At 41.6% G+C, this 121,896-nt stretch overlaps 1 protein-coding gene across 1 annotated transcript; it reads right to left on the bottom strand.

Annotated features, from left to right (window-relative positions):
• Nucleotides 1–8,787: 8,787 nt before the first annotated feature.
• Nucleotides 8,788–76,230, bottom strand: LOC126251575 (tetraspanin-33-like). The gene is made up of 7 exons (XM_049952100.1): nt 75,978–76,230; nt 75,666–75,869; nt 64,916–65,089; nt 48,938–49,069; nt 35,209–35,256; nt 18,423–18,539; nt 8,788–13,374 (listed from the first exon to the last, which is right to left on the bottom strand). The coding sequence occupies exons 1-7, from the start codon at nt 76,062–76,064 to the stop codon at nt 13,303–13,305; spliced, it is 834 nt and encodes a 277-aa protein (XP_049808057.1). The 5' UTR covers nt 76,065–76,230; the 3' UTR covers nt 8,788–13,302.
• Nucleotides 76,231–121,896: the final 45,666 nt, after the last annotated feature.

Below are 121,896 nucleotides of genomic sequence, written 5' to 3'. Positions count from 1 at the left end.
GCAAAGAAATACTTTTTGGCTGAAATTATATAAGGAAAACGACTATATATGGAAGAAACAATTTCTTTGATGTTTTACATGCCCTCCTTTTGTAGTTGAAACTGACTCCATGAGCATTTCATTTGCATCCTTTTCGATACTGAGAAGGCCTATGCCACTGTTTGGGTGCAAAGTATTCTTAAACATATTCTGCATTTGCAGCTTCCAGAAATGTCTTTCCGGTTTTACACAGACCTCCCGTCACCTCAGTATTTCACATATCGAGATGATGAAACTGTCTCCCTAAGGGGAGTGCTTTAGAAATATGTCCCATGCAGCCACTAACAGCACATTACTATGATTAGCATACAACTACAGGCCTCACTACTCAAGATTCCCCTCCAACAACAACAGTTACAGTTGATGAGCAACAGTTTCAAGGAGTGGGTAGGGTACATTGGTTTCAGGTTCCTACCAGAGTAAACGATGTATGTGTTTCCTTTGTTCAAAGAACATTTAAAATACACCAGCACTGCTTATGAGGGGCATTGCACTGGATGTGAATGATCTGGTGAGGTTCTTGGGATCCAGATTTGACAATAAGATGTATTGGTTTTCCCATCTGAGGAATCTGAAGGCAAGAGGGTTATTTTTGATCTCTTGAAATATAAGAGGAAAAATACCATTTTATGTTGGCACCATAATTATAAGTGAATTACATTAATACATCTAAGCAGTCCGAGATCCAAGAAAAATGAATATATGGAACAATCACTTTCAGAAGTTTGGTCTCAAAGCCAGTGAATCCACAACAGTAATCATGAAGGTAAGCAGACAATGATAGCCCAAGTTAGAGGCGAATGGCAACAGATTGCTGAAGAATGTGCTGCATGACGAATTTTAAAAATTTAACGCAAAGTGAAGTCCAAACCGTACACTCAAAGCCACCTAGGTTCAGAATCACGTAATGTGCCACCTTTTGTGAGAAAACCAGATACTACAAAAGGCAAAATAACCATCTTTAATACCTACTATATTCCTACCATTTTGACCTACTCTCTGGAGACCTATGTTCAGAGAGAGAGAGAGAGAGAGAGAGAGAGAGAGAGAGAGAGGAGGAGGGAGAGGGAGGGGGGGGGGGGGGAGAGAGACAATAAATTTCTAGAAATGACTACAGATGCCAAAAGACATGTTAGACAGCCAAGGAGAAGATAGAGCAACTAAATTACGAGTAACATCACTGGAAGTGCTCTCCTTTGGGATAAAATCCATCAGACAGAGCTACACAAGGATAGAGGATACAAGGATAGAGGAAGTTGGAAGAGGCTCATCCCCATCACCTGCAAAATTGGAGGTGCGAAATGACAATGATGACATCAAAGCATGGGGAAAACCTTGCCTGCTAAGTGGTTTGCTATGATTGTGCCCTCCAAATCTGATGAATTCAGCACCTGTGATACATAGACCCATGCAATTTCGAGGGCACTGGATGCGGATTCAACATATCGGGACTACAAAATGCAATAGGACACCAATTCACCTACAACATTCAAAAAATGTGGCGATTTATCCTAGATACGACAACATATGGGAATTCTGGACACTGAGGTAGTGGATGAAGCAATCAAGGTGATTTGCAGAATGTTTACCATTGTGCAGTTCTCTTTGAAAGGATGAATGGTTGGAAGTGAAGGAAAAGAAGCTATGGATGATGAAATGTTTCACCCAGCCTGTAGCTTCTACAACTTACTGAGGCAATGTGAGTTTCATCAAAAATTTGTAAATAACTGTTGTTGTTTTGTTGTTGTGGTTTTCAATCCAAAGACTGGTTTGTTGCAGCTCTTCATGCTACTCTATCCTGTGCAAGCCTCTTCATCTCCAAGTAACTACTGCAACCTACATCCCTCTGAAACTGCTTACTACATTCATCTCTTGGTCTTCCTCTACGATATTTACCCCACAAACTTCCCTCCTATATTACATTGACGATCCTTGATGCCGCAGAATGTGTCTTACCAACCAAACCCTTCTTTTAGTCAGGTTGTACTACAAGTTATTCTTCTCCCCAGTTCTATTCAGTACCTCCTCATTAGTTACATGCTCTATCCATCTAATATCCAGCATTCTTCTGTAGCACTAAATTTCAAAAGCTTCTATTCTCTTCTTGTCGAATCGGTTTATTGTCCATGTCTCACTTCCACACATGGCTACACTCCATACAAACACTTCCAGAAAGGACTTCCTGACACTTAAATCTATACTCGATGTTCACAAATTTCTCTTCTTCAGAAATGCTTTTCTTGCAATTGCCAGTCTACATTTTATATTCAACCTACTTCAACCACCATCAGTTATTTTGCTTCCCAAATAACAAAACTCCTTTAACACTTTAAGTGTCTCATTTCCTGATCTAATTTCCTCATCTAATTCCCTCAGCATCACCTCATTTGATTCAACTACATTCCATTATCCTCATTTTGCTTTTGTTGATGTTCATCTTATATCCTTCTTTCAAGACACTGCTCTTCCAAGTCCTTTGCTGTCTCTTACAGAATTACAATGACATCGGCAAATCTCAAAGTTTTCATTTCTTTTCCCTGGACTTTAATTCCTACTCCAAATTTTTCTTTAGTTTCTTTTACTTCTTGCTCAATATACAGATTGAATGACATTGGGGACAGGCTACAACCCTGTATCACTCCTTTCTCAACTACTGCTTTCCTTTCGTGCCCCTCGACTCTTATAACTGCCATCTGGTTTCTGTACAAAATTACCCCTTCCACCTTCAGAATTTGAAAGAGAATATTCCAGTCAACACTGTCAAAAGTGAACTCTAAGTCCACAAATGCCATAAACATAGGTTTGCCTTTCCTCAACCTATCTTCTACGAGAAGTCGTAGGGTCAGTATTGCTTTGCATGTTCCTACATTTCTCTGGAATCCAAACTGATCTTACCTAAGATTGGCTTCTACCAGTTTTTTCATTCTTCTGTAAAGGATACGTGTTAGTATTTTCAACTGTGACTTATTAAACCGATTGTTCGGTAATCTTCACAACTGTCAGCACTTTCTTTCTTTGGAATTGCAACTGTTATATTCTTCTTCAAGTCTGAAGGTATTTCACCTTTCTCATACAGCTTGCTCACCAGATGGAAGAATTTTGTCATGGCTGGCTCTCTGAAGGCTATCAGTAGCTCAAGCGGAATGGTGTCTACTCCCAGGTGGTTGTTTTGATTTCAGACTTTAAGTGCTCTGTCAAATTCTTCACCCAGTATCACATCTCCCTTCTCATCTTTCTCTATGACATCTTCCATTTCCATAATATTGCCCTCAATTACATCACCCTTGTATAGACACTCTATATACTCCTTCCACCTGTCTGCGTTCACTTCTTTGCTTAGGACTGGTTTTACATCTGAGCTCTTGATATTCACACAGGTGGTTCTCTTTCTTCAAATGTCTCTCTAATTTTCCTTTGGGCAGTATCTATCTTATCCCTAGTGACACATGCTTCTACCTCCTTACGTTTGTCCTCTAGCCATCCCTGCTTAGACATTTTGCACTTCCAGTCAATCACATTTTTAGACATTTGTATTCCTTGTCGTGTGCTTCATTTACTGTATTTTTATATGTTATCCTTTCATCAATCAAATTCAATATCTTGTGTGTTACCCAAGGACTGCTACTAGCCTTTTGCAATTTCTCCAGTTTTAATTTGTGGTTCACAATAAATAAATAGTGGTTAGAATCCACGTCTGTCCCTGGAAATGTCTTAATTTAAAATCTGGTTCCTAAATCTCTGCCTAACCATTACATAATCAATTTGGTGTCTCCAGGCCTCTTCCAGGTATCAAACCTACTGCCATGATTCTTAAACCAAGTGTTAGCCAGTAGCAGTTGATATGTATACATTCTGCATGTTCACAAATTTTTTAAATTCAGATAAATATGAGAGTGCGAAATTAATAGCGTCTGCTGTATAGTTACGCTATCAATATATTTATACATCTTCAGCCCCTGTCAATAACAACAACAATAATAATAATAATAATAATAATAATAATAATAATATGCATAACATGTCTGAACAAAAGGAAGAATTGTTTGTGCGGATTTTTTATTTTATTTTTTTTTGTACATAATTAAGTACAGTTTATGGCAAGGATGAAATAATGTTTATAGTTTTGCTGCTCTCCGTTTTGCATTTTTGTGTAAGTGGGTGTTTTCATACCTTTCTATTTTACAAGATTCCTAAATCCTGTATTAGTTAACAAATTAACTTCTGGGCTGAAAATCAGGCAACATTATGTTCCCCCACACAAAAACCTATGCTTATTACTCACTTTCTTGTTAAATGTTTGCTTGTAATCATGCTTATTTGATTTCTTCACTTTCTCAGACAATGAATCTGGTCTGGAATGCCCTAGTTTCTTTGTGGCTAATTTTTCCTGGTAATTTTCTTTTCTGGTGGTGCTTAATACAGGTTCAACAGAGTTCATGTTGACACTCTACAGGATACCTGATTCCTGCACAGTAGACAACCAACTCCAAACACAAACTGCCGTTTGTGGAAATGATTAAGTTCAAGTAGTACTATCTACCAACAAGGGCATTTGACTAGAGTACAGATGAGGCACTGAGGGCCGTAAGGGCCAATAGCACACCATCTTTGACCCCTGTCCCCCATATTTAAGTAAATATAAGAGAAACTAGTGAGATAGCTTTTCATAAATGTTCAGATATATGTACAATGTGGGCTTACAGTAAATATAAACCTCACTCTCTATAAGTTTAACAGATGTCTGAAGCATGAATAAATGCTACACTCTCACAATCGACAATGTGCTTTACAGCTCTCAGCACCTCAAATGGATTCCTCTATGATAAAATCCAAAGCTTGATGTACTATGTCTCATTCATAATCCCACAAAATAAGTTTGTCTGTCAGTATAACTGTAGTGAATTCACACCTCTGTGAATTGTGCTGCCACCTGGCGGCATTGACATAAACTTTCAGTTGAGTGGTATGACACCATGACCCGTGCACATTGTTTTATCAAATTTGTATGTATTTGGCCCGTAAGGCAATTACGTCACACCAGTTGTGCATGTGCAAAAGCTCCTTAACATGTGCAATTAATGAAATGCTGCAGGTCTTTAGAGACTGCTGTGGATTTTTACAGTACATTCCAAATAAGCTTGCAAAGTATGCTATCAAAATATATGCACTTCATGATGCAAAGGCATTTTACACCCTAAATTTCAAAGTGTACTACGGTAAACAGTTGGCTGGGCCATACTGAAACTCAGATAAACCTGAAGATGATGTCAGAAGACAGACAACTGTTATTGGAGGCGCAAATAGGAATGTTACAACTGATAACTATTACACCAGCTACAGTCTAGCTCAGAATACAAGGGAAATCAAAGTGACACTCTACGGTTTTTGTACAATTTCTGCTTATCTCTCTACAATGCACAATACAAATGAAATTTGCAGCAAATGTGGAAAATTGTCAGTAAATTTAGACTACAGCAGAACTAAAGGAGAGATGGATAGATAATGTGTATCAGATGTGTGTATCTTATAAAACAGCTGGAATAATCAGGAGACAGCTGCCCACATCTCACATCACAGTATTGCATGTTTTAATTCGATCATCATCATCATTGGACACTGCAATACAGATTATAAAGACAGGTGACAGTTTTTTTCTAAAAAAGCTATTGTATAGTATTATGAAAGCTGATCTAGAATGAAGAGCAAACTAATGAACCTTCTGAAAGACATACAAATATTTCTAAAAAGATTCAGAAAAGCACAGGCCAGTTCACGATGAACTCAAACCTGGAATATGTCGCTTATGTGGATGACTCAGAAATGTCAGGACAAAAACATTGTACAACAGTTGTGGAAAGAAGTTTCTGCAAAAAGCCATTCTCATCAGAATGTCGTGCTTCTCCTGTGATGCTAATGACCAGCAGACGGAAATTCGTTTTGATTGAAGATGTTTATTGATGTAAACTATTTTAATAATATGACTGATTTTTATTTTACCTCAAATAAGAAATTAATGAAATGACAAGCTATTTTATTTTGGTCTCTTTGGTTATCCTAAAAACAATAACTGCGTGATACAAAATCGCAGTGTAAATGCCGCAACACGCCCACGAAAGTGTTAATTTCAAATCCCATTCAAAATAATTGCAAGAACTTCATGATTATTACTGCCAGTGTGGGAAAAAATTGGATTTACTTACTTATTTATTTATTTTTACATAAAATATTATTTCATATTCTAAATCATTCTATAAGCTGGGGATACTTACTTGAACACACAGTCTGACATGAGATTTGTTACTGACGTGCATATTTGAAAGGGACATCTGCATCTATTTAGTGAACATAAGACACAAACTACTGAAAGCAGTGAGCCCATTTTTGCTTATCACTCAGACAAATGTGCAATGATTTCCAACACACTTCACCATGAATTTAACCTTTTAATGCCAAGGCCTTTTATAATATGGACCCAAGTGAGCATGCACCTGCTGTGAATACTTTCATATAATGGACCAATGAAACAATGCCCTCACTACAAGATGAAATAATTTTTTTTAAGCTATTCAGTATTACCAACATATCCAGTACTAAAAAATGTAACCCAACTAATCAAAGACCATTTCTTCATTTTTGGATGATACATTTTCAGCGCAGCAATGTATAAAACACACTTTGATTGAAATGATCATCTCCTGACATACTTCTGATAATTTTTCTTCTGTTTCTATACTGTCGATTAAGAATGAAATGAGAAATAATATATTTATAGCCATAACAGGTCATACAATGGTGATGTATACACAAAATAATTTCAACAATATAGAAAAATAGTAATTCAACTACTGACCATGTATGGAAAATCCTAATTATTCTTTAATAATGATGATGATTTTGTTGTTGTGTCAGTCGTCAGTTGCTATTAATTTTATCTTTTATTGTACTGAGTGACACAGAATAATGGGAATGTTTGAAAAGAGAAGTGGCAGCCATGGGCAGGTGGCAGCACTGCGGGTTTGTGACAGTTAGCGAGTTAAGAATCCATCATTTCAGTAATCATGGATCAGCGGAACGGACAACAGCATGTGTTGCCATAAAAACAATGATAGTTTGGTAGCGGCGCAGAGAGAGTTTCAACGTTTTTATAATTTAGGACATCATGATGCCATTCAGTTGAAACATGTGATAAAATGTTGGTTTAATTACTCTGAAGAGACCAGATCTGCCCTAAAGCGGAAAGCAACAGGATGACCAAGAAGTGTGTGTTCTCCAGCAAACATTGATGTTGTATGCAAGTCTGCCTTATGGAGCCCACGGTGTTCACTTCATAAGCAAGCAGCAGTGGTTGGAATTTCCCAGGAGACTGTTCGCAGTATTCATCTTGATTTAAAATTTCATTCGTACAAACTACAGGTGGTGCCAAAATTTAAGGACAACAATTACAGGTTACGATTAGGATTCTGTCAATAAATCATAACAAAAATAAACAGATGATGAATTTCTAAACAAGTTATGCAAGTCACATGAGGCACATTTTCATCTCACAGGTTACGTGACATGGGATTATCAAAACCTACTTTTTTGCAACAATAACTGTCAATGCTGATTGTTGAGTGGAGATGTTATGAACTTTCCTTACACCTGCAACTTTCCAATTGTTCAAGAAGCCTGGTTTCAACAGGGCGGAGCAACTCCACGCAATGCACAGCAATTAATGGCATATGTGTGAGAATTGTTTGGCAAATGTGTGATCTCACCCTAGACTGCCAGATTTATCTGTTTGATTTTTTCTTGTGGGACTACCTCAAGAGCAAAGTCTACACAACTCGACCAAGAACCCTGGATAAGTTAAAACAGAGAATTTGAGATGCAGTTCACAGTACCCCAGCTGAGATGTTGCAGCTGCCAATAAGGAATCTCAAAAGCAGATTTCATTAATGTATTTGTACAGGAGGACGCCATCTAAAAGATGTAATTTTTAAAAAATGACAAATGTCTTCAATATTTTGTAAATGGTAAAGTTGTAAGGTTTCAATTACTATGAATGCAATTTCTTTCCTTTTTCACTTCTAGTTTTATTGGATTGTGGAAATGTTCCCATTTCTCTGTGTCACCCTGTACTTCTGGCATAGCTGCTGCTGCTGTTCTGCCCATAGCACCAAAAACAATTTTCAGCATACAGCACACCCTTTTTCACCAGGTTAACTTAATGACTGGAGGAAAAATGCAAGCATAAATTGATGACATATCATGACAAGAGGAGAAGAAGGTCGTTTTAAGCGGATACACAATGGCACTTTGCTCCAATGCACAGAAGAAACTCATCCCACCCCCGGTCCCCGTTCATTCCTCTGTCCCTTGCCAATACACGTAACAGTTGGAAGGTAAAATTGAAGAGGGGGGGAAAGGTGTGTTACCATGTGCACGATAAGATCTTGCATACAGCTTGTGCCAGATCATTATATAGCGTGAACACTGACTGGCAGCTCGCAAAAACTACATGAATGCATCAGTGGGAAGTAAATCTTTGTAACATTTATGCATAACCAAACTCCGTCATAAATGAATACTTTCATTGGTGTTCAATGCTCTGTTGCTCCTGCCACAGCATAAATGGTACTCATTTACACTGACAAAAGTTCTTGCCTATAGGTAACAAAGTCTCAGAAAAATGCCATGAAATATCATGGTGGAATAACATGAGTGGCACATTCTGGAAATAACTACACAACATTTTCAAAAGTTCCTTTATTGTACCAAAAATGATTATTCTTACAAATATTTGATGCATAAAATTTGGCACAAAGCTACTTGTAATAGTTCCAACTAATAAGGAATGTTAATTTACAACAAAAATGCCAAGGGCTTTACAGAGCCAAGAATATTTCAACAGATATTGTTTGTGCTTATCAGTATCCTGTTGCACTGTACTTGTATATTTTTATAAAATATCATCAAGAGATGAGTGTTATCACATCTACAAAACTTGCAAAAAGTTTTTACTACAATTATAAATAAAAATAAAATTATTTATTGAGCTCATAATCATCACTTTGTAAGTACTAACAAATATGATACTCAGTATGTGAAAAATTAGAAACTGGGAACAACCAAGTTTGGGCTGAACCAGTGTTATTTTCTACAAGTCAAATATGAGAATGTTTTGGGAATGTTCACAGTAGTTAGCAATAAACATTGTAATTTAATTTAAAAATCTGTATATATTGCAACTGCATCATTGTGAAATGATAGTACAGCAGTAAGAGGCAAATTGTATGTATTTTGAACTCTCCATGGAAAACTAAGTTTAAGAATTCGGCCTCAAGTTGTGGTGTTAGGAACCTCAAGTGTGGGAAAGACTAGTGTTGGGTGTGTCCAACTGCCTTATTTAGAGTGATGTATGACGGAAGTGGAAACAAAAACTTATGTTCAGGCAGTGTTGAACCGAGCACTTCAGTTTCATAGCAGTAGATGTGCAGCACTTCTCTCAATGGAGCTTCACGAAGTACTGCCATTCAACCTGCCTCAGTGTTAATGTGAAACACACACACACACACACACACACACACACACACACACACACACAAATAAAATATCAGAGCTGCTTTTGATTCCAACCACCAGTCTTCTCATCACCTGAAAGCACTAGATGGTTCATAGACCAAGTAACTTGAAGGGAAATTTATTTTAAATCACAAAATATAGCAAAGCATCAAAATAAAAATTGATTTGAAGAAGACCAGAAGGAAGATATATTACACTCTTCATTGGCGGACAAAGACATCTTACATATAATAATGTCTCTAAGTAGGTAATCATACAAAGTTACAAAGCAGTCAGTGTGATTCTGAACGATCAGATTTCATAAATACAGAACAGTCCTACAGAATGCTGACCAATTTCAAGCAGGAGCAAACACCCCAATAGAAATGGAGTGAAACTTTAGTAAGAGAACTGCTAACAACAATTACAGTATCAAATGTTCCACAAATAAGGAGTTCAAGCAATGGAAAAAATACAATATTATGAAAAGGACAGACTGCTACTCACCATATAGAAGATATGTTGAGTCATAGACAGACACAACAGAAAGACAACAGAAAGACTTATATAAAAGTGAGCTTCTGGCCAAAAGGCTGACTTTTACTTTGAAAACACACACACACACACACACACCACTGTCTCTGGCTATCAAGGTCAGACTTGGTGTCCAGAGACAGTGGTCATGTGTGTGTGGATGTGTGTGTGTGTTTTCTATGTTAGACAAAGCACTTTTGGGCAGATGCTCACTTTTGTAGCAATCTTTATTGTGCCTCTCTGTAACTCAACACCTCCTCTGTATGGTGAATAGCAATCTATTTTATTCACAAACAAGGAGCTGTCAAATGAAAGTTTTTTTAGGAATCAAAGTGAACATATTTCTTTACCTGAAAAAAAGGAGAAATTTACAATATATTTAGTGCCTAAATCATTATATTTTGTACATGACTGTCCTAAAATTACCACTCCTCCTCTGTAATTAATGTTTGTCTTTAAAGCATCTCATTAAAAATAAATCTGCTCCCAATATGTCTAAGTTTGTTTCCTCCTCCATTTTCAGACCCCTTATTTTTCTTGTAATTTTGATGCGGGAGGTGGGAGGGAGGGAGGGAGAGAATTTCAGATAATATGGACCCTTAAAAATGTGTTTCAGATAATACAGAAAAAAGATCAATTTGAAGTGTTCAGAAATTTAAATCTGTTAGTTATGGAAACAAGCGGTGAAACATAAGATCGACACATGAAGGATTATTACCCTAACAGTTGTCAGTTGAAATGTTGTTTGAAAACTAATACTGCAGTTGGACTAGTGCAGAAATTACTGTAACTGCTTAATGATGTTTGAATTTGTGCACTTTTTGTAGCAGAATATTTTCACACTCAAAAGTGAAAGTTTTAATACTTTTGAGACTTGAAGCTATCTACTGGAATGTTAAGAGTGAAACTAGTAAAATACTCTGTAAATTAATCAGAATTTATTTACTAACACATATTGTTGCAGTCATGTACAAAAATGACACACAACATTTAATGGGGACAGTTAATTTTGACTTCAAATGCTTTTACCATGTGATATGTATCATCTTTATAGTAACAAGCCAACAGTCAATGATTTCCCAAGGATCTTAAAAGATTTTGAAAATTTGCAGTGAAAAGCCTCCAGCCAGATTGCTGGTTCCTTGACAACTTGAAAATGCACATGCCTTTATCAGAATGGCAAAGTATTACACATTTCACCACAGTAAACTATTTGACGATATTCCAATTAAGAAATTAACAATGTTTTAGTGATGACATGGTAGCCTATAATGAAGAACAAAAAAAGGACAATATTTCAATTTTTAAAAAAAATTGGAAATAATTCACAGTAGAAACCAGAAAAAGACAGGTAGGGAGAAGATATTCACTTTCAGACAAAGAGAAAGTACAAGTAGATACTTCATTTAGCGTAATACTGTACTATTATTAATATTTCTGCAATGTGGGGACTTAAGGAACTATCACTTTTTTCTAATTTATTTGAAACGAACATTAAATTTTTCAGGGTTTTTGATGAGAATGCTGATACTTAAAGTGAGTCATTCAGCCAGACAACTTTTGAAATGAACTGCTGAGTGGAAAAAAGTCATCTATTATGAAAACAAGTCAAGCAATACTTGTACATTATCACAATTAAACAGCAATAGGAAAACAATATTACCCTTTAGTAAAGCTGGTTGTTCTTATCAAAACAAACAATTTTAGTAATAATTTAAATTGAAGTCTCCAACAGAAAATGCAAGACTTGCAATAACTAACACTCCATAATATTCAATAAATAGGAATGTTTTGGATAAAAGTTTAAAAATATATTACAAAAAGTGGCTGCAGAGCTCAGAGTTTGCATTTTTAATTTTTGTATTCTTTTATATGTGGTAAAGCAAAAACATACTGGAATGCTTCAAAACACATGAAATTTTATCCACAGCAGATACAAGTTTTCAAAAATAGATCTATTTAATTTTAAAAATTAATTGCAACATAGTTGAGATTCTACAGAACATGATTCTTAAAGTCAGTGACTAAAAACTATGTAACTGTTTAAGAGCATAGTTCTCGAAAACAATTCTTCACAATCAGCAACTTCCACACTATCAGGATACAGATTCTTTCTTCAGACATGAATAAAACAAGTAAAATGTACTGAGATTCTAAACAACAACTGCCACTTAAAGCAAAAAATTTCGAAATCACACAATTTAAACTGACTTCCTCACTTTCATACTGACTATCTTGTCTTCCATTTGCAAGGATACAACATTTTTCAGGAAGACTGATAGTTTCTTGACATACAAAATGTGCAAATATAATACATTTCATGGTATACTGAAGTTCTTACATTTGTGAAGCCATTCAACAAAATGGTATAGACAGAGTTTAAAAAAATGTTCAGTCAATAAGACAGTAACTGTCTGAGTCTCAACGAAATATTGAATAATTACCCAGCTGTCATAAACATTAGGTGGCTATTTCTGAAATGCTACAGAATCTGGGTTAGAGGCACATTATGTAGTTAACTTTTGAGTTTAACAGGGCAGTATGTCTTGCTATAGGAGATATCAAGAAGTTCCACCATTTCATACATTTCCCCTACGGGTCAATCACAAGGACGTTTTATCTTCTGTGCATTTCTAATAGTAAAATAATAAGACTTAGTTTTCCTTTCCGTCCCATAAACACAAGCATACACACACCCTTTCTCTTAAAAAAATTCAATATTGGAAATTTATTGTGATCCTCTTGTTTCATTCTTCTTTCCTTTCTTTGTGTGCACTATCTTGTAAACATCTCATCTTAGTCATGTAAATCTCAAGTTTTGCTACACTGGATTCAGTCAAGTCACTGTTTCAAACTTTGTTAACAAGGATTCTTCCATGGGTCTATGTGCTTATTAATAATACAATGCTTTTCAATGCAAACATAATACTTGAAATTTTACAAGCTTGAAACAGTTTAGTCTATACACAAAATGGATCATCATATTTACAAGCTTACTATTATTTTTCACTTTTCAGAAGAAGCACACAGCATACGCTATGGTAATTAACTTCTTCCAGTATTGTCCACACAGTTACACAGGCAAAGTTTTATGGCCGGCATAAATGGTCCTTGTAAATAGATTTTTGGTTTTTTATAACAGAGATATACCTACCGAATATTTCATCCGAGGCGGTAGGCAATATTTCATGTATTCCACTGAGATTTCTGCATTTCTATTTGTCCTTCCAATGTTTTTGCCAGGTATATAACAAACAGCTGTATATGAAAAAATTTGAAACAATATGAATATAATAGATGGAAACATTCCACGTGGGAAAAATATATATCTAAAAACAAAGATAATGTGACTTACCAAACGAAGCGATGGCAGGTCGATAGACACACAAACTAACACAAACATACACACAAAATCCTAGCTTTCGCAACCAACGGTTGCTTCGTCAGGAAAGAGGGTTATAAGGGAGAGGGTAAGGAGTCATTCCAATCCTGGGAGCGGAAAGACTTACCTTAGGGGGAAAAAAAAGGACGGGTATACACTCGCGCGCGCACACACACACACATATCCATCCACACATATACAGAGACAAGCAGACATATTCAAAGACGAAGAGTTTGGGCAGAGATGTCAGTCGAGGCGGAAGTGCAGAGGCAAAGATGTTGTTGAATGACAGGTGAGGTATGAATGGGGGCAACTTGAAATTAGCGGAGATTGAGGCCTGGTGGGTAACGGGAAGAGAGGATATATTGAAGAGCAAGTTCCCATCTCTAGAGTTCGGATAGGTTGGTGTTAGTGGGAAGTATCCAGATAACCCGGACGGTGTAACACTGTGCCAAGATGTGCTGGCCATGCACCAAGGCATGTTTAGCCACAGGGTGATCCTCATTACCAACAAACACTGTCTGCCTGTGTCCATTCATGCGAATGGACAGTTTGTTGCTGGTCATTCCCAAATAGAAAGCGTCACAGTGTAGGCAGGTCAGTTGGTAAATCACATGGGTGCTTTCACACGTGTCTCTGCCTTTGATCGTGTACACCTTCCGGGTTACAGGACTGGAGTAGGTGGTGGTGGGAGGGTGCATGGGAAAGGTTTTACTCTGGGGGCGGTTACAAGGGTAGGAGCCAAAGGGTAGGGAAGGTGGTTTGGGGATTTCATAGGGATGAACTAACAGGTTACGAAGGTTAGGTGGACAGCGGAAAGACACTCTTCGTGGAGTGGCGAGGATTTCATGAAGGATGGATCTCATTTCATATACAGGAAGTCGTATCCCTGCTGGAGAGCCACATTCCGAGTCTGATCCAGTCCCGGAAAGTATCGTGTCACAAGTGGGGCACTTTTGTGGTTCTTCTGTGGGAGGTTCTGGGTTTGAGGGGATGAGGAAGTGGCTCTGGTTATTTGCTTCTGTACCAGGTCGGGAGGGTAGTTGCGGCATTCGAAAGCTGTTGTCAGGTTGTTGGTGTAATGGTTCAGGGATTCCGAACTGGAGCAGATTCGTTTGCCACGAAGACCTAGGCTGTAGGGAAGGGACCGTTTGATGTGAGAAATGAGATCCATCCTTCATGAAATCCTCCCCACTCCACCAAGAGTGTCTTTCCGCCATCCACCTAACCTTCGTAACCTGTTAGTTCATCCCTATGAAATCCCCAAACCACCTTCCCTACCCTCTGGCTCCTACCCTTGTAACCGCCCCCCCCCCCCCCCCCCAGAGTAAAACCTGTCCCATGCACCCTCCCACCACCACCTACTCCAGTCCTGTAACCCGGAAGGTGTACACGATCAAAGGCAGAGCCACGTGTGAAAGCACCCACGTGATCTACCAACTGACCTGCCTACACTGTGACGCATTCTATGTGGGAATGACCAGCAACAAACTGTCCATTTGCATGAATGGACACAGGCAGACAGTGTTTGTTGGTAATGAGGATCACCCTGTGGCTAAACATGCCTTGGAGCACGGCCAGCACATCTTGGCACAGTGTTACACCGTCCGGGTTATCTGGATACTTCCCACTAACACCAACCTATCAGAACTCCGGAGATGGGAACTTGCCCTTCAATATATCCTCTCTTCCCGTTACCCACCAGGCCTCAACCCCCGCTAATCAAGTTGCCCCGACTCATACCTCACCTGTCATTCAACAACATCTTTGCCTCTGTACTTCCGCCTCAACTTCATCTCTACCCAAACTCTTTGCCTTTACATATGTCTGCTTGTGTATGTGTATGTGTGCATGGATATGTGTGTGTGTGCGCGAGTGTATACCTGTCCTTTTTTCCCCCTAAGGTAAGTCTTCCTGCTCCCGGGATTGGAATGACTCCTTACCCTCTCCCTTAAAACCCATATCCTTTCGTCTTTCCCTCTCCTTCCCTCTTTCCTGACGAAGCAACCGTGGGTTGCGAAAGCTAGAATTTTGTGTGTATGTTTGAGTTAGTATGTGTGTATCGACCTGCCAGCGCTTCGTTTGGCGAGTCACATCATCTTTGTTTTTAGATATATAATTTGAAACAATAAGTATATATCACACACACAAGCTATCACATCTCTACACTGTCATTCTATGCTATCAATTATGCAACCAAACTTGTTATACCACCACCACCACCACCACCATCACCACCTGCATATAACTTTTTCCTGTTTATAACAACTTGCAATACTCTTGCCTAAACACATTTTCAATCATAACTACGTATCTACTTTTAATAACTACACACTAATCCAACTTATCAGAGAGAGAGAGAGAGAGATTATGAACAGAATATACAATTCCACTTTATGAACTACATAGCATTAGCATCTGCAATGAAACAAGTCAATGACAAAATTCTATCAATTCAATGTGTCTTCCATTGCTTAAGTCTAGTCAACACACACTTTTGTCCTCTTTTTGATCACTGAAAAGTTGGAAATTTTAGGAACAATACTGCTATCACTATGGTACACTCAATAGCACAGAAAATGGCTGTGACTGATACTTGAATTATACTTCATGTTACATAGAATCTGATCCCATTACAGTGTGTACATATCTGCTCATAAAAGTAAAGAACACTTGTAATTGTGAGTGAAGTGACAAGATTAACATCTCTTTAACACTTAGCCCAAAGACACACCCTCTAAAAACATGCATTTGGAGCATTGCAGACCCGGTGAAGGTACTTCATTTCACGGTATGGAGTCAAGAGTGGTAAGTAGTATCTAACTGTCGGCAGCAGTGACATAATGCATTCATAGCTCAGTGACAAAAACTTGGTGGTATAGTAGGCAACTTGGTTTGGTTTGTACCTAGCCTGGTGCGATGCCCCCCTTTTTTTCCTTCACTACTCCATTAATTTGTTTAATCTGTAGAAATCACAGAATTAATAGTGCAAACAGTTTACAGTTCTTATTAAGATGTTTTTGGCCCTCAAAAGAGCACAGCATGCGGCTTCTTTACCATGTAATACACCATCCAAAGACCTTTAACTCCAATGACTGTCTGCAATCTGTGAGGAAGAGGGTCTATGAGGTGGCTAATAAATCATTTTCTGCCACCTCGTCCCAGGCAGTTCAGGTAATGTTTCAAGGTGATCACAGTTTCTTGGCACAGGGATCAGGGCAGTTTTCTCGGTTTGTCCATTTTGCCTCTGCCCACAGGCTTTCAATAGGATTTAGATCTGGTGCAGAATGAGGGCAACCATTGATGATATGTGAGACCGATCCTGCTAGAAACAGATTACTCCTTCAGGAATTAGATGTCACTCTGATGGGACCATGATATTACTAATAATATAGGTATACTGGGCAGCAGCATGTTAACCATCTATCTTGTGAAGCATTCCATGAGAAAACATCCTTCCCCAAACTAACACAGACACATGTCCAGAGTGAGATGATTTGTGGATGCATTTGGGTTGAAATGGGTGCCTTGTGGCCTGTATCTCATACTGGACCACCATTCACCAACAACAGTAACAATTCATCAGAAAATATCACATTCTGCCAGTCAAGACTGACAAGTAAATTTGGCAAGCGCTAAATGGAAGAGTCATGTAGCTGGTGCTTGATGCCTGAATGTTTTCTGAGTAGTCCAAAGAGCCAAACCCGGTGCCAATCTGTATCCAATGACCTGGGAAATGTATCAGTACTTTTTAACTGCACCAGGTTTAAAAAAGGATTTTACCATGACATGTTGACAAGTTCATTATCCTCGATGGGTGTTGTTGAACATTAAAGTCCAGTTCATGCATGGTTATTAGATTCTCCAATATCTCGATAACATTTTATCCACTATCCCACAATGAGCTCAGGAATACCATACAGTGTCCCAGGCTCTGATACCATCAAAGTGGTTACAAATAATCTGCTAACAATGTTGCCTGCTTGTTTGGAAGCCATTTTTGATAGTGATGCACTTGTACAAACTATGTAGTCTTTTTTGTTACCTGTAATTTATGGTGCCTTTAAGCATGCAGACATTCATGAAGGGTTATAATAAAAGGCAAAGCTGAAAATCATGCCTATGTCATAAATCTTCAGTTGAAGGATCATGATTGTTTCTATTATTAAACATATAATCAAGCTTAAGCTACATCTTGCCAAAAGTAATGCCATAAGCATTTCTATTTCCTTTTGCTTTCATCATTTCCTGGAATTAGACTTACATACACTGCATCAAATCAATGCTAGTATGCTTGCAAAGTTTTATTTTCATTGTTTAACATATTCCAAAATAAACCAAAGCCTACCTCCCTCTACTTATATTTCAATTTTCAGACTGTCGTCTGGTGCAGTTAAACTTCAACTCGCCACTTATGTTTTACATGTAAGTTTAACAGAAATAGAACTATTACCTATATACAACTTGTAGTTTCTGCAGATTCAAAACTGGTAGAAAATGTGTCTCCTCATCTGTTCAGACATTATATTCAATTTGCTGTCTGTCTTTACAACTGAGATTTCACTCGTCATCAAATGGACTTAAATGACAGACTATCAATGTAGACTCATCGTATTAAATTCATTCATTTGTACTTCAGTGATTTATACTATATTGCATTATCCCTTTTAACTTGCATTATAAAAGCAGAAGAAGAAATTGGAAATGACTTCCACACTTGATAAATTGCCATTTATGAAGAGTACATTCCAGAACTGAATAGGGACAGACAACAGTAATAGTAATAGTAGTAGTAGTAGAAGACTGCTCTCACTGTCAAAATAGACAGGGCAAGAAAGGCAACTAAGAAACTCCATGTAGTCTTGAACAATATACTGTTCTTGAATCAAACAGTTTCAGAACACTTAATTAGCGTAATACCAACCTGGGATAAAGCTATGCCCAAAGCAATGCCTGCGATGGTGTATAAATTTCTTTCTGCCCAGGAACGCACAATTTCTATGCAGCCACTTGTCCACACTTTCTTACTAGCCTCTGCAACCTGTAAATGAGTGAACCAGATTACAGTACAAACATTATTTTACACCCTTTACTCTCTCTCTCCCTCTCTCTCTCTCTCTCTCTCTCTCTCTCTCTCTCTCTCTCTCTCCCCCCCCCCCCCCCCCTCCTCCTCCCCTTTCGTGAAGATACTTATTTATCTGCTGAGCCTTGCAGATGTACATGTTAAGTGTAGCAGTTCACAGAGCCAGACAGCAAAGTATTTACACAGGCATTCTACTTATTCAGTTTTGGACATACATCTTGGATAGTATCATTTCTTCTTCTGGTATTTCAGCTGATAACCTTACAGCCATCTTCAGGTGTGAAACTTCCTGGCAGATTAAAACTGTGTGCCAGGCCAAGACTCGAACTCAGGACCTTAGCCTTTCACGGGCAAGTGCTCTACCTTCTGAGCTACCCAAGCATGACTTCGAGAGCTTCTGTGGAGTTTGGAAGGTAGGAGACGAGGTACTGGCAGAAGTAAAGCTGTGAGGACAGGGCATGAGTCATGCTTAGGTAGCTCAGATAGTAGAGCACTTGCCTGCGAAAGGCAAAGGTTCCGAGTTCGAGTCTCAGTCTGGCACACAGTTTTAATCTGTTAGGAAGTTTCATATCAGCGCACACTACGCTGCAGAGTGAAAATTTCATCTTCAGGTGAGTTGCTAGCCTAAAGTAAATCACTTGGTACAATGCTGTGCAGTAAATATGTGTGTGTGTGTGTGTGTGTGTGTGTGTGTGTGTGTGTGTGTGTGTGTGTGTGTGTGTGTGTGTGTGTCAGTGTCAATCACAGATTAAACTTTGTGTGTTTAAGCGTAAAACAAAGCAAGTGCAAAGTCAGCAAATCCACAGCACTTACAAATCATATGTTCAATTATTATTACTAGTGATGCCGTGCTGGAATGCCAGACAGTGAAGACTCTGAACAATAATTCCTCTAAGAGCAGTGTGGTTCCCATGATTTGTCAAGCTGGAAATCCTAATCTCGGTTGAGTAGGCTGTGTGATAGTTGTTTTTACACAGCTGCCTTAACCACTAAATCCCAACAGGATGAGGCTGGGATCCTGAACACTGTATTCCCCAGGCCACTCCATGGATTATGGAAAGGTCAAGGTATTTGTGACAGTCTCATCCTACTGAGATTCACTGATCAAGGAAGCTATGGAAACACAATTAACCAAGATAAGGCTTTTCAGCTTGACAAATGGTTTTCAGCTGGACAAATTGTGGAACACTCGTTTCATGTCTGCACTCTCAGAGAAATAATTGTTCCGAGTCTTCACTGTCTGGCAGTCCAGCACAGGAAATCAATTTTAACAATAAATCACATTAATTTTAAGGCACCGTGGATTTGCTGACTCGGCACTTGCTTTATTTTAGTTTTACAAGCATAAATTTTTATCTAGGAGTGATACTTTTGTTACCAATTTCTCTGACGCATGCATGCTTATTCTACAGTATTGGGTGAAGTGGTTTAAATTCTGCTAGAAGACAACCTTGAAGATGACGAAGGTTTTCAGATGAAATACCAGAAGCAGAAATAATACTTTCCCCAATGCATACCTGAAAGGTGACTGAATATTCTACCTTCTCTGAAGGCTACACAAAACACAGGTGTCATTCTAAAAAAAAAAATCATCACTGTGGTTAGAAACTTACAGGAAACTGGTCATAGACAGCTGACCACAATTCTAAACAAAGAATTGCTTGCACATATAATTTAAGGAGAGGATTTTAGGTCGTATACAACAAGTCTCATTATAACACGTGTCTAATTGTCTTGGAAATGTACCCTCCAAAGAATAAAGTAGGAAGTGTACTATCAGTGATACAAAATATTCAATCTTATCATTACTGGTCTTTCCAGCAGCAACAATATAAGTCAAATTCCTATTTGAATGAAAGTGTTACTTATAATCTTCTGTTATTTACTTTGGATTATTCACATGTGACCACAAAAGATGTTAGTCTATTCTGATTCATAAGCGGCACAACAAGAAATTGGCAGCGAGGGCAGTCTTCACATTCAAGAAAACAGTTAATGTGCTGGACACATTTTCAATCAAGTCGGCAGCCAGAAGTACAAAGAAGATGTCAATAGTGTCAAGTTCTTGCTATGCCTATTTTTTGTAACAACATAAAAAGAAATGAACATATAATTCGTATTACAAAAACTCTGAATTAGTCTTGACATCTTGAAAAAACAAGGATGGTATTCTGATCTTGTCATTATTGTACTCGACTCTGTACACATTGTGCACAAATAAAACATTTGTGAAGTTGTTGAAATTAATTTGACAATAACAGTGTTTCGATTTATTTTGCAAATCCCGTGAACAGAATTTTTGGAAGACATGACATTGGAAACAGTAATGGCATTTTATGAACACACTTTATTGAACACAAAATTCAATTTGTCGTTCATGAAAAGATAAAATTAATCTTTGTTTCTTAGTTTACACCAGCCAACAAATAGATTTTGTTAATATGTTTGGTGAAAAGAAATCAACCCCAATTGATAACTGAGGCTGAAATTTTGTTGAGTTGGACTGTTTTAAACTGTTCATTGAAGTGAATGTTGGGATTTAAATACAATTTGCATTTTATATGGAAGCAAGCTATTATGTACAAGAGACTATTTTATTCAGGTGAATGGAAGTAATGATGATATCTGGTGAAAACATAACTCACAAATTATAACTAAAAGGTGCAAATTCATGAAAATTTCATTAGGTTATAGGCCCATATCTCTTATAAGTGAATATTTAAAACTGAAGGGTCAATGTTTACAGACAAACAGGTGGTACACTAATTAAATGTTTTTAAAGAACAAAGACACTATGACTATCTGAATTTACAGATAGTACAGAATACAGTGGAACATACTCTTTGTTTTAGCCTAGTAATGAGAAATTCAACTATTCTGGTTGTAACTGGTTTCAGAATTGGTTACAGAAATAACAGAATTTAACTGGCATATCACAGATTTACACCCACTTTCAGGACACGAAAGCATACAAGAACTTGTCAAAAATAAACTATATTCTATATCTAAACACAAAGATGATGTAACTTACCAAATGAAAGCATTGGTACGTTGATAGACACACAAACAAACACAAACACAAAATTCAAGCTTTCACAACCCACAGTTGCTTCATCAGGAAAGAGGGAAGTAGAGGGAAAGACGAAAGGATGTGGGTTTTAAGGGAGAGGGTAAGGAGTCATTCCAATCCCGGGAGCGGAAAAACTTACCTCGAGGAGAAAAAGGGACAGGTATACACTCGCGAGCGCGCGCGCACGCGCACACACACACACACACACACACACACACACACACACACACACACACACACATCCATCCGAACATAACAGACACAAGCAGACATGTGTAAAGGCAAAGAGTTTGGGTAGAGATGAAGTTGAGGCGGAAGTACAGAGGCAAAGATGTTATTGAATGACAGGTGAGGTATGAGTGGGGGCAACTTGATTAGCGGGGGTTGAGGCCTGGTGGGTAACGGGAAGAGAGGATATATTGAAGAGCAAGTTCCCATCTCCGGAGTTCGGATAGGTTGGTGTTAGTGGGAAGTATCCAGATAACCTGGACGGTGTAACACTGTGCCAAGATGTGCTGGCCGTGCTCCAAGGCATGTTTAGCCACAGGGTGATCCTCATTACCAACAAACACTGTCTGCCTGTGTCCATTCATGCAAATGGACAGTTTGTTGCTGGTCATTCCCACATAGAATGCATCACAGTGTAGACAGGTCAGTTGGTAAATCACGTGGGTGCTTTCACACGTGGCTCTGCCTTTGATCGTGTACACCTTCCGGGTTACAGGACTGGAGTAGGTGGTGGTGGGAGGGTGCATGGGACAGGTTTTACACCGTGGGCGGTTACAAGGATAGGAGCCAGAGGGTAGGGAAGGTGGTTTGGGGATTTCATAGGGATGAACCAAGAGGTTACGAAGGTTAGGTGGACGGCGGAAAGACACTCTTGGTGGAGTGGGGAGGATTTCATGAAGGATGGATCTCATTTCAGGGCAGGATTTGAGAAAGTTGTATCCCTGCTGGAGAGCCACATTCCGAGTCTGATCCAGTCCCGGAAAGTATCCTGTCACAAGTGGGGCACTTTCAGGATTCTTCTGTGGGAGGTTCAGGGTTTGGGGGGATGAGGAAGTGGCTCTGGTTATTTGCTTCTGTACCAGGTCGGGAGGGTAGTTACGGGATGCGAAAGCTGTTTTCAGGTGGTTGGTGTAATGGTTCAGGGATTCAGGACTGGAGCAGATCCGTTTGCCACAAAGACCTAGGCTGTAAGGAAGGGACCGTTTGATATGGAATGGGTGGCAGCTGTCATAATGGAGGTATTGTTGCTTGTTGGTGGATTTGATGTGGACGGATGTGTGAAGTTGGCCATTGGACAGATGGAGGTCAACGTCAAGGAAAGTGGCATGGAATTTGGAGTTCCGGAGATGGGAACTTGCCCTTCAATATATCCTCTCTTCCCGTTACCCACCAGGCCTCAACCTCCGCTAATTTCAAGTTGCCCCCGCTCATACCTCACCTGACATTCAGTAACGCCTTTGCCTCTATACTTCCGCCTCGTCTGACATCTCTACCCAAACTCCCAGGCCTCAACCTCCGCTAATTTCGAGTTGCCCCCGCTCGTACCTCACCTGTCATTCAATAACATCTTTGCCTCTGTACTTCCGCCTCGACTGACATCTCTACCCAAACTCTTTGCCTTTACATATGTCTGCTTGTGTCTTATGTGTGTGTGTGTGTGTGTGTGTGTGTGTGTGTGTGTGTGTGTGTGTGTGTGTGCGCGCGCGCGCGCGCGCGCGCGCGCGCTCACGAGTGTATACCTATCTGCCACAATTTTGAGTTAATATTACAGAATCAGAGCTGGAGACATTATTAACTTCCATTTTCCATAATATTCACAATAGTTTTATTTCCCATTACTTCATATCAGCAGTTGTCATTTTAAATACACTACACACAAGAATTAGAGGGTCACTTTTTAAACTGTGTCATTTTTCCCCATTGTTACACACATTTGGCTCAATGGTGTCCACAACCTACTTCTGCAATGGTGCAAAAGCATGGCGTGCTGCAGTATCACCCGTGGGCTCAGTGTTGCTTCAAACGACTAAGTGTCGACACTTAAAAAAAAAGTCAGAACTCAGAAGTTCATGTAAGGTGGGTTAGTGATGTCATATTGATCCCAAATTTCACCACAGTTCTGCCCAGTGCTATTGTGGATGCATCGGAGATAATGTTAAAGTCATCATACACACACCCTTATCAATATATCACCCCCTTCTCTTGACACCTCTGTGTGCAGAATCTAATAAGAAATTTTATTTCAATGAACACAAAAGAATTTGCATCCACATTCTGTCGAATAATCCATCATGGAAAAAACAACAAGCATAATTACAAATTATCTTTGGATAAGAAAGTGAACTACAATCTGAAGCAGTGTAGCTTTATTAATCATGGACCAATTAAATCTCAATAACTCAGATACACTACTGTGGTTGTGCTATTAATACAGGTCATAGGTACCACTATGTGTAATGGCCATGATAGGAATGGAATAGCGGACATGAATTGGAAAATATTTTGGAAGGGGAGAGGGCGGGGGCGAGGGGAGAGAGCGGGGGCGAGGGGAGAGAGCGGGGGCGAGGGGAGAGAGCGGGGGCGAGGGGAGAGAGCGGGGGCGAGGGGAGAGAGCGGGGGCGAGGGGAGAGAGCGGGGGCGAGGGGAGAGGGGAGAGAGCGGGGGCGAGGGGAGAGAGCGGGGGCGAGGGGAGAGAGCGGGGGCGAGGGGAGAGAGCGGGGGCGAGGGGAGAGAGCGGGGGCGAGGGGAGAGTGCGGGGGCGAGGGGAGAGAGCGGGGACGAGGGGAGAGAGTGGGGACGAGGGGAGAGAGTGGGGACGAGGGGAGAGAGTGGGGGAGACTTTCCTGAAGTGTATGTCCCCCTATTACTTTTCCTTCTCTTCCTTTTCTAACTATTTAATTCCAGTCTACTGTTAAAAATTTTTGTCTTTTTTAATTATGTAAAAAATTTTTTTTATCACACATTGGTTCAATCTCTTCACTGTTGTGTAGTTAGTAGGCGCATTCCTATTTTATTATTCATTATTAGACCTACTCCTTCACTGCCCCTATTTAATTCTGCGTTTATACCCCCATACTCATCTGTCCAGAAATCCTACTCTTCACCAATTCCCAATTTAACTTCAGCTTATCTATTTCCCTTATTAAATTTCTAACCCACCTCTCTGATTAAGTGATCTAACATTTAAAACCCCAACCTGTAGAATGCCGGTTTTGTTTTTCCTGACATCCTCCTGAATACTCCTTGCTCGAGGTCCAAATGCCAAACTATTTTATTTAAGAAGATTCCATCATTATTAAGCCACACAGTACAGCTACATGCTCTCGTGAAAAATAATGCCTGCACAGTTTCCCTTTGCTTTCAGCAGTTCATAGTACCAACATAGCAAAGCACTGTTGGCTAAATGTTACATGGTCAGATCAATTACGCACACTGCTGCCCCAGTTCAGGAACCCCAAGTTTATCTGGGCCTCCACAAACATCCTTCTATTGTGGTTGTACCTATAATATGGCCATATGAATCACCAAGGCGGTCAAATCATCATACCATGGCAACATCAAAGTTTGATGTGAGCATAAGAAATGAGACCTTAATACTTCAGGTATTTGTCTTTTGAAACATTAAAAAGCATGAATTTCATTTGTGTAGCCAACAAGGAGAAGTCCCCCGCAGGACCAACTTTTTGAAACTATCTATTCGGTGATGTAGGATAAGATCCTAGGCATCACACACTGTAGCCACAGGTCCCTTGTTTGCAAGCAATTGTTGAAAAATAAAAATAAATGAATTCAGATTTTTTGCGATACTCAATAGCATTAAAATGGTTGTATAATATAGTCTGGTTGTGTGACTAAATGGATAGGATAATAGTTTCACCTTTATGACGTGTGTTCAAATCTCATCAGGTGCACAAACTTTATTTTTATATCTTTATCAAAATTACTTTGATCATTATTTTTGTTCAATTAACTAGTTCAAATGTAATTTTTTAGTTCTATTCCTTTGTCACATCATTTTAATCACTGTATGAACTTTTTCATTTGTTTCATTGTTCTTTATACAGGGTGTATACGTGGACAAGGAAAAAAAATTCCCGGATTTCCCGGTTGAAAATACACTTTCTCCCAGATGAAAATACACTTTTTCCATGTTAAATGACAGTATACTTCTCCTCGGTACTGTAAAACTTATCAATCCTTAGAATGTTTATGGTTTTCTACACAGACGTACAATTTGCCGACACTTTAGAAAACGAAACCTGGGGGAAAAAAACACGTTTTGGAAAGATCTTTGATGTGCAGGAAAATGTAAGCTGCATTTCTTCGTTTTACGGAGGTATAAATTCAAATTCCACCAAACATGTTACTTTCCGAAGCAGTGAAATCAAGATTGCGACGCGCTTTTGTAAGTCAGCTCATGTCGCGTGATCTCATGTGATCTTAAGCAGCGCGAACACACAAAAAGAAAAGTTAAGGTTTAAATTAATATACATAGTTTTGCTAGAAGAAAAACAAACCTTTCACAAATAACATTGATCTCGAAGATTAATAAACTGCAAGAGAAGCTAAGCTTCCACATATAATGCTGATCATTTTGCGCGGGTTACGCTTTAAGATACATCACACAAACGTGCCAGTAAAATTTTTAATAACAACTGTAACATTATGTGATTGCCTTATCATTTTAAATCATTCACTAATCGAGCAGTCGCTCGGCAACAGCTACAGTTAGCAAATAATGTTGCGAGAATGTAAAAGGTGAACGACCTGTGACGTAACTTGTTTATTGTCGAAGCGCCGTCAGAGATGCTGTGAGTTATTGACTTTGAAAACCGCGGCGCGAAAAACGGACAGAAGAAGAACACTTTTTTACACATTTTTTTTTTATGTATGAGATATTCTCGATGAACAGTTACTCATTCTTCTCTTGTCTTTGTAACTTGTGTCGGACGCGCATGTCTTGCCGCCGTATTATTATCGTTAAAAATAATATTATTTTAGTGTAAAGTAAAAGTGCAATACTAAAAGTGCAATACTGCATAGCAGTAGATTTATTGTGTGACGTGTATGTGAAAACGTCAAAGGAATTATTTTTATTACGAGAAGAGAAGTGCCAGTCAAAATGGCATCCATGTTAAATCCTTCATTGCAGTGTAAGTTCGTCTATTAATTGCCATAAATTCAGATTTAAATGGAACTGGTGTATGGACTATTTGTTTAATATAGAATCTATGTCTCACTCCTTCATGAAGTTATTTAATTTTCTTTATGTTTCTGCCAAATAGAGAGTTCACAGTCACGAATTCTTTCGTCGAAATCGGACGGAAGTTGTATGCGGCGAAATATTTTCTCTGCGCCATATTCTATTGGTAAATGCATGATAAACTACGGTCCCTTAGGAAATTCATGTTGAGCTATCCAAAAATAATTATATTTTGAATAGGCATTTACTCTCTTCCGCAATGCAACTTCCGACTGATCAGACGATCCAACAAGAAACAGCCGCACACGGTCGGCGTTCGCAAATGTTTCCACCGCTGATTATAGCTATATGTTACAGCACAAAAGTAAACATATTGTTATAATTAGCGGCTACGAATGGGGACATTTATAGCTGTATGTTTATGTATACACATTACGTAAACATATCGTTATACAACGTAAATGTCTCATCTTCTGGGCTCGAAATTCTTCTAGATGGTCGTCCTCAAAGTGTTGATTTTTAAATGAGAGTCAAACGCTCTGATTTAAGAAATTCATCGTACGTTCTCGCACATAGTAAAAGGAAATTTACTTTAAAAGCAACACTTTTCAAACCACCATTCGCAGTATTTTCCCGTAACCTGTTAGAAATTTGTTCGTTTCAGCAGTTGCCAGAGAGCGCCAAATAACAGGCGTCACTGCGCCTGCGTAGCTACGATGACGCAGGAAGCCCGCATGTTTGTACGTGTAAAATATTAAAAGATCTTGCTCTATGTCATAAAAGAAACAAGGCATCAGAGGATACTTCAGCAGCATTGGAATTTCGTGAACCATACTAAAATGCATAATTCGGTTTAAAGTGAGCAATCGTATGTCCAGTTTCGGATGTAAATTTTCTTGAGTAACAGTACTGCATTATCTCATGTTTGGTTCTTTATTATGGCATAATGCCATACGAGCTAGAAGATGGAAAACGTGCACTTGAAATGCAGCGAACAGTTGAAAGTAGCAAACAGTGTGAAATTAAACACTTCGTTCGAAATAAATTGACTGCCTCAGCGCAAAATATTAATAAAAGCCAAATCTCTTTAGCAAACTGACAAAAATAACTTCATTGTTCTGCAAGGTGATTAATGCTTGACTGTCAGAAAGGTGGAAATAAAACCTGAAACTAACAACATATTTGAGCCTTCCATAATTATGCGAACGTATTTTAATTCATTTGGTAGCTCCCAGCCACATAAATCTGTTTTGTTTTCATTTAATGTGAGAGCAATAACCGAAGAGGAAACAGCAAAATCACTAAATGTAAACACAGGTCACATGGAGACTACCCACCTCCCCACTACAACTCAGACTGCTCTGTGCATCAGCCCCGGATCTACGATATTTCCGAATCGGAGCAATTTAGATAGTGGCACCCAGCCACACATCTGTAGCCAGAAGCGGGAAAAGGTACTACTCATAGGCGAATCAACTGCGCATGCGCAAGAGCCCACCCGCAACTGCTCAAATGAATCAAATGTAAACAGCTGTCATGTCACGCTCATCGGAGGCAATTTGTTGTTAGGAAGCACTGCATATTCTTCCTAAAGCCTTTGACATACTTTGGTTGGCAGACGCTTGTATGAGCACTGTGTTTTCTTGTTGTATATGACACATTTCCTTTGCAATTTATGTTTTATTTTCGTTATTTTTTCTCTCGTTCATGTTCTTTTGCTGCAGCATTATTCTGCAGAAGAGGGATACATTAATATTCTTCGTTAGAGTATTGGTTCTTACCAGTCAAAATCAGAAAAATTTAACTGGTAACTAAAACAAGGAAAGGTTCCCGGAATTCTAAAAAATTCCCGGGTTTTTCCCGGTTTTCTCCCGGACGAAAAAATTCCCGGGTTTTTCCCGGATCTCCCGGGTCGTATACAGCCTGTTATATCATTCTTATTTCAAACGGAATTTTTGTGAATATGAATTTAATTATATTTATTTATCATAATATTCAATTATTTGAAAATTCCATTCTATCAGTTAAAAAACAAAAGAAGAAATCTATTTATATTTGTGATATGGCATGAAAAATGTATTTTTGTTACCAGATGTGCAATTTTTTTTGCACAGTGATCGTCGTACAAACATTTAAAACATACCTCAATGCCTATTACACTCTGGACAAAATAATGCAAATGAAAACTTCAATGAAAGATGGGTTCATAAGTAAAATGAAATTCAAGCAAAATGAGAAATACATATAATGAAAGGAATAATGCAGACGTATAAACAAATAAATAAATCGAAATAAATACATAACACTTTAATTAAAAACACATGTACAAAGATTCAAAGAGAAAGAATGATAGGCAGAAAAATGGGACCGATCAAAGAAGTGATACTATGATTAAAATTATGTGACAAAGGAATGGAATTAAAAAATTACATTTAAATCAGCTAACTGAATAAAAATGATGATCAAAGTCATTTCAATAAAAGGGAAAGAAACCTGAGGAGATCTGAACCCCCAACCTTCTGCACATGAAGCTGTTATTCTATCCCATTAAACAGATTATGAAACAACTTTTTAATGCTATTGAGCAACACACAAAAGTCAATTACTTGCAAATGAGGGCCTGCCAGGATAAATAGCTGCAATATGTCATACTTGGGATCTTAATTTACATCACCGTACAGAGTGTTTCAAAAAGTCTATCACACCGTTGAGGATCTCTCCCTGTCAGTACTATCTTACAGGCAGTAAAATTTGCTAACACACACTACCAATTCACTGTATTATTGATTAGGTTTACAGAATTAGACGATTTTCCAGGACCTATGTAATAGGACCTGAAGGCATTAGCCTGGTCAGATTAAATGTAGTAACAACTAACTAAATTCCGTCCGAACAGGCCTTGCAAAGCCCAATGGCTGACTGGCCGCCCAGTCATCCTCAGCCCATGGGCATCATTGGATGCAGATATAGGGGGGCATGGGGTCAGCACACCGCTCTGCCGGCCCTGTCAGTTTATGAGACCAGAGCTGCTACTTCTTAATCAAGTAGCTCCTCAGTTTGCCTCACAAGGGCTGAGTGCATCCCGCTTGCCAACAGCGCTCAGCAGACCGGATGGTCACCCATCCCAAAGCTAGCCCAGCCCAACAACGCTTAACATTGGTGATCTGACGGGAATCCGTGTTACCACTGCGGCAAGACCATTGGCAAAATGAAATAATAAATAAATAAAATTGAAATGTATGAAAAGATTTAGTTTTTTATTATTACTTTCTCCTTGTAACAAAAGTAACTTTTTCCATGAAGTTATTTTTCATCACTTGAATGTTCCAAATATCTCAATTCTTTTAGGACACAACAAAAAAATGACCTATATGGAAAAATTTCCCTTATGCAGTTTCCCTGAAGAATGCTGCACAAGATACTGACTTAAACAGAGACAATGAGTAAGTGCAAAATACTATACAAAATAACAATATAAGGAAAGGGACCATAGACTGCAGGCCTAGCGTCGGAAGGTGGGGTGTGAAGGATGGGGGCAAATAAAAAGAATGGGGAGCAGAAAAGGCAGGGGAGCAGAAAAGGAGAAAGGGTGTAGAGGTACATTGGCAGAGAGCGGCACACAACAAGGATGTGGGCATGTGAGAGGGAAGATGGTGATGAGGCAAGGGAGCAGAAATTGTTGGGTGGAAGGTGTGGAGGCAGTAGGTTACTGTAGGTTGAGTCTGGTATAATTTTGGAAGTGGAGAATGTACTGTAAGGGTAACTATCATCTGTGCAGTTCAGGAAGACCGGGAGTTGAGGGTAGGATCCACGTCACATGGATTGTGAAGCAGCCACTGAAATCAAGCATGTTATGTTCTGCGGCTTGTTGTGCAACAGTGTGGTCAACTTTGTTTCTGGCCACAGTTTGACAGCGGCAGTTCATTCTGATGGGCAGCTGTTTGGTAGTCATACCAATCTAAAAAGCTGTGCAATGGTTGCAGTAGAGATGGTAAACAACATAGCTGCTTTCACAGGTGGCCAGGCCTTTGATGGGGTACAACAAGCCTGTGACAGGACTGGAATAGGAAGTGCTGGGTGGGTGGATTGGACAGGTCTTGCACCTAGGTTGTTCATCCCTGTGGGAAGGGGTTGGGATTGGGAGCGGCACAGGAATGGACTAGGATGTTGTGGAGGTTGGGTGTGTGATGGAACGCTACTTTAGGAGTGATGGGAAGGATCTCGGATAGGATGTTCCTCACTTCAGGGCATCATGATAGATAATCAAAGCCCTGACAAAGGATGTGGTTCAGTCATTCCAATCCAAGGCGGTACTGGGTGACAAAGGAGTCACACTTCTGTAGCTGGCTCATGGGGGCTGGTGGGAGGATTGGGGAGGGGGGGGGGGGAATGTGGACTAGGTCTGATGAGTAGTACCTGTCTGTGAAGGACATGGTTAGATCTTCAATATATTGGGAAAGGGAATTCTTGTCACTGTAGATACACCATCCCTGGGTAGCAAGGCTGTCGGGAGGGAGTGACATTTTGATGTGGAATGTATGGCAGCTGTCAAAATGTATGTTCTACTGGTAGTTGTTGGGTTTAATGTGGACAGAGTTGTGGATACAGTCACCAGAGAGTAGGAGATCACAATCTAGGAAAGTGACATGCTGGGTTGAGGAGGACCAGGTGAAGTGGATGGGAGAGAAGGTGTTGTTGTTGTTGTTGTGAAGGAATGAGGATAGGGTCTCTTATCCTGAAGTCCAGATCATGAAGATACCATCAATGAACCTGAACCAGGTCAGGGGTTTAGCATTCTGGGAGACTAGGAAGGGTTCCTCTTGATGGCCCACAAACAGGCTGGCATAGGGGGGGGGGGGGGGGGTGACATGCGAGTGCCCATTGCTGTGCCATGGATTTGTTTGTATAGTTTCCTTTCAAAGGAGAAGTAGTTATAAGTTAGGATAAAGTTAGTTAGGTGAATGAGAAATGAGGTAATGTGTTTGGAGTCTGAAGGACATTGGGAGAGGTAGTGTTCAATTGCGTAAAGACCATGGGCACGAGGGATGTTGGCATATAGGGAAATGGCATCAACAGTGACCAGTAGGGAACAAGGAAGAAAAGGGCGTGGGGATAGTGGATAGTCGTTGAAGGAAGGAGTTGGTATCTTTGATGTGGGAGGCTAGATTACGAGCAATTGGTTGGAGGTGGTGGTGGTCAATGAAGGCTGAAACCCTTTCTGTGGAGGTACAATAACCAGGTACAATGGGGCATCCAGGGTTGTTGGGTTTGTGAATTTTGGGGAGCATGTAGAAGGTGGGGTATGGATGGGATGACTCTGGCAGAGTTTACAGCTGGGGAAAATCATACAATTGATGGAGGCCTTCTGCCTGGCAGTCACTGTGACTCAACACAGCAGTGGTGGAACCTTTGTCAGCAGGGATGATTAGGTCCGAATCTGTTTTGGACTGTGTATGGCTGTTCTTTCCTCTGCTGAAAGGGTGGGATTCTTAGAAAGGGAACTAGGGAAGGGTGGTGAGGCCATGTTGAGGGTAAGGAATTCCTGGAAGGTGATTGGAGTGTGGTTAGGTGGGAGTGGAGGAGGATTATAATTCGATGGTGATACAAACTAGGAGAGGCAGGATTCAGTGTTGGAATTTGGTCAGCTTTGGTTGAAATTTCGACTGCTGGGATCGGGAGAAGGGGAGAAGGTCTCCAACACATCCAGTATGGTTAAATTTGGAAGTAGGGCTAAAGGTGAGGCCTTTGGACAGGACTAAAATTTCTGTGGGGCTAAGAATTTTGGTGGAAAGGTTAACAAAAATAGTCCAGGATTGTTTGGGCTCTGGATTTGAAGTGTTGGTAGGGAGTTTTAGAGGATGTGGTGAGTAGAAATGGTCCACTAGGCAGGGTCTGATTGCTATAAGGGTGATGATCAGGGAGGAGCACTGAGTACGATAGGGGTTGGACAGTGGTGACCCAAGACGGAAGTAGGACGTCAGCAGGTTGGATAATTTATAGAGGTGGTGTTTGGAATGTTCTTCCAGGTGCTGGAGAGCAAGGGATTTAATTTCAGAAATGTGACGTATCTGGCAGCGATTGTACAGCAGCAGTATATTGCGGAGCGAGCAGAGGTGGTTCTGGGATGCCTGTGCCATGGAAACGAGCTTTTGCAATACCAGGTTTGTGAGGGACAGTGACTGGCAGAATCTGAAAAGGTGGAAGTCACTGTGAAAGGAGGGGTGGGACCCACACAAAGGAAATTTTATGTTTAGACCATTAGGGGAGGGGAGTCCATGGTTTAGGTAGCATTTAAGGACTATGATGTGGGACTGGGTTTTAGTCAAGGAAAGGGATACTTTTCTGAACTGGTGCAGAAACATACAGCTGTGGTCCACTGTGGCAGGGATGGCATTGGAAAAATAGGAAATGATGTACAAAATGGATAAAAGAGCACTGAGTGATTGGGAGCAGCTGGATACCAGAAAAAGGTCAGTAAAATTGTACAACAGGTGTGCAAAGACACACACAGATTGGGGGGGGGGGGGGGGGGAGGGCAGAAGGAAAATAATTTATATAGATGTGGAAGTTCATGTGGTACAGGTATGTGAGGAAAATAAAATGTGAAAATACACGAGGATGAAGGAGGAAGTAGTATGATCAATATGAATAATTATAATTATCGGTGAGAGGAATTTGGGGCATGAGATGCTGCACCAACAATCTGAGTGGTCACATAGCTATTTGTGGTGTTTGGATGAGATCATTGACACAGTGTGGCTCTGAAGTCAGCACATGTGCAGTTTGTAAGGTGATGAAAATATACATGAAGGAAGAGAAAGAACGGACAATGAAAAGATTAGCGCTTTACACGTAGTAACAAAGGAAAATAACACAAGGTTGTGGGATGGAAGAAAAGCTGTTAGGCAAAATCAAACAATGGAAATTCCACGTTGGAATACCAACAATGTAAGGAATAGGACAGATTGCTACTCATCTTAAAGAGGACCTGCTGAGTTGCAGACAGGCATAACAGAAAGACAGTTGTTACACATGCAGCTATCAGCTAAAGACTTCCTCAGCAAAGGGAACATACTCACATTCACAGAAACACACCTAACGCACATTCGGCTGCCACTGCTGGCAACTCCAACCAGGATGAGACTGTCACGTGAATAGTAATCTGGAGAGGGACGGGGAAGGGAGAGGGATAGCTTGGTATGGCCGTGTGGAGAGCAGAGTACTCTTTGACGGGGTGTGCAGGGATTACAGACTGCCAGGTGCAGTGTCAGGTGGTGGTGGTGGTGGTGGTGGTGGTGGTGGTGTGTGTGTGTGTGTGTGTGTGTGTGTGAGAGAGAGAGGGGGGAGATGGGGGGGGGGGATGGGGCGAAGGGGGCAGGTGGGGGAAGGAACAGTTACTGCATGTGCAAGGTCTACCAATTTGAAGAAAATCTTCAGACTAGTTCTAACGGCAGCAAACCAACCTGAGTGGTTTGTGGCCACTGTATAAACACCTTACTGCTACTAATAGAAGTAGTCAGAAGTTAACGTGTATATAAACAGAATACCAAGAAAAGATTTACTTGTCTGTGCAATTACATTGTCATGTGGAAAAGTGACAACTCACTGCTACACAACCTCGTGCAAGAAAGGTACACATTATGCAGAAACAAAAATGTTCATTTGTTTACCTACACGTCAACTCTGTTTCTGAACATAGCTTTGGGCAAAATTTATAACATTATACTTACTGCACAATCTTACAGTAAGTCATGTGTCCTAATGTATGACTAGTTTATTTACGAACACAGTTAACTTTTAAGTGTATGTTAACCGATCTGTTTTAAAACATTCAAGTTGTTAAATGAACATGTAAATAAATTTTATGTCCAAACAACAAATTTACTGATAAAGATCTATATAAACAGCCTTACACAAAATTACTTTTGTTGAAAAAATGTGACATTTTGTGAAATTGGAATATTCTTCTGCAAGTTGAATTTACAAAAATTAAGCTGAATGATTTATTAATAACTGCAGTTAACACAAAATAAATAGCCCTGTCTCTGAAAATGTGTCTTTCATGAAACAGGTAGCAAATCCACTTTAAAAATGTTCACTGTCTGGAACTGGTCCAAAACAAATACAAGGCGAATGAAATCTAAACTGTCAACACACTTGTAATAAACAAATAACTATTAAATGTGTCCATTATTTTGTTCATCACTTAAATTTCAGACCAGGAAATTTTGTCCACTTGCCTTCTCCTCTACACAACTTCATCATCATCTTTTGAAATCCTTCTGATACATTAAAATGACAAGTGATCATAACCTACAACAAATGATATGATAAATGAAACTCACCGAGAGTTCTTGGACGCCATAGCCACACATTATGTTAATAAGCCCACTCTGAAATAAACAAAACGAAATCCTATTAGTCTTAATGTTATAATTAATATACTAAAATATGCAAGCAAAATTTCTAGACAATGAAATAAGATCCCTACAAAAGATGTTAGTTTACTTTTAACCTGATAGCTATCACAAAATTTCTTCTTTGTGCCACATAACACCGTAATTTTATTTTATTAAATTGCCTTTTTTTTTCGGGAAGAAGTCATTTCAGTTTAAATGGCTAATCCACATGCTTAAGCTAAAATATGTGATAATTCTGCTTTTAGCATGCAACAAAGGGGACATTTAGTATCATTTTCAACTGTGTCACAAACATGAAGAGAAATTTCATTTTTATGGCACTGATTATTGGAGGAAGGACAGCACAATCAAAACCGAAGGGTGGAAATTTAAATTACTGTTACTTTTAATTTTTTGGGAAGTACTGTAAACACACAATTTTTACCCACGTCCTTCCTTCCAAAGGGGAAATTGCAGCAAGCAGCTGATCATAGAATAGCATAAAGAAATTAACTCCAATCAAGTTGAACTCTGAAATCGTTTTGTATAAAGAAAGATCACACATTAATTTTACTGTGATATGGAATCAACTTTGACTAGCAAAATTTTGTGCATCAAATCAAGTTCAGTTGCAGTTGTCAGTTCATAATTTAGTGGCATTACAAAATGGATTTCATTTTGCACAAATAAAAATGGAAAATAAGTTGTGCCATGTTAAGCACATTGGCCTAGTTCAAACACCTTAACTGTATTTCAGTTTGGCCATACTCCCCATCAATGCTGCCTGTGACCTCTCTAACATTGAGATTTATCTACAGGGGAGAAAGAGGTGGTGACAGCAACAGAATTGGAATCTAATGCAAGCAAGCAGAAAGTCATCACTTACTGAAAGAACACCCGACACGGATAGACTGTGTGTTTACTCGACTGTGTCTAAGCGGAAGGGACCATGGTCTATCAGCAAAGGACTACCTTTGTGTATGCCTGGCACAAACACACTGGACACTTATGGAATGCCAATAAGCTGGATGCATAGAAACTGTGTCGTTAACGTTCTGGACATTCAGTTCGTTCAAGTACTGTGTACTTATGGTTATGTCACCATTTCACATTTCATAAGCTACATGAGCTGTAGAGATTCAACACTTCTGTGTACACACTTTATGACAGAGGCACTTGCCAATTTAAATTGTTCAGTGTTATCCGCTTTCTGTATGTGTATCTTACAGACATTTCATTTAAACATGAACAGTCTATGCTTGGTTATTCCTTAGTTCACAGAACACTTGTGCAGGGCGCATTTGGCAGTGAAAATTTGTAGTGCCTGTTTCAGGTACACTATAAGATACTGTATTCTATTTGTCATATGAAGGAACTCTAAGGTTATTGATATTAATGTTGTATGTAACGGCACAGCATCATGAACCTAATCAAGCTGCACTCTATGCAACAAGATGATATGACTATGGAAGTCACCATACATTGCTCCAATATTCTTGGACCACAAGCTAATGGTGGACATTGACTAGTTGTGGACTACAGGGACTTAAATAAGGTGGTGATATTATCTATATCTATGATGGATGGTTTAAGGCGGCAAAGATATTTACCACAATAGATCTTAATCAGGCATACTATCAAATGCCATTAGAAGAAGGGTCTAAGCATGTAACAGCATTTCTGACACAGATTAGAACCTGTCTGAATTTAATCATTTACCATTTGGGTTGACTACAGGCACAGCTGTGCTCTCATAGTTAATGGCTGCAGCATTTTCCGATATCAAGTTTCAGTATGTCTCTCATTATCTTGATGAACTGGTCCTACATATTGATTCAACACAAAAGAGAAGTTTTTAGTAGATTGAGGGGGGGGGGGGGGGGGCAGAGCTTAGCGTTAATTCACAAAAGGTGACTTCGCTTGTTCTACCATGAAGTTTTTAGGCCATATGGTCTCCAACAAAGAGATTTCCATCAATCTGGAAAGAGTTGAAGCAATCAGACGGTATCCCATCTTACGAAATGTGAAGGAAGCACCCATATTTGCCAGGATAGCCATTTTTTAGAACACTTATTTGTGAGTTTGCAGAGAAAGAACATATGCTTCAAGGGGTTTGAATGATTTACAGAAATTTTATTAAATCTCTGAATTATAAACTCTGGACATACTGCACATGTGGTAAGGAGAAAATTAAGTACTACATTGAGCATAGACAATTCACCCTAGAAACTGACAAGCAGGTGCTCAGCTGTATGCTGGTCATGCCCAGAAAGATCAGTCATGTAGCCAGATGGGTGACCTCAATATTAATGCTCAAGTGCATGACACGAGTCTTGGCAGCTGAAAACTGAAAGCCATGGGTGAGAGCCCATGACTGCGCCTTTCATATGGCACTCTGTAGGTGATGCTCAGCAACATCCACATTAGAGGAGCAATAATAAAAGCAAAAATTGTCAGCATATAAGGAGGGCTATGCCAAAGACTCCACAGCTGCAACTAGACCGTTGATGGCCATCAGAAAGAGGGGGACGCTCAGTACAGATCCCTGCAGTACGCCATTCTCTTGGATGCTGGGGGTACTGAATGAAGCACCCAGTTGAACCTGGAATGAATGGTGCAACAAGAAGTTCTTGACAAAAATCAGGAGTGAACCTGGAGATCCCACTCATTTAACATAGTAAGGATGTGGTGACCATGTTGTGTCATAAGCCTTCTGTAGGTTGAAAAAGAAGTTATGAGGTGCTGAGGACATGCAGAGGCCATCCAGAGAGTGGAATCCAGATGAATCAAATTATCAGCAGTAGAGTGGCCTTTGCAAAAATCACCCTTAGATGCAGCCGAAAGGCCCTGAGACTCAAGGAGCCGACACAGCCGCTTGCTCACCATCCATTTGAGCAACTTACACAGAATCTTGGTACAGCTGGCTGGGTGATAACTGTCCATCTTTAGGGGGTTCTGACCCTGTTTTAGCACTGGAACTATGCACTTTCCTGCCACTGGGAACTTGTCCTAGTTTCAGATACGATTAAAGAGGGCAAGGACGTGACACTGACAATCCACTAAGAGACATTTCAGCATTTGGTTGTAGATGTGGTCTAGCCCTGGAGCAATATTAGGGCAATGGGCTATGGCACTGGAGAGTTCCCATTCAATGAAGCAGGTAGTGAAAGATAAGCGCATCTGCTCCACCTACAGTTTAATTAGCCAAAAGATGGGGTGGTGGTTCTCAGACGTAGGTGCACAAGCATAGCCCTCAGCAAAATGGTTGGTGACTCCGTCTGGATCAGTGTAAATGGAACCATCTAAGGAAGTATTTGGTACACCTGCAGCAGACTGGAAGCTATAGAGACATCTAATCTTTACTCATACTTGCAGTGGAAAAACATGTGGTGGAAACACACTGTTCCCAGGATTCTTGCTTTCAACGGTGGTATCCTGAAAAAGACATGATGCCTCAGTTAGCTGTCAAAAGAGTTGCCATTGTATGCTGAACAGCTGCATTGATACTGCCTTGCAGCTTAGGAGAAGAGCAGAAGTGAGCCTATCCCAATCAGCATTGCAGAGAAGCCATCTGGGAGGGTGTCCTGGGGAGAAACACTGAAGGAGTGGCAGGAAGATCGTGGACTCTCCAGTGGATAGATGGTGGAAGTCCAGGGCTGCAAAAGGAAGATCAATGGGTGAATAAGTTCTGTGTGCCACACTGAAGTGTGTGGGGGCACACAAGTTCATATGGAAGAGATCGAGCTGTGCCAGGAAAGTTTCAATGTCTTTACCATGGCCAGTGATTACTGCTCCACCCCACAAATGATTATAGGCTTCGGAGTTGCCCAACACTAGGAAAGGTGGGGGGAGCCAAGAAAGTAATTGAGACAGTACATTCTTGGACACAAGATCATCGGGAGGCAGATAAACATTACAGATGGTAAAATCCTGACGTGTCCTTACCTGAACAGCCACAGCCTTCAAAGGCATATCAAGAGGCACAAGGTAACTATATATGAGTTCAGAATATACATACAAACTCCACCCAATACCCCCTCATAGTCAGTATGATTCTTAAAATAACCTCAGTAGCCATAGAGGGCAGGGGTCCGAGTTGCTGGAAATGCATGTTTCTTGGATGGCAATACAGAATGAAGGGTAAGTGCTTAAAAGCTGCCATAGCTGTCAGGTGGTGGAAAAATCTGTTACTATTCCACTGGAGGATCAGACTGCATACTATGGGGGCACGAAGGGGCCTGGAGACTGGGGCTGGTCAGGTTATGACCACAGATCACGTGCTGCCACCACTTGAGACATCATGAGATCCACTGGCATATGTTCTGCAGCACATTGCCTGAGGAGATATGGTGCCTCAGTGGCCATTGGGATCTCCACCTTGGGCATAGGAGGAGTGCATGCAGAGTCTGGTAGTGTGAGGACTCTGGTAGTGTGAGGACCACCAGTGTTTTCCTTCGTCTTACAGGACTTCCTTTAGTCCTCCTCCTCCTCCTCCTCCTCCTCCTCCTCAGAAAATGAGAACTGAGAAGGTTTTCCTGAATTGGTTGCAGGGATAGAGGAAGAACTAGAAGTCCGATGGCCAGAAGCCTGTGGTTCCTTCAGCCATGATCTGGCATCTGGTTGTGGACCAGCAGAAACCGTAGGAGGGAGAGCCTTGAGGGATCTTTTCCTAGCCAGAGAAGCCACAGGAAGATGAGGCACTTCCGGCTGGGGGATGGGGATCAGTGTCCCCAGCAGGCAGGGAGCCAATGCTCCCAAACTGGGTGCAGTGGAAGCACCAGGAGAGCCCCGAACTGCCTCAATGGGAGGGGATGGAGAGGCAGTCATTAGCAGGTGGCTCTGAGAGCCCACTGTAATAGGCACAATGCAGGAAAGTACCAACAGACAAGGCAACAACACTGAGGATGTAGCATAAGATTGTGTCATTTGTATGGTATTAAGACACTCACACCTATCCTGACCTTTTCTGAGCTTGTCGAGAGTCTTGTACTTGTGGATTTTCTCCTCATGCTTAAAAACTGAGTCATTTGGTGAGCAGGGAGAATGGAGCACGCCAACAGCTTACACAGATGGGGAAAGGGGCACAAAAAACATTTGCATGCAACGGATGTCTACATTCCCATAGAAAGGGGTAGTAGTGGTGCAATGGGAATACATCTGTCTGAACTTCATACACTTGAAGCATCTCGTAGGAGGAGGAAGATAAGGTTTCACATCACACTGGTAGACCATCACCTTGACCTTCTCAGGTAAAGTATCATCCTCAGAAGCCAAGATGAAGGCCCCGGTAACAACTCTGTTTTCCCTTGGTCCTTGTGGACACGACAGATGAAATGCATACCCCATCGCTCTAAGTTGGCCCGGAGCTCATTGTCATGTTGTAAAATAAGATCATGACAAAAAATGGTGCACTGGACCTTATTGAGACTCTTGTGGGGAGTGACAGTCACAGGAATGTCACTCAACTTTTCACAAGAGAGCAGTGCCTGTGACAGGCTAGGAGATGACATTTTAATCCAGAGGGAACTGCTTGTCACCTTAGAGATGCCTGCAACTTCCCCATATTTGTTTTCAATGTGTTCAACAGAAAATAAGGGCTTTGTGGCCAAAAAGGTGTCCCCTTCAGTCCTGGTACGGATCAGGTATCAGAGGGAGTATATCCTCCTTGTCATTTCATCCTATGTTCCTCCCACAGTATGGCCGAAGAAGGGAACACGTTGGGACTATATTTAGTTGCACAGTACGAGGTCTTTCCATTCAAAGAGACTGCTGGGGCCACGTGATGAGGAGCGGGAGAAAGCGTTAAGTCGCTTCGTGTGTGAACTATCCGTCACAGTGCCACCTACTTCAAATGGGGGCTCTCCCCATGGGTGTCACCCAGCCTCAGCAATGGCTACCTGGCCAGTAATCAATTGCTGGGAACCTTCGTACCCCAAACATGATGGGCACAATCTCCATGGCATACATGGGCAGTGTAAAGTGCATGCACCAACAGTGTGATTCCTATGTGGTCAGGCGGTTACCGCTGCACAAGTACTTGACAACCGCTCCACACTGGGATGGCTACCATGCTGGGTTTTGGGCATAAGTGGCAACAAGTGGGAAGGGTGGCAGGGTAAAGACATTGAGCATACAATGCAGTTGGCAACCTTCCCTGCACAATACGCACTTATGTAAAATTTGGAAAAGATGGCAGGTCAAACCCAATAATGGACCATATAATTGTTAATGGAAGACACTATGGCACTATGGCCAAACCAAGGCAGGGTCTGCACCAAAAGGACTATTTGACAGAAAGTCAGAGGAAGTAAGAGATAAAGTGTAGATTTGCACCACAGAAAGAGGAAGTAGTGCTGTAAAGGCTAGGGTCCCGTGTAGCCAAGCATGTACTCACCACAAAGTGGTGAGGCCCCAGAGGGTAGGGGTGTTGAGATAGTTGTGCTTGGGTAACTGGTCCCATTACCACTCAAATATTTTCAGGAGCCTCCGGTGGGGTATATAAGACAAGAGGATAGATCATACAATAATTTATATGGCCAGATGTGGATAACAAGAACTGAAATGTTCGTCCCACACACAGGTGTGTGGGACGAGCAAACTCAACCAATACAATAAGGTCGGATATTTAGCTTCCAAGATGGTGGACAGACACTTCCAACAGATGTACATTGATTTTGTTAGGTCTATCAAGATCTAAGGCCAGCAATAAGTTCATTTTGGTGTGTGTGGACACGTTTACCTGGTTTGTCTAGTTGTTACCAACTGGAAGAGCAACCACACAAGATGTCATTCAGAAACTGCAAGATATATTTGGTACCTTTCTCCCCCCACAGTCCATATTACTGACAATGCAACTGCATTCACAGCACAATAATTCAAGCAATTCTGTGGTGCAATGGGTGTACGATATAACACCACCATGCCATATTGTACCAACCCCTCATACATGGAAGGGATTGAGCGTAAGATCTGTGCCCTTCAGGCGCAGTTGAAAAACGCACAGGAGGAGCTAGATAGGATGAGGAGGGACAAGGGGGTTGGGGAATGGGAGCTGGATGTTGGAAAGAGATCTGCTAGGAGAAGATTTTCAGATAGTTTTACTATTGGTGTTTACAATAGATATGACCAACTGTCAGAGTCTAGTGGAGAGGAATCTCTAGTAGCTGTAGATGTAGGAAGTATGCAGCAGATCTCAGTAGTTACGGTGGCTAGAACAGTTGAAAAGTCGAAGAAGAAGGTTCTGCTGTTAGGTAGTTCTCATGGCAGAGGTGTAGGCCAGCAGTTGCAGGAAGTGCTGGGGAGTGAGTACCAGGTCACCAGCATTGTGAAGCCTAATGCAGGATTGGCTCAGGTGACTGTTAACATAGGGGGGGTTATGTAGGGATTTTACTAAAGAGGATCAGGTAGTGATTGTGGGTGGGGCTGGTAATAGTATTGATAGGGATGGGGAGTATGACATAGACGGCGAACTGGAAAAGATAGCCACTCAGACTGGCAACACGAATGTGCATTTCGTGGAACTGTTTCAGCGTCATGATCGGCCTCATCTTAATACAGCCGTCAGGTGTAATGACATGAGACTTGGGGGTGTGCTGATGACAGAAAGCATGGGTCACATTTCAGTGGTGTCGGTGGAGCCTATCAGCAGGACGGGTTTCACTAGACATGGCCTGCACCTCAACAGGTATGGGAAGGGGAGGTTGGCAAAGCTTATAGGTGACAGCATAGGTCGGGTTGGTGGGATCACTCATGGGAAAATTGCTGCAGTATGGGTGTTAGAGCTGCACCTTTTTTAGATTGAAGTCAGCTGATAAGTATTCCTGCTTAAGGGAAGTCTCTCTAACAAAGGAACCACTTTTGACAAAGCTTAGGTATCCGAGTAATGAGGGAATTAGTATATTTCATCACAATATACAAGGTATTAGAGATAAAGTTAGTGAACTGCTTATAGACGTCGACTCTGAAATTATTGGTATATCTGAACACTTCTTAAATAAGGAGATAATTCAGAGGCTTCCTTTACCAGGATACAGGTTGGCTGGCAGCTTTTCGAGGAACTCTTTGCAGTGTGAGGGAGTAGCCACGTATGTGAAAAACGGCATCCCATTTGAGTCAGTTGATGTTTCAAAGTACTGCACTGAAAAGGTGTTTGAATGTTGTGCAGGTGTGGTTAAATTTAATGGAGCTAAACTTCTAACTGTTGTTATTTATACATCCCCAGACTCCAATTTCACAACATTTTTGCTAAAGCTAAAGGAGGTTTTTGGTTCACTTTATAGGAAATACAAAAAGTTAGTTATATGTGGTGACTTCAATATTAATTGCATAAGTGATTGTGCAACGAAGAGGATGCTGGTAGACCTCCTTCATTCATATAATCTTATGCAAACCGTATTCTTTCCAACGAGAGTGCAAGGGAACAGTAGAACAACCATAGACAACATTTTTATTCATTCCTCATTACTAGAAGGGCATTCTGTTAGCAAAAAGGTGAATGGCCTTTCAGATCATGATGCACAAATTTTAACTCTAAAAGATTTTTGTGCTGCAACACGTGTTAAATATAGTCATCAGCTGTTTAGGAAAACTGATCCAGTTGCTGTAGAGACATTTGTAAACCTTATCAAGGAACAAGAGTGGCAAGATGTTTATAGCGCTGATACAGTAGACGATAAATATGATGCTTTTCTCAAGACTTTTCTCGTGCTCTTTGAAAGTTGCTTTCCGTTAGAACGTTCAAAACAGGGTACTAGCACAAACAGGCAGCCATGGTGGCTGACTAGAGGGATAAGAATATCTTGTAGAACAAAGTGGCAATTATATCAAAACGTTAGAAACAGTCAAAATCTAAATGCAGCAGCCCATTACAAACAGTATTGTAAGCCGCTTAAAAGTGTTATTAGGAAGGCAAAAAGTATGTGGTATGCAGATAGAATAGCCAAGTCTCAGGATAAAATTAGAACCATATGGTCAGTCGTAAAGGAAGTGGCTGGTCTGCAGAGACAGGTTGAGGATATAGAATCAGTGCGTTGTGAGAATGTCCGTGTTACTGATAAGTCGCATATATGTACAGTATTTAATAATCACTTTTTGAATATAGTAGGTGAACTAAATAGAAACCTAGTCCCAACAGGGAATCATAAAGCGCTCTTAGAAAAAAGTGTTCCGAGACTGTTACCTGAAATGCTCCTCCATGATACTGACAAGAGGGAGATTGAGTTAATAATTAAATCACTAAAGACCAAGAACTCTCATGGATATGACGGGGTATCTAGCAGAATACTGAAGTACTGTTCTATGTATGTTAGCCCAGTACTTAGCCATATCTTGTAACTTTTCCTTTAGGAGTGGTCGGTTTTCTGACCGATTAAAGTACTTGGTAGTGAAGCCACTTTATAAAAAGGGAGACATTGATAATTTTGACAATTTTAGACCTATTTCTATGCCATTGGTGTTTGCTAAAGTTATTGAGAAGGTTATATATACAAGGTTACTGGAGCATTTAAATTCACATAATTTGCTGTCAAATGTTCAGTTTGGTTTTAGAAGTGGTTTAACAACTGAAAATGCTATATTCTCTTTTCTCTGTGAGGTTTTGGACGGATTAAATAAAAGTTTGTGAACGCTAGGTGTTTTCTTTGATTTAACGAAGGCTTTTGACTGTGTTGACCACAAAATATTACTGCAGAAGTTGGACCATTATGGAGGAAGGGGAGTAGCTTACAATTGGTTCGCCTCTTACTTTAAGAACAGAAAGCAGAAGGTAATTCTCCGCAATATTGAGAGTGGTAGTGACGTTCAGTCCCAATGGAGCACTGTTAAGTGGGGCGTTCCCCAAGGGTCGGTGCTGAGGCCACTGCTGTTTCTTATTTATATAAATGATATGCCTTCTAGTATTGCAGGTGATTCAAAAATATTTCTGTTTGTTGATGACACCAGCTTGGTAGTGAAGAATCTTGTGTGTAATATTGAAACAGTATCAAATAATGTAGTTCATGAAATAAGTTCGTGGCTTGTGGAAAATAATTTGATGCTGAATCACAGTAAGACTCAGTTTTTACAGTTTCTAACTCACAATTCAACACGAACCGATATTTTTATCAGACAGAATGGGCATATTATAAGTGAGATGGAACAGTTCAAGTTCCTAGGCGTTCGGATAGATAGTAAGCTGTTGTGGAAAGCCCATGTCCAGGATCTTGTTCAGAAACTAAATGCTGCTTTATTTACCATTAGAACAGTATCTGAAATAAGTGACACTAACACGAAAAGTAGTCTACTTCGCATATTTTCATACACTTATGTCGTATGGTATTATGTTTTGGGGTAATTCTTCTGATTCAAAAAGGGTATTTGAGCTGTGTTCAGTACTATGGCCAAGGTCGGCAACACCAGAACTGTAATTCTATGTTGTTCATACTCCCTATCAATGCTGCTTGTGGCCTCTCTCACACAGAGAAGGGTTTATCTGCACGAGCATGGTGTGGAAAGTGATGGTGACAATGATGGCGAGTTGAAATCAGTAATGCCAGTAAGCAGGAAGTTGTTGCTGACTGAAGGAATGCCCCACTCAGACAACCAAAGTGGAAGGAACCATGGTCTGCCACACAGAAATTATGTGTTGTCATTCAGTTCTTTCAGGTACTGTGTACTGAAGGTTTTGATGCCATTTCATGGTATCCATTTTTATGATGTACTATTATTTGCTCACGAAAATGCCTGTATATATTTCATGTGTTAAGTGACATGTAGAGATTAGGCACTTCCATATACACACTATTACAGAGGCCTGATTTAAACTGTTCAGTGGTATCCGCCTTCTGTATTTGGTATTACAGACGTTTCATTTAAACATGTACAGTCTATGCTTGGTTATTCCTTAGTTCATACCACGCTTGTGCAAGGCGCATTCAGCAATGATACTTTGTAGTAACTGTTTCTTATATGCTTGGCTCTTATACGCCCATCTTCAGATGTTGTAACTTGGTGCTGTGACCCCAGAGTGACGTGTATGAGGCGCGGTGTGCTACCTGTGAGCACAAAGCATGCTTTGCTATGTAGGTAGCACATTGTGCCTCGTACACATCCACTGTGGCACTCTGGGGTCACAGCATCAAGTTACAACACCTGAAGATGGGCGTATAAGAACCTGAAACTGGTCATTTGATAGTCAAAGAACTTTACAACTGTAGCAGTATTTTCAACCTCTGGTATAATGCTCGGTTGCGGATGTTCCTTCAACAGGATTGTTTGGGAAAAAAAAAAGAAAGAAAGAAAGAATATTTCGTTCATAGTAGAAATCATTTTATTGTTTCTCATAATACTCCTCATTAAAATTTTACAATTTTTCATGCATTGATAGCAATCCTGAAAAATTTTTTCCATTCTATTATGGTATCTCTAAACAGTTTTGGAAGGATTCAACAACTTCTTAGCAATGAAAATCATGGTCCACACATCTGACATAAGGAAACAAAACTAAAGCATTAGGCGCTTACTTAATCAGGCAAATATAGGCAATGATATGTTAGTTCAATGTTTTCTTCCATCAAATAATCAACCATTTAATCTAGCATGTGACAGATGGTAATGTCAGAATGAAGAAAGATGCAATGTTTTCGATTGTCTTTCCCAATTTTGTCAATGATCTGAAGCCAACAAACTGCTACATACCATTCAGCATTAACCGTATTATGATCTACTAAAACAACTGTCACGGCATGTCCAGTGGAATCAAAGAAACAAGTAATAATGCTTTCGGAACTGCTTCATGAATGAACCACTGTTGTCAGTCTTTGTTCACGAAAGGACACCTAAACATTTGACTGCTGCTTAAATTCCTGCCTGTAAGAACATATCTAAGTTTTGTTCCCAATTGCAATGTAGTATACACATTTTGCATTTCTTAGTCAAATTTTTTTGAGCATTTCCTTACAACCAACTGACCCAACTGACTGATAAAGCCAATTTTCACCTTCTTAGAAATTGCACAAAATTTTCCAGAAACATATTTATTTATAACCAAGTGTTTATGCAAAACCAAACTTGCTTTCTATCTGATGGCTACCTCTCTGATCACATCACACATGGCGTTTTGGAATAACACCCAATTTTGGGTGACCTTCACAAACTTCCTTGCTGCCAGAAGCATGACCATGGTGAGACTTTCAGACTGTAAACAAACTTTCCTGAAGGTGATCAACTGGCAAAATCTAAATGAAGTAATGTGAGCTGCTGTTTTTCAAAACACTGTAAACAATCTACTTTGACAATTTCTGAGCTCCCATTGATCTAACAACACCAAACAAAAAGTTTAAAAATAATAGTTATGTCACATCTCAACAGCACTGCCTAGTCCTCGCGTGTCAAAACTCACAGTGTTACCCTTGTATACTCATCTACAGATACTTAGATAGTGTTGAGTCCACAAATGTGACACCTAGCTCATTATCTTTCAATGCACTGTCTCCTACTTACCACAGTCATTCATGCACATAAGGTTTTATCAAATATTTTGCAGCATGTCTGTTGTGATAGTTAATGGGCACAGTTTGTAAACAGCAGAGGCAATAAGTAGCTGGAGACAGCTTTATTAAATCACTGGCTGTCATAAACATAACTCTCAACAGTGTTATGGACTGTGGCCACTGACATCCATATTCAGGTATTAACCAACTAGACATTACATGCAAAATTGATCTGATTTGAATGTGCAGCAAGACACTGGTAGCCTTCCATGAAGCTACAGCCTTGAATAGGAGGATATTTTACAAAATATAACTGATTTTCATTAAAGAAATAACTTACATAAAAAGTTAATTCCTCAACTAATAAAACAGAATTGGAAAGACAGGAACAAGCAAAATGGAAATTTTTAAAGGAAGTGTTCTGCCCTACTTCTACCACCATTTTATTTGGGTGTCCTACAAGGCAAGATAAGTGGGATGCTACCTAAGGAAAAAAAAAAAAGGGACTACAAATATATTTCAATGCTACGAATTTTGTGGCAACTCAGAGCAAAAAATCATCTCCATTGTCAATAGAATTTATCTGTACTGAAAGACCCCAGTCGAGTTACATGAGTAGAGTAAAATTAAGAAAAGAAGTATAATTCCCTTATAACGTCTTAAGTTTTTTTTTTTTTTAATATCCAGCACTATAGCCACCAGTACACTTAATATTATATAATGTGCAAATGATAGCTGGATGTTGGTTATGAAATAGAGATGGCAAACTGAGACTGTCCTCAATTGTGACCGAGTCCCTTTCAGTATGCACCACTTCAGTTGATGTGAGATTAAAGCAACTGATTGGCATTGATATCAAATAAAAAAGGTAATTCCAATGAACATAAAAGTTAAGTTACTTAGTAATTTTGGCAGCAGGGAGATCTGATACTAGACTGATTCAGATACCCATTTTTTAATAATTTGGTTACATGTTGAAGGTTAATTATATGATATGGGGAAAATAATTAGTGTAATTCTGCATACTGTATTACTGTTGATTAAAAGTATTTGTTCTGAGTTTGTTCTGGACTAACTCTATTCAATACACTGTCAATCCTCACAGTCTCTTGCACACATGTATGAGCATAAAAAGGAAAATTAGAAAACATTTTTACAAAAACGAAGGAGAGAGGTTCATTAGAAATTTGACATACAAAAGAACTTACACTGATATCTGTAGCATTCATGCAGCAGGAGAATGGCACACCACAGCGTTCAACACTGGGCGAGGAACAGTTAAAATATTCATTTTTTGACCAATCCATGTAGCCTTCTGAGCTGAGACCACAACATTTAAACTGAAAAAGGCAAATATTTATGTAATTTTCAGTAATAAGTAAATAATTTTATGCAAAGTATTAAAAATAATTCAGTTCAACTTTAACAATGTAGGAAAAGACATCAAAGACATTGCTACTTACCGTAAAGAAGACACATCAAGTTGCGGTAAAGCACAATTAAAAGACCCTTACATAAAGCTTTGAGCCACAGCCTTCATTTATAAAAGAGAGACACAAGCAAGCACACGCGCACGCGCACCCGCGGGCGCGCACACGCAACCACCAACTCTAGCATCTTGGCCCAAGATGTTGGAGTTGGCAGTTGTGTGTGCTTGACGTGTGCTTGCTTGTGTGAATGGTGTGGGTCTCTCTTTTACTGACAAAGGCTGTGGCTGAAAGCTTTTCGTAAGTGTATTAACTGTGCCTGTCTGCAATCTTTATGGTAAGTACAACTTTGTAACATTCATGAGAACAGAAATATTTCACTTGTAACATAGCATTATATCTTTAGCAATCCATTACTACTGACCTGCGTTTTGCTTATTAATATCATATATAAAGACAAAACTTCAGTCACGAGAACTGGAATAAATGGATGAACACTGACATTAATGACGTGGGAAAACATGCTATGTGAAGTTTTCATCATTCTTCCAAATTTCTTTGAATTTGGGCTGCTTCAATTTTACTTTCACTCTACATATTTCACTGAAATTATTTGTTAGAGAATGAACACATTGCAGTCATGTTCAAGGTACACACTCAGCAATCACCTATGGTGATTTTAGAAGGAAGATTAGGATTTAATGCCATGCTGATGAGATAATTAGAGGTTGAAGTTTTGACAGGACAAGGGTAATAGAAGCACCTTAACCACTTCACCACTTAATTTGAGCGATTTTGGGAAACAAACTTGATACATATGGTGGGTGTTTGATCTTTCTAAATGTGGGTCCAATGATTTAAATACTGCATTGCCTTGTTCAGTATGATGTGGACCAGTTGATACAGTTCAGAAAATATCATGGCGTCTTCTCACTCTCAATGAGAAGCTTCTGAGCTTGAGCCTTTTCCCTCTCTGTACAAGGATGTTAGTACTTCTTGAACAATGTATGAACTAAAACTTCACAGTACCACTTAATTTTGTTCATTGCACATATCAATGTTAGCATTATTGAAAACCAGCTGAAACTGCTAAAATGCAACAATTTAACATGATTAAGAATATCATTAACACCCAGTAAAAGATGTACAGTCTGGTTTGTACCAGTATAAAAGGCTTCTTGATGGACATAACGTACCACAAAGCAATTCTCGGTATGTGTGATGGCTCACTATAGCTCATGTTTTATGTTAGTGACTCAGCAGATAATGTTATCTATGAGGAAGTATTATCTGATAAAAGGTGTAATAATATTCAACTATACAAAAATTTTATTGACTATATCTAATGATAAACAACTAGCACCAAGCATAGGAAAATTTAAAGTCATGGATTTCATTGTATATGAAACAGTAGTAACTTATGACTCTACAGTTCATAATTACAGCTGGTATCAGTCATATACAGTGACCTGGATTGGTTATACAAACACCTGGAATGAACAATGTATGGGGATATGAAGTGGGACAAACATGTAGAATCAATGATCAATAAAATGACTGGCAGACTGATTTATAGGCAAGATTATATGAAATGGATTGCTTATAACATAATTTTAATTTTATAATCTGCAAGCAAGTGTATGGGATTCAGCCCCCCCCCCCCCCCCTGAGATTCTTATCCATAACTGCATTTGGTACTGGAAGAAATTTCACCATTTCAACAACAACAAAAGAGAACACAAACTGTGCCACTATAGGATCAACCGGCAGATTTTAGTGCAGTAACTAAAGAGGGAAATACTTAGAAGCAATCTTTTCTCGTAGCTCATAACCATAAAACTTGTTCTGCAGAAACAGAAACAGTACATTGGTAATCTCTTTGAGTAAAGGATAATGGAAAGGACTACTTATTCACCCCCCCCCAGAAAATTATAAACAGAAGTGCAGGGCAAATGTTAACATATTTTTATGGGTTGGCAAGGTTTAAGGAAATACAACAAAATATGAATTGCCAGACACTTCAAGAATGACATACATTTTCCCAACACTGGGTGGAAAATTCCATGAAGCAGTTTTCAAGACAGAATCTCTGAATATTCTTCAGCTTCTCAGATAATACTCTTATATGGACTGCAAATGTAAAATTAGATTAAGAACAGCAAGTCCAACACTCGGTCTATAATGGGGAGAGAAAGAAAATTGTCAACAGTACGAATAAAATTATCTTTGTCAAGCATTTACAGTGATTTGTGGAGTACAACTGTAGCCTGTCAATCACAATACCAAATAGGAATTAATGTCAACAACACGCACCCACCTTGACAATCAGTTTGCTTTCGTGTTTTTTTTTTTTTTTTCTTTTTCTTTTATTTTCAGTACTTTTGAACTGTTACTCCCTCAACACAAGTCCAAACAGGGATATAATCACTGGAAGTTTTCAATAGCATTCAAAGGCAGATTTATAACAACAACAATACAGTGTCAGTGTTTCGAAGGAGAAATAGCTGAAAGTTGTTTCTGATGTCTATATAGCCTGAACACTGAAACACACATGAAATTGTTGTCTAAGGAGCTTACAAACCTGTTTTCTTGTAACTGAGTGCTGATGGTGAGGAGTGATAAGAGGTTAAAAATAAACACTGCTACTCAAAAACTTATATCAAAATGAAGATATGCCACCAACAAACCACTTAGTCCGAACAAATATGAGATCTTAAGAAGTAACACTCAAACACACACTACTAAAGCTTTTACAGCAACAGAATTTTTAACTTTGTTATACTAGCTCAGAAACCAGCCAAGTTCCACTCAAATGTATATACAACCTTTCAATTATGGGGTGGGGGGTGTTTTCTTCAGCTTTCCTCTGTAATGTTGTGAGCTTGTGCTAGACAGAGAAGGAGTAGGTGAAGAATGGTTTTAGCAATAAGACTAACTTCATTTTCTCACACATGTACCAGAGGTTTCAATCATTTTCTAATACGTCAACTTTAATTTCCCTTTCTTCTCAAGCACTGCACTTTTTTGGATCTAGATGTTGAAGTTCCACTACTCATTTACTATTACATAACACTATTTTAAACGTACAGTTGTTGTCGAACATGCTGCCTGAGTTATGTAGCCTGGCTCTGCACTGAGACAATGATATTTAGGGCTCCCACCACATAACGCAGGACTGCACTACACACAGCAGTGATACGGTAATGACTCAAATACTGAACACAAGATCTCCCAATGCATGCAACAGGAGTGAGGCATACACACAATAGTTGTAGATTCCCATAGTAGAGTCAGCCAAACCTCTACAACTTTAATACTAAATTTAGCACTGTTGTACTGAACTCTAATAGACAAGCTGGTTTTCCTGGGTGCCATCTACTTTGTCTTAAGGCTGTTTTTTGGTCTGTGACACCTAGTCACAATGCTTTTTGCAGTTTTTCTACATCTGCATTCATTACAACACAACATGCCACTATACAACTGCTAAAATTGAGTCAAGTACAAAACTGCTGTAAATGCTTAACGGCCCCCCCTCCCCCCCGAGATTCTTATCCATAACTGCATTTGGTACTGGAAGAAATTTCACCATTTCAACAACAACAAAAGAGAACACAAACTGTGCCACTATAGGATCAACCAGCAGATTTCAGTGCAGTAACTAAAGAGGGAAATACTTAGAAGCAATCTTTTCTCGTAGCTCATAACCATAAAACTTGTTCTGCAGAAACAGAAACAGTACACTGGTAATCTCTTTGAGTAAAGGATAATGGAAAGGACTACTTATTCACACCCCCCCTTGCCCACTTAAGTATTTGTACAAAAATCTTAACAAATTGAGCATTGGTTAGGGGTTTGGCTGATTGGGGGGGGGGGGGGAGGGGGGGTGAGACCCAACAGTGAGGTCATCGGTCCCAAGATGGCAGAAACCAGGGGAAGAGCTAACCAAACAACACAGTCCAGTCAAGGGGAAGGGAAAAAGAGGTAAAAGAAACATTGGGGCAGCAGGTACAGTAAATAACAGGAGAGGGGGTGGGGGAACAGTGAGAGCAGAGGCACCCTAGTGGCACTACACTTGTTGTGTACTGCTGCCGACCCTTCCCAATCCCCACACCACACCACACCACACCACACCACCACACCACACCACACCACACCAAGATCATGACCCAATTAGGACAACACCAAGGGAAGAAGACACAATAAAAGGGGAAACAAAAGATTAGACAAAATGTTGGGAAAAAAAGGGGGGGAGGGGATAACCAGTCCATGCGGAGGCAAGTCCAATACGCCCATTAACCACTGCCAACTCTAACCGAGGGACTCCAATTACAGACAGAAATTCAGATATTTAAACCTGGGAGGAAAAGCCACTTTCACAAAGAAAACCAAGGAAAACTGTAACAGTGCGAGGGTCATACGCTAACATCTGGGACAAGAAATGTGAGAGGACACATTTAGTGTGAAGGGCCAAAAATTGGGAATAATCCAGCAAAATATCGATCACCGTGAGGTGGGCCTGCAACTACAAGAGGGGAGGGGGGGGGGGGGGCTCACTGCAGATTAAAAAACTGTGGGTCAAATTAGTATGGCCAATACGAAGATAATAGAGGATGGATGATTTCCACTGGGAGAGGCGGAGGGAAGAATGCCATGTGGTGGGAGTCTCCTTGATTGCACAAAATTTTTATTAGACACGGGGGTAGCCCCACAAGAGTCAGCCCAAGATTGAGCAAAAAGGGATTTGACATAAAACTGCAAATCTGCCTCCAGAGGGGTCATGGAGGACATGGGTAGGTGGCCACCCCCACCCCTGCCCAGACGATCGGCAAGATCATTACCTGAGATGTTCATGTGGCAGGGGACCCAAAGGAAATCAATCCAACAAGCAGCAGTGCCACGATTGGTGAGAAGAGACCAAGGAGTGGTGGGAAAAACAGTGAGCGATAGTTTGAAGACCACTCATTGAGTTCTTACATAAAAAAACTCAGTTGAGGGAGTACTGTTTTTAATAAAGCAGGTGGCCCGATAGTTGGCCATCAGTCCCGTGGTAAACACCCCACAAACAACAAGGCAAGAGGTGGTGCTCTTTGACAACAGAAATAATGTCCTACATGCTCAGAGAATTCAAAGCCATTGGTGTAAAAAAAACTGAAGAGCCAGCAGAACAAACAATCAAACACCATTGCCACAATGGAGGCTTTCAGATCCTGGAAAAGATCCATCCGAATCCAGAGCTGAGGAACTAACCGAGGAGGAGGAGATTAATATTTAACATCCCGCCGACAATGAAGTCATTAGAGAGAGAGCAGCAGCTCGGATTACGGAAGGATGTAGAAGGAAATCGGCCATGCTCTTTCAAAGAAACCATCTTGGCATTTGCCTGAAGTTATCTAGGGAAATAACGGAAAACCTAAATCAGAATGGGCAGATGCGGGTTTGAACCATTGTTGTCCTGAATATGAGTCCAGTGTGCGAACTGCTGCACCACTTCACTCAGTAACTAACCAAGGATGGGTGATTGGGATAGAACATGCAGAAGAGGACAAGAACGCTAGATAGAAATGGTGGCAGAGAGAAGGGAGGCAGAGCTCAGCCGGTAAACCCACCCAAGGGTAGACAGTGGGCAGGTGATATCCCAAAGCCATGAAAATAACAGAATAGGAGGGGTGAGCAGGGGAAGAGCAGACAGTGATGGCATAGGACACCAAAAATGGGACCACAGAACTGACCAGCATCAGCCAGAAGACTGTCAACATGGCTAATGTGAAAGGCACTTGTGGCTAAACAGATACCACGATCATGAACCAGGTCCAAGAGGAGCAGTGTGGAAAGGGCAAGCTGATCCATAAACATGACAACCTGAGTCCAGGCGAGACAGAAATAATGCCCGATAAAGATGAAGAATGATCTGTGTGCCAAGACGTGTGGGGAAGGAAGTGAAGGACAATGAGTTTACGAAAACAGTCAACCTTCAGAAGGTGGATACAGGGCAACCAAGTAATGTTGTTGTCAAAAAGAAGACCCAAGAAATGGAACTGGGGTCAAGGTCAGTCATTGGACATCAAGGTACAGTTCCAGATCAGTGTGGATTACAATGCAGAGGCAGAAATGCACCACCCTCAAACTAAGTGGAGAGAATTCAAAACCGTGTGAGAGTGTCCATGCAAAAGTGCACTGGATGGCACCGTGAAGCTGTTTCTCTGCAGAGGCCAGTAAGTGGGAACTAGCATAGATAAAAAAAATCATCCACATACAGAGCAGAGATGACCAGTGGTCTGGCACAGGCTCAAAGTCCACTAATAGTGATGAGAAAAAGGTCACTTAATATGGAGCCCTGTGAAACGTCATTCTCCTGGGTCTGCAGAGAACTGAGAGCTGTGCCAACCTGAACTCTGAACGATCACTGGGACAGGAACTGACAAATAAAAATAGAGGTGGGGCCTAAAGACCCTACTCAAGGAGAGTAAACAGGGTGTGATAGCAATAACTGTGTCATAGGCCTTACAGAGATTGCAGAAAACTGCAACAAGAGGGTGGCGCTGAGGAAAGCCCTCCCGAAATGCAGTTTCAAATCAAAGCAGATGATTGACTGGAAACCATCCCTCTCAAAATTACAAATCAAGGAAAGTATCAGGTTAAGCAACTCAGGAGACTGTATTTCCCTGTCTGGTCCTCTGCGTGGGACACCACCTTGGGGAGGCACTGTCCATGCGAGTGGAAAGGCTTGCATATCTCAGTGATGCTGAGGGCTATGCCGAAAGTAGAGGACCTACTGCCCGAAAGGCCTTACCTGATGGAGCAGCCTAAGAGTGTCCCACAACATCATGTCTTCCTTATCCACCCCTAGTCCTTACCTAATTTCCTTTCCCAACCCAAGTTGTGATGCGATCTGTGCTGAGGGGTGTCTGGCACATGGGAAGATGTGTTCAAATGGAGCGTCAGGGATACCAGGTGACATCCCTGAGTAAGCAGCCTTACACTAGGCAGGGTTTCCAGGGTGTGGACTGTGTAGAACCCCAAATCTCATGGGACCAAGATGAACATGACAAACACAAATAAATTAAACAAACTGAGGGGCGAACTGAGACCTCAGACACCAAAACATCGGGGTCAGGACCGATGGAATCCACTCTCACTACTGAATCAGGGTCAAGACCTGAGCAAGAAGTGGGAACTTTAACTGCGAAGTTGGACCGGATCAAGATTAAAGCCTTGTCTGGGGCCCAGAGAAGGAAACTTCAGGGAACAGAAACAAAAGGAAGGAAAAGAATGGCTTCCCAAACATAAGTGGAGGGAATTAAAAGGGCTGGAGCCCAAGACCCCCAAGAAAAAACTGTCTCAGATTGGATATGCAGACTCCCACAATGTCGAAGATAAGTAACAAGAGGATAAGGGAGGAATCTACGACTCCCTCCTCCCTGGATAAGTGAGCCCAGGAAAAGCAGAGGCAAGAAATAGGGAAACAGACATGTGATACTGCTGTCTCAGTTTTTAAGTTGGCAATTATCTACTAAGGCTATCCACTGGTAGGCATCACCTTGCAGCAGGAGCAGCTTGTACAGAAGGCCCTCTTTGAAAAGATTGGGGGATAATATCCCTGTGGGTGGATGCAAAGCTCCTAGTCAAGATGGTAGGTGAGCTTCTTAAGATCGCAAAGATATCAGTATGGGTACCAGATCCTTAAGGATGTCTCACCATAGATTCTGTCCAAGAAATCAGGGGTCCAGAACCCAAAAGTCTCGACAGAGGACTGGAGAGTAATCAACCAGAAGGCTGTACCAGAAGTACGAATGTTGGTGGTGGGGGTTGGAGATAAGTCCCTGAAGGCGATGCAAGAGCAAGACCTGAAATTGTTTTTAGGGTTCTCGCAGATCGCCATCAGGGTAATCAAAGACCTCAAAGGTCAAGGCGGAGATTGGAGGTGCTGCAGATTGTAAAGGGGCCACTGCTGCCCTGAGCTGTTGCCTGAGGAGACAGGAAGTGGAAGTGGCCCTGATATAAAAACCCTACTAATATAAAGGGGGCGTATTGGGCCTTGGTGGCACTGGAGGTAAGCTGATTTATGCTAGAAATCTAAGAAACTCCAGAACATGCATCTATGTACAAATGGAATTTCTTTCATGCCAATGATGGATTTCTGCTCCAGGGACCTGGTGACCATCAGGATGCAGCAACATGAGGGAAATTGTTTTGGCCTCAGTGCACTTTCCTTACGAAGACAGCTTTCCTTCTCCTTTGGAGGAGAAGAGACTGACAGAAGCTTGCCATCAGCAAGGCAACCAACTGTTGGTTGGATGTGATGCCAGTGTCTACAACCTAGTGTGGGGCAGGAAGGACACCAACAGGTGAGTATCTTCTTGAATTTCTCTTGTCTAACAACTTGGAGGTCCTGAATAGGGGTGATGAACCTACATTCAGGAATAGTAGAATGGAAGAAGCAATTGACATAACCTTTGGTTCCATGATGATGGGCAGCTATGTCAAACAATGGCATGTGGTGTTAGAGCCATCCTCATCGGACCATGCGTATATTAAATTCATGGTTGAAATTGGAATCAGACAGACAACGGCCTATAGGAATCCCAGGAAAACAGACTGGGAGGCATATAGGAGGGATCTTGACTTAGGCTTATCGAAAATTAAAACCTCGAAAAGGAATCTAGTAGAGTTTGAGGAAGTAGCAGAGGCTGTCACCTAGTAAACACAAAGAAAATAGATACAAATACTGCTTAACCTTACAAGACATAAAGGACAATTCGGGAGGGTGGAGAAAATATCGCGAGGCCCTTGTCAGCTTAAAACTTGCAATTAAGACAAGCAAAGGAGGCATCCGGGAACACATTCTGTGAGGAAGTGGAGGGCACCGCTGCTCAAGCCACACTTCACAAAATCGTCACTAGAGTCCAACTAATCCAGGAGGTATGTTGAGGAAGGAGGATGGAGAATATACAAAGACATCACATGAGATGCTGGAACTGCTCCTCAAAAGTCACTTTCCTCAATATGCTCTGTCAGATAAAATAGGCCAGAATGCAATCCCTGAGAGACAATGGTTCTCAGGCACTTGAAGAGAGGACTGGGAATCAGCCACAGTGTGTGTCAACTTCAATAAAATCCAATGGGCGGTGGGAACATTCCAATTGTTCAAGTTACCTGGCCCAGATGGAATCTTTCCAGTTCTCCTGCAACAAGCAGGAGAGAATCTCACACGAGTCCTATGCAGGTTATTCAGGGTTAGCCTAGCAGCAGGAATCATTCCTGAATCCTGGAGGGCAGTGAAAGTTGTTTTTATTCCAAAGCCAGGGAGAATTGATCGTACCAAGGCCAAGGATATGAAACCAACCAGTCTGTCCTCCTCCATTCTTAAAACATTGAAAAAACTGGTTAATGTACATGTTGGGGAGAGGAGGCTAATTAGGGCTCCTCTACATTCAAAGCAACACATATTAACCAGGTAAATCACGCGAGGCAGCTCTCCAATTCAGGAGGGTGGAGAAAGCACTTCACTTTCCAGAAATAGCCCTTTGCACCTTCCTGGACGTCGAGGAGGCCTTCAGTAACACAACCTTCGATTCCACGGTTAGGGCAGCAGAGGTGCATGACCTAGGGACCACAAGATGTAGGTGGGCTAGGGCCATGATCAGTGGAAGGAATGCAGAGGCTACCATGATGAATGAAAAGATGGCAGTTAACATCACTAGAGGTTGTCCACAAGGAGTTTTGTCCCCTTTATTGTGGAATCTAGTGGGAAACAAACTCATTGAGGAACTAAGTTCCAGACAACGCTTTCGCCAAGTATACACAGATGACCTTGTCATAGTAATACTTGGCAAATTTACTGACACAGTTAGGAATATGGCACAAGGGCATTGGACATTGTGCAAGACTGGTGCATTAATCAGGATCTAAGGGTTAATCCCAAGAAGACTGTTGTGGTACTATTCACAAAGAAGCATATCCAACACTCAAGTTGGTATCTAAAGCTCTTCGATGAAACTCTAACGTGAAATACCTAGGGGTAACCTAAGATGACAAACAAAAATGGACCCCTCATATTACGAACATCTTGCTCATGCCATAATTACTGAGGGTTGGAGTGAGGAAGGCGATATGCATAACAGAACTAAGGAAGTGATTGATGCGGTCAAGGGTATATCAGAAGGGGGAAAGAAAGATTGTGTGGGTTGTTGTACCACTACTAGGATTTATTCTCTGATCGACCTGGTAAATTTACCAATTTCGAGTACTCTATAAAGGTGGAACCTCACGAGCCAATAAAGTGCAAACCGTATGTAATACCTTTAGCTGATCGGGATGTCATCAGAGCTCGATTAAAACAAATGTTGGATTGGGGTATAGTCAAACAATGTAGGAGAGATTACTGCACTCCTATCATTATTGTTAAAAACATGATAACTCGGTCAGAATTGTATTAGATGCAAGAAAAATAAAGTAATTATAAGGGAATTACACCAGGAACTGCTGCAGAATTTTAAAAATATCAATTTAATGTCCAGTGTTGATCTGACATCGGGATTTTGGCAGAACCCGTTGGTAGAGGAAAGCAGGCTGTACACTTCTTTCCTTTTAGAGTAGCACCATTCGGACTTACAATTTCTGTGGCAGTTTTTGTAAGAGCGTTGAGCTGTGTCCTGGAGGAGAGTCTAATGAGCAAACTCGTGATATACGTAGATGATATATTGATCTCTACAGAAATGTGGAATAGCATTATCGAGTTTTGGAGGAGGTACTCATGGCTCTGAGATGATGTAGAATGACTTTAAAGGTAACGAAATGTGAGTTTGTTTGAGCAGAAATTCAATTTCTGGGGCATATCCTTACTTCGGAAGGAATTTTACCTAGTTCTGAAAAATTATAGTCCATTGCCGAATGTAATCGACCCAAAAGTAGGAAACAACTGAAGTCATACTTGGTCTTGTGCGGTTTCTACAGAAAATTCTTGGGGAAAGAAGGAATGAATATTCCAAATTTAGGCAAACTGTTGAAGAAAAATGCAGCTTGGAGGTGGACCGAGGAATGTGAAACGGAATTCCAGGGTATGAAGGATAACTTTTGCAATTGAAAGGTATTGTACTACCCAGATATGAATCTCCCTTTCTGTTTAGCGTCGGACAGTTTGGACTATGGAATAGGTTGTGAGCTATTTCAGGAAAAGCTAGTCGATGGAAAAATTGAACACCATAGTGTGGCATTCTCCAGCAGCATGCTAAATAAACACGAACGGGGATACAGAATATCGGAGAAGGAGATGCTCGTGATTGTGCACATATTTAACATATTCCACATGTATTTAGAGGGCAGAAAAATGACGGTGTTGTCAGACTACAAGGCACTGAGTTATCTGCAGGACTGCAGGACACTGAACGACCGCTTAATGCGTTGGTCAATGTACATGCAGCAATTTGAATACGAAATCCGCTACATCAAGGGTACAGAAAATTGTGTTGCCAATGCTCTGTCCAGATTACCAGCGGGAGCAGAAGACGATGGAAAGGAGGAGCGGAACAAATTTAAGCTACTGTACATGAAGGGGGTAGCGGGGCAGAAAGAAATTTGTGCAATGTGCAAAGATATGCGGCAAGCACAAAGCGGCGATCCTGAACGGAAACACATTAAGGTGAATTTCGACAGCAAGGGATACGAGAAAATAGTTAAATATTTTAAGGTACACAAGGGAGAGTTATTCCGGTGGAAAGATGAAGAGACGGACAAATAGAGACTGTGTTTTCCCAATAGGTATGTGGAACAGTTAATAGACTACGTCCATTTAAGTCATGGCCGTTACAGGGCCGAAAAGTGCACTGAAATCGTCAAGGAATAAATAACCTGGCCAGATGGGTCCGCGTGCAGCTGGTGGCGTGCGACTGTTGCCAAGGGGTCAAACACTGCACGACTGCTCAACAAGGGGAAATGCAAAACATTATACCCACTAAAGTCAGTGAGTTACTGGCTGTGGACAATTTTGACCCACTACCCACAGGATGTGGCAGCATGAAGTACATCTTTGTTGTGGTGGACATGTTCTCTAAGTTCATTAAACTATATCCGATATGGAGAGCGAATACTAAAACTCTGATCTCTGAAATGGAGAAGGATTTCTTCAAGAATATTGTAAACCAGTAAGGCTGTTGTCTGACAACAGCTCACAGTTTACTTTGAATGATTGGAACACGTTCATTAATGACCAGGGTGTGCAACATATCCATGTATCCGGCTACCACCTGGTGAGCAACCCACGTTAACACTATATGCGGGAAGTAGGACATTTATGTAGGATGTATGCCAGCAATTGTCATTCCAAGTGGGTGGAGTATGTGAGCGTGTTTGAGGATGTACTCAACAGCATAAAAACTAAGGATACAGGGTACTCACCTTTGGAAGTCATGACTGGGGTGAAACCAAAGTTCCTACTCACAGAAACAGAAAATTCCTGCCACGAAAAGCTGAATTGGCTGCTGAAAGGGAGCAGGCAGTAACGGCCCACATTAAAAAGTTAGCCGCTCAAATGAAAAGGCGACACGATGGGTGATACAATCCAATGAAGTGCAAAGTGGGGGACAAAGTGCTTGTACACACCAAAGAGCATTCCAATGAAGTGGACAGAGAGATTAAGAAATTATTTGAGTTATACTATGGACCATTTGTTGTGCAGAGTGCCCTCACCCAAATGCATACCGTTTAAAATACCCTGTCTCAGGAAAACCTTTGGGTCTAAGAAACGTGGCAGAGTTGAGGCTGTACATAGAGAAAGGGGAGAAATGAAAAGCTGTTATAATTTGTAATTAGTGGTAGTAATTTTGGAGGGACGGTTTTGTATGTTTTACTTGGGGATTCACTGGTAATTTGTTAGTTTATTGTGGCACTGTACGTGTGCAAGAGGGGGAAGTTTAGGCACTGAGGGAGCGTGGAGGTTGGGGACCTTGTGGATTAAGTAAAATATGTGTTGATTTATGCTTTGTATAATAGTGTGGCAAAGAATTTAGTGGTCAATTTGAAGGGTATTAAAATTGTAATTGTATGTGGATGCAGTTTTTGGTGCAGGGAAGTAGGAAGGTTTCATTAAAGTCAATTAAATAGAACTTGTGGGAATTTGAGCTTACTGTGATTCAGTCGTTCGCCTTTTGACTTTATTCCTAAAGTATTGTTTTCCGCTGGTGGGAATCTTTAGCAAGGGTTTGGGAAATGGTTTGTTGACATGTTTCTACTTTTGGTTTTCGATGTAGACATATATGTCACAATAAATGGTGGGGCTCGGAATTCAGAGGCAGACACAATTTCTGCGAGGCACTTGGTCAAAAGACTGATGTGAGTTGATCAATACTGCGTGCTAAAATCCGTGTGAGTGTGTGTAGTGCAACGGAAGAATTAGTGCAAGAAGGTGCCTTGTCCAAAAAATTGTTTAAGCATAACTGAAATGCAGGCATTCATTTAATATGCAGTTTCGTTCGTAATTTGTGTTAGTTTAAGTTTATTTCAAAATTCATGCTGCTCCCATACCACTACAAAAATTTTGTAAACACCATTGGCCTGGTGTTTTAGCCATTTAATTCTGTCCTTTGTAATTTGTTTTATATGTACTTGTATGAACTGAAGGGTGTTACTTCTGAACAATCTGGCAAGTCAGAATGTTAATATAAGTGGAGGTGTGTGAGATAACAGGTGAGTTGTGGCACGCTGCAAATATTCTAATTTCAGAGTTGGCATGGCCGGACGAGCAGCTCTGCAAGCCAGGGCTCGTCAGCAACCACATGGTGCTGAACAGTAGAGGGAGCAAGTGGGGTAGCACCAGGACGTGATCCAGACTGACTGCGTGGCTGGGAATTGCATGTTGGTGCTGTGACGAGGACTGTTCTTTGTGTCAATGAAAGAGACTTGTATGCCGGGAGTGCCAAAGATGGCGGACTTTGTGAAACCATAATGGCAGACATTTCACAGTTCATGTAGAAATTAATAATAGCCAGAGGAATCTTGATACCTTAAAAAGAAACCTGTACATTGCCATTATTTGCATGATGATTCTGATGGTGTAATCAGATTTTCAATATCTTTATTAGTTTAAAGTTTAGTATCTGACTTTAAATTATAGGAGAAACACCCAGCAACGAATTTCCAAAATCTAAACTCTTCATCAGATTTTGTCGATCGATGTGTCTTTAGAAAGCTATTAGTGTAAACCTAAATTGGTATGAATTACAGGCATGTAACTTTAATAATACATGAGTTATTGGAGGTCAAAGTGGGCGATTACTATTGATCACGTCAGGCAATAAGTACTCCACAGTTACACAAAAAAAACGGTAGCAGCATGCTTATAAATATATTTATTCATCAATGTCTTTGTTTATATCCGATATATACTATTCATGAAGAAAGCACAGAGGCATTAGGCTACTGGCCTACTTTTGTTTATATCCCTGTGATATATGTTTTTTAAATCTGTATACGTATTTAATTACGTGTGTTAGAGCGTGTTTAAGGTTCAGCTGTAGGAATATTTATTTTATTTCAAGTTATTTAAATGTAAATCCAGTATTTTGCATTTGTTTCAATATGTTTATGAGTGCGCGCTGGCTTGGTGACATTGTGGGAGTGCTCGAGTCAATCACAGCGCTCGTTACTACAATAGGCGACTACCGAAGTCAATGGAGAGACTGGATGGAAAGTGGGGGAGGGGGGCTGGGTGCACACAGGACATGAGGAGTACTGGACAGGAAGGCACTACAGACGGGCACAGGAAATATTTCTAGAGTGTTGAGCAGTTTGCACATGGTCACGGGAGATAGAAATATTTCATAGTGGCGACTTGTGCACTTGTGACATTTCCATGGCTTCTGCAGTGAAGACGTAGTATGTGTTTAGAAGTGAATATCTCACGAGCTATGTTGTTGCTCGTAACTAATTATGTGAAGTAGGAATATATTGTATCCCTGTTGTTCAACTTATATTTTAATTGCTGGACCATCGACACCAATAAGTGTTTTGCAGTAATAAATGACATTCTTAAAGGTACTTCTGCTATCATACTCATCATTTAAAGTCGTTAAAATAGTTTCTGCAGATTTTATTTAATTGTAGTCTTTCTTTTATAAATTTCTATGTTACATTCAAAATTCACATTTGCTGAGTGATATGAACCTTCGACCATTCGATTCATGTGTGTATTCATTTGTATACTGTAGACTCAGCAGTATTTGGCACATAATGCGGCAACTATGAATCCCAGCCCCTAGACAATGAAACCAGCCACAACTTTTAATATTTCTACTCTAAATCTGAGAGTAGGTAGTTGAGAGCCACATTTTTTTTATTTGAAAGCCCGCAATTGGGGGCTCGTCCAGGATTTTTGTCCTGCAAAGTGGTAATTCCTTTCCTCTCTGTTGTTCAGCGTACTATGCAAAGTATAAAAACCTTTGCAAGACCAATAAAGATTTCTGTAGAGTGTCTCTTTCACAAAACACAGTGTGAGATACTACCCCCCCCCCCCCCCGCCCTTCCTAAATACCAGTTCGGTGTATCACCACTGCCACCTGGCACGATAAAAAATTTATGAAGTTAATACAAAGCACATACTGTTTCATGAATCATTGGGGTTCTTGGAAGCTTCTGTTGTATAGTTAACACTATGTTTATATATTCACTGTTCCTTTTTCCCGTCTACTTGTCTACTAGCTTCTTCTAAAGCACTGCTAAAAAAATAAAAAATAAAAAGATAAGAAAGTACAAACTAACGTCACTCACCTCCTGTTGTGCAAAGTCAATTAAATTCTGTAGATCTGCATCCTCCCTGTAGGTGTGAATTATTTTATCTGTAAAAGATTCTTCCAAAACAGACTGCATGGTGTGGGGGAACACAAAACCCATGATAGCAATCGCCATTTCTAGAAGGAAAAAGACGAGTAGACACAGGGAGTACTGGAAAATGAATGAACAAGAAAATATTAATTTCCCATGTGTGTAACTCAGCAGTAAGACATGATTCAAATATTCTGACATTCATGCTATGCAAGTCTTCAATTCTTCAATAATCTTAAGAAAGTATGAATCAAATATAATTTTCAATATTTTAAACTTTATTCTTCTTTATCTTTATATCAATGACATGATCATATTACACAAGATGTGCCCCGCATTTTTTGTAGAAAATATGGGACTAACTAGGTGTTCAACTGAGGTATGAAAAAGTGAGAAACAACTACTGTACAAGAATAACTATTATCATCTTGGCATTCACTGGAATTATACAGAAAAAAACAATGGAAACACAAATCAGAATGGCTGAATTAGCTAACAAACTGAAATCCTTTTTATGTTGAGCCACAGCAGCTTTAATTTTGGCGGCACAGCAATCTCCTCACGCAACTAACTATTTGGGTTGCCAATCAAATGTCAAGAGCTAGGGTTTTTGATTGAGGCATGTGTTTGCGGGTCATGGTACAGTCAGTTGGCAAGCCTTGCTTGCTTGCTTGCTTACTTACTTACTTACTTAAGGACTGGTAGTGGCGAGTTGTGGTAAGAGCTGCCGACATCACATGTAACCTGATCAACAAGCTCCCAGCCTACTTAAATTTTACAGCACCTCTAAGACTGTCTGTATGGGTTGGAGGCAATAACACCCAGGGCTGGAATCCTGGAGGTCATGGCTGCTTCACATCTGAGTGGAGTTAAATGTTGTTTTCTACTTGTTTGGGGTGCTTGATATTGCTAGGCCACATCTGTGCTGATATGAAATTGGACCTGTTATATTAACGTGCCTCCGAGTGCTTGTGTGCATCATTGGTCAGTGTTAACAGATGGCAATTTGTTGTTCTGGGCCATATTCCATGTGAGTATTCTCTGTTAAAAATTGAATTGATAAAATTAATTCTGTAAAATAATCAGTGTCAGAAGCAAAGCCACTCTTTGTAGATGAGTATGTCTTAATCATTGCATCAGCAGGCACAGAGATTTCGTCTTCTAACTTACAAATAATTTTAAGCAGTATTGCACTTGAAACTTGTACGTGTAGTCACTTTCGCAATAATAATTCACTGAGACTTCCTAAATTTTGGGCATTCTTGTCAGTAGCCTTATTTGCACAGATTACTGTTCCTTCTGATGTGTGTTGGTAGGATAGCTTTAGCAGCAGATGACGCGTTCCTGTTCCCTGGGCCTAGAGCAGAGACACGTTTGCTAATCATCACATGATGTCTGGGTTGGCTGTCAATCTGGTACCTCTACCACCCACGTCGTGGTGGCTCAAGCAAAGTGAAGTTGATTGGTGCGTGCCACGGCAGAGTGTAGCCGATTAATCAGGGACCGTTAGTTTGTCCTATCTGGTGAATATAGTAACCTCTTGAGGTTTAAAGTGCGTTCTGCAAACCTTAAGTTCTTCCTCACTATACCAGCTCTTTAACTACTCATTTAAACCTTGCACCCTTATTGCTATTTATGGAGTTCATTAAGTTTTAAGGCCTTTCACTTATCAGTATAAACTGTTGAACCTTTACTTTGATCCACAGTCATTAGCTACCTCCACACATTGTGAAATTTGCCTGCTTGTTCCTTGTTGGCTGCGATGGCCATCTGCTGTACTTTTCAGCTTACCCTGTATTTCGGGCAACTGTATGTTTATTAAAGGTCTCTGCTGGCGTGTAATTGTTGGGAGTCACATCTGAATTGCACACTCCCCCAACTTATTTTGTATTTGGGCAACGGTACTTTTATTACCGGTTATTATCAATGTTTCTGCTGATGTGTACCAGTTGGGAGCCTCATTTAAATTGAATGCTTTCCCTGCTTTGCCTGTAGTCCCTGCTTTGCCTGTAGTTTGGGGGATTGTGTATTTTATTGCTTAACTTTCATTTTTATTAAGGCTTATACACTGTTGAGGGCTTTCCAACAGCCACAATCAGTGGCATGACTTGTTACCCTTCCTATATTTTGGGTGGGCGTTGTCTACTTGTGTAACATGTTACCCACGCTTGGAAATTGTTAGTACATTTTATGTCTGTCATTGTAATTCATTTTATTGATAAAATTGTTTGTTGAACATGTTTGCAGCCACACTTAGTTGGTGCGACTTCTTTCTTGTACTTGGTAATTGTATGTCCCTGGCTTCAAGCCCTGCAGTCCACCTTCCGTGGGTTTCCTTAAAATTATCCCAACTAGTCGTGAGCTATCACATGAATACTTGTTCCTACTTCTCTCTAAAACACACACACACACACACACACACACACACACACACACTAGACAGCAAACAAATAGTGTGAGAGAATTACACACACAATTCATCAATACATAATGAGATGCTCACTTAAAAATTATAAGTTAGTCCAAATTAGCTGATTGCTCATTCCAATTAAGATACAGCCATAAAAAATCTTTTAAATAATTTATTATGGATTCCGAAACATACACCAAACCAATGTGTCAGTCAATCAATTACAACTACGGTAACATCATAAAAAGGATAAAGCTGTCAACACCTGGAGGTTGATTTGAACACCACATAATTTATAAAGCACAGTCCTACTGGAAACTGTATTTTCTTATCTTCCTTCAACATCTGAACTGTATAGTTTAATATGGACTCTGACCGAAAGAGTAACATAGCATGCTACACATCAACATATCACTGACCAGGGAGAAGAAAGTGATAAAAATTTGGAACCGACCAGGGATCGCACCCCAGAAAATCAAATCTATAGCACTTAACCCCGCTGAATCACTCAAGTGCACACAAACTACTCTCATATAAGGGTAATACAGAAAGTGCTAGAATCTCTCTCACCAAAATTAGAATTTCATGTACAGCAACATTAAGTTACCTTATTTTGCTAGGCAATAGCCATTCTTACAGAGGTATTTATTTCAAGGAGGCAAAAGTTTCTACGTGATGATTCTACACTCATTCATTCTCTTCAACTGTTGTCATGAATTACTAAAAAACTACAACTAAACTCCGTCTGAACAGGTCTTGGAAGGCCCAACGGCACTGGCCAGCTGCCGTGTCATCTTCAGCCAACAGGCATCACTGGATGCTGATATGGAGGGGCATGTGGTCAGCACACTGCTCTCCCAGCCATATGTCAGTTCATGAGACCAGAGCCCCTACTCCTCAATCAACTAGCTCCTCAGTTTGCCTCACGGCAGTTGAGTGCACTCGTCAAGTAGCCTCTTCCATAGTATTGTGTTTTCAGCATCTTCTTTCCTTGCTTTCCTTTACTTTTGGCTGCCATGTGGAGAGGAAGACTGAAGAAAGTTACACAACATCCTCCTGACAAGTTCATTGGAGATGGAGCAGAAGACTGATTTGTCAAGGGTAAAGGAAGGTTATTTGCCTTTTTTTTAAAGGGTGTGGGTGGGGTGCGATGGGGGGTGGGAGAGGGGCTAGACCTGGGTATACGATATATTCTTAATATTTTGGAAAATGACTGACAGCTTGTCAGTAGCCATAAAAAATCCTATTTGACAATGTTAAAAACCAATGTAATACTGACTTTTAAATCATTTTCTTGAAAGAAAAACATCTGAATACCCTGTATTTCTGTATTTTTTTCCTTTCCCTGAGAGCTGAGGAGGGGTGGTGGTGGTAGTGGCAGCCCCCCCCCCCTCCCACCGCCCAGCTTTGTCTGCGATAGCTCACTTTTTCAGGGTAGTATAAATGTTGCTCCACAGTGCATACTATTTGCCCAGCGTAAGAGCATCCACAGTGACAGTGTATCTTGTACACTCCAGGCATTTGAACCCTAGATCATTCTCATGAGCTGTTTTATTTTTGCTGGGGGCCTTTACACACACGAAATGTTGTATCTGTTGAAGAGCTGGCTAGTCTTTCCCAACACTGTGCCACAGAAAGGCAAAAACACAAGTTCCTTGCTCTCTTTTTCGATGGTGTTTTTCCATTGCGTCTTATGAGAAGATACCTATGGTATGTCGTAATGATTGCAGTCCTTTTCCAGGAAGATTCTCCAGTGGTAGCTTAGTTCTAGTGGCACGTTTATGGCACCTGAGACAACTTTAGCATGATGTATGTGGGTTTTCAGAATGGCACATTTTTGTTCCAGATAGTAATGGCTAAGAGCATGATGTAATATTACATTTTATTATGACAATAACTGTATCAGATACTGTACTGCATTGTAGGAACCAAAGACATTACTCCTTGCATAAGAAAAGTGAACATTATAATTGTTTTATCTCTGTTGTTGAATGTAATGATAAGGACTCTGATTTTGTTCTTACTCTGATAAAGATAGAGGGAACTTTATAATTGTGAATATAATGTACTACAACTCAATAGTAAGAGTAAAAGTTGTATTCAAGCAAGAAATAAATGAGTGCTCATCTCTGATAAATAACTAAGTGAGACTCAAACATAAATATTACTCTCTCTAGTCATTCTAATTTCTATAGAAAGTTTCAGCTACATTACATCGACATGGAGTTGGAGAGACACTGGTGAGATAGGTGAATTACCCTGCAAATAAGCAACTTTTAATATACTCAAAGAGCACGCAACAAGAAATCTGCCACAGATCTTTACCGACATATTATGACAAAACACGCACAAGTCATTTTAGTTTCAATGGGCATTTCAATATATCATTTGAAAACGAAGAATTTATGCTTATCTTGTCTACAAAACCATAAAATACACTAAAAATAACAATATAATGTAGACATACCAAGAATAATGAGAAAGACAACAGGGCTCCTAAAACAGTCATCACTGGAAGAGGCTGTTATTACCAACCTGCTCCTGCAGGTGCCGAGACCACCTATGCTTCATGGGCTACCTAAGCTCTACAAAACCTGTTCACATCTTCATACCATTGTAAATCCCACTGGATCACCGACTTCTACACTGGCAAAACATCTGGCCAGCCTCCTTACACGGTATGTGTGTTGCTGTGTGCATCTCATGAGAAACACCTACAATTTTATCAACAGAATTTAGTACTTACATCTTGAGGAAGGTAATATAATGGTCAACTTTGATGTGTTCTCCCTATTTACATGTGTTCCTGGAATACTATGTAGATCTCCTCTCCCAATTCCTTGACAGTACAATTATGGGACTGTTTAAGCACACACTGACATTGTATTTTCTTTATGGTGAACTAGTATTTCAGTGTGGCAATGCGAGTCTGTTAGCTCCATGCGTAGCCAACCTTTTCATGAAGAAATCTGAAGACATCATCTTCAACCTAGCTCCAACAAAGCCAAATTGCTTTCATTGATATGTTGACTACATATTTATCATCTCATGTAAAGAACTATAACTCATAACACCTGAATAGCATTCAAAACTACATCATTTCACCAAAAAAACAACGGCACCCAGCCATGGAGTCTACAGAAACATATACACATGGATCAATATTTGCATGCTCTCAGCCACCACCATCCAGCACAAAAATGTTGTGTTCTGAACACCCTCATCCATCATGCCAAAGTCATCTCAGATGCCAAAAACCTGTCAACAGAACTAAGACACTTCTGAAGAGTCTTTTGCGAAAATGGCAAACTTCAACGCCCAGTATCGCAGGCTACTCCTGCAAAGATGTGCAAGAAAATTGCCACTGAAAAAGACAGCAAGAAACTTGCAATATTTGCCTTTTTGTGGCAGAATGTTGGGAAGAGTAGCTGTCTCCTGAAGGAACGCAACATTTCATCAGTGTTCAGACCCCCAGCAAAAACACAACAGCTCATGAGGCCTGTGAAGGATGATCCAGGGCTCAGAATGCCTGGAGTTCACAAGATATCAAATCAATGTGGCTGCTACTATGTCAAGCAAACAGTATGCACTATGGAGCAACAATTATGCTATGCTGAAAAATGAGTCATTGTATAGTGTGTTGTAGAAAATGTACACTGCATTATATTCATCTGTCATTATGGGGGCAAATGGATTTGGAAATAGTATTATAAAAGAATCTACAGAAACAAAAATATCTGAGAACATCTCCACCCACGTCAGTAGTTTGCAGCTTAGCACAATCCGGGACCCAGCCATTGCAACATTTAAGCAGCCACAGTGGACATGGGATGAAACATTACAACGTTGGGCAAAGAAGCGAGCACCAATAATGTCACAGCCTGCAGCATGACTACATAATGCAAAGACCACAGCGACACAGCAGTCATTTACCAACTATATTCAAGGAGAGCTCGGTCAAAAGCTTGTCACATTTCAACCACTTGATGTGGCTGGAAGCTCAAGAAGATTTTATTAATATTGTTTCCTGTGTTATCTCCCCCCCCCCCCCCTTCTCCTTCATCCAGCTATCTTGGGACAATTCTGACCTATATCTATGAGCTATTAAAAGATCACCGAGAAAAATGGTTCCCAATGCTTTTTGTGCAATGTGAAGGCCATGGCAGAATGTGTTACCAACTTACTCAAGATATTTGAGGGTATACTTGGTAGGCTTGTGTAATTCAATTGCTCACAAGTATAATTAGCATAACACCTCCACTGGATCTATACCATCACAAGATTAAGAGACAGAACTGCAGATAGAAACTGTTTCTAAATATTGTTGACAATGGTTTGAATATTAGAATACTTATCAAATGCACATACAGCAAAAAAATTAAAAAAAAAAACCAGATGCATTGCAATGGAATTATCCAAATGGGACAGAAATACGTAAATGCAATGTACATGTACAGGAAAACAAATGAGTGCAGTTTCAGAAAAATTGGATGACTTATTCAAGAGAGAGAGCTTCACAAATCAGTAATGCATTGCTCCAACTCTGACCTTTATGCAAGTAGTTATTTGACTTGGCAATGACTGACGGATATGCTGGATGTCCTTTTGAGGGATATTGTGCCAAATTCTGTCCAAATGGCACATTAGATCATCAAAATCACAAGCTGTTTGGAGAATCCTGCGTATAATGCTCCAAATGTTCTATGAAGACAATTTTACTCCAGTCAATGAGACACCAGGTTGAATGTGCCCAACACCACTGTCAACAGGTTTGTTGGTGCACAGATGTCAATGGCAGTCAGCATATGGGGTGCCGTGAGGTCAGCCCTCTTCTGTGAGGCGCATATTAATGGTTCTTGTGGTCACTGAAGCACCAGTTGCACGTGAGATCAATGATGATGATGATGATGAATCTGGTGCTCCAGGTGCTTTTGTGATGACTGCTCAGTCCTCACATTCTGTCGTCTCTCTAGGTTGCCGCTTTCTTCTTGATACTGTGTTCAACAGTGGTTCATCCATTCCAGTCAACTTTGTCGAAGAATGGCATTACTCCTATTCAAATGTCAAGCAATTTGCTGATTCCTCCAATCAGCATTTCTGAGCATAGCTACATCATGTCCCAAATGCTGACATCAGCATATATTGTCCATGTGCCTGTCTGTGAGGCATAGTTAATGTCTAACAGAATGAAATTCACAAAGACTATGCCCTGGTATCAACATGTCCACTGTTTACTATCCTTGCCAGCTACATGGCGGAATTGCGCGGCAGCGTCACACGTTCATCCATCGAACATCAAAGTTTATAATTTTGCTTTTCTTGTCAATACCTGTAAAAATATAAATTCGTGACCAATTTGCATAACTCCTTCATAATGTCACTTTTTTTGCCATTTATTGTGTCAATATTCATTTGCCAATAAAACTAAGTGACCACTGCAGTGAAAATCTGCATTTGGTACACCATATTGAGCCCTGTGTACACTGTTACTCTCAGTATATTTCTTCACCTCTCATCAACCTGCTATACCCATCCCCTCCCCTTGCACCTTCAGTTTTGTTTAGGTAATTATCAATGCTACTAACAGTTAGAAATTTTCCCTTGTGTGAGACTTTGTGCACAAGACAATGTGCTGATTTAATGTTCTAGATTTGCAAATTTTACTGTTCTCATCGCTTCTGTGTAATCTTTCATCAATTGTAAAAATACCTGTTTGTATTGTGAAATCTCGAACACTCGCGAGTGCTGTGATAAACTAGTACTGTTATCGTTAATTGTAGTCAAACTAAACTGTACTGTTTTAAAACACTTTCAGGACAGTAGGCCTACCTTAGTTCAAAACAATCTTTCTCTTATTTCATTGTACAATTACATGAGAAATCAGCCAGTTTTGAGAATTTTCAGACACTTCCAAAACTACATTATGTAATTTATTTCGTAGCTTTGGTAGCCCATGAAGGGTAGGTGGTGTCGGCACCTGCTGGAGGAGGTTCTTACTAACAGAGTCTTCTAATGATGACTTGTTGGAGCCCTGTGGTCCTCCTCATTATTCTTTAGGTATCTGCATGATCTTAGTCACACCATCTGGTACAAAAATATGATGTTCTGAACATCTTCGGCCATTGTGCCAAAAGTCACCGCAGACACCAAAAACCTACCACCAGAACTAAGAAACCTTTGACGAGTCTTCCTGGAAAATGGCTACAATAAGTGGTACAATAAACATATAAAGAAAGTTGCCCATCTTTGCACCACCTTCAAATTTTATCGACAAGTGATAAATTTGTGCAGCCTTTTTTTTTTTTATTTTATAAGACAACTGCACCATGAATATTGTCTAGTAGGTCCTTAACACACAACACACGGTGTGGGTCCCAACACTTCCCTGAGCCACAACTGAAGTTACTTCCTTATACATCAATGAACCTGTCTGAGATAACACATGTATTGTGTCCTCCCCACCAAGAAATTCTCAATCCAGTCAAGTCACAAATCTCACTTGGTACCCTACAAGATCATACTTTTGTAATAAACGTTGTGTAGTAATGAATCTAATCCCTTTTAGAAGTCAAGAAAGACTGCATCCATCTGACTGCTTTGATCCACGATTTTCAAGATGTCATGTGAGAAAAATGTGAGTTGGGATTCACATGATCAATATTTTCGGAATCCATACTGGTTGGCACGAAGGAGGTCATTCTGTTCGACATATCTCGTTACATTGTTGGGGACAAAAGACTATATCAGATGAACTTTGTACTCAAAGAAATTATGTTGTGAACTGTCACATGTATTTAAGTGAAGTGATTGAAAACTCTTCAAATTTTTAATACAGAAGGCAGGATGGGTATTTGATCCCATCTCTCCAGAATGCAAGTTTCTTGTTCACCTCATTCAGCCATATGGTAATAACACTTACAGAAACATTTATCTTTCATCTTTAAACAATGAAAGATGTCCACCTTGACACATGAAACTACATTTTCTCTCATGTTAATTTGTCATACTAACAAGTAACCCTTGGGACCAACTTATTCACATCTCCAATACGTGAGAAGCAAACTGAACGCAGCCTGTACTAATGATAAATATTAACATACGAGTTCTTAACATTTGGGCACTCCAAATTACATGCCACAAAACAGAAGGAAAAAAATTGCAACAAATAGGCCTATAAGTGGGGAGTTCTTGCTATACCAGCAAGTGAAAAGTTTAATGACTGACCAATACGTTAAAAAATAAAGAACCAATCCTGTTGCAGAAATACTTGTCCTACATTAATAAACTAATGGAGATTCCTACCTTCACGTGTTTTGTTGAATACTTCATGTATTCATTCTATGTTTAATTTTCTTCCTCTCTAAGACAATAGATCAGGGTCTCACATCCAACTGACAACCAAATTAGAAAAAAAAACATAATACTGGAATGGAGAAGGCAGGGGAAGGGCCTAGCAATCACTGTAATTGATTTAAGGCAACCACATCTAACATGTTGATGGGGTTTTTAGATCCACTTCTCCCATATATGACTCCAGTGTGCTACCATCATTACACTCAGTGCTAAACCTGTCTAGTTAAAAAGAAGTGGTTTCGTTGATAGACTCAAATAGGGTGCAACAACAACGCAGGAAGGAATTTGTAACTGTCTTCAGTCCAAAGACTGTTCTAAAAAAGCTCTTCACACTAGGCTATCCTGTAGACACCTGTTCATCTGTGAATTAATACTGCAGCCTATAGCCATTTCAAACTGCTTACTGTATTCATCTGTTGTTATCCCTCTACAATTTTTAACTTCCATACTTCCCTCCACTACTAAACTGATGAGTCCTTTATGTATTTATAAAATCTAGCCGGTTGTAACTTCAGTGTTTTCAAGGAAATCAGATTCAGAATCTCCATAATTACTGCATGCTGCTATGTAGAAACGAGTACCCTTCTCAAGATGATTATCACGAACAAGGGCTTCAGTGACAGTTAAGTGAATTCTGGCAGATCATGCACAATACTTTTGCATAATTTCAAAGATAAATTGAGGCTCTATACAGAAACAAAAAAAAAATATGTTGCCATCTCTGCTTATATTCGTAATACACCCCCCCCCCCTCCTATTTGATGCTTTATGCTGGATGTAAAGGTACAATTAAGACAGTACATTCTAGTGTATGTTGCCATGTTTACAGCTACACAAAACCTTCCAAGTGAACAAAATTTTTGGTTGTATGTAACACAAAGACACGCAGATACACCGTCGAAGAAACGAATTTATACACTGTAGTGTACTTACGAATTTTAAAAGGCAAGTGTTCTCCCGTAGAGCTCCAACACACCCAGCAAAGCTCACTATGAAAATGACTCCGCCAGCGATGACCATAACAAGAGATATATTTAAAACAACATCGTATATTGTTTCAACTTTAATAAGACCTGTTGCTTGCCATTTATCAACAAAGGCGTACAGACCAACTCCAATCAAAAGACCTCCAAAAAGCTGAAAAAAATGATACTGGTGTACAAATTGCATTTTTGAAATTTCCATGCAAGCAGAAAAAAAACATTATCGAAAATGCAGCTGAATTTTATTTGTTAACTGCCTTACCCAAAAAATGAAATTCAGTAAGAATATCATGTACTTCACGCACGAACTAACGTAAGTGAAGTTGTTTCTCGTCCTGCGTCTGTGCATTTTGTTAGATTAGATGAAACCTACTTGCATTTAGCAATGACAGATAATGAGTGAGTCAAACAATTTCCCAGCATTTAACGAGAACAAACAAATCAAGACAGACTCTTCTAACTTGACAGGATGTTGACTCCCACTGTTCCGATGACACATAACAAAACCAGCGATACTAACATTAGAAGCTGTTGCTATCGTAGAGTTTTCCAGCTCCGTGGTTACTGTCAAAGACAACTCGCGGCAACAGTACAGCTTACTTTTTGGAGTTCGATAAGCGCGAACTGGGTATCCATTCAGGGACGATGAAAGAAGATCCGACTACTCGTTTTATAATGTCAAAAATGGCCTGTCCCATGCCATTGTTTTCGGTGTAGTATCGTCAGTCGTAATTCACGAGAATTAACTCCATAACAATGGTGTCTCATGGGGGCAGTGATAATGAACTCTGTTCCAGTGTGGTAGTCAGTGCTAGCAACAAATTAAGGATAAACAACTGAATGTTGATTGTCAATTATCATGGAATGAATATTATGCATAAGGATACTGGCAAAACGAATGTCATCAGAATATTATAATCTTAGGGTTCTGTCATGCCAGTGTCTTAACAGTGACATGCTGTTGCTACATACACCCAATTCTTACATATGGGATTGCTTTCTAGGGATCAAAGTTACAATACGTGGACACAGTTTCCAAACTGCAGAAAAATGGCATGAGAATAACAGGTAGAATTAGTAGGCCGTCTCACTGTTATTCTTGAAAGAACTGGGTATCCTTACTGCAGCCAGGTTCACTAACATGCTGTGCATATCAGGGAAAATTTATTGACTAGGCATTCACATGCAGTTTTTTTTATATAATCGTGGACAAGAGCTAGTTTGATGATATATTTATCAAGGAAAAACAGCGTTTTCTATCATGTAAGAGCACCCATACTAAGGGGCCGCACCCCATACCTCTGAAGGCCCGTCCACACGCAACGATCTGTCTGCGCAAATGTCTGCGCACATCACATCTGCGCAGACAGATCGTTGCGTGTGGGCAGAAGATTTGCACCAACCTGAGGTGTGTGCAAACCTGGAAGTTGGAGTTGGAGGTTTGAGCGAAACCTCTCAAATCTGTGGGTTCAAACCACATCTGCGCAGACAAGTTGGAGCGTGTGGACAGGAGATCGCCGCAAATCTGGCGCGAAACAGCTGTTTGCTCAGTCTAGTGTTTGTATTTGTGCGCACAGGGCATTAAAATGGCTGATACTCGTCAGTGTTCTCGATAGTTTGTTAGTGAATTCATTGAAATATATAGAAACCACCCATGTTTGTGGAAGATTAAAAGTAAAGAATATAGTGACCGAGACAAAAAGACAGCACCACACAATGCTCTAATTGAAACATTGTGGGCAGTTGACGCCTCGGCAAACAGAGAAACAGTAATAAAAGAAAATTCGTTGCGAACTGTTTACCGAAAAGAGTTATCCAAAGCTCAGAAATCTAGAAGATCTGGTGTAGGAGTAGATCAAGTATACCAGCCAACGTTATGGTATTTTGATCTGCTTGGCTTTCTTAAGGTTCGCCCTGCAAATCTCGCAGTAAATTTACGTGAGAAAAATGCTTTCGCTTTAGCAGCCACTGTATACACAATTTTGACCGCTTTCTCTGTTTCCTGCGGCTGGTCTGAATGTTTTTTGCAACACAAGTTGCGAACACAGACCACAACAGAACTTCCTCCATTTCTATATTTAAAAAAAAAAAACTAAATTAAATTTTTGACGTTTACGGGGAGCGTAGTCGCTTGCCACTGATATTTCTTTACTACACCGACAGATGGCGGGCGAGTAGTAGATTGAGGTTTGTGTCGTGTGAACGCACCACATTTGCAGCGATCTTTTGCATGTACAGACATCTGCGCCGATGTCTGCGCAGATAGATCTTTGCGTGTGGACCGGGCTTTAGACATGTGGGAACTCAGCTAATAACATCGCTGCTGTGAAGTAAAACTACCTCTTTGGTTCCCACAGCAGTGTTTTGTGTGGACTCTTTTTGGTGTTCTCTGACTTGGTACGTGCCCTATAGCTCGGTAATAAATCGTTATTTATACCAGCTGTATGTGTATTAATTACGTTGTTTAACAACCACTGTGGAAAAGAACCACGTTGGTGACCTGCGACGATCATATCTGACTGCATTTTCTCGCTGTAACGCTCCTCAATAAATAAATAGTAATAATGCAGCCATTTTTGTGCTTCGGAATTCCGCAATTATCGTGAATAGACAGCGACTTCCCTGTTACTTCATGTTACACGCCATGCTACAACACCACGGAACAGCGTGCCTCTCATCAGACTGTGCCTAAAATCGAGGATGGAATGCAGCAGTGCCATGTCTAGATGGTGAACAATGTCAACCTCCTACCTAAACAATGGCGTCAAACAAACTGATTGTCAGTTGTGCATGGTGTATCTACTGTAGCCCTGACATTTTCGGTATTTCCACACCTCAGGCTGTGGAACGTTCTGATCCATTTTCTGCACGTGAGTGTGTCACACCTACAATGTCGCATATTTCTACACTCCCACCTGAACAATGGCGTCAGACAGATGTTTTGTCGAGTGTGCATGGTGTTCCTACCGCCTCATGACTTTTCTAGTGTTTTCTGAATAACAGACTGCACTGTCCTGATCTGTTTTTCTCACCTGCGTATCCCGCACCTAATGCTTTGAGCATGTCTACAATTCCACTGCCCACATCACAACAGACTACACAGCCAAGCAAACTTTAGCTAACAACACTGCTACTGTGCCTACCATGCCGGTTTTTCACATGCTTCTTCTGCTCGGACTCTGGCCTACACCATGCCTACAAGATTGGGATTACTCATCTACTTTTTATTCGACATTGAAGCATTCAACCACTACACAGTGTGGTGCCACTGAATGCATCATGACCACGTATGGAATAACAGATGACACTGCTAAACTGTTCACTCTCCTAAGCTGCATCTGTAAGGAGGCTGATTTGATTAATTACTTATTTTTCACATTGCAAAAAATAAGTATGACATGGCCAAACTCTGCATCTCCAGCACCTGTCACAGACACTGGAACAACAACTCAAATCAAATGCCAGACTGGACTCGGTGGGTTGCGAAACAGCCATCACAGGTAGAACTTGCAATGACTTTCCGTTAACAGTGGAATGTTACAAGACGTCTGGCTTGCCTTATTCCATTTATCTGGCTCTTGTCACGACTGACGATAGGCAGGACACTTTAGCTGCATCTACTTAAAGTCTCATTACGTTCATTTATTATGGAGAAATGTATCTTATAACATTTCAGTGGTCGTCGGTAAAAAGGGTAACAGTTCTAGTCTGCAAGTATGTGAGATAAGCATGGTCTGAAAACTGTTCTGAATGCGGCAGTATGTCATGGTCACTCAAAGGTTTGTGCTGCCTTGCGAATGTCAAGTGGCTACTGACAGAAGCTCATAGAACCTATTAGTCCTTTTCACTAAGTTGGGGTTAGAGTCCTATGGCACGACTTGCCTCTTGAGATGGCCGAGAGCAACAGTTTCAAGTACTTGCTGGGACACCACAATTTATGTCGGAAAAGTACAAGTCTTGGTAATGAGGTAAACTATACTCTGATTCTCCCACTGCTAGCTGATGTCAGATGGGAATTTCTAGAACAAACTAATGAGGAAGATGTACTCTGATTGACCCGTAACTGATGACATTCTGGTGTGCGGATTTGTTAAATGTGGCATTGACATACTATTGGCAGAAAAGAGTAACATTTCTCTTGATCGGCGTTTGTGGTCAGATTGGCGCAAACTGCTGAGTGTGGAGCTAGTGAAGTAAAAATCGACACTCTTGGTTCGATTGTGGATGGAGACAGGTCACTGGTTCGAGATGTCATGGCACTTGGAGGTGTCCAAGTACCGATGAGTGAGATTCTGGTTCTTCACTATGATTACAGTCTTCTAACTTACCTTCACAGCAAACTGGTAAGAGCATGCAGCAGCACAGCTTACTAGATGGGTGTTAATGTTTCGATAGGAACCGTACAAATGCCACAGTTCCGCTAAACTCAATTCATTCCTCAGTATCGTTTGATGCTCAGTCAACCTCTGGAGTTTCTAAATTAATCCTTGGAATATATAGGATTAATGATTTAATGTGCAGCTAGCATGCAGTAGCCATCCCTCCACAAAGTAATTAACTTTGTTTTTCACAGAATGTTGATGCTAATTCTTTGTAATTGTTTAATATAATAAATGTTTGATTTACATTTTATTTGCATTTTTATTTGAAGCACAAATAGTTCCTTCAATTCACGCATTTATTCTGTTGACTGACGGATATTTATACACTAGGATCATTGCAATTTTCCACCTAATGATTCTAGGTTAGGGCATTTCAAGATAGCGATTCTGTAGCGTAATTAAAAGTTAACATGGTGTCTTAATGGGGGGGGGGGGGGTGGACTGTGGGTAGATCCAGTCTCTGATAAGTGTCACAGTCTCGTGCACTGCACGATATTACATAATTTGGCAGACACTGTTCAGTCTTTGTTCCTTGGGAGATTCTGTGGGCGGACTAACATTTTCTCTTATAATATATCACATAGTAAGTACATCAAGTGTATTTTGTTATTTATATTCTGCGAATAATTTAGGCAAACTGTATTAGATCCGTGCAAGTGTTAGACTAGCCTTAATTTGCTGGTGCCTATTTTTCATTTATTAGTGCATGCTATGTATTTTGGTTGTGAAGATTCTGCATCACGTCTCTATGTCGTTTAATGGCTTTTTTTATCAGCGTTTTGATTTGGAAGGATATTGTCATTGTTCTCTATTCATTAATGGTATTAGGTACCTTCAAGGTCATCAGTGATTGAGCTATTCTGTTGTGTCTTACAGTGAAATTTGTAAGCAGTGTGTGATTGCGATTAGTAAGGCACAAGTACAGAAAGATTTAGTAGAAGTTGACAATAGCGAATTTGGAGTACAGTAAGACAGACATGAAACACTTAAGAGCACTCATGCATGCTAAGACAGACTTTTGCATGGAGGATTCAGTCATGGTTGAAGTATCAGAACAGGTAGACATGGTAGAGAAGGTATTGCGTAAGCCGAGGGGGATGTCAAAAGAAGAGGAACAGATGTGAAGCGGTTTGAATGATAAATGTAATTTTTTGTGCACATAATTTGGTTTGTTTGCTTAAATTTTTTGGGGGACCACGGATTTTTTAAGTCTGAGTGACGTAAAAGATGAGACAATATAATGCGGTCCACTGTAATTGTGAAAACTATTGGAGGCAATGAGGCACTCCTTTCTTACATGGTATATTTTCTCTCGTTAAATGCCGGCGTGAGCATCAATGTGCAGTACCATGTGTTTCTGCTTTTTGGAAACCTTATTTATGAGATTTGCATATGCCCAATTTGACGCCATCTCCTGAAGGAAGTTAACCACTTTTTTGCACCTAATATTACTATTCATATGTAATGGATGGCCGGCCGAAGTGGCCGTGCGGTTACAGGCGCTGCAGTCTGGAACCGCAAGACCGCTACGGTCGCAGGTTCGAATCCTGCCTCGGGCATGGATGTTTGTGATGCCCTTAGGTTAGTTAGGTTTAACTAGTTCTAAGTTCTAGGGGACTAATGACCTCAGCAGTTGAGTCCCATAGTGCTCAGAGCCATTTGAACCATTTGTAATGGATGCTCAGTGCATGTGAAATGAGGGGGTCGATCACACGTTTGAGTGGAATCAGATCTAAGGCCCATCACATCTATGATAATGTAGATGAGGACGATGATGAAGTCGCATCACGACCTGAGAATGATCTAGAAGACATACTGGATAGTGAGGCATTCCTAGCCGGCCAATCTCATGATAAAATTCTTGCATATCCTCATGTGGCAGTAGGGTGGCAAACGAACAGAGCAGGGATGATTTGTTCATGTTCTTAAAAAAATGGAAACAAGGCCAACAGAGAGGAACAAGAATTCAAGTAAATACTAAACGATGAGGTAAAAGATGCAGACAAGAGGCCAAACAGAGGGAAAATGAAATGGAAGCATGAGCAGTGCAAAGGTGAAAAAAAGTGGAGGGCTTGGCAGTGCAGAGAGCAGAACAGAGAGCACAAGTCGTGATCGAGAAGATTAAATTGGAGGTGAAAGAAGAAGAGGGTTGGGGTTGGGTTGTTTGGGGGAGAGACCAAACAGCGAGGTCATAGGTCTCATCGGATTAGGGAAGGACAGGGAAGGAAGTCGGCTGCGCCCTTTCAAAGGAACCATCTAGTGTGCTAACCACTGCGCCACCTCGCCACAAGACGACAGAGAGACAAGTGGTACAGACACCTGCATACCACTATGCAGAACTGACGAGCACATCAACAATGTGGCGAGTCATGTTGTAAGCGTCACTGGCATTATGAGTCTGTAGTTAGTACCAGACAGTCTGCTAAGAACACCATTACACAAACGTATGGACGACATATTCGATTTTAAACACTTTGTGTCCGTCAGAAAATTCCAGAACTACAGAGGCAACAGGAATACCCTACAATCGAAGTCAATCATTTCTCAGTTTGACCCCTCGCTACCTCCATAGTGGCCACTCGACGGCAAATTAAATTTTGTCTGTGGACACCCCGAGGGCAGTGTGGGAGAAAGAATGCGTACAATTGTTGCAATATGTCTTGGCGAACTACTGGTCGACCAAGACGCAGGAACGCATCAAATACGAAATCCTGTTTTGCAAGGATCTGATCGCCTCAGGATTGAAAAGTCCTGCCAAATTCTTCAAGGCTCTGGTCAAACAGAAACAGTTCCTTGACAACCATGTAGCAATTTCGAAATAATCTGCTTCTGCCGTATGAAGCTCCCACCACACCACCAACAAATATTGATTGCAAATGGCTCTGAGCACTATGGGACTTAACAGCTATGGTCATCAGTCCCCTAGAACTTAGAACTACTTAAACCTAACTAACCTAAGGACATCACACAACACCCAGTCATCACGAGGCAGAGAAAATCCCTGACCCCGCCGGGAATCGAACCCGGGAACCCGGGCGTGGGAAGCGAGAACGCTACCGCACGACCACGAGCTGCGGACATTGATTGCAAATGTGGTAACGATGTTGAAGCCTTTAAAAATACCACGTGAGAATCAGAATTCACGTTGGATGAACAGAGCACGTCTGAAAGAAGACATGAGCTTGATCACCAATACAACACCTGGCAGAAGGGAAACAATTGGAAAGTAGGGCGTGCAGAGATGGAACCACACGTGTTAACAGACACGAGAGCAACCACCCACGCCAAACAGGACTCTATAACAACCAACACTAACGTCAAAATGATAATAGGAGATAGTTCAGGCACAGTGATTTTGCTCCTGAACAAGACAGAGTAAAGGCGAGATCATTGAATGTCGACCACCAAACCCTAACAGCAGTCATCAACAGGGAAATCCGTGGGCATTCATCACGTCAGCCATCTGAACCCTTCATTGATTGGCATAGTATTAGATCGTAGGAATACGTAGTACAGAGTAAAATTATATTAAACAGGTAATTTTGTGATATTATTTCCTCCAACCTCTGTTATAAAACTTGTGTCAGTTGAATACTGATATACGTTTACAACCTGTGTCAATAGAGGTGTGTGGCAATGGAAAAAAAATGAAGGTGCTCAATCATCTCTCTGGGTGCCAGAGCATGACAGAAGGTAATGGAAGTTTGACGGCTAAATATAAAGAGGAGTAGACGTGCTGGCTGTCGTCCATTACCTTTATAGTGGTAGTTCAGCAGTTGTAAACCATGTAACATTTAGTTGGCTGTGATAGAGGGATGAACCATCTGATTCTGATAGAATACTGCAGAAGCTTTTGTGCCTACTTTGGTTTTAAGAAATTTCACTATCGGAAGTGTTGTGTCTAGGAATCCTGCATACTCGGTTCGCTAGACAAATAATCAAACAATTCATATTAATGAGTTTTATTACAATAAGACAAGATACAATACTTAACTTTGATATACGTATCACAAGCGAAGGGCGACATATAAAATAATCAGTCTTCTTCAGAATACACAAATGCAAGTCTGTGTGCTACATGGAGATTCCTAACGAAGTGGACATTGACTCTGCTATAAAAGTGGCTGCTATCGAAGTGGTCTCCCACCAGCGAGGTGCGGCGCCTATGTCGTCGTCACGAAGGCACCACTGCTGTCGCGTTGTCGTCCTGGAGGGAGGTCATTCAGAGTGTGATTGGCTGACTTCTTCTCATAGCCTTCTCCTCCCTGTCGTTACTGACTGGCGTGCTGGCGCTGACGTTACGCCATAACACCCCCCCCCCCCCAAAAGCGACCGACCGACTTCGCATATGGACCTCGACAACAGGGGGGAAGGCAGGAGTGTGGATGCTCTGATGGAATAGTGGTTGCAGGGGCGGCAGACTAGTTAGTTAGTTAGTTGGTTGTATGTTCCATTAATCAATCACACGGTACAGTAGCCATTATGATGTGGAACGTGTCAAGTGAACAAGAAATGCACATATGAAACAAGATTTTTAATATATATATATATATATATATATATATATATATATATATATATATATATATATATATTACAATACAGAGTTAATGATTAATATTTCTATTATTTACCCCATTCCCTCAAATGGTTGTTGTTGTTGTTGTTGTGGTCTTCAGTCCAGAGACTGGTTTGATGCAGCTCACCATGCTAATCTATCCTGTGCAAGCTTCTTCATCTCCCAGTACCTACTGCAACCTACATCCTTCTGAATATGCTTAGTGTATTCATCTCTTGGTCTCCCTCTACGATTTTTACTCTCCACGCTGCCCCCCCCCCCCCAATACTAAATTGATGATCCCTTGATGCCTCAGGACATGTCCTGCCAACCGATCCCTTCTTCTAGTCAAGTTGTGCCACAAACTTCTCTTCTCCCCAATCCTATTCAATACCTCCTCATTAGTTACGTGATCTACCCACCCAATCTTCAACATTCTTCTGTAGCACCACATTTCGAAAGCTTCTATTCTCTTCTTGTCCAAACTATTTATCGTCCATGTTTCACTTCCATACATGGCTACACTCCATACAAATACTTACAGAAACGACTTCCTGACACTTAAATCTATACTCGATGTTAACAAATTTCTCTCCTTCAGAAACGCTTTCCTTGCCATTGCCAGTCTACATTTTATATCCTCTCTACTTCTACCATCATCAGTTATTTTGCTCCCCAAATAGCAAAACTCCTTTACTACTTTAAGTGTCTCATTTCCTAATCTAATTCCCTCAGCATCACCCGACTTAATTCGACTACTTTCCATTATCCGCGTTTTGCTTTTGTTGATGTTCATCTTATATCCTCCTTTCAAGACACTGTCCATTCCGTTCAACTGCTCTTCCAAGTCCTTTGCTGTCTCTGACAGAATTACAATGTCATCGGCGAACTTCAAAGTTTTTATTTATTCTCCCTGGATTTTAATACCTACTCCAAATTTTTCTTTTGTTTCCATTACTGCTTGCTCAATATACAGATTGAATAACACCGGGGACAGGCTACAACCCTGTCTCACTCCTTTCCCAACCACTGCTTCCCTTTCATGTCCCTCGACTCTTATAACTGCCATCTGGTTTCTGTACAAATTGTAAATAGCCTTTCGCTCCCTGTATTTTACCCCTGCCACCTTTAGAATTTGAAAGAGAGTATTCCAGTCAACATTGTCAAAAGATTTCTTTAAGTTTACAAATGCTAGAAACGTAGGTTTGCCTTTCCTTAATCTTTCTTCTAAGATAAGTCGTAAGGTCAGTATTGCCTCACGTGTTCCAACATTTCTACGGAAGCCAAACTGATGTTCCCCGAGGTCGGCTTCTACCAGTTTTTCCGTTCGTCTGTAAAGAATTCGCGTTAGTATTTTGCAGCCATGAGTTATTAAACTGATAGTTCCGTAATTTTCACATCTGTCAACACCTGCTTTCTTTGAGATTGGAATTATTATATTCTTCTTCAAGTCTGAGGGTATTTCGCCTGTCTCGTACATCTTGCACACCAGATGGTAGAGTTTGTCAGGACTGGCTCTCCCAAGGCCGTCAGTAGTTCTAATGGAATGTTGTCTACTCCCGGGGCCTTGTTTCGACTCAGGTCTTTCAGTGCTCTGTCAAACTCTTCACGTAGTATTGTATCTCCCATTTCATCTTCATCTACATCCTCTTCCATTTCCATAATATTGTCCTCAAGTACATCGTCCTTGTATAGACCCTCTATATACTCCTTCTGCCTTTCTGCTTTCCCCTCTTTGCTTAGAACTGGGTTTCCATCTGAGCTCTTGATATTCGTACAAGTGGCTCTCTTTTCTCCAAAGGTCTCTTTAATTTTCCTGTAGGCAGTATCTGTCTTACCCCTAGTGAGATAAGCCTCTAGATCCTTACATTTGCCCTCTAGTCATGCCTGCTTAGCCATTTTGCACTTCCTGTCGATCTCATTTTTGAGACGTTTGTATTCCTTTTTGCCTGCTTCATTTACTGCATTTTTATATTTTCTCCTTTCATCAATTAAATTCAATATTCCTTCTGTTACCCAAGGATTTCTACTAGCCCTCGTCTTTTTACCTACTTGATCCTCTGCTGCCTTCACTACTTCATCCCTCAGAGCTACCCATTCGTCTTCTTCTGTATTTCTTTCCCCGATTCCTGTCAATTGTTCCCTTATGCTGTCTCTGAAACTCTGTACAACCTCTGGTTTAGTAAGTTTATCCAGGTCCCAGCTCCTTAAATTCCCACCTTTTTGCAATTTCTTCAGTTTTAATCTACAGTTCATAACCAATAGATTGTGGTCAGAGTCCACATCTGCTCCTGGAAATGTCCTACAATTTAAAACCTGGTTCCTAAATCTCTGTCTTACCATTATATAATCTATCTGATACCTTTTAGTATCTCCAGGATTCTTCCATCTATACAACCTTCTTTTATGGTTCTTGAACCAAGTGTTAGCTATGATTAAGTTATGCTCTGTGCAAAATTCTAACAGACGGCTTCCTCTTTCATTTCTTAGCCCCAATCCATATTCACCTACTATGTTTCCTTCTCTCCCTTTTCCTACTGTCGAATTCCAGTCACCCATGACTATTAAATTTTCGTCTCCCTTCAGTACCTGAATAATTTCTTTTATCTCATCATACATTTGTTCAATTTCTTCGTCATCTGCAGAGCTAGTTGGCATATAATCTTGTACTACTGTTGTAGGCATGGGCTTCGTGTCTATCTTGGCCACGATAATTCGTACACTATGCTCTTTGTAGTAGCTTACCCGCATTCCTATTTTTTATTCATTATTAAACCTACTCCCGCATTACCCCTATTTGATTTTGTATTTATAACCCTGTATTCACCTGACCAGAAGTCTTGTTCCTCCTGCCACCGTACTTCACTAATTCCCACTATATCTAACTTATCCATTTCCCTTTTTAAATTTTCTAACCTACCTGACCGATTAAGAGATCTGACATTCCACGCTCTGACCCGTAGAATACCAGTTTTCTTTCTCCTGATAACAACGTCCTCCTGAGTAGTCCCCGCCCGGAGATGCGAATGGAGGACTATTTTACCTCCGGAATATTTTACCCAAGAGGACTCCATCATCGTTTAACCATACAGTAAAGCTGCATGCCCTCGGGAAAAATTACAGCTGTAGTTTCCCCTTGCTTTCAGCCGTTCGCAGTGCCACAACAGCAAGGACGTTTTGGTTAATGTTACAAAGCCAGATCAGTCAATCGTCCAGACTGTTGCCCCTGCAACTACTGAAAAGGCTGCTGCCCCTCTTCAGGAACCACACGTTTGTCTGGCCTCTCAACAGATACCCCTCCGTTGAGGTTGTACCTACAGTACGGCTATCTCTATCGTTGAGGCACGCAAGCCTCCCCACCAACGGCAAGGTCCATGGTTCATGGGGGGAGGCCTCAAATGGTATAAAATGCATATACTATATTTATAGATTTATTTATTCCTATTCAAGAATTCATCTATGGTATAGAAGGAGTTGTCAAGGAGACATGATTTCAATTTATTTTTGAAGCTATTACTGCTTGCGGTTGTACCCACTATCTGGCCTTCGCTCTGGTGGAAACATCCACCAGAAAAGGCCCAGAAGGGTACATCTGCAGCTCGTGGTCTAGTGTCAAGTGTTGCTGCCTTTGGGTCTCAGGGTCCTGGGTTCGATTCCCGGCCAGGTTGGGGATATTTTCTGCCCGGGGATTTGGTGGTTGTGTTGTCATCATTTCATCAACATCATCATCATTATCATCATCATCATCATTCGTGGCGGTGGCTAGATTGGACTGTGTAGAAATTGGAACTTTTTATGGGCGCTGATGACTGCGCAATTCAATGCCCCACAAACCAAACATCACATCACCATCATTAGGGTATGTATCCACATCCTGAGATACGAGGGCGGTTCAGAAAGTAACCTCCGATTGGTCACAGTGCGGGTTGTGGGGGGAGTAGCGACGCCATCTGTGCGTTCACGCACTCAACAGGTCAGTCGGCATCAAGCCGTGGTCGAGTGAACGTCGTGCCTGCGCTAGTTTAGTTTTTGTGGCAGTTGGAAATGTGTGCTGCAATAGAAAACCCCGCCAAATGTGAAGTGCGTGCTGTCATAAGGTTTTTTACAGCCAAAGGATATTCTGCAGCAGCTATTCATCGTGGGCTTTGTGCCGTGTACGGACCAAGAGTTATGAGTGAAGGAGTTGTCCGTGAATGGGTACGTTTATTTAAAAGTGGACGAGAAAACGTTCATGATGAAGAGAGGAGTGGTAGACCATCATTGGTGACTGACGAACTCGTTCAGACAGTTGATGCAAAAGTTCGTGAAAATCGACGTTTCTCAATGTCGGAGTTGTCTACTGGTTTTCCACAGATTTCTAAGACTCTCTTGTACGAGATAGTGACAGCAAGATTGGGTTACCGTAAGTTCTGTGCACGATGGCTGCCCAAAATTCTTACCGACCACCACAAAACTCAAAGAATGGCCTCTGCATTAGACTTTCTGTCACGTTATGAGGACGAAGGAGAACCATTGTTAAACAGAATCGTGACCGGTGACGAAACCTGGATTAAGTACGTGAAACCTGAGACAAAAGAACAATCAAAGATGTGGGCACATTAAAATTCGCCTACCAAACCAAGAAAAGCCTCGCAAGATTTTTCTGCTAGAAAACTGGTGGCAACGGTGTTTTGGGATGCCAAAGGGGTGTTGTTGGTTGAATTCATGGAACGTGGTACGACCATTAATCAAGACGTGTACTGTGAAACAATAAAAAAGTTACGACGGGCTATACAGAACAAACGCTGTAGTATGCTGACTTCCGGTATCGTTTTTTTGCACGATAACGCCCGTCCTCACTCTGCTCGCAGAACAACTGCCCTTCTTGAGTCCTTCAAGTGGGACGTTATCAACCATCCACCTTACAGCCCAGACCTGGCGCCAAGTGATTATCACCTCTTCATGCATTTGAAGAAATGGCTCGGGTCACAGCGGTTTGATGACGACGAAGAGCTCAAAGATGCGGTCACAGGCTGGCTCCAGGCACAAGCGGGTGATTTTTATGCAGAAGGAATTTCAAAGCTTGTGAAGAGATACGATAAGTGCCTCAATCGCTATGGAGACTATGTAGAAAAATAGTGCAAAGATGTAGTTGTAAGATGTATATATTAAAATATTTTTATTTAACTTGGTGTATTTTTTTAAATCAACCGGAGGTTACTTTCTGAACGGCCCTCGTACTATGATGTAGAAGGTGTTGACCGTTGTTGCGTGGGCGGGTCCAGGACCATCGGTAGGACGAGAGGGAGCATAGGAGGCGAAGGTTCCATCTCCATAGGGTCGCCCCGCGGTGTCGTGATGACACCCTTTGGCGGTTGCTGTGGCCGCGCTGTCCTCGGGATCCGTGAGTCTGGGGGAAGAGATACAGAAGGATCACCGTGCACATGACAGTGGCGAATTTAATTTCTGGGCCTGAAATGAGATGCATGCATGCGCCAAGTCGACGAAGGATCTTGCCTCGCGCCCGCCGTCTACTGCCGCTAAGAAACATGAAAAACACAATATCATGCGGCGCGAAGCGATATTTGCGGCCTCACTTCGGCACCGGATGCTGAGGAAAATAAAGTACGTGGAGCACTGTCCGATGGCGGCGGCCGTGAGGCAATTCCGCCGGCGATGGTCCATCTCGTGGATGCGAATTATAGGAGGCGAGAAACCTGGTGTGTGCGGTGCGAAGTTTGACCACCTGCTGCTTGAAGGTTCTGACAAAACTTTTCGTTCGACATTTCACTGCGGATGGAACGACGCACTAGTTAAATGCTGTGTGCCATTGCGATCACAGAATGTTTCAAATTCATTTGAAGTGAACTGACGGCCGTTGTCCGACACTATGACTTCAGGCAAACCTCCGAGGCAAAAAATAGAGGACAACGCCTGAACTGCGCTACGTGACGTTGTCGAGTTCATTGGCACAGCAGATGGAAACTTGCTATAAGGGTCCACCACAATCAACCAACGGATGTTCCAAAAAGGTCCCGCAAAGTCTATGTGTACATATTGCCATGGAGACTGCGACTTAGGCCAGGTAGGAAATTTCTGTGGCGAAGCGGACTGATTTTCCGCACATGCGTGGCACTTTGACGTCATCTGTTCTATTTGGGTGTCCATACCCTGCAAAGCACTGTTCCGTACGAACAGTCCCCCAGTGTCCTTGGTGAAGTAACTGGGGATCAACACACGTGACTGTCCACTGTCATTTTGAACAAGAATCACACCGAGGCTATGCCGACGTGCAGGGGCACTACAGAGTTCTTTATGCTTTGCAGTGAGCGAGGCCAAGATGTGCGAATGTATTTTAGCAAAATGTTCAGCTTCCGTTGCCCGTGCAATGTTCCTATAGTCCAGGAGAAAGGAATGAAGCAATTCAGAATCCTGAGCATCGATGTGACAACAAGACGCAGCAGAAGCGTGAAAGTCTCTATCAGGGCCAATCGGAAGACATGAAAGTGCATCTGCATTACCATGTTGAGCTGTCGGACGATACAAAATCTCATACTGGTATTGAGACAACAGCAAAGCCCATCTTTGTTATTTTTGGGCAGTTAGTACAGCAATCGGCTTCATCGGATGAAACAAGTACTGCAATGGCTTGTGATCCATTACTAAGTAGAACTTTCTGCCATACAAAAGTGGTGGAATTTGGTGACACCATGCACAATAGTCAATTCCTCTTTATCTATTTGTGAATGGTTACACTGAGCTTTGGACTACACTTCCCGATGCCTTTATCACCAATTCTGTGTAAGAAGAAGCGTCAATTGCAACACACCTGGTTTGTCAGGATCAAATTGAACCAAGCATCGATCACTGGGCAATGAATCTTTAAGTTTTTGCAAATCTTCTTGGCACTTATCTGTCCAAACAAAGGGGACGTTCTTGCGACGAAAGCCACGCAATGGAGCTGCGATTTGTGCAGCATTCGGTATGAACCGTATATAATGGTCCATTTTCGCTAAGGCTGACTGCAATTCTCTAACATAACGAGGATCTGGCAGATCACGTATGGCTAACAAATGTGACTGAAGAGGATGTACACCTTGACTGTTTATGACATGACCAGGGGGGCGCAGAAAGCACCGTGTTTTCTCAGTTTTGCGCATGACGTCACAGTGGAAGCAGCTGTGCCAAACAGTACACAGTTCGAATTGTGTGAGATTGTTGTTGTTGTTGTGTTGTGTTTGAAGGACCATTTTTGATTGAGTTCTTTCTTCTGAGGCACTCAGTCAACAGGGGAAACATTCGGAATTCGGGAGTGTTACGGTTTTTGCTGTAATTGATATTTGATTCGGAACTGAAATAGTTAGCGATAGTGGACAGCGAGATCAAAATTGTGTTCGCCAACTCTATAATTTAGGGTTCGTCCTGTGAAATTCTTATTGGAGAAACTACAAGTGAATGAGAAAATTAATTTTTACAATGCCAGGCTGTGCTGTTACGGGCTGTTTTTCCTACAACCGGAGCACAAAGGGAACTGACGTAATGTATCACAGTTTCCCGCGTAATGAAACATTACAAAAACTATGGTTTTCGAAATGTTGTAGGAAAGACAGTGTAAATGTTGCGCATGCACAAATATGCTCTCGACATTTCGCGGAAACAGATTACTTAAGTGATTTACAGTCTGAATTGCTTAATTTGCCCCAAAAAAGAATGCTCAAGCCAGATGCAGTTCCTTCGTGCAATTTGCCGTGCAGTAGTGTGACTGTCAATGTGTCACCCGCAACAGAAGACAGAACCAAACGGTATAAGAAACGAGAACTACATAAGAGATCTCTGGAAAAGCTGTCACCAAGTAAGAAACATCATAATAAGAGCACATGTACAAATGACAGTTTTTTTCAGACACAGATAAAGTTACTTTGATGAATATTGTAGCGGCACTAGAAAGAAGGAATGCTGTTCTTACAAACAAGTGTGTGCAACTTCGAGCTCTTAAGTAAATTCATTTCAATGCGATTAAATGAATAGTTTCCGATTTATTTGAGCCGAGGTTTCGAATTTCAAGTATATGTCAGTGTCGTTGTGATCTGATATTTTACCGAAGTGTAAGGCATAATCTGCGAAAGAATATAACTCATCAGTTTTAACTGTAATATTTTAGCAACAGAAAAGCAGTTTAGACATCTCAATTCTGGTATAAACAAAACCTTCCGCCGAAAACTTGACGTAAACGCGCATGCCGTGTCGTCTGCTCGTGAGCGCTTGCTTCCACACTGACGTCATTAGGTCAGCCAATGGCAGAGCAGAGCGCTTACTGTCCAACCTCATAATTTAGTAACCTTGGACATGACCAAGATACGGAAATGCAGGTTTAAAAACATCACACTTGTGCAGTCTACATTTAAGTCCTGCATCAGATAACACACAAAACTAAGCACGCAAATTTGCAATGTGTTCTTCAGGTGTACGACCTGCTACGACAATATCGTCCAAATAGTTTAAACAGTTTGGTACTTGAGTTGGAAAATGGCGGGTGTGGAAGCACTGCCAAAAGACAAACGCAAATGATTGTTGACAACACACACGGTTTGAGATTCTTCATCCAGTGGTATTTGAAGATATGCATCACACAAATCAATTTTTGAAAAGTAGCGACCAGCATCTAATCTGTCCGTGAGATCCTCTGGGTGTGGCAATGGATAAGTATCAATCATAGTTTGTGTCGACACAGAGGCAAATGCTACCTAAATGTTTGGGGAGCAAAACCAGTGGACTTGCACACTGACTAGCTTGTATGGACGCAATAGCTCTGCCATCTTGCAGCTCGTTAAGGTCAGCAGACGCTTTGTCTGGTAATGCAATGGGAACAGTTCGGCTAAGCATTGTGTTTCATAATAATATGTACAGCAAAATCGTTAGCCTTGACTAAACCTTCAGAAAATAGTTCAGAGAATTCTTTCAGCAAGCTAGGTACATTGTCTTTGGTATTGAATGCAGTCACTGACAACACATTGTCCTGAATTTGAAAGCCTAACAAATCAAACGAATCAAGGCCAAATATGTTCTCACAATTGTGTGGTTGTAGTGCAGCGAAAGTCACAGTTCACGTATACAAGCAATACATGGCAGGCAAAGTACATTGTCCATTATAAGCCGTCAGGTGCATGCTAGCTATAGGCAGGCGTGGGGAGCCTAACAGTTCATATGTGCTACGATTCAGCAATGTATCAGAGGCACCCATGTCCAATTGAAATTTCACATGTTTTCCATTAAGATGCAAATGAACACAAAGTTTGTTGGACTGGCGTAGCACTGAAGAAACTATTGGCTTGCTAGCTTTGCTAATGCCTGCAGCAGACTTTGAATACACTGCACTGATTACATGGGCCTTGTGACTAGATTTTTGTGAGTGGGCAGAATTCTTATTGTACGTGACCGTTTTTGCCACAAGCATAACACTGTGCGTGTCTGGACAGTCAGTCTTGGCGTTTGTGCTGAGTATGCACCGAGGGCATGACTTCACTCTATTCACCGATGTAGCTGCCCGTTTGGAGAACTGTTTACGTGGCTTGGCGCACATGTGCTGTTGCTGCCTACTGGGCCGATCGTGAGCAAGGGACGACTCAACCCGACAAATTGGTGGCTGCTCAAATTTGTTGGCTGCTATGGCACCTGAATCAAAATGATCTAGAATTTGCACTACGTGATGAAATGATGGATCCGACTGTTTCAGAATCTCTTCTCTAAGTTTGACAATAGTTACATTGTACACGATGGCACCACGCAACATAACATTGGAATATAAAGCACCACAATCACATCTGAATTTTCGTTTCCTTGTCATACCCTGCAAATCCGTTACCCACTCACGATAAGTTTGTTCTGACCTTTTATTGCAACGAAAGACTTGGTACCTAGCTGCCATAACATTCACTTGTGGGTCATAATAGTTAGAGAACCTACAACCTGCTCATAGGAAAGTTCACTCAGAGAGGCATTAGGGAACAATTTCTGAATGAGGTAAAAGACTGCACGTCCTACCGTTGACAAAAAGTAATGCAGTTTCACAGCAGCTGATACCTTGTCACCAATGATGTGGGCTTCATACTGCTGCAACCACTCTTTTTCGTTAAACTGGCGAAAAGGCGGTATGGCACTCTGGGCACAGTTGTTGCATGTTGCGCTTTGTTAGTTGTTTGGTTTGCCTGTAACTGCAGTACCATGTTTAAAAGAGTTGCAATCTGCTGAATTTGAAACTGAAACATCTGTGATAGGTACATTGCATCTGTTGCTTGCAGCTGAGGCGCCTGAACAGGTGGTGAGAGAGTTGGGTTGCTCAATTTGGAATAGGCAAATGCGATAAACAGACAAAGCAAGCAAGAAAAATAAGCACACAAGCAAAGAAAATTTCTGCAACGCCCACCTGAAATCACTGAACAGAAAAAAACACTATAAGAGGCACTGTTATAACATGTAAACACCCCTGCAAAGAAAAGACAAGGTAGGATTAAGGAGCCAGCAAAACACAAAGTCCACGACAAAACAAAACAGACAAAATCAGCGGCAGCTGACGACTCGGGGTTCGAACGTTAACAGGTCGTTGCTATGTTATTCGGGCATCTTCGTCGCCATACTATTCATTCACCTCATCGCCAATGTTGTTGTGTCGAGGAATCCTGCATACTCGGTTCTAGACAAACAATCAAAAACTCTTATTAATGAGTTTTAGTACAATAAGACAAGATACAATACTTAACTTTGATAAATGTATCGCAAGCAAAGGGCTCCATCAAAATAATCAGTCTTCTTCAGAACAGACAAATAGAAGTCTGTGCTACATAGAAATTCCTAACGAAGTGGCTATTGTTGACGCTGTTATCGAAGTGGCTGCTATCGAAGTGAGCTCCCACCAATCGGATGCGGTGCTTATGTCGTCGTCACGTAGGCGCCGCTGCTGATGCACTGCCATTCTGAAGGGAGTCGTTCAGGGTGTGATTGGCTGACTTCTTCTCATAGCCTTTTCTTCCCTGCCATCCCCGACTGGCGTGCTGGCGCTGACTTTACACCGTAACAGGAAGATTTTTTGCTTGTTGTTTTTTGTTTTTCTTATTTGTAGTTTTCGTCTGTGCCAACTGAGCGTTCTCATGATGCCACTTTGATTCGGGACAAATTCACGCCACTGTTGCATGGACCCATATCTAAAGAGTGGAGTTTCAGGTTTTGTATCGTAGTGTGATGTCAGGAAATATCAGCACTTGTCATGCATAAATAATGAGATGAACAGAGTTTGCAGAATTGTATGTAAGAAGATGCGACCTTTAACAAGAAACAAGACACTATCTTTTTCATCTGCTTTCATTCCAGGAACAAGTCTCCCGTGTGCACAATAGCTTAGGTTAAGAATTTTCTAATATTGTTTCCAAGCACGTTCCAAATAGGTTTCTGCTTGGTAATGTCTGAACTAAAACCAGGTGCCAACAAGGTAGAAGAAGAAGACATGCATTTTTCTGTCGTTAACCACCTAACTTTCATTTACAAGCTCAAGTTACAGTTTTAATTTCTCTGGTAGATAGATAGTTCCAGTTTTAATTCGACTGGTAGCCTGTATAGGCTCGATCAGACAGCACCGCGAGAAGGGCAACAGTCTAAAAGGTGTGCTAATCTGGGTTTTTACACGGAGGTGGGATCTAGGCAGTGGACGGGTGCACGCCAACACCGCCCTGGCATAAACACAAGTGGCAGAAAGGACAACTCCTTCAGCAGCTGACTAATCCAGGCCACTCGGTAAGCTGCTTATTGTCAAGGGCAGCACATCTCAGTTGCAAGCGTTGAGGCATGTTGCTGGAATTGCACCACTGTCTCTCTGCCTTTGAGCATCAGGCTGCAGCTTTACAACTTCTAGCTTTCCAGGGAATCCACTTATTTTGCTGTATAAGACCCCCTCCCCACGCCACGGTTACTTCCAATGACAGTTCCTTCGATAGAGTACACAGATGTGGAACCTACTCTTCTTCATTTCATAAGTTATTGTTCTCAGCAGTATAAAACGTATCTAAGAATTAGTTTGACTTAAGGTAATATTCTCATCGTTGCAGATGATCTGTCGCAGCTGTAGTCCTGGATGCTTAGACAGTTACTGTAACATTTAACTATTTGATTAAATGAATATTTAAACCTGTATTATGTTTCAATGCACGGTTTAATTTATTCACAAAATATCAAAGTATGTTTACAAAACTGAAATAAGTAGTAACATACTTACAATAATGAAATGAATCTTACTCAACATGCTACATGCTTTCTGTCCAAATACTCACAAAGTACTAACTGACTCTGCCAATATGGCTGCCTATATATATATATATATATATATATATATATATATATATATATATATATATATATATATATATATACTCCTGGAAATGGAAAAAAGAACACATTGACACCGGTGTGTCAGACCCACCATACTTGCTCCGGACACTGCGAGAGGGCTGTACAAGCAATGATCACACGCACGGCACAGCGGACACACCAGGAACCGCGGTGTTGGCCGTCGAATGGCGCTAGCTGCGCAGCATTTGTGCACCGCCGCCGTCAGTGTCAGCCAGTTTGCCGTCGCATACGGAGCTCCATCGCAGTCTTTAACACTGGTAGCATGCCGCGACAGCGTGGACGTGAACCGTATGTGCAGTTGACGGACTTTGAGCGAGGGCGTATAGTGGGCATGCGGGAGGCCGGGTGGACGTACCGCCGAATTGCTCAACACGTGGGGCGTGAGGTCTCCACAGTACATCGATGTTGTCGCCAGTGGTCGGCGGAAGGTGCACGTGCCCGTCGACCTGGGACCGGACCGCAGCGACGCACGGATGCACGCCAAGACCGTAGGATCCTACGCAGTGCCGTAGGGGACCGCACCGCCACTTCCCAGCAAATTAGGGACACTGTTGCTCCTGGGGTATCGGCGAGGACCATTCGCAACCGTCTCCATGAAGCTGGGCTACGGTCCCGCACACCGTTAGGCCGTGTTCCGCTCACGCCCCAACATCGTGCAGCCCGCCTCCAGTGGTGTCGCGACAGGCGTGAATGGAGGGACGAATGGAGACGTGTCGTCTTCAGCGATGAGAGTCGCTTCTGCCTTGGTGCCAATGATGGTCGTATGCGTGTTTGGCGCCGTGCAGGTGAGCGCCACAATCAGGACTGCATACGACCGAGGCACACAGGGCCAACACCCGGCATCATGGTGTGGGGAGCGATCTCCTACACTGGCCGTACACCACTGGTGATCGTCGAGGGGACACTGAATAGTGCACGGTACATCCAAACCGTCATCGAACCCATCGTTCTACCATTCCTAGACCGGCAAGGGAACTTGCTGTTCCAACAGGACAATGCACGTCCGCATGTATCCCGTGCCACCCAACGTGCTCTAGAAGGTGTAAGTCAACTACCCTGGCCAGCAAGATCTCCGGATCTGTCCCCCATTGAGCATGTTTGGGACTGGATGAAGCGTCGTCTCACGCGGTCTGCACGTCCAGCACGAACGCTGGTCCAACTGAGGCGCCAGGTGGAAATGGCATGGCAAGCCGTTCCACAGGACTACATCCAGCATCTCTACGATCGTCTCCATGGGAGAATAGCAGCCTGCATTGCTGCGAAAGGTGGATATACACTGTACTAGTGCCGACATTGTGCATGCTCTGTTGCCTGTGTCTATGTGCCTGTGGTTCTGTCAGTGTGATCATGTGATGTATCTGACCCCAGGAATGTGTCAATAAAGTTTCCCCTTCCTGGGACAATGAATTCACGGTGTTCTTATTTCAATTTTCAGGAGTATATATATATATATATATATATATATATATATATATATATATATATATATATATATATATATATATAGGGTGAGTCACCTAACATTACCGCTGGATATATTTAGTAAACCACATCAAATACTGACGAATCGATTCCACAGACCGAACGTGAGGAGAGGGGCTAGTGTAATTGGTTAATACAAACCATAAAAAAATACACGGAAGTATGTTTTTTAACATAAACCTACTTTTTTTTTAAACGGAACCCCGTTATTTTTGTTAGCACATCTGAACATATAAACAAATACGTAATCAGTGCCGTTTGTTGCATTGTAAAATGTTAATTACATCCGGAGATATTGTAACCTAAAGTTGACGCTTGAGTACCACTCCTCCGCTGTTCGATCGTGTGTATCGGAGAGCACCGAATTACGTAGGGATCCAAAGGGAACGGTGATGGACCTTACGTACAGAAGAGACTGGAACAGCACATCACGTCCACATGCTAACACTTTTTTATTGGTCTTTTTCACTGACGCACATGTACATTACCATGAGGGGTGAGGTACACGTACACACGTGGTTTCCGTTTTCAATTACGGAGTGGAATAGAGTGTGTCCAGACATGTCAGGCCAATAGATGTTCAATGTGGTGGCCATCATTTGCTGCACACAATTGCAATCTCTGGCGTAATGAATGTCGTACACACCGCAGTACATCTGGTGTAATGTCGCCGCAGGCTGCCACAATACGTTGTTTCATATCCTCTGGGGTTGTAGGCACATCACGGTACACATTCTCCTTTAACGTACCCCACAGAAAGAAGTCCAGAGGTGTAAGATCAGGAGAAAGGGCTGGCCAATTTATGCGTCCTCCACGTCCTATTAAACGCCCGTCGAACATCCTGTCAAGGGTCAGCCTAGTGTTAATTGCGGAATGTGCAGGTGCACCATCATACTGATACCACATACGTCGACGCGTTTCCAGTGGAATATTTTCGAGCAACGTTGGCAGATCATTGCAGCTGTTTGGGCCCCTGCAATGAAGTGAGGACCAATGAGGTGGTCGCCAATGATTCCGCACCATACATTTACAGTCCACGGTCGCTGTCGCTCTACCTGTCTGAGCCAGCGAGGATTGTCCACGGACCAGTAATGCATGTTCCGTAGATTCACTGCCCCGTGGTTTGTGAAACACGCTTCATCGGCAAACAGGTAGAACTGCAACGCATTCTCTGTTAATGCCCTTTTGACAGAATTGCACTCGACGATTAAAGTCATCACCATGTAATTGCTGATGTAGCGACACATGAAACGGGTGAAAGCGGTGACGATGCAGTATGCGCATGACACTACTTTGACGCAGTCCTCCGGCTCTCGCAATGTCCCGTGTACTCATGTGTGGGTTCATGGCAACAGCAGCTAACACACCAACAGCACCCTCTCCTCCTGTGACGGGCCTGTTACGGACCCGTTTGCATGCTACGACCATACCTGTTGCATACAGTTGGCGGTAGATGTTTTGCAATGTGCGGCACGTTGGATGCTCTCTGTCCGGGTACCGTTCTGCATACACCCTGCAGGCTTCAGCTGCATTATACCCGCACAAGCGGCCGCTAACTCCACAACAGCACCTCAGGCTGCCACACCCAACACCAACACACCACCTGGGGGAATACTGGAAACACTATTCCCCCGACACACGACCGTTCAAATCCTTACCAAGGTGCTGACGGCCGTCACTACACTCATCACCCAGCTCATGAGCGCCGAACCCGGGCAATACTGGGCTGTCATACACACTGCCATCACAACACTCTTTCACACTCTTACATGAATAATATACCACACCCGGCCCATAACGCAGACCCCGCATACACTATCACAGATCCTGTTCTGGAATGCAGACTCGATCCACAACAAAAGGGCAGAATTTGCCGCGTTCATGGAGCGCAAGGGAATCCTTGTCGCGCTACTGAGCGAGACTAAACTTAAACCGCACAAACAATTAAACTTTCCTGGCTATTGTGTCTATCGTACCGACCGACCGGGCGACGCCGTGGCAGGTGGAACTGCAATCGTCATACACAAAAACATTGAGCACACAAACATAGAGCTCCCTGAACTGGAAAAAATCTAGGCAACGGCCGTCAGAGTCAAGTTCAACGGAGCCTACACCACACTGATATCGGTATACAACAGCCCTGTAGGCATCTCAACACGCGATATCAGCACATTACTCAACATTTCACCGCAAGTAATAGTCGCTGGAGATCTGAACGCAAAACACCCAGAATGGAATTCACGCATACGAAATCCCAACGGCAAAAAACTGTACGAACATTCGCTAGGCAGAAACTACATTATACTAGCGCCGACTGAACCGACGCACATTCCCTATCAGAGGGGACACAGACCAGACGTGATAGACATGGCCCTCATCAAGGGCATTACAGCGACACTCAACGTTGCCGTTGAAAACGATCTGCCCTCAAACCACCAACCTGTAATACTATACATTGAGGAAACACTGCAGCACACGGAACAACGCAAGATGTTGGACTACGGGCGTGCGAATTGGACATTGTTCAAGCAAACGCTTGATAGCCACATCCCACCTATACACGAAATTAACGAAACAGGACAAATTGACGAGGCAGTAGAAACCCTCACTAACGCCGTCCGGGACGCAATGGCAGGCACCATACCTGATCGCACCTCACAACAACGCAGTGCGGCCCTGCCCCAGGAAATCCTGGGCCTAATCTCAATGAGGAATCGCCTCAGGAGACAATGGCAGAGCACCAGGCGTCCGTACTTCAAGCGGCACATTAACAGACTACAGGGCATCATACATGATAAAATACAAACACATAGAACACAACAGTGGAATCAAAAACTCGAAGGGCTGGACACCGCACGACCTGGCGTGTGGCAACTAGCCCAACACTTCACCAGGGAGCAAATATACACCCCAACGCTCCAAGGGCCTGACGGACCTGCATACTCAGCGGAAGAGAAAGCAGAACTAATGGCTCGAACACTCGCAGCGTCATTCACACCGAACCTGGTACCATCAGATCCAGTGTTCACACTTGCTACTGACCAAGAGGTTACACGCATTCTAGCCCAACCATCGCGCGACGACATTCGACATGCTAGCACAGCCGAAGTCTCCTGGGCTATAATGCATTCCGCTGCTAGGAAAGCCCCTGGTCATGATGGCATTCAAAACCGTGTCCTCCAGGAGTTCACGGATAAAGCAACTGAGTACCTAACACACATAACGAATGCCATACTAAAACACCAACACTTCCACGCCTTTTGGAAGACGGCCAAGGTCCTGATGTTCAGGAAGCCGGGGAAAGACCACAGCCTCCCACAAAATTACCGACACATCAGCCTTCTGAGCTCGCTCAGTAAGATTTTTGAGAAGGTGATTCTCAAACGCATCACTAGGCACTGCATAACAAATGACATACTGAGACCGGAGCAATTCGGCTTCAGGAATTACCACTCCACAACACAACAAATCTACGGGTCGTTGAACATATAACACATGGCTTCAACATAAACAAAGCTACATGGGCAGTGTTCCTGGACATCGAAAAGGCTTTCGACCGTCTATGGCACAACGGCCTCATCCGCAAACTCAGCGACGCGGGATTGCCCAACGGGCTGCTGCGTCTAATACACTCATACCTCACAGAGGGGAGTTTCAACACTGACGTGCAGGGAAAACAATCAACACGACACGGTATACACGCGGGAGTACCCCAGGGAAGCATCCTAGGGCCCCTACTGTTTAACATCTACATAAACGATCTCCCAACCACACACAACACAATGATGGCAATCTACGCGGATGACACAGCCATCCTTGCGCAAGATTGGAAACCATCAAACATTACGTCACGCCTACAGACTGCACTCAGAGTGGCCGAGCCTTGGTTGGAGAAATGGCGTGTTAGAGTAAACGTCGACAAGTGCGAAGCCGTTCTGTTCACTAGAAGACCGAAGCAACTGCGCAAACACCGCTACTGCAGACCAATAACTCTACATGCGCATCCAATACGTTTCCGCGAGAAAGTCAAATACCTCGGTGTCTGGCTGGACCGGAAATTACTCTGGGGGGACCACATACAACACATGACCAACCGAGCTAGCGCGAGGCTCAAACAGCTCTATCCTATGCTCAACAGGCGTAGCACACTGAACAGAAGAGTGTCGAGGTCCATGTACATGACACTTATCCGACCCCTGATGACGTACGCAGCTCCTGTCTGGGGATACGCTGCGCCTACACGCCTGCGCCGTCTGCAGCTCATACAAAACAAAGTACTCAAAATCATAAGCAATGCTCCACGATACACACGCATCGCGGACCTTCACCGGGAATACCGAATTGAGACTCTCACGGAGGTAATCCACAAACTCACCACAAGACTATACAGAAACTCCAGACATTCGCAGAACCCATTTATTCTGAATCTGGGGAACTACGACCACAACCATAGATGGAAACATAAAAGACCAAAAGACATACTTGTAAGGACATAACATCTATGGCCAAGCATACGCAAACATAACGGCACAGGCGAGCCCCTGTTAATGAGACGCCATTACTGGATATCCAGCTGAAATACACTGTCGAATAACTGGCACCACACAGGGAAGCCGTACCGTACACTGCATGCAAAAAAGCTCCACACATCCCCCACACAGTGAGATGATCTATGGCCGATCTCCCACTACTGTATAACGATCTTGATTGTTCCAGGAATGTAGCAGCTGCAGCAACTGGGACACATCGCCATCGCTTGTCACGGTAATGATGCATGATACCTATACTAACAAATCCAACCTTGCATGAGCTATCGCAGCTAGTAAGCCAATACTGCTCTTACTACCCATCCCACTGTCGCAGAGGTTTTTTTCCCACGGCACGAGCCATGGCACTTTTTTCCCTCTGCTCTTCAAATCGCTACCCTCACTCGCGTTTCGTCCACTATCTATCACCTGATGGACCGTGTTAATGCGTAGCCCTACCCAGACGCACGGACAACATCACAGCCCAGCATCCTGTGATCCACTTACTAGACAACTAACATGTTTACGGAGGTGACAGTAGAACTTTTGGTTTGGTCACCACGTTGGTGCGGGCGTGGAGGGGCCCCATCTCTTATTATCGTCGACACTCGCCATAGATGAGTATCATCTCCGCCTTTCCAGAGTTTGAATACACCATGGTCACAGTTCCTACAACACTACACTATCACAGACGTCTGGTAACACGGTGTACTACAGTTGGTCTGCGTGCGGAGACCAATGCAGAATAACAATAGCAGCAAGCGCTACATGCGGACACTGCGACAGCTAGACCAAACCACAACAATGCACTACAGCCACACTCGTAAACACACACGGTCGTCATCGTAAACATGTCCCTGCAGATGCTACTTGCCGACCGTGGCCCGTGTTTGTTACAACACGCAACTGAACGTCGGAGGTTTCAAGCGTCAACTTTAGGTTACAATATCTCCGGATGTAATTAACATTTTACAATGCAACAAACGGCACTGATTACGTATTTGTTTATATGTTCAGATGTGCTAACAAAACTAACGTGGTTCCATTTAAAAAAACGTAGGTTTGTGTTAAAAAACATACTTCCGTGCATTTTTGTATGGTTTGTATTAAACACTTACACTAGCCCCTCTCCTCACGTTCGGTCTGTGGAATCGGTTCGTCAGTATTTGATGTGGTTTACGAAATATATCTAGCGGTAAAGTTAGGTGACTCACCCTGTATATACAGGGTAAACCACATAAAATACTTACGAATCGATTCCACAGACCGAACGTGAGGAGAGGGGCTAGTGTAATTGGTTAATACAAACCATAAAAAAACGCACGGAAGTATGTTTTTTAACATAAACCTACGTTTTTTTAAATGGAACCCCGTTAGTTTTGTTAGCACATCTGAACGTATAAACAAATACATAATCAGTGCGTTTGTTGCATTGTAATATGTTAATTACATCCGGAGATATTGTAACCTAAAGTTGACGCTTGAGTACCACTCCTCCGCTGTTCGATCGTGTGTATCGGAGAGCACCGAATTACGTAGGGATCCAAAGGGAACGGTGATGGACCTTAGGTACAGAAGAAACTGGAAGTGCACATTACGTCCACATGCTAACACCTTTTTATTGGTCTTTTTCACTGACGCACATGTACATTACCATGAGGGGTGAGGTACACGTACACACGTGGTTTCCGTTTTCAATTACGGAGTGGAATAGAGTGTGTCCAGACATGTCAGGCCAACAGATGTTCAATGTGGTGGCCATCATTTGCTGCACACAATTGCAGTCTCTGGCGTAATGAATGTCGTACACGCCGCAGTACTTCTGGTGTAATGTCGCCGCAGGCTGCCACAATACGTTGTTTCATATCCTCTGGGGTTGTAGGCACATCACGGTACACATTCTCCTTTAACGTACCCCACAGAAAGAAGTCCAGAGGTGTAAGATCAGGAGAACGGGCTGGCCAATTTATCCGTCCTCCATGTCCTATGAAACGCCCGTCGAACGTGTACCTCACCCCTCATGGTAATGTACATGTGCGTCAGTGAAAAAGACCAATAAAAAGGTATTAGCATGTGGACGTAATGTGCTGTTCCAATCTCTTCTGTACCTAAGGCTCAAATGGCTCGGAGCACTATGGGACTCAACTGCTGTGCTTATCAGTCCCCTAGAACTTAGAACTACTTAAACCTAACTAACCTAAGGACATCACACACATCCATGCCCGAGGCAGGATTCGAACCTGCGACCGTAGCAGTCGCACGGTTCCGGACTGCGCGCCTAGAACCGCGAGACCACCGCGGCCGGCCAAATTAATGTACCTAAGGTCCATCACCGTTCCCTTTGGATCCCTACGTAAATCGGTGCTCTCCGATACACACGATCGAACAGTGGAGGAGTGGTACTCAAGCGTCAACTTTAGGTTACAATATCTCCGGATGTAATTAACATTTTACAATGCAACAAACGGCACTGATTACGTATTTGTTTGTATGTTCAGATGTGCTAACAAAACTAGCGGGGTTCCATTTAAAAAAACGTAGGTTTGTGATAAAAAACATACTTACGTACGTTTTTTTATGGTTTGTATTAACCAATTACACTAGCCCCTCTTCTCACGTTCGGTCTGTGGAATCGATTCGTCAGTATTTGATGTGGTTTACTAAATATATCCAGCGGTAATGTTAGGTGACTCACCCTGTATATATATATATATATATATATATATATATATATATATATATATATATATATATATATATATGAGCAATCCTCACTATTGTTATAAAGGGTTTTTTAATAAAAATTTTAATTAAAACTTTCATCCTAAAACCAATGACACATTTCAGTTAGTAACTTGACTCTTATATATTAAACACATGAGTGAATTCTAGTGTGTACATTAATTTAAGCATGTATAAACGCTTAGGTATCAAATGTTAACAATACACTTGTTACATTTACTAACTACAGAAGATTCATACCATATAAAATGTTCCTACCAATTAACTGACTTCTACACGTTAGTTAAGATTCCATAATTATTTTCTTCATAACTTTTCCACAAGTACATATTTGCATACACCTCTACATCAGAAATTACTGTTTATGGTTAAGATTTACGTGTTTAAATAGGTTTCAATTAGACTGTTACATCTCAACAACCTCGAAAAGGATTTGTGCAACTAAAAGTTGAACAAAACCTTTTCTGACAGATCTACATAACAGTACACATTTTACAATAAATTGGTATGAGATAAACCCTGTGTTTGATTAAATATGTAAATTATTCTGAAGCATTATGCGAAAATTATTACTCAATAGTAACTACTTTGTTGAATGAAATGTCTGACCAATAACCAGTCTTACTATTTTTCATTTGTCTAGACAATTCCAACGCCTCCTTCCCACCTTTACAATCATCCAAACGTTAATTAATGTATTTTTTTCAGGGACATTTTCCAATTGCAGTTGTTGCTTTCCCCTTCACGGTAAGTGCTAGCATATAATGGAATGATATGCAAGAGTCCAGTTACACATTACTCTGAGTGACAATATACAATATCTAGAATAAGTGACTAATACATCATATTGGTTGTGTTTTATAAGTGATTGAAACATCACAACAATTACGTGGTTGGACCTTATACAGAGGTAAGTGTTCACCGCTTGGGTGTGAATACACAATAAATGAATCATAAGTGACTGGTACATCATGACAAAAATATGAATAGGCTTTAGACATTGGTAAGTTGGTTTGAGCATTATATATATAACATATTCAAGTAAATTCAGTATCTTCAATAGTGGAGAAATACATAACAACGAACATGCTGTTTTACCCTGGATAAAAAAAAAGACGGAAAAAGGTCACTCGTGTGTGCCGTGCTGACTTCCTTTGCATGTGTAATAACAAAAACTTACCTTTTTATAAGTATGTCTTCTACTGTTTATCTAAATAATGAAGTAAGCTGATATGCCCTTTTTGTTACATGAAAAGATGCATGTATTACATACAATGTAATTTTTATGTAATTTACGTAATTACAAAATAAATTTTAACTATCGGTCGTGGACGCTGAATAGAATACGAAAAGAGCCAGAAAGCCAGAGTTCAAAAAAGATTTGAAACAGATCTAGAATGGGCGTGTGTAGCGAGTGAAACGAGCGACAACTTTATTCTATACTGAACTAACTGGGCGCAGTCGGCAGTGGGACTGCGACGAGTCGCCACACGAGGGCGAATCCGGCCGGCGGAGACCGAGACAGAGACGGGAACGGGACCGAGGCTGGAACGAGAGCGGCTGAAGTGCCGCTGCGGCAACGTTGCTGACCTTTTCCCATTCCCGAGAACTATAAGTAGAAAGCCGCTACAGAAGTGTACTATGAAAGACCGTTCCTTAGAATTCGTTCCTCTCTCCTTCCGTTCATCTTGGTGAACGGTTCCTTTGGACCCGTTAGTTTGCACACGACCCATCTCTAGTTTGAACGTGGTGTTATAGTCGACGCACGAGCAATGGGACACGGCATCTCCGAGGTAGCGATGAAGTCAGGATTTTCCTGTACGACCATTTCACCAGTGTACCGTGAATATCAGGAATCCGGTAAAACATCAAATCTCCGACATCGCTGCAGCCAGAAAAAGATCCTGCAAGAACAGGGCCAACGACGATTGAAGCGAATCGTTCAACGTGACAGAAGTGCAACCCTTCCGCAAATTGCTGCAGATTTCAACGCTGGGCCATCTACAAGTGTCAGAGTGCGAACCATTCAATGAAACAGCATCGATATGGGCTTTCGGATCCATGTACCCTTGATGACTGCACTACACAAAGCTTTACGCCTCGCCTGGGTCTGTCGACAATGACATTGGACTCTTGAAGACTGGAAACATGTTACCTGGTCAAACGAGTCTCATTTCAAACTGTATCGAACGAATGGACGTGTACGGGTATGGAGGCAGCCTCATGAATCCATGGATGCTACATGTCAGCAGAGGACTGTTCTAGCTGGTGGAGGCTCTACAAAGGTGTGGGGCGTGTGCTGTTGGAGTGATATGTAACCCTTGATACGTCTAACGACTCTGACGGGAGACACGTACGTAAGCATCCTATGTGATCACCTGCATCCATTCAAGTCAGTTGTGCATTCCGACGGACTTGGGCAAATCCAGCGGAACAATGCGACACCCCACACGTCCAGAATTTCTACAGAGTGGCTCCAGGATCACTCTTTTGAGCTTAAACACTTCCGCTGGCCACCAAACTCCTCAGACATGAACATTATATAGCATATATGTGATGCCTTGCAAGGTGCTGTTTGGAAGAGATCTTCCCCCCTACTCTTACGGATTATGGACAGCCCTGCAGGATTCATGGTATATGTTCCCTCCAGCACTACTTCAGACACTGGTCGAGTCCATGCCATGTCGTGTTCCGGCACTTGTGTGTGCTAGCGGGGGCCCTACAGGATATTAGGCAGGTGTACCAGTTTCTTTGGCTCTTCAGCGTATTTTCCAGTGTGCTAAACGTGCATTCTATAGCCACCTAGTTCGAGGCAATCGGTAGCTAAAGATTCTCATGTTTGTTAACTTCCTTCCTCGATAAGGCCACATTAAATTTTCAGTTAAACTAAATACCTCGTTTTCGGCAACGACGTGCAACATCAATACTCCAGTATTTGATATGGGGCTTTTCTCCGATATTCGTAAATTATTATTAAACGAGTTCTTCATGCAAAATTGATTGCTTGAAAATCGTTTGAGTCACTATATTTTCCGTTTGCTCCAGCATCTTCTTGATGTAAGTGAACTTATAATCTGCAACATATAAAGCAAGTAAAAGACAGAAAATAATTTTTATAGTTAGAGCGAAGTGAGCCTGAATAACGTGGCTTTGCGTTTGTCCTGAGAAAAAAGGCATAACATCTCCACGTTCATCTTGTTCGGCTGGTCGGTCACGACTGATTAGTAGCTGGCTGCCTCAGCCAGGCTGTCTATGAGTATTTACACTGTAAATCAAGTAAAGCCATTCTCAATTCGAAAATTGGTTTGAGCACTGCAATGCTATACTGTGCATAGCTGTGTGTCCTCGAGTTCCTCCTACATATGAAGAAACTTATACAGCCTATTAGAGGGGGATCTACATTTCACAGAAGAGATAAGTAACAAAGAAAACCTTAGGACCAACCAGGGATCAAATCCTAAAGCTTTAGTAATAATAAATTAAGAATGTGTGTGCCTTTTTGCAAGTACACGGATTACTGTTTTGTTTTATCACTCAAAAATGTTTCACCACAGTTACGGCATCCTCAGTGGTTCTTCGTTCGTTGTGTGTGTCCTGTGACTGTCAACCAAAATCAGCCTGTGGCTAACTTCCTTGTGAATTATCATGAACCATGCCTCTTTGTTTTGTCTTCCAAAAACGTGCCAGAGGATTGTTCACGTTGTTTCACTCTGGTCGCTGTGTTGCCTGTGTAAGGTATTCTGCCTCTTTGATGTATACACAAATTGTGCAATTTTCACCTGTTGATAAGACACGTAGATGACAATTTGAGTAGTTTCCTTCAGATACATATAGATCTTCAAACCATTGTGGTTATAGTAGGAAACTGCACGACTAATAGAGGAGAGTGTTGTACCTAGAACACAGTGTGTCCTGTGGCTGCCAACCAAAATCATCCACAGGACTAAATTAGTACACCATGTCATCATTGTAGTATTTTTCTGGTCCTGTGCTGTGACAATTTTGTGTTTATTTAATAAACATGTTTTGGTGTAGTTGAGCTGAACGTTTTTTCCTGCTCATTAGTAAATACTGCGCCTTGCTATGTTGCTGTGGCGTGCCCGCACGTTTCACTGCACAAATTTACGTCTCTGATTTTGGTTGGCAGCCAAAGGATATATAAAATGTAAAATAACAGTAAAATAAAAGAAAAAATTCACTGAGGATGCCACAAATGTGGTAAACCACGTCTGGACGATAAAAACAAAACAATAATCTCTGTACTTACAAAAAGATCTGCCCATTTTTAATTCATAATTAGTTTTCTGCAAACACGGCGACTGAGATCAAAATTCCAAAATCTTTAGTATTGCAGTCTAGAATTTAATCCAGTGAACCACAAAGGCATAAATTATTTATCAAACAGAACCTGTACTGAGCAAATACTAATTAGGTATAAGAAGTAACCAAAGAAAATACAGTGGCATTATATGTTATTTATTATTTAAGTTACAAATAATTTACTGTCAAATAAATTTGTTTGAATGACCCATGTATTCGAATACTTATCCAGATAGAAATTTATTGGAATGATTCCCATCGCTTCTCACCACTACACTTCATGCTTCCTTCTCTTTCTGTTCTTATTATCAACTGTAGACCTGTTAGTTCATTTGCTCGATTTACTCATAAAAGCCAATGGTGTAGCTGGAATGAAGTATTTTTTGTTAATTACAAACACAGTTGAGAGTTATAGTCTGATTTCACGCACCTCAACATAAATCTTTTAAATTTGTTCTGCTCAAAATATGTCTCAGTGTCAGTGAAATTTTAGCAGCTGACTGAAAGTGAGAATTATTCAATCAGCCATTTTTTCACGCAAATATAAAGTTCCACAGCTAAAACAATGACGTTCAATAACAATCAATATTCGACTATCAGTTTTTGGCGCATTCTTGAGTGATTCGAGTATTTCCATGTGGAAATGCTTGCAGACCAGGTTTCGGTAACTCGGACGCTGGTCTGGAAGAGGGGTGTCAATCACATCCATGTGGAAGATGACTGGAATGTGATTGAATAACAGAGCGTTGCAGCTCTCAGTGTACGTGAATTGCCCGATATCCTTCAAGGAGGGAGAGGTCGATTACGTCCCTGCCTGGGGAAGTGTGTGGGATCAAACGGCCCTTGGCTGACTGCACTGTTTTGGAGAACGACGTGGGAGAGTCGGCGCCCGCTGCTGGTAGTGAGGAGAGAGTTCTATTCTGGGTTTTTCACGTTGACGTTCTCTGTAATTAATAGTCTCCTCTCCAGTGACAGCAGGACATCGGAGTCCGCTTTGTGTAGGGGTCTATCGGGCTGCCAATATACTGCCATGAAAGGGACCTTTCCAGCGATAGCGTTAATGCTTACCCCAGTGGCTTCCAACAAGGGAAGCTCTGGTAGTTGGATTCGCTGACGCTACGACGACCTCTTGACGTAGATAGCGGTGCCCCCATTGTAGGTGGTCCTGTCATTTCGGTAGCAGCAGTAGTTTGCTGTCTGCACGTTCACCCCAGGTTTGAGAAAGGTTTCCTGCACAAGACAGGTGTCAACATCCATGTCCCAGAGGAACTGGCAAATTTCATCCTGCTAGGGACATAAATTGTTCTCATTGAACGAGCAGATTGTTAGGCCAGGTATATGGGCATTATCCATGATGAGTTTGGTTCTAGATGGCGTCGGCCTGGAAGGCCGCCGTAATTGTGACGACGAGTGCAGGAAGCTGACGCCGAAGCTGGCTCAGTGTCCACAAAAGCGTACTGAGTTCGCTGGCGTCATACCTGGTGGCTGTGGCGTTGGTCTTCGTCTCTGGGATGGTATCCACTGGCTACTGCATGTATTCTGCTGGCTGTGATGTGGCTCGTTGCTCTGTCTGACATCCGCGCTCCTGTTCTAAGGCCTGTGGCTCAGTTGGCTGTGCAGGCGTGATAGTCTCTGTCACGGATGGTGCCTTCCCCTTGGCAGCATCAGTGAAACTGCGTCCTGGCAGCACGCGTCTGGTGGCTGTTTTGCATTGAAAGGTGTTGCAGTCCCTGTAGCTTGCCACATGTAGCTTGTTACAGTTGTAGCAAGTCGGCAGGTCCTCATTTTCCTTCTGGCAGCACGTTCAATGAGGTTATGTGACTATCAGGGTGAATTTTGCCAGTTCCTCTTGGATGAGGATGTTGTCACCCTGCACATTTGGCCCAGTGAACAATCATGTAACAGTAGAGTAGCAACATGATCCATGACGTGGGAGAAGCAGCACTGGCCTCTCCTATCTTTTGCTTGAAGGGGATCTATCTTTACTGAGATGTTGGTGACGTTGTCCACCTGGAAAATTTTATGAGTTTCTACATTGCCAGTTATCACTCCAGTGGAGCTGGCTGGGAAACCAAGGACTGCGAGCTCGTGCTTCAAGATTTCTGGTTCCATCTTCATTGGAAAATGGCGAAATACCACCTTCAGCTGCATCTGCCACTCGGTGTTGTGGGCGAAACAATGCCATTTCTCGTCCTCTACAAGCTTCATGAGCCTTTGCTAGTCTCCAATGGCCTGCATTTGGACCCTGTATAGGTCAGAGCCTTTCCCACTGATGAAGCAGAGATTGGCAATGGAGTCGATCTTCTCATAGAATATCTGGTAACCCTGTGACCACCGGATGGTGATAGTTAGGGGGTGAGGCGATTTCTCCACATGTGGCAGCGTAGTCCCATCCTCTTCGACTGCTTGTGGTTGCCGCCATTCTGGTTTGCAATCTCTACACTAACCAGTTGCATCTGCTAGAGCTCAGGCGCTCTGGCTGTGTGATACCAATTGGGGACGACGAAGGCCCCTTATCAGGTTGACGCAGAGACCTAGTGCATCGTCTCTGTGCTATCTTCTTTTGCTTTGGCCTGCGCACGCCAGCATGACTATGGCAGGATTCCTCTAAGGCCATGGAAGGGCGCTTCCGCGAGATTTGGGTCATTTCCACGTCCTCATCCTGAAGAGGCGAGTTCGATCCAGCCATCTTCAGTATGTATGAGGTAGTATTGTCGGATGTAGTTGTCGCCGATGCTGTGGACTCATTGTGGGTCATGCCAGATGTGGTAGTCTGCGCAGTGGTGGTCTGCTAAGACGTTGTGTCAGCAGGGATGTCTGCAGTAGGCTGCGCCATAGTGAGTGTAAATGGAATACATGACACATGGGCGAAACAGGGCCTCAACCTCCACATACCAGCTGAGATTTCCACCAGTAGCAAGGCGCTGTATCTAACTGCCATGTCTGCAGGTGCTACCGACTGACACAAAACCCATTAGTAGTGGAACCTCACCCTCCATTGTTGCCAAACTTATTCAAGATATCGGATCAAAGATGGTGGCGATAGATATGGCAACATATCAATGACGTCGTGGTGGTAAGTTCAAATTTTGGCTGCTACCTCCACTAACATAACCCCGCCTGCCCCCTCCCCACCGCATAATATGGTGGGAAGTTAAAATTCCAGCAGAACAATGCACCACACCAAGACTACCTCCACTAACCTAAGAAAATGGTGGGAAAAAAGGGCATTTGGGCTATGTCCACTAACCTAAGTCATCCAACTGCCACCTCTTCCTAGAAATTGGCTGGGAAAAGACTCATTCTGTGCTGGAGAGGATGGATGTATTTCTTTATTTTGTATGCAGTGTTTATTTAAACAATTTGAGGCAGTAGCTCCATCCAGTGTGTCCATCATGAGGTCCGGAGTCCAACTGACCTAGTGCACAGTACTGCCACCAGAGTGCACTTTCATCCCATGGCAGTCTGGGGGAAAAATGGCGCGAAAATGACTCAGCTTGTGTTGGGCTGCTGGAGAGAGGAATGAGTGTACTTTATTTACTTTGGAACAATTTATTTAGGTACGGATTTCCTGTCGTTTATTTATTACACTGATACTCGTAAATCACTGATGTAATGCAGTACTGATGTGCAGACACTCTCACTAATTATAAACTATCGAAATAATGCATACAATTTATATAGGGACGGATTTCACTTACTTTATTTATTACCCTGGCATGCTTCAGGTCGCAGTAAATAGTCTACAGATCTGCAAACTACTCGTAAATCACCGAAATAATGCAGTGCACTAATGTGCAGAGATGCAACAATTTGAAAATTTTCAAAATAATGCATGTTAAAGGCTCTGCAAACAAGCCTGCACAGCCTTCAGACCTGTTCACAAAATAATGCGACATACACGAAAAAAAATCCCCGAAATAATGCATATATAATGCTCTGCCAACATGCTCAGAACGTTTAAACAGCCGAAAATAATGCACTGCACAAACATCAGTGCACGTAAAAAACGCTCTCAAACTATAGTCAACTCGATGTCTCAGTGAACTGTTCCCCTACAGAGCTCCAATGCACACACACCGAACAGCGTGCTCAGGCTGTTCCCATATGCGAGACACCTCTGGCCACATGTGTTTGCTGTTGCTGGCGCCATACCTGTGGATATTGATTTCACAGGTCGAACTATAGAAATCTGTTCCAGAATAATATCGACTGCTTTCTCCCTAGCGATCCTAACAGAACATGTGAGCTGCATCTAGCCTTGCATGCATGTTTTCCTCCCCAGACTGGCTGATGCATCACTGCAAAATGTGTACGTGGTGACTCACCATCTGAAAGGTTCTCAATGTTATACTGATATCACATAGCTATGTAAAATAAGATCCAAGTCGACCTCTCGGAAATTGTGTAGTGTCCTATAAATAGTTAACAGTCGCTTTTGTAGGACCTTTCGTGATGTCTCGGCTTGTCTGCATGGAAATTCTTGTCCTAACAGAACTTATTCACGAAAATAATGCAGAATAACACCGAATGCATTCCTCCTGATGGCCCTAACGTGGCACCCTGTCCATCACGTGTCATCCTTCCTGGAAATCGTTAAGTCCTGCTTTCAACAAACATCTCTGAAACGTTCTCACCACTATGTAGAGGCTCCTATGTCCTGGAACAAAGGACATCTTGTGAATGAATGGAACATTATGATTGGCTCTTATTGAATTTACCCGCCAAATTACTGACGCCATCGGTGTGGAAGCAACGTCTGCTTTTCTTCTTTGTGGAGACGAGACCTCCAGTGACAAAAACTATTTCGTACAGATCACCATATTTCACTGACAATAAAACCCTGCAAAGTGGCCTACAGATCACTGAATACGGAAAGACACTTACTCAATTACATTGCTCTGCCACTGAGGAAAGGAGCTTGAATATTAGAATGTGAAACTGATCAGGAACCCAGCAATATATCACTGTGTACTGAGTTGATGTAGTACATACAATTCGTATCCTGCGCCACACAAAATCACACCTGTTACATCATTCGTGTAGCTATCGGCCGCCAGACACTCGTACATATACCGCAAAGACAGGCAGGATAAGCACATCCACCGTAGGTATACTCCTCACTGCACTAGATATTTCCCACGACATCGAGCGGTCATCCACTCCCAACACGTGACCAGAGAGCCCTTAGTGGACCGAAGTCACTCTCAGAACTGTTCCAGAAATTCGAGCTCAGCCCCCTTCAGCACAAAAGCGTTAGTGCTTAAGGCCCTGAGCTGCTTGCATGGTTGTCTTTCTACAGCTATCTCCAGACTCTGGAATTACAAGAACATGTGTAATTTCGCATAGTTTGCCAGAATATCATACAATTTTCTCAATACTTCTCAATATCAAGCACATAGCAATATCACTAGCATAGCAGTGTTGCTTGCGCAACATAATTCCGAAGATATAGACTGGAAATTATTTCTCTAGAAACCTGAAACTTTAGTGAGGTGGAGCGTGCTGTAAACCACTGACAAGGGAACCTCCCCATCGCACCCCCCTCAGATTTAATTATAAGTTGGCACAGTGGATAGGCCTTGAAAAACTGTACACTGATCAATCGATAAAACAGGAAGAAGTTGTGTGGAACTATGAAAAAAATTAGTAAAATATACAAACTGAGTTGTCCATTCGAAGATAGGCAACATCAAGGATAACAGGAGTTCAGGAGCGCTGTAGTCCCGTGGTTAGCGAGAGCATGTACGGAACTAGAGGTCATAGGTTCAAGTCTTCCCTCGAGTGAAAAATTTAAATTTTTATTTTCAGTTTATGTGACAAACTCTTATGTTTTCATCACTTTTTTGGGAGTGATTATCACATCCACAAGAAAACTTAAATCGGGCAAGGTAGAAGAATCTTTTTACCCATTCGCTAAGTGTACAAGTTAGGTGGGCCAACAACATATTCCTGTCATGTGACGCACATGCCGTCACCAGTGTCGTATAGAATATATCAGGCGTGTTCTCCTGTGAGGGAATCGGTTGACCTATGACCTTGCGATCAAATGTTTTCGGTTCCCATTGGAGAGGCACGTCCTTTCGTCTACTAATCGCACGGTTTTGCGGTGCGGTCACAAAACACAGACACTAAACTTATTACAGTGAACAGAGACGTCAATGAACGAACGGACAGATCATAACTTTGCGAAAATAAAGAAAGAAAAATTTTCACTCGAGGGAGGACTTGAACGAAGGACCTCTCGTTCCACGGGACCACGACGCTCCTGAGCTCATATTGTCCTTGATGTTGCCTATGTTCGCATGGACTACTTAGTTTGTATATTTTATTAATTTTTTTCATAGTTCCACACAACTTCTTCCTGTTTTCTCGATTGATCAGTGTTCAGCTTTTCAAGGCCTATCCACTGTGCCAACTTATAACTAAATCTGAGGGGGGTGCGATGGGGAGGTTCCCTTGTGAGTAACTAGAAACTTATCCCGTCTATGAAGACTTTTACATGAATACTCTAAAAAAATAGAGGAAATTGATATTTCCACTCACGAATACCGATGTCAGGGATGTAACAGATTCCAAATCATCCCTATAATTTACAAAGTCAACTAAGGTGTTCCTCATGTTTAGAGAACCAGCAAAAGTATCATCCACCTGTCTTTCACATGCCAAATGCACACACCACAGTCGATGTTCCCTCAACTAAATAAAGGTGCGAAATGTGCAGAAGCAGTCAACCAGACAATTTACATGGGAGGCAATAATGGTCCAACGCAAAACACGTCCATATTGAATCTTCTCAAATTTCTGCGCGATCATGAAAGCAGCCCAATACATACTAAGTATTAGTTCGCTATTCGGCCGTCTAGAGGATGACACGGTTTAGTCAGCTACATTCCTGCACTCCAACAGGCCTCTCCATTCAGACAGCTCCTACCATTAGCCGGAAAGATCAATCATTCCCGCCACAGGTCACCAGCGCTGCACGCTAAGCACGCATAGACTGAATGGTCCTAGGAAAAAAAGCCGGCTCCTGCCATTAAGGGGAAACGTGAATCATTCCTGTCACAGGCCACCAGCACTGCACGCCAAGCAGGCACAGGTAGATCATCATCCTAGGAAATCAGTCACATGTATATTTGATCGCTATACTTACATTTAAATGTTCGATTGCGGTTTCAGTTGAACGACGTTCTACAATGATCGAAGTATCGGAAATACACCCTGCTGACAGCTGTGGCTCTGGAATGAATAATATCTGCACCATTCTTATTACTTGACATACTCTTCCCTTTGCTATCACAGTATTCCACGTCAAATCCATACCTTCCTTATGACTGGACATAGTCATTTCCTTTGCACATGTCGGAACACACACACACACATACTTTATAAGCCTGATGCTCAAGGCGAACCTTTCACACGCCCTCTACTACTAAGTATAGTATTTCGTCAATAACTGATTGCTGGCGATACGAAATAAAACTGACCGAAAATCAACGATGGGTGGACAAGTCTCATAAGTTTTTTTCTTGCGAGTGTTGCCACTGAGTCTTAGAAAGAGAGGCGTAATCTTCTTACAGACGGTCAGATGTTAAAAAACGCAACCATATTACCCTCACAAGCGGTCTTGGTTCTGCTGGTGCATACATATATCCATGTTAAAAGCTATACTGGCTTTATAAATCGAGGTATGGCATTACCTCTGAATGAAGTGGTTTTCTCCAGACAAATACCATGACATTCGATAGAGAACTCGATAAGATTTTTACCGCATCTCTCTCCTCCCATACATCGAAAATAAATACCGTCTGCATTCCAGCATCAAGAACATGTGATGATTCTATTCAATAAACATCTATTGTTTCATTGCATGGACCAGTGTAAAGATTCATCGCCTGTACTCTAGTAGGATGACCGTATCGCACAAACTATACTATAAGTCGAAATGACCCTTCCTGTGACCCTGTGTCGTTTGAAACTTTTTTTTTTCTGCTGTAACACGCTTTGTACACTGCCATACATTTTGATTTTCCACCACGACTTCGAGCTCTGTATCACGTTATAAACTGACATTAACATGTTCTGATCCATTGCTTCTCACAGAAGACTAGATGTCACACGGTATAAGTCAAGTTGTTACTGCTGCTACCATAACACACCACACACACTGGATGATTTTAAATAAAAGACAGCCACAACATAAGGAAACTGGAAGAGTTTGGCGGCGTTGTAGAGAGTTTAAAAGTTGCTGTCTGAAGGTGATTGACAACCTCTACATTTAAACTCATCTGTCACAGTGACGGAATAGCTGATGGCTCTGTGTTCTGTTTCGACTGATTCCTCATATTGCACTCATGTACGCGAACACTGTTTCGGTGCTAGCCATCCCCAGTAGGTGTTGCCCCTCCACCAAGACTCTTTCTCCAGTTCAAACAAGCGATGTCAGTCAATCATTATGTGGTAACAGTGTACCAGTGGACAGGTGGGATGGAAAAGACATCTTAGATGTACTGAAATTGTAAGCATCGCAGTTAATAGTGCAAACAAGTTTAGCAATTTTACAGTAATTTCAACACTGACCAATGATGAAACTGCATGTTTCCCAGTTTCAGTATCATAGCTAAACCGTCCCTTCTCAACTTTGCGTGTATCATTGAAAATGTAGTTAGATGACTGTGCAGTACATCCATTCATTGTTAATTCTCGAACATATACATCATCAAAGTAGACCAGACAGCGCTCTACATATTTCTAGCACCTCGAGCATAGTGCTTAATTTACAATTTATCTATATACTGATGGGAGTCACAGAGCATTCTCGCAGTCTTAGGATAAAATTAGAGACTGAAAAATCCCCTTGCACTGTCATTGACCAACCAACCCTGCAGCGCCATTACCGATTTAATCTGCAGCTGACCCAAATTTGACAGCTACATTCCACGTCTCGTGAATGAACGGAGCTTGCCGAGTCCTCGCCCATCCAAGTGCACAAGATTTCTCCAGATGCACCTATGTCGAGGAGGTTAGCACTCCTTATCGATGTATACTAATAGATTTGAAGGTGTTGTGATGTAATAGCAGACGGTTAAGAACAACAAGAAATGGGTGATTCTTATGCATGATGGAGCTCCAGACGGATGGAGTTAGAAGCATTTTACGCAAATCAACTACGCTATCAATTTTAAAGTATTCTTCTAGTGTCTGGGATCAGTACCAGGAGGATACTGGTAAGAGAGAGCATAAACACACTCACTCCTAAGGTTACACGGTTCTGCACTTGAAACAGGATATAATGTTAGATCACTTGAGTTTCTAACATATCAGTCATGTGGAATGCAGTGCTGTTAATATACCAATGTAAGAAATATATTTCCAGCGCATGACATACATCCTTCTTGCAGGTTTCTCTATGATAAACGATGGTACCAAACTGTAAAACGAAAAAAAACTACTTCCTTAAAACAGTGGCTCTGTATGATACATGCACAACATAGCTTTCCAGAGATGTATAGCATCCACTGTTCACATCCAATCACGGTTCAGAAATTATACTATGCCTACATCAGCCCTATATGAAACGATCGTTAGTAACCGAGAATACCTCTTACAAGGAAACATATAAACGCGTAGCAGCAGCGTCTGATATGTGAAATTACAAGTCATGCCGCCACTAACTCTGTAAACAGCACATCTGTCAAGCAGATGCATACACAGGGATTGCAGTGTCTCACAAACATCTATCACTGACTTAGTTATGAAACTGAAGTATCGATTTCACATCCAAGATACGACAGGGGAATGGAATACATCGCTTAAATCTTTATTCTTTAGAGAAATGTGTCACGTTTCATCACACATGAGATGGAACTCCTCTGATGACCTAAAGGTTTACTGTTAACGATCGCAAGTAGACACTGCTCTAAGACCCACACAGAACATGCGGTTGTATATGAGTCAAACACAGGCTATGTCACACAACGGATGCATGCTGATAGAACATCAGGAAAAAATGGTCAAATGACCTGCAGCAATTTCTCCCCTTCTCTCTCTAGAATGCATCGTCAGTCTACCATTAAATCGTACCTTGTTACAACTCCATCTCAACTGACCACTCCATTGGCTCTAGGTCATCCTTTAACGCAGTGGAAGTAAGTTTAGAGGCAGATGGCTCTCTGTCTTCCTGAAAAACGTCAAATACAATATTCAACTCACGTGTATCTCTGTTACCTCAATAGACATACAGTAGAATGCTTCCTCAACGGAAAAAGTGACTGTTTCCCTGGTTCCTTTCACTTCCATGTCGATGTTTCCTCGGATTCCTCTTGCTGTCGCATACTTGCTCCCATGTACAAACTGTCCTACACCAACCAGAAGACACGCAAGTACTTCCTCAATTCCCTTGCATTTCGGTGTATATTCCCATAATTTATACGGATTTATATCGATTTATATTGATTTGCGTGTTCTAAAATTGCTTGTAAATGTAGTACAGTTGCCAACACCTAGCACAAATACACTGATCAGGAGGCACTGTATAGCACTGTACTCAATTGTATCCAGTCGCCTCCACCCCACATTTTCCACATTTGCAGGGCGTCTGCTCTGTTTTCTATATGTCTGTGTATGTGCATGTGTCGCGGTGACTTGTAATTTCACATTTTGGGGGTAGTAGTAGAACAAAACAGCCATGATTGCATTTTTTAGTGTAGGTTGCCTAAATCAGGGGCAGGTATGCACTCAGGGGCAAACCTATTGTTCTCCTTTGATTGACTTGTCCTTAACCTATTGTTCTGCTAAAAGGATCCTTCCTTTTGATTGATAGGCACTTAACCTATTACTCCCCCCCCCCCCACCCCCCACCGTCACTGCTATAGGTACACTTTCAGGTCTAGGTTATTAGAATAGCCCCTCTCATTATTATCAATTTGATTGACTGCTTAATTCAATTGATCAATTAATTACCCTGTACCCCCTGGTAAACCACCTCCTCCCCTCCCACCCTTCCTACCGGAAATTGGCGGGGAAAAGACTCAGTTGATCGGTCATTTGGAGGGAATTCGATTGTAGTGTATGGAATGTTGTTTGGTGTGTAGTATATTGTTTACTCCAACAATTCAGGGGATTCAAAGCAGTGTATGGAATATAGTTTATTTGTTTATTTAAAGAACTTTTCAGGAAATCAATCACCACCCCTGCCACCCCATCCACAACCCCTCTTGCCCCTCTCCTCTCCCGCTGCCCTCCTATACCTGGAAACTGGTGGCCTTGCTGTGGAGAGGAAGGATCTTACGAAGGAAATTCAGGGGTATACTGGGCTTTTATAAAAAGAATCATTTGGCGGGGTTTGGATTTCACTTGCTCATCATTCTCAGGTGGCAAATAAAATATATTTCACGTAGGAAACATGTAATAATCGAAAGCGTTCACGTGGCGACGACTCTTTATCAGTTTCACATAAATATCCAAGAGCACATTACACGCATTTCTTGATTTCATCAGCTCAAACACGCTGTAAGCAGTAACATTATCTTTTACCTTGAATCCGTAGTTCTCAAGGTTCAAATGGTTCAAATGGCTCTGTGCGCTATGGGACTCAACTTCTGAGGTCATCAGTCCCCTAGAACTTAGAACTACTTAAACCTAACTAACCTAAGGACATCACACACATCCATGCCCGAGGCAGGATTCGAACCTGCGACCGTAGCGGTCGCGCGGTTCCAGACAGTAGCGCCTAGTTCTCAAGGTTAATTGTTGTAACATGTTAAGGAAGTAAGAGCTATGGAGTATTTTTTTCTA

This window comes from Schistocerca nitens, chromosome 4, assembly GCF_023898315.1.
Source record: "Schistocerca nitens isolate TAMUIC-IGC-003100 chromosome 4, iqSchNite1.1, whole genome shotgun sequence".
Taxonomy (NCBI): Eukaryota; Metazoa; Arthropoda; class Insecta; order Orthoptera; family Acrididae; genus Schistocerca; species Schistocerca nitens.
This window is presented reverse-complemented; position numbering and strand designations above follow the sequence as displayed.

What these genes read in the sequence shown, in the direction of transcription:
- LOC126251575 (XM_049952100.1), bottom strand. Translation starts at nt 76,064, where the DNA reads ATGCACAGACGCAGGACGAGAAACAACTTCACTTACGTTAGTTCGTGC. An exon ending in TGAATGCTACAGATATCAGT is followed by an intron (nt 35,257 to 48,937) that starts GTAAGTTCTTTT and finishes TGTTTATTTCAG; the next exon opens with AGTGGGCTTATTAACATAAT. An exon ending in TGGGCATAGCTTTATCCCAG is followed by an intron (nt 13,375 to 18,422) that starts GTTGGTATTACG and finishes TTTCATATACAG; the next exon opens with CTGTTTGTTATATACCTGGC.